Source organism: Sturnus vulgaris, chromosome Z (genome assembly GCF_052056855.1).
Source record: "Sturnus vulgaris isolate bStuVul1 chromosome Z, bStuVul1.hap1, whole genome shotgun sequence".
Taxonomy (NCBI): domain Eukaryota; kingdom Metazoa; phylum Chordata; class Aves; order Passeriformes; family Sturnidae; genus Sturnus; species Sturnus vulgaris.
Window position 1 is genome coordinate 38,842,726 of NC_142283.1, and position 135,442 is coordinate 38,978,167.

General features: G+C 38.6%; 1 protein-coding gene across 3 annotated transcripts; it reads left to right on the forward strand.

Annotated features, from left to right (window-relative positions):
- Window positions 1-20,922: 20,922 nt before the first annotated feature.
- Window positions 20,923-101,682, forward strand: CDC42SE2 (CDC42 small effector 2). 3 transcript variants are annotated; one of them, XM_014869186.2, is made up of 7 exons: window positions 20,923-21,243; window positions 22,141-22,206; window positions 35,915-35,997; window positions 69,639-69,954; window positions 94,922-95,023; window positions 99,228-99,345; window positions 99,765-101,682. In XM_014869186.2, exons 4-6 carry the CDS (start codon window positions 69,901-69,903, stop codon window positions 99,324-99,326), a joined length of 255 nt encoding a protein of 84 aa, XP_014724672.1. In that variant the 5' UTR covers window positions 20,923-21,243; window positions 22,141-22,206; window positions 35,915-35,997; window positions 69,639-69,900; the 3' UTR covers window positions 99,327-99,345; window positions 99,765-101,682. The 3 variants fall into 3 exon arrangements, with proteins under 3 accessions (XP_014724672.1, XP_014724671.1, XP_088012546.1); XM_014869185.2 differs by lacking the exon at window positions 20,923-21,243 and adding an exon at window positions 21,495-21,604; XM_088156420.1 differs by lacking the exon at window positions 20,923-21,243 and adding an exon at window positions 21,885-22,012.
- The last annotated feature ends 33,760 nt before the right edge of the window (window positions 101,683-135,442 follow it).

Sequence of the window (135,442 nt, forward strand, 5' to 3'; positions counted from 1 at the left end):
TCTTCCTTTCCTTTCCTTTCCTTTCCTTTCCTTTCCTTTCCTTTCCTTTCCTTTCCTTTCCTTTCCTTTCCTTATCCTCTTCCTTTCCTTTCCTTTCCTTTCCTTTCCTTTCCTTTCCTTTCCTTTTCCTTTCCTTTCCTTTCCTTTCCTTTCCTTTCCTTTTTTCCTTTCCTTTCTCCTTTCCTGCACTTTCCTTTCCTTTCTTTCCTTTCCTGCACTTGCCTTTCCTTTCCTTTCCTTCCTCTTCCTTTCCCTTTCCTTTCCTTTCCTTTCCTTCTTATCCTTTCCTTTCCTTTCCCTTTCCTTTCCTTTCCTTTCCTTTCCTTTCCTTTCCTTTCCTTTCCTTTCCTTTCCTTTCCTTTCCTTTCCTTTCCTTTCCTTTCCTTTCCTTTCCTTTCCTTTCCTTTCCTTTCCTTTCCTTTCCTTTCCTTTCCTTTCCTTTTCCTTTCCTTTCCTTCCTTTCCTTTCCTTTCCTTTCCTGCACTTGCCTTTCCTTTCCTGCACTTGCCTTTCCTTTCCTTTCCTTTCCTGCACTTGCCTTTCCTTTCCTTTCCTTTCCTTTCCTTTCCTTTCCTTTCCTTTCCTTTCCTTTCCTTTCCTTTCCTTTCCTTTCCTTTCCTTTCCTTTCCTTTCCTTTCCTTTCCTTTCCTGCACTTTGCCTTTCCTTTCCTTTCCTTTCCTTTCCTTTCCTTTCCTTTCCCTTCCTTTCCCTTCCTTTCCTTTTTCCAGGATTTTTGTGCTGCATGCAAACTGTCAAAGGAGTTGACTATGTGATATTTGAATGTCAATATCAGTATATAAAACTAAAGAAAGTGTGTGTCTGTAAGTCTTTATATATGTCACAGTTGCAAAACTGTTTAGATTGGGTACTTCAAAGGAGGAATTTTTATCTAAGTTCTGTTGGTAGTTAAACAAACAAATGGTCATTAAACAAACAAAGAAAGTAACAAGAAATTGTTAAGATCTCAAAAGTTTATTGTCTGTTGAAGTTCATTACTCAGTGATATTTGATTGGTTCTTTGTAGTCTCTGAAAAGATTATTTTGTGGTTCTGGCCAAACTTTGCAGAGCCAAAAGCTTCTCTATATATTAACAAAAATTACAATTATTTGTAATTTTGAACAGTTGTAAAAGCAAATGACAGGAGAACAAGGTCTTAAAACACAAAGAAGAGATTATAAATTAGTTTTTCAAAAAAGCAACCAAGGTAGAAATGGAGCTGGGCACCACAAATACTTGATCTGTTTACTCAGCTGTACACCACAAAGTTTTATTTTAGAACATACATGTGTACTCTATGAACAGAGAGGCATAAACCAAGATAGAGTTCTGAAGCAGAAACTGAAACTAGGGGAGAGAAAGCTTTGCCAGCCAGTCAAGGGAGGGGATTGTCCTGCTCTGTTCTGCACTGGGGCAGGCTTCACCTTGAACATTGTATGCAGTTTTGGTCAGGACAATCTAAGAAAGATACTAAGCTTTTAAGAGTATCCCAAGGAGGACAACAAGGTGGTGAACAGCCTAAAGGAGAAGCTGTATGAGGAGTAACTGAGATTAATTGGTCTGTTCAGCCTGAAGGAGACTGAGGGGAGACCTCATTGCCATCATTGCAGTTACAACTTCCTCATGAGAGGAAGAGGAGGGGAAGGCACTGATCTCTTCTCAGAGATTTAAGTTGAATATTAGAAAAAGGTTCTTCACCCAAGGGTGGCTAGGCACTGGAAGAGGCTCCCCAGGGAGCCCAATCTGACAGAGTTCAAGAAGCATTTGAATAATACCCCTTGGGCACATGGTGTGATTCTTGAGAACATCCTGTGCAAGACAAGCAGTTGGAGACAATGATCCTTGTGGGTCCTTTCCAACTCCGTGTATTCTGTGACTCTGTGTAATTCCATGATTTTCATGAAGAAAAGAATCCAGAAATGGCCAGAAAGAGACTGAGAGCACTCCAGGGAGAGAAAACGATGATGTGATAGTAGTAGCCTGGTAGTGTGGGAGGCCGAGATGCATTAGAGGCTGACTTCCTAGAGGGGATCTGGCTCCTCAAACTGGGAGACCAGAACAGCAGCCTTGAGCTAAAGGTATTGAAGAGGGTTGATGAGGCCAGGTTTTTAGACAAGCTGAACAGTTCTGAGATCTGCTTTATAGATTAAATGACAGTGGGGAGCTAAAAGAGAAAGAAGTTTTAGTAATCATGGTAGCAGGCTGTGGAAATCCATATTCCAGGCTGGGTCACCAAACAGCAGAAAAAGAGCAGGTCTTTTGTAGCAAAGAAATTTGTGTGTTGTTATTTCTTCATATTCTGATCATAGCAATCGGTAGTGTTCAGGATAAAATCTCCCTGACCTAGCTAAGATAGAAATTACTGCACTGGTTGTGACATAGGACTGTTTTGAATAGAAAAACAGGAAATTAAGCTCTGATTGAGATCTGTTTCTTATCACTCTTGTCCTACTTTGAAGTTCTTATGTCCAAAGTGTTTTCCCTGCCAAGCACAATATTTTTTTCGTACTTAATAACTCCCCCTCCCTTCCTCCCTTCATGAAATTAGCTGTTGATTCCTTTACTTACATATCCTGTCTGAAGAAAACATCTGGAGCCAAGGCAGGGAGTAAGATATCTACTTCAGGGTCTGGAGTGTCCATCTGTGTGGCAACATAAAGGCATCAGGGGAGTGTAATGAAACCTGCCCACGCTGCCTGGGTCCAGAGTGAAGAGGTCAAATTGCCACTGTGCTCCAGATGTCTGGCTGAGTGAGAGGATGAATGTTGGCTGTGTATCCACAGTGCATTAATGGCCCATGCATTAAAGGGCAGCTGAGGGTAAAAAAATAGATGCTGTCAGCAGAAAGGACTAGAGCAGGTTATAGTTCCCAAAGGCAGAGAAAGCTAGTCAGAGAGCCACAGTCAGGTTGTGCTGTCGGTATGACGCTACAGTTGCTTTTCAGAGTGACTGTGTCTCTCTTTTCTCATCTGCATTTAGTTGCAGGAACAGGACCACTGCAAAATTCAGCAGTGTTGGGTGTGTGTTTGCATCCATAGCACAGAAGCAGCAGGATGATGAGTGTGCACCACAGTCACTGTACAGAATAACCAGCTCTGGTTTTCACCTAAATACCCAGTTCAATATCAGAGAACACGGGTGGGAGGGGGTGAGAGGTACTCCAGGGAAAATGAGTATGAGTGATCAGCATCTATGCATATAATCACAACAAAGAGGACACTTCTTAAACTGGAACAGAATATGCAACATGAATAGTAAAAAGTGCAGAATAGCACCACCTTGCAGCTGGCCACAAGCAGACCTGTGAAAGAGGGCTAGGAAAAAGAGAAAGATTATAGTGGCATTGCAGAATTTCCTTATGTGTTCTCCATATTAACGGAATCAAGAGCTTGGTCCTCCAGGGCACAGAAATAAGGCTGTCTGTTTAAAAGTGCTGGTTTTCATTATGCACTTGCACTCCAGGACCTGCTCATGCACCTATGTGGCCTTCTCTGTGCAGCTTTTGAAGATGTATCAGCAGAGGCAGTTCGCATTTCTCATCTTTAAATTAATTTGTCCCCAAAGAGGAAGCTGCGTGAAATAACATCGGGGGTTTTCACTAATTTGGTAAGAAGAAAACATCTGCCTTTGTCTCTTTAAACCTGCTTTTCCATGACATGTCAGCAGACCTAAAAGCAGCCTGGAGGAAAGGCAAAGGTCGGGGACTTTGGGTAATGTTGTGGAGGTCAAGTCTCTTTTTTCACAGTGTATGTCGAGATGGATGTAACAATACTGCTGAGGGAGAAAAGTTTTGCTCATACAGGTAATGTCTTTGTTATTTTAGTCTAATTCTTGTACAAATAACTGTACCTTGTCTTATTCATCTTGTAGTGACCAGTTTTAGAACCTTCCTCCCTTATATGAGGAAACTGATACCTACATATGATATTTGCATGTTTGTGTATGCACTCACAAACACATACATGGAAAGTCTTGACAGCCCTATTGTCATCTTGTCATATGTCAGGCTTGATAAGGTTGAAAGGTTACTTTCTACTGGGTTTTACAGTGAAACAGTAGTACTTTTTAGGGCTCTGTATCTGGAATAGGAAATCTGGGATCTGAAGAATACAGAGATACAAAAAGTCTGCAGGGACCAATACTGCTCCAATTTTCTGCTTCTCACAGCAGGAATTTTTGTTAGAAATCACTCCTTAAAGTCAATCCAGGAGATATGGTGCAATGCTACAATTCTCTGATAAATTACAGACAGCATCACTGTGTTATAAAATATTTCACATGGAATGTATTTTCTGAGCACTCTGTCAGAGATGCACTATCCAGAATAATGTTGGGGAGAATTTGCTGGTGCCCACAACAAGATAGGAAAGATTATAGAAAATTGCTAGAAGTTTATAAATCATTGTAATAATTGCTGCATATGCTTGTGTTCAATGTTATACACTCCTACAACATAAAGAAAAAACACAGGCTGATTGCCTTTAGCTTGTCCTAGAAGAAGCTCTGAAAAGTGTGATTGTGCAGTTAACAAAATGCCTAGATTATTGTTCATGATCTTGTATGCTCACATATTTATATTTAGGTAATGCCTGAGCGTCTTGAGGTGAGACTTAGATCATGAGACTCTGACACTGAGTATCTGCCCTTGTCAGTGTTGAGCTCAGCTCAAAGTCTGAATTATGTCTGCGGGTTTCTTGCTCCACAGCACAAACTGGACCTTGCCTAAGTGTAGGGCTAGTGCTCTTGCAGGGGCGCAAGGACAGACCCAAACACTTCCTCCTGCAGCATGCAGGTTTCTCAGGCAACTGCAATGGTTTGGAGTCAGCTTAACCAGATGCTGACACTGGCAGGCTGTTTTTGACAAAATTACACTTCAACAGTGCTAAAAGAAGTTATATGAGAAAACACTGAAGACACTAAAACAATTGTTTTCTGGTGGTGCAAAATGTGTTCAAGACACCTTTCTTGTTGGATTAAGCTTCTCCATGTGGAATTGCCACTGAAAAGGGGGATTGGGCCTTGCTTTCAGAAACGTAGTCTCTTTCCTATCAAAATAAGAAATTAGTTGGCAAGTGAGATAAGCTTGTGGATCTGGTTGAAAACTGTGCTTCAAGAAAGAAATACTGACTTCAGTAAGATCAGAGAGTTGACATCTCATGGCTGAGGGACAAACGTGCAAAAACACATGGCAAGTTTGAGCAGCTGGGTAGCACAGGAGAAGCAGAATTGGTTCTTTTAAAAGCAGCAGGGCCTAAGATCAGCTCAGGGTGACACTGAAACCACACCCTCACTCAGGATCACCTCAGTGCTGCTCCTAACACTCAGAGGATAACAGAATACCTGGAAAAAAACGGCTACTGGCCTGTTTCATAAGAAATCTCTGTTGCGGGTTGAAAAAGTCTTAAAGAAGCCACAGACAATTTATCCCTCTGCATTTCCTAGGTGAATTAGATGTGACTCTCATTAATTTAATGTTTTTTGGTTTGGGGCTTTGTTGTTTCGGGTTTTTTTTCAGTTGTAGCCAGGGGACGTTTGCAGACTGGCTTCAGGTCCTCTAAGATACTAGTTGTCTTTATGGAAATTTTCACTAAACTGGTACTGCTGTATGCTCGTTATTGAAGGAAAACAAAGGAGTAAATGAATATTAGATCCAGGCCCTCCCAGCAGCTGTCACAGCTCACACTCCCATTTAAAATTATCTGAGCATATATTTTTGTGGACCTGATACCTTGCTTTATGAACTGTGCCTGCCTGGTCCTAGAGAATTATTATGGATATCTATGGATATTACATAAAATTTCTTCATTTACCTTGTGGTGAACAGCATTGAACAAAAATAACTTTGCCTTGGTAACAACATGAACCAGTTTCTCTTTCTTCACTGTAGACAAGATTGTTAAAAACACTAAGTTTTATATTATTAGCAGATCTTTTGCTACCTAAAACACCTTGGGAAAGGAAGGATTTAATGGCTTTCTAAAAGCTGTACTCAGAACAGTTGTCAGAAGTAAACTGATTCATAATCAATGTTGCCAGGAAGGCATGCTTGAGACAAAAGGAGTATGTGGGGAGAGGAGTAAAATAAATCCATTAAAGAGAATAACAGCTACTTCCATATATAGAAGTTGCTGGTAATAAATACCAATAATATTAGAAATTTAGATCAATTATAAAAATGAAATGTATTACTCTGATGACTGATATGTGATTCTTTTTTTCTCCTTATTCTCCTCCCTTTCATACCATAGGGTACTCAAATAAGACCTAGATGGCAGATGGAGGTATTCCAGCTATTGCCACTTGGGAAAAAACTAGAGGGATCTAGACAGAAGGACAAAGCCATTGCACTTCTGAATCTTGTATCCCTTATATTTTTGATATCTAATATAGTGGTGGAATGGAGTTTGTACCCTTGGCTTTCTCATCACGGCTTGAGATAAACTACATGCTAAGAAGTGGGGCTCATAAAGATCAACTTTAGTAAGTTCTCAGCACAGAATTACATAAGGAGAAATCAAGTGCCAAGGTTAGGCCGTTCCTTTCAGCCAGGTGACTTTCTGTCTTTTACTGGACCTCCAAGGAACTATCTACCTCTCCTGATTCCTTTCCATAAAACAGCCCATCATTTTAGTTTAAAAAATTGTTGAAATTAAGATGTGTCCTTTATTCGACCGTTACCCCCTAGTGTTGCAGCACGGTAGTACAATATTGCTCATAATAGCTGAAACTAATTGCTAGGGTCAGGAAGACTGGCAGTGTTTTAGCAAAAGGGAACTGTACCATCAGTTAAATGGCTCTGGAAAGGGAAAGGGAAAGGGAAAGGGAAAGGGAAAGGGAAAGGGAAAGGGAAAGGGAAAGGGAAAGGGAAAGGGAAAGGGAAAGGGAAAGGGAAAGGGAAGAGTGAGTCAGGAGAACAGGGGAGATTGGCAGAGTGACAAGCACCTCTTCTCAGGATCATTTTCCACTTTTCCCAATTGCTCCATATGTTTCTCAACTTCAGAAAATCTTCAAATCAAGAGTCAAATAGTCTATATACTAAAAATTATGTTCATTTTCAAGATGTACCAAAAAAAAAAAGAGCCAGACAATTTTAATAGATGAAATACCTTGGGAAAAAAATTAAATTTGCTTATATTCTTACTTTGAATCTCTGCCAGGTTAGTATAGGACATCTGCCAACAAATTTACCTGTAAAATAATCCCCTACAAACCTATGAGGTATATTCTGAAATAAAGTGATTGTAGGCCTCCATTATAGTATAGTAGGTCATTGCAAAGTAGCTGTGGTCAGCCAGCTGCAAACCCCCCTGCTCAGACCAGGGTTATGTCCATCCCTCCTACTGTGCCCAGTCCATCAAGGCCTGGGTAGCAACACCTGGCTCTTGAGAGACATTCTGTACTCATGAGTTGCAAAAGTACTTTCATAGTAAAATGTAACTTGCAAGCTTGGAAAGTATTGCTACTCTCATTTGACAGGTGGAGTAACAGCTGTGGAGAGGTTAAGTGGTTTATTGAAGGTCTCAAATAAAGTTGGTGGCAGAGCTGAGAGTATTTCAAGAAGACTGATTCTCATGACCTTGATCTAAGTGACACTCTTTGAAAGGCATCTTATTATTCATACCTGGGTTTTTTTGTACAATAGAGATACTTAATTTTAGGAAAGGAAATCCATAAGAAATGGTAAATGATGAGAACAAGGCTAAAACCATTAATAAAACAGAGAAGGACATTTAGTGCTGAGAGACTGCTATGCTGAGTAAACTGGGAGCATGAGCACTACTGGTTCTGGCTTCTGCAAACAGAATTTGTTAAATTAAAAACTGGCACAAGGGATCTTTTGCTGCATTTCCAGATATGGACTTAGTTTCCCCAGGGCTGTCCTCTATGTATTCATGTTTTAAATAATATAAACTATGGCTTCCTGATAATAAAAATAGCTTTGTTAAACTTAGACTTTTAATAAGTACGTCAGATTACATGAGGCAGGAAAAGTATTTCTTTACAAAATAAAAGCTTCTGACTAGTAACAGGACATTTTAAGACTTAAAACATTTACAGCATCCTGAGCCTCCTCTCATGTTCATCAGTTCAGCTCTGAATGGAGCGAATGCTTCTTCTCACCACAATTCATTTTCTCCTCATATTGAAGTTTAAAACAGCAATAAAACCCTAAACTCTTAATCTGAGTTGTTCTATCAGACAAAGAAGTGAAACAGCATAGAGCAGTATCAGCATCTTGTATTTTCTTCTCCATGCACAGCAGGACATCAATCTGCATTCAAATTTGTGAACAGTCTTACTGAAGGCAATCTAAGTATTCCCATGCTAGGGGATAAAGAAGAAAAATATGTCTTTTTTAGCTTGGGAGGCAGATTGCCGTTCTAGAGTTATCCACAGGCAAGCTGTTAGGCGAAATTGCAGCTTCTGGAGGTGGACTATCAGGTGATGTAGGCAGCATTTAAGTGCTGGGCTACCTGCACTCCCCTCAGAACAGGCAGGTGGGTGCAAGCAGCACAAAGCTAGAGCACAGTGACAGACAGTGTGAGACAAAGTGGTTTAGCACTTTCAGACTTGTTAAATGAATGAGATGATTTGTCTGTATGAAGTTTGACATGGATGTGTGAAGGGCCAAGGCCTTAGCAATGTATTAGAGTTACTGCAATTATATTTTCAGGGACAAACTAAAAGGGAAAGCTAAGTCCTACAAATATCTCCTGAGACCCAAACATAAGCAACATCCTATACCATCTTTTTGGTTTGTTTGCAGGCATGAATCACAGAGGTTTGCTTACATTGCATTTTGTCCATTCGCCACAATATGTGCCTCAAGAAAGTTAGGTAATTTGTTTTTTATTCTTGTTCTCTGGTTAACAGATATAGAGACCCTTTGCATCATCAAAGAATGGATGCTCATTCAGTCTAACCAAGTCAAAATCATAAGCCAAGGAAATTATTCCCTTGGCTGAAGAGGATATGGAGAAAATGGCCCTTCTTCCACGGGTACTTTCATTCCTGCCTGCCAGTAGCTCTCTTTCTTTCATTTCTGCATTGCTGCAAGAGGTTTATAACTGTTGGCAATTGCAAACCCACTTCACCAAAGACAGCAGAGTGAAGTGACAACTGGGAAGGATGTGTAGGAGAAGCAGCAGCTAAGAACACACTTTTCTATAGAACCCTGCTGTCAGCCTGAGGAGATATTACAAAGCTACTCACAACATTTTCTGCAGTAGTTATTTTATCTGGGATAATAGAAGCACAAAATGAGAAAAAGTCAGCTTACAGAATTAGCAGCCTTACAGTATGGGCATATTGTGACTATATAAAGACAGCAATCACTAAAATTGCTTCAGTTGTTTCTCTCCAGATAGCAGTATTGGCAATGACTCAAAAATACAATATGAATTCCAGCAGAATCACTGATACAAAAGGGAATAAACAAGAACAGTGGTGATGTTTTTAATCAACCTCTTGCTCTGTCACAGGCAGTTTTAAAAGGTTATTTTTACGATTACTTTGAATTTGTACACTGCTATTTGCAAATGTGCTCTTGCTAGTACATACGCCTGATTCATTTTGAAGGGCATTTCTCTATTTTTTATATCCTCACAGGAGTATGGAGTTGTTGAAACCTCGTGGAAATGGTTCTTTCTCTCTGTCAACCATGCATGCATGCACGTGGATTTGATCTAAATATTTATTAATTCTCTGTAGTGAATATAAATACAACAATCAAACAGTCCTTGTATGGCCAGAGTCTGACAGTCTAACATTTCTGAGCAATATTGAAGCGAAATATTCTATGCATAGCTGTTCAATTTACATCTTTAATTGCACATCAGTGAATTCAAGTGGCCTAAGTCGGGTTTTAGGGTACTCTACTATATTTTGAGATCTCTGTGTCATAATAGGCTTATTTGAAATTTAAACAAGTATTTATAAAGAGGTTTTCTTTCTGTACTGACAAATGAGGATCCAACATTAGCTGTCTTTTTCAAACCTTTTCTGAAACTGAATCTGTCCTGTTTCTGGGTTATAAATTTGTATGTTTGATGCAGAAGTGTTTTTGGGAAGGCAGGGAGGAATTGTATAGCTTCAAGAGGAGGGTGGGTGGGTGGCTGTGTGTGTGTATGTGCTTGTATTCTTTTTAAGTCTCATTTGAGAGAAGGAGAAGTGGTAGTAGGAAATTTGTAAAGGAAGATCAGAGCATATTTAGTTATTTTGTTCCTGCATCAGATTATCCAGGCATAATAAATGAAATAAAATACCATGTCTCTAATTTGATACTTTGAAAGTCCCCCACTCTCTTTTTGCCAAAGGTAGACAACTATTCTGGTATTAAAGTTTCTTTAAAACTACCAAAGCTTAACCCAGTTCCCCCTGAAGTAAATGTAATTGTTAAATTGATTTCACTGGGAACAGAAACAGGCCTTTAAGATATATCCTTCCATTACTATTTATTTCCTTTTATTTTGTTATATTATGTCTTCTGCATTCTTGAGGAAGTGGCATGGGAGATAAAGAATTATATTTCCCAGGAAAGCTCACATTATTTTCCAAATCTAGAATGAGTTGGGGAAAAAAATTTGGAGGAGTCCTCCAAACCTGTCCTGTAACCCAAATTAGTTAGTACGTTGTTTTTGTTAAAACACCCATTAACACATGCCTAGATATTAAACTTGATTTGCCCCTGAAAATATCCTACAAAGTATCTTGCCATACCAATCTGTAAACTTTTGCTAGAGGATAGAAATTTTTTTTGTCAAAAAATTCCAACCTTTTCTGAGTGGTGTGAATCTGCTAGCTTAACATAACACGGAAAGCTCTGGCAACTATGTGGAACAGGTTTGAGCAGCATTGGTTGCCAGCAACATGTCTTTGCTGTTGTTCCCACTTGTTTTCCACATTACTGAAGTTGTTCGAGCACTGGCAGCATTCAGATTAAAAAATATCTTTAAACAAAAGCTTAGTGCCTGAGAGGATTTAAATAGTTTTTAAACTTGATCCCACTTTGCATGGGTAAATTGGGCTACTTTCCAGCAAGATTGTGGTTTAAACAGAGCTCTAGCTACCAGCCCTTGAAGTTCCACAGGGACAGGGCCTCAAAATCCAACTGCAATATATAACCAGATGCTGACAAAACTCTGAACACTGGGGGTGGGAGTTACGAAGCAGAATATCATTCCCAGTCTTACTCCCAGAACTCCCTTGCTGTTGGGGTCCTACACATCCTCTTCTACCCAAAAACGCCCATAACAGCCTGTGTGATACTCTTAGGTGTTTGGAATTCCTTGCTCCTGGACAGGGCACTGCAGTGTGTTAACGAGGATGTCACAGCTGGTTCTGGTTTTTTCCACAGGTAGGCTGCAATAGCCTTGGTGAAGCAGGTGGTGGTTAGCTTGTTCCCAAGCGTGAATTTGGACCAGCAGGGCTAGAGATACAGAAACCAAAAGGGAAGCAATCACATGGCGGAGACAAAGCACTGGAGTACACACTAAGTTTCCAAAATTACACATCCTTATATCCTCCAGGACACAGTCCTATTTAGATATCATTGTCATGTACAGCTCAGCTGTGGGCTGTTTGAGGAAAAGACCTTTTACAGTTTCAGTCAGGTATTCAGGACAGAAATCCTTGGAATGTTTTCCTGATTATATAAATGAGTGAGATATTTTATTAGTTGTTCCCTGCTGCTGTCCCCCACATTTTCATTATAACTCTTCTTACTTAACTTTATTTTTGTTTGGTTTTTGTTTTGGTTTCTTATGCACACTGTAATCAGCCTCTGTCGGGGATTTTTAAACTGGAACACAATTCAGCAAGAGTTTACTCAGACGATTTTTGGAAGGTTAAAAAGTATCATTGTACTATTTAGCAAAGGGTAAACTGCTGAACTTGGTCTGGTAGAATACCTGACTGGTATTCATACACTAGTGTGCTTTATTTATAGAATGAACTGTACTGCATTGAATAGCTGAAATCTACTCAGACACAATGAAAATTCTATTGCTTTTTAATAAGAGATGTTCCTGAAGTTGCTGTAAATTTCAATGTGAATTTAATATCTGGAGCACCACCCAGATCTAATTTAGAATTACATTTATTATCCATTTAAAGCACAGATTTTTTGAAAGTTTGTTCACCCAGTCTTATCATGCAGTGCCTGTTTTTCCTTTGAAGTGTCTCAGAGTCCAAGCTCTACTCAAATTGCTAATTAGCAGGAGCTGAATGCTTCTATTTAAAGGGGAAAATCAGGTGTGCATTCCTTCACTTTTTTTTTTTTTCCCAGAAACTTAATGGAATGAGTTAGTGTCGTTGCTTCATTATTTTCACCTCAAATCTTTTCTTTAAACAGTTCCAGAATAAGATGGAGGTAAGACTTCTGCGAGACAAGTTGTGAAGTCTGAATGTTCCAAGATTTCTCTGAGTGAATGGAAGATATTTCACAGCACTGCAATCACCTCCTGCTGTGCTACTGTAGATGTCCCACAAAAAAAGGAAGTTCCAGGAATACTTGCAAGACAACAGAGCAATAAATGTCAGTTAAAGCAACTTTTGTGCCATTTAAAGTGTTTGTTATCATAATAAAACATATTTAAAGTCTTGTCTCACTGAACGAACACCTGATACAAATACCACTGCAGTAGGAAGGAAGTTTGGTCATCCCACTCTCACTACACCAGTACCAATCTACTGCACTGTCCCTGCTGTAGACTGCCAGGTCGAACCCTGAAGGCACAGCAGCAAACTGCTTCCACTGAGTGCTCATACCTCCAAAACCCACTTCTTTTGACACTTCTCAGGAAGGCATAACTGATTAGCTTCTAGTTTGCAACTTAGCAATGAATTCAAACAGCTGAATTTTTTTTTCCAGCACAATTTCCAAGGCATTAAATCTCCTTAGTTTAGAAATACATTTGTATTTTCATTCATATTTCAAAATAGTAAGATTGTACTTAATTATTAATATTATTAATAATTATGCTCTGATATGTTAGACAGAAGTGTTCCTACTGAGAGCTCAGCAGTTACATCTGAGGAAAGCCTCCCATGATTTGCATGGTTTCCTGACAAAAGGAAATAAATTAACTATACAGTAAATGGAAAGAAAACCTTTGATTAAATGATGACTTCTCAACTTTGTGCCATAGGGGAGAAAAGGAAGTCACTCAATACACAGAGGAAATACAGTTTAACAGAATATTTGGATTACAGTGTGATTAGATGGGAGATTTTATTGCCACTATATATTGCTAAATGCATAAAGCTGGAAAAAATGTATTCTGTCTGCCTATGGCAGGTGTGATTTCCATCATGTCAGTTGGGTGATTGGAAAGACCCATTTTCTAGGCCAATTCTCCCAAATGCACAAATGTGAAAATAAGAGACTTCTCTACAGCTATTTCCCTCTTATTCCATTCGCTCTCTTTTTCAGTTTTGTACTAGACGTTTTCTTTTTCTTTTTCTTCTTTTTTTTTTGGGGGGGGGGGGGGTGTGCATAAGTAAGGGTCTTCTTACCTTAGTTCAAATTGTACATGCTGTACCTATCTGTGCATTTATCATAAAAAGGTAAACTCCCAGATTTGTAGACTCTACAAGTTTGAGCAAAAGAGGTAGCTAGCCCAAAAGATAAGAGAAATATTGTCCAGGAGATGGAAACCAACAGAATCTTGTTTCCCTTTATTAGACCGACGAGAAGTGACACAGTAGGGATTTCCTGAATGTCTCATCTGCAAGAAATACTTTAGTCATTTGACTTTCTACCATACACTGGGGAATCAATCACAGGGTAGAAAGTCTAAGAAACTAGAGTATATGGGTTACAGAATTCATGGAACTTAAGTCCATCTTAGTCGTATTTCAACCTATATGCACACTTCTGTCTTTCGTAGTTTTGGCACAGACCGAGATATCTCTTCCCTTTCCAAATCTGTGACTAGCATTCAGAATGGATACTAACATCCATTTCAGCTTCAGGAAAATGTTCTCCTACACCATTGTCAATGTTATTTGCTATCAGTGGACTCGCTTGGTTCAGGAATGAAAAGGCAGGTGTTTGGGCGCAAGCCTGTGCGGACCCATGCCCTGTTGTGGAAAATTCTGTCTGGCAGTGCAGCTGGACGTGCAAAACTGCACCTTCTCCAAGAATGAATCAGTGAGGCTGATGGCAAGATGATAAAAAACCTCTGTAACCTCACACACATATTTTCTGGGGCATGAATAACAGCTGAATTTAATTTTTGAGGTGACTTCTTATATGTTAGGGCTTGACCTGAGAATTTTCTGAAAGACTCCCAACTCTGTTAGCAGTTAGTGAGATTCTCGTTGCAGGAAAAACTCAGTATGGTTTTCCAAGCACATCAACTTGTTCTGTTGTGAGCCCCACTTCTTTTGACCAGTACTGTGAACATGAAATAAACACCTGTACTCATCACTGTCTGACATCCCAGTTGCAAGTTCAAAGCATATGCTTCAGGCTTACAGTCACTGCTCAGATGCTGAGGGTGGTTGTTTTCTTCTTGTGAATATGAATATCCTGTTCAAAATAAAAGTTGGCAATCTGTGGTGGCATAGGACAAGGAAAACAATTCCGAACTAATCTAGAGATCAAAAATACCAACAGTGTATGAGCTGATGCAACTTACTGCCAGTTACATAAACCAGAAAGGCATCTTAATGGAGTGATTGATAGCACAGCAAATACTACTGCAAGAGGCTTTTAGAATTAAGCCATCATTTTAGGTTACCTTTTTCATTAACTGAGTAACATTGTATTCACTTGCCTAACATTAAATGATTAAATTTAACTGGCTACAATAAATAGTGTAGGAGAAGAAAGACAAAAATCAAAGGAAAAAATACACTGTATTTTATAAAGTGGAACTGAACATGAAAGACCCTGGTATAAAGAAAAAGTACCCAACACTAACAGCCCTCTCTTAAGACCTGAAATTTTTTACAAGGTGAGAAAACTGGTCTCACTGAAGACAGTGGTATGTCTTCCACTAACTCATTCAAGTTTTAAGGTCAGGATCAGACTGAGTTCCCTGTGTTTACACACTTCCCTGTGTTCAAGAACCAGGGAACATTTAATGGATATGACAGAATTCACCTTACAAGCACAAAATACCCCTGACACTGGATACACCATTCAATTTTATTTTTTAGAAGTCAGAAATAGAATTATTCTGAATGTACAGGGAGTGCGGTTTTATTTTGACGTTCCTTTCTTTTTGGTGGTGGGGCAAAATGGGTTTAAAAAGCTTGAAGTAAGAAAAAGCAATGGGGGTTTATATTGTTATTAGACGAAGGCTTGCCAACTTGTCATTAATCCTCAGTGACACTGAGTTGGTTTACTGCAGGGACAGCTGACTAAATAGTGGTTAGCATGTAAATACACCTAGTTTGCAGTTCAGAACAGAGTTGATGCAGTTGCATTGGAAAAAAAACAAATTAGGATAAACCTTTAGTTGTAACAGCAGTTTAAAAAGAAAAAAAAATGTAGCAGGAAAATTAACTCAAATAACTAAACCCATGCCAGTTTTCAGAAAGTGCTAGCTGGATGCTAAAAAGACAGAGGACTTTTCCCCAGACAAACAAAAGCTTCCTTGGAAGATACTTGAACCTAGCTAGCAGCACTACTAAGATAAAGCTGTAAAACTTTCTGTGCCATTAGCAAGGCACTAGGAACACTAACAGCAACAGTAAGAAAAATTAGATGTCACAAAGGATTCCAGAGTGTTTCGTCCCATTCACAGACCGTCCTACCTGTTTTCATAGTAGCATGTTGCAAAGTCTGCAAAATGCAAGGCTTGCTTTTTACTGTGCCTAATGGAATGTCCTCAATCTCTGGTTAACCCAGCAAAACTTTATTTTCATAGAGAGTTAATCCCTAGAGCTTCAGAAATAATAATGATTATAAAAAGTGTAGAATTATTTATAATTTGTATCACAATAGCAAGTAGAGAAGCCAAATAAATTGTGAGTTGCTTAACACTGGGCAATGTGCAAACATAGCACAAACATCACAGAAATATGCAACCTAAACAGACCAGACAGCCAGAGGGTGAGAGAGGAAACAAAGATGCATCCTAAATAGTTACAAATTTCCAAAGCCAGAATAAAAACCAAAGGAAGTTACAGAAAATACATTAGAAACCTAATTAGGGTTTTCATACTAAACTTAATTAGTATTTCATCAGGATTCTTCCAAGTGTAAAAATGCTATTGTTCGTGGAGTTTCATTTCTGTCAGAAAAAGACAATGAATGAAGGTATGCAGATATTTTATTGGAGGCTCACAATGAAGAAAATACATCACTGCAGCTACTTAGCAAAGTTCCTTTCTGATAGAAACAATATGACTATCTGAGAAAATCCCATTGGGTTTGCATTTGGTAAGTTTCTTCTGTTTAAGGATCTTCGTTTTATTATGCAGAAAAGCTCTGAGCCACTTTGCCAAGTTCAGGTCTTTACATGTTGAGTGAGAAGTTACTGAGTCAAGAGGACACACATTCTTTTCCATTCTCCCCACAGTTTTTTGTTGAGTGGTAAATCTGCCTCACACTATTTGGTGAAAGAGCACCTCAGCTTGTGTTTCAGGTGTCTGGATCTAATTCAGAAAAATACATATGCTACCTATAAAGCTCTAAGGGAGCACCGTGCATCAGCTGCCACGTGGGTAGTAATCAAGCCACATACACAAAATACATACAGATTAAGAGAGTTTGTTGGGACTTCCAGATGAAACTTCTGCCTCGTCTGGAAAAAAAAGCACAAGTGTTTTCCTTACCCTGGCTTGTTTACAAAGAAGAACCAATTAGAGGAAATAGTGGACAGTGAATATCCTCAGCAGCTTCCTATTTTACCCTAAAAGAAGACAAGCAAGGAGTTAGCCTTTCTACTCCACCCACACCACCCCCATTCACTGAGTGAGCTCCCCTTAAAACTGGCAGCTATGATGGGAGTCTCTTTCTGCAAGGGCACGAGCCTTGCAACCAACTCAGCAATCAGAGCATAACACATTGCCTCTTGTTAGCTGAGCCACATGAAGAGACAGTATTTCTGGTTCCTTGCCTCTGGCAGCTGCAAAACAATATAAGTTTGCCTAGGCTGCCATCATGAATCACAGAATCACCAATCATTTAGTTTGGAAAAGATCTCCAACATCATGGAGTCAACCTTTGCCTGATCACCATGTTGCCAACTAGACCATGGCACTGAGTGCCAGTCTCAGTGGTTTCCTGAACATCTCCAGGGAAGATGACTCTACTACCTCGCTGAGCAGTACATTCCAATGTTTAACAACCCTTTCCATGAAAAAGTTCCTTATGAAGGTATGAGGGCAGACAGTTGTCACAGGTAAGAGATACAGATATGATCAGCTAATGCAATTCAGTGAGTAGCTGTCTTGACCACTTTTAATTGCTGGTACATACCTTCACTGACATCTATATGGGTGGAATCCTGTTGTGTTCATGATTGTTACATCCACACACAACTATTTAGTCACAATTAGTGTGTGCATTTTATTGCTCATTTGAAAAAGCAGACAACACATTTTAAAATTTGGAATTATAAGCTAATTTTCCCTTTTAAAATAAGTCTTTTATTTTTTCACAGACACCATATCCCAGTAACGATAGATTTTTCTATCTGTTTTGTGTGGTATGTTAACTAGCAAAAATTCTGGACCACAGGGTTGGAAAGACATCATATGAAGCATGAAAGGTTCATATAAATGTTGAGTTATTTCTGCCTGACCATTTCTTTCAGGCTTTGTCACGAGGCCCTGAGGACAGCAGGAGAGGAAGAGGTTTCTGAAAGATAAAGTTCTTGCCTATCTTTGGATATGGGAGAAGTAACTTGTAGAAGTAGCCAGTAATAAGGGCAGGACTGTCACTGAAGAAAGAAATCAGGAGAATTGCCAGTATTTAGTCAGAAGGACATGAGAAACATACTTGGAAAGTGGTAAAGGCACCATGACTGCATTTTTGAGGAACTAACCATAATAAAGCAGAATAAAAACTGTTGGTCAGAGCACTTTTGTCCAACACAGTTCAATCTTCTGAAGGTTTGAGTTCACTTGAAAGCATGGCTGGCTCTATACACAGTTTGTTCTCACACACAACATGATTAGTACTCTGTTTGTAGTGATGGCAGCTGGATATGCACCATTGCTGCCAGAAGAAGCCTGCACATGACTGTCCTCCAACATGATTTTGGCATATGCTTTCACACTGCAGCCGAATCTTCTGACTGCTGCTAGACCTGGTCTGAAGGGGTTGGGCTCTTACAGGTTGATGCTGCTGGCTACACAATGTCACTTTGGGCACACCCGTGTCTGTTGGGACACAAGACAGTGGAGAGGCCTGAAACTCTGAAGTGGTACCAGAAGCATCTAACACAGATGACTGTGGATGCACTTGACATATCTTTGTTCCTTGAGAGGAATTGCTGTGGGAAACAGTTGAAACAGCGCTTGATGAAAATGTCTCAACCCTTTAGAATGTAATGGTACTACTAATTGGATATCCTTCAGGATATCATTACTGTGCTAACAGTTTTGGCCAAAGGTTTGCATTATGCTTCTGCAATTCACCTATTCCTGTATTAAATGTAACCAATAAAAACTGGAAGTTCTTACATCACATATCTTAAATATACAATATTGAAACAACACGTTGCATGGTGCTCCCCTTATTGGTTCATATGCTTACGAAATCAGATATTTCTGGTGATGTTTTATGTGTAAATATGCTTATTCTCAACATTTCCGTGTAAGAACACATTATTTTCTGTGCAAATCCAGCAAAATTTCTTTTAGCATGTATTTTTCAAGATTGCTTTGCTCCTTCTCACAATAGTTTTTCATGAGTGGAGTCCTGAGAAATGGAGCTTGAGAAAGAAAATGAACTTGTGGTTTTAAACTAACTGGATCTGCACCAAAATTCTGGATTAAGTTTCTGTATTTACCACATACTATATATATATGACCTGAGGCAAGGTGTACTGTCTCTTTATGCTTTAATTTCTCATCTTGAAAGCAGGGATAATAATAGTTTCTCTATGTAACAGGATTCTTGTGAAGTAAAAATCCATGACCAGTAATAATAATCATCAGCAGAATGAAAATAACAATTGCAGCTATTCTTTGCAGGTATAAAATAAGGTCAAGTGCCATGTCCTGTGCTTGGGTCTCAGCAAACCCATGCAGCACTACAGTCTGGGGGAGAGAGCTGCTTGGCCAAAAGGCACTTAGAGGTGCTCATTGAGACCCAGCTCAGTGTGACCCACTGTGTGCCCAGGTGGCCAAGAAAGCCCGTGAATTTTGAACCAAGAATAGTGTGGCCAGCAGGACAAGAGAAGTGGTCATCCTCCTGTACTAGGCATTGCAGAGGCTGCACCCTGAGTCTGGTTCTGGGCCACTCACTTTAAAAAGGACGTTGAGCTGTGGGAGGAAAGGACAACAAGGCTCCTGAAGGTCTAGGAAACATATCTTAGGAGGAGTTGCTGAGGTAGCTGGGTTTGTTTTGTCACAAGAAGAGGAGGCCCAAGGGAGATCTCATTGCTCTCTACAGCTCCCTGAAAGGAGGCTGTGCTGAGGTGGGGGTTGGTCACCTCTACTGTGTCTGCAGTGAGAGGATCAGAGGAATTTGGCCTTCAGCTGAGGCAGGAGAATGAGATTAGATATTAGAAAAAACAAATTATCACTGTTAAGGGCATGTCAGGCATTGGTGGTGGAGTCACCATCTCTGGAGGTGATTAAGAAGCGTCTGGATTCGGTGCTGGATGATGTGGGTTAGTGGCTTAGGGGTTACAGAGTAGTACTAGGTTGATGGTTAGACATGACAATCTTAGAGATCTCTTCCAACCTTGATGATTCTACGGTTCTAAATAAAGGGTGTTCATCATCTAAACACAGCAGAAACACCACCTGCAGGACACTGAGCTGAAAGTGGTTTTCAGTGACTGGCTCCTGAAGGGCAGATCAGTGTCAGGACATGAGTGATGGAGGCGCTTCTCACACTATGTCGTTCTGAAAGCAAATTAAACATAAGTATACTGGTGGGCACAAAGCCCTCTTAGAAAAATATCCAAAACTGTAAAAACACAGTCTGGAGAAATAATAAACCATAAACATACTGACAATTAAAAAACCCCAAAAATTATATTGCCACATTTTTTCACTTTCCTTCATGCTACTGAGCCACGGATGATGTGCAAAACCAGGAGAAGTCGTGCACAGGAGAGCTGGCTACCTAAGTCTCTTTGTAAAAACCACGACTTGACAGCAACAGGGTGTCACTGGGTACAGCTTCCAGCTCCAGTAAAGAATACCTCATACTGTACGTTGATCGTGTTTCATATTAGAGTCATGTTTGCCACGTTCAGCATTTTCCCCTTATTTTGTACTTTTAAAAAGCAGTGTATGATCTGTTGGAATGGAGCTGAGATATCTGTCTTCGAGAGTCGCAGTGGCACCATACCTATTTTTGAATCAGTAAACCAGCTACAGGTGTGGAGCACCCATGATGACTCACCACCTCTCTGTCAGCAACTCAAGTGACTCCGGGGGAACGGGGGATGTAGGACGCGGAAATTTTACTGACACGCGGAGTGAGCTCGCAGCTGTCAACAGCTGGGGGTCAGAAGACAAATCCCCTGCTCATTTCCTTGCCCGACCACCAGTACACCAGCTTTCGCGACCTCTTTCCGCTAGTCCAGAAGGCCGTGGCGATGCCAGCACATTTTGCTCAGGGCACGGTCAGCGCTGGGGTCGCGCTGCGGCGGGAGCGGAGCGGGCAGGGCAGGGAGCGCTGCGGAGCTGACGGAGGTTGGACCGCGGCGGCGGCGGAGGAGGAGCGGGCGGCACAGCGATAGCGCTGACGGGCAGCGGCAGCCGCTCTTTGTCCCCTCCCCTCCCCGGCGCGCCCAGCCCAGCCGGCAGCGCGGAGCGGAGCGGGCCGGCCTGGGGATTCCTTCCCGGCGCCGCCGAGGTCGCCATCTTCACCCCCGAGCTCGCCTCGGACGCTGCCGGCGGGGCTCCCGGGGAGCCGCCGGGAGCCTGCGCCGCGCCTGCCCGCTGCATGTGACCGGCGGGCGGTAGCGGCCTCCTCCGCGGATCTCGGCTGCGTCCTCCTCCGCCCCCGGCGCGGCGGGGAGGGGCGCGGGGCGCCCGGCGGCGGGAGACGGAGGTGCCGGGGCGCGGCGGGCACACAAAGGAGCGGGCGCCGCCGTGGGCAGCGGTGAGTGGCGGGCAGGGCTGCGGGGATCCCCGCTCTCTCTACCTTCCCTGTACCTGCCGGTGGGCTGGGCTGCGGCCACTCCCTTTCCCGGGGGCCGGCTGGGAGCGATCGGCGGGTTGTGTTGCGCCGCCGCCTGGGACCGCCGGTGTTCCCCGCACCGCCGGCCCCACGGCCGGGCAGCGGCGAGCGAGGGCCGAGCGAGGTGCCCGGGGGCGGCGGGGCCGGTGCTGGGCGGGGCGATGCGGGGGAGGCTCCGGCCGCGCCGCCTCGGGAGCGGGCAGTGCCGCGGGCGCGGCGGGTGATGCTCAGCCGTAATCCCGCTTGACGCTCGGACAAAGAGGAGCAAGAAACACATTTTGTGGTGGGCGATTTAACAAAAAAAAAAATAACGAGGAGGGTTTTGGGTTTCTTGCGTTTTGTGGGTTTTGGGTATTTTAGGGTTGTTGTGAGGCTTTTGGGGGTGGGCTGGGGTGTTTGGGTTTTTTTTGGTCTCTTTTTTTAATGCCGTGCTCCCCGGCCCCGTCGCCCGAGCGTGCGGCGGCCGGGCAGGTGCCGCGGCGGGCAGCGGGGCCGCGCTGTGCCCGAAGCCGGGCAGGGCGTGGTGCCGCGGCGGGGATGCCGCGACGCCTCCGTCCCTCCGTCCCTCCCTCCCGTGTCCCCGAGCGCCGTGCGGACCCGCCGGGGCCGCGGGAGGGGTGCCAGGCCCTCCCGGCAGGGCAAGGAGGGCGCTGCGCTGCCACAGCAATGACTTTGGTGCGCGTCTAAAGAGGTAAATTAGCGTCTAACAGCGGCTGTTTGAAATGTGGCGCTTGTCTGCGGGGGTGAGCGTGTGGTTGTCGGGCAGTCACTCCGTGTGTGTGACCCTGTGCTCTTACCAGAACTGTCACTCTTCCATAGGAGAACGTTCCAGGGGAACGTGAGGCCCTGTGACGTTTAACTCCGAAGCTGGATATGCATTAAACTGTAAGTTTTCCAGTTTTGTTTCTGAACTTGGATTGATGAATGGCGTGATTTTTTTCATGTCTGCGAGACAAAAACTTGAGAAGCAATTGAAGTGAGACCCTAGGCAGACTTTTCCCATGCCTGTTGCATACAGATGTCTGTCCTAGACGGCAATAACTGGTCAAAAAATAAAAAAGTGAAGAAAATCTGGGAGAAAGTGATGCCTTAAGCACTTGCTTTAGGTATGGTTATGGCGATGGGTCTTACATAATCTTCCAGGGCTTACAGTCACCTTTTAGACTTAAATCAGTGTATAGGAAATACCTGTAAGTGTAATACTAGTGTATTTCCCTATATTTCACTGAAATAACTGAGATTAGACGCTGCTTTTTCCTCACTTGTGAGGCATATTTAGTCAAGTGTTTTACTTAGGTGATACGATTAATAGCAGCTCGTTGAAGGTAAAGATATATTTCTGAGTTATTTTTTACAGTGTAAAAATATAGATGCATTTTTGAAAGGTGTAATTAAATATTAAATTTCTACTGTAATAATAGGGTTTTTTGAAGGGCGAGAGGGACTGTTGTAGATGAAATTCCAGGACATGATCAAGCAGATGACTACAACTGCTAATGAAATAAGTAGCGGATCAAAACAGCAGTGAGATAATTCACTGTACAAATTTAGTGTATACATAAACTTATATATAACATATACAACTTACACATAACTTATACATAAGCAGATACAAGCAGTATGTCAGCCGCTACATCGCTGCTCTTTTTAAATTGTATTTTCCCATTAGCTTGAGTGAGAAGCTGGAACCTAGATATAGCTGTCTGGGCATCTAAAATTATTTTGTTAACAAGTATGAGTTATTTGGTGTTCAAGACTCTTCCTAATGAAGTTTCTCTGTATCTCTATGTTGTATAGCTTACAAATTACATCACGCAGTCCACATAATGTTATATGGCATTTGTGCATCAGAGGAATGCCCAGAAATACTACAATTAAATTATCTTTTATTCAAAGACTGCTTTACCAAAAAATAATTGTCAATTTACTTGTGCTGTCATGTAACCATACAAAATAAATTTCTTTTGATGCCTGCTAGTAATTCTTATGAATTATGAGTGTTTTGGAAGTTGGTGGCTTGGTATGCAATGTGGTGGTCTGTGGGAAATCTTGAGGACATAGTGGCTGATCACAAAAGAGAAAAGGCAGTTAGAAATATTTCAAATATCCCATCATGTAAAAAAAAAATTATTTAGAAACAGGAAAAGGAAAGGAGAAATTGAGTGTGTGTTCCTACTTTCTTTCTGTATGTTTTACTGTGTCTTTTTTAACCTGTATATCAGAGTTTTCATTGCAGTGATAAAATATTAACCCTAAAATGGTTTCAGAAAATCAGATCATGTGCCATGGAGTTGTTACAGTAAATAAGAAGGATTAAATGTCTCATTTAATCTCTTTCCCTAACAAGAAGTTGCTTTTCTAGGAGTAATGGTTATTGGTGGTGAAATAGCACTAATCAACAGTTGTTGCTGTAATTGATTGTCCACTTCGGAGGAGTTCATGTAACACTCATTAACTTGAGCAAGCTTCCACAAACCCTTAAGATACCTGTGCCAGAACTTTTGACCCTGAGGTGGGGCGTGAAGGGACTTCTTTTTTTGCCTCTTCAGTTTCTCCTCACTAGAATTACCGTGCACTGTTAGAAAAATACTTTTTCTTTCACACCACTGACAAGGCGAACATATTTCATTCGGTGATATATCTTTGAGGTGGCAGTTTCTTGAAGTTCAGGATTTTTTTTTCAAACTGTTAGGGATAACACTGAGATACTTGCTTTGCTTAATGTGATTTATAGACTTACCTTTTAGGCGTGAAGCATAATGTGAAATTGAATGACTCAATAATGGAAAAAAAGAACCCTGGTGTTGAAGTACTCCCTGGAGATACTGCTCCTGTTGAATTTTTTTGTTGTTGTTACTTTCATTTTCAGTGAACTTAGCTTGACAAATTAAATGTAAACTTAGCATACCATACTGCTAAGGAAAATCTTTTGCCAGTCTGTTTTGCATACTTTGTTGTGTTTAGTTTTAGCTCTGGACAGAAACCCACTGGGTTCTGGTCAGTGTCAGTGAGTGCTTAGGTAGGATTCAAATGTGACTAATTTTCACTTTTGCGTGAAAATTTCTTTGCCTCTTCAAATTAGTTAGTTCAAATCGGCAACTCAGTTGCAGCTTTTGATTAGACTTGACAGCCTGAGCCCAGGTAGTGAATGGCAGTTTATCATGTAATTCATTAGTGCAATGCATGTTTTTCCTAGGTATGATTCTAGCAAGCGTTATAGACTGTAGCCTTACGTAAACATATGTAAACACTTATCTTTGGTCACCGCCTTACCCCTGGGTGCGTGTTTCTCGTTCTACGCCTCTGTGTACATGTAGATAGAGAAAGTGGATGAAGACTAGTGTGGCCCTTGTTCTTTGTGCCATATTCATGAAAATGTTTTTTACTAGCATGTCTTTTTTAAATTAGCCATCTTGTGTCTCCTAGTTTTAATATTTGCCTTGTATTTCATAGCGAATAAAAGAGTTTTAAAGGAACTTAGGGTGTTGTGAAAGTGTTAGTCACTGTTTTCATACTTTAAAAGTGAGAGAATTAGTTTCTTATATATTCTGAAAGACTGTAGACGATTGGAACATGAATGCCTGTCTCAGTTTTATCACTGCTCAAAGTATACTTAGCAGGTTTAACGTGAAGGAATTACTTTAATATTATAGCTGCTGTATTACTTTTGTGTTAAAAAGTACTGAACCAAAGTGTATTTGATGATTGCACAAATAAATTACTTTAATTTTTTTGAATAGATTAGATGTACATGTGCTAGAAAAGCAGACACATTGTGTTCCCTTCTGTAATAACCAAGCCTGGGAAGAATATAAAGGAGAGAGGGGGAGGAGGAATTCTGCTCTGAAGGATGCTGGTCTTGAAATGGGTTGATTTGATTAATTTTTTTTTTAAAGAACATCACTTGGTCCGAAGAGAGGCTTTTGAGTGACTTAAAGATTTCGTGTTATTTTGATGTAGCAAGTCTCTCTTGCATGGTGAGCGTCTCATTTTATTCTGTGACTAGTGATGATAAGAAGTGATGACAAATTCAGGGAAGAAGCAACATGGAGCAATTGAATGTGGGTAAGAAAGCAATCAGGCAGCTGCACTGAACATGTTTAAGTGGAGGCTTCACATAAAGGGCAGATTGAAGAGGAAGTTTAGCAGCGAGAAAGCTGTCTATTGGTAGCAAAGCAAATGTAGGAAAATTAGGCTGTTGAGTGTCCTATGAGAGGGTCTTGGCTCAGTGCCCATTACATAGACGGGTAACTCTGCCTGAGGACTCTTTTGGTCTTTCTCAGATTGAATGTTTTGTGTGCGCTTAGAAGTGGAAGTGTGAGATGAAACTACAAGACCAAGGGTAGTCATAAGAGGAACAGTAGTTTCTGGTGACTGCTTCGCCTCAACTCCAAGGGGAAGAGGACCTCTCTTGTCTGTGTAGAAGACAACGTTAAGGGGGTGCAGACCTACTTCAAAGCACTCTTACATATTCTTTGTCAGTATCACATTTACAGAATGGCTTAGGAAGGAGGTGTAAGGAGGAAGACATGAAATGTCCATGTAATTGTCAGCAGGTTTTGCTGGCTTCTTCCTGGAAACATAACTGAACTGTATTAACTTCCTCTTCTAATTTATTTAGTTTTCTGTCCAGTCAGATTTGCAATGTTTATTGTGAGACATCAGAGGGAGACGTAGATGCTGGTGTGACTCTTGGGGATGTCCTGTGCAGGGCTAGGAATTGGACTTAATTATCCTTGGCAGTCCTTTCCAACTTGGCGCATTCTGTGATTCTGTGGTACCTTCTGTCTGCATGTGCAGGTGCATGGGAGAAAGCAAGCTGATGGTAATTGCACTGCCTGAAGAGCTGGGAACTGCTATACATCTTGCTTCTGTGTTATGGCTAAATTATATTTAACAAACAACTGAAATGGGTCTCTGTGAGTTGTGTTCAACTGTTTACTTACTTGGCTGATGTTGAAAGTAGGGGTCATATAGGCTGGCATCTAGTAATGTAAAAGGTCTATTAAGTTGCAGTTACCTGAGCCCTTGATCTGATACCGTAGTTATTAGAAAGCTGTTACCTCAGTTCTTCACTGGACAGGATTTGAATCATTTTCCCACCATACATAAATTGTAACAGAAGTGTGCTGGCCTGCGAGGAGGTTTGTTTGCACTGCATAAACCAGTGCCTCTGTGTTGGGAAAGAGGTGCTGGGGGAAGAAATTGCAGTTCATCTTTATAGAAAAGGAGAAACTTTAATCTAAACTGTAAGGGGCTTGTAATGCTGGGAGAGTATTGCACATGGAGATGACCTCCCTGATCTAATAATTTGTCGCAGCCAAACAGTTATAGTTCTTCGAGTTGCACTTTAGGCAAGCAGGGATAAAATATTGCAAGTATCTGTAGCCATTTAGGCTAAAAGAGAGAATTGTTTGTTTTATCAATATATAAACAATACAAGGGCAAAACTCTGCATGAGCCAAGTAACTGATTACAGACTGCATCATGGTTCGCTGGGTATTTTGGTATCTTGTACTTTTTACAAATCACTGTACAACTCAACCTGTTTCTTTCTGACTGTACGTGCCTTGAACTTTATCAGCTGTTACAAAGAGTTCAAAAATGTTTCCTTAGGAAGACTTTACTTTCATGGAATAGAATGTATTGTCACCAAAGCCTCCCTAGTTGAAATCCCAATTGTCCTCTCAGAAAAAATAAATTTGTGCCTTTAGACAGAGGTTTGTGAATTCTGTCTTAAATTTAGTATTTCGTACCTCTTCTGTCTTAAAGTTCTGGCTTATCTTTGTATGGGCTTGATATACTTTTCCCATGCTTCATTTTTGGAATGGGACATTTAATCATCTTTTTTGTACTCACTCATTGAATTTGGAGACCCACTGTTTAAATCTCATGCAAAAATAAGACTTTTCTAATTTGCAGCTGCCTTCCTTGTCAAAACAGTCACACTGCTTAGTACTGGAATATTATATGCAGAAAGTGTCTTGTTACATTTATTGGTTGCTTTTATCTTACAACTCATATTCAATAAATCTTGTGCTGTCTGATAACATCTCTTTTAATTGGCCCCATGTGATGCAGCTATTAGCATCAAACACCAGTTGCTAGAGGAATTCCACCTACTCCTTTAAAGCTTCCTGAGAACAATTTTTCACTTGAGCTCAACTACCTATTTCTTCTCTTAACCCTTCAAGTGAATAGTATCTTGCCTTGGTATATTTGCACTGAAATTCTTTTCTAGTAAGCTGAGTTTTTTGAGGTTTGTTCTGCCTTGATACAATTTAAAAAAACAAAAATTGATGTAAGAATGTAGTTTCAAGTTAAGCAGTCCTGTTTACTTGAACTGTATAAACAGATTTTGAGATACAGTAGAAGCTGTTTCCTCCAGCCAAAATTATGTGTAAGTATTTCAGAAATAAGAGTTTGCCCATTTTATTTGGTGTAGACATATTCAAAAAGTCAGTGTACAGTGGACTGGAAGAAAGGCTTAAAATGCATATTTAAGTAACTTGTAATTTTTAAGAGGATGAAGAAGGGAGCTGGGAGTAATCTTCACCAGTTGTGTTATTTTTGGTATTTTATGCACTCCTTGCTCATCTGTTTTTTTTTTTTGTTTGTTTTATCCTCAAGCATATGCGAGGAATAATTTGCAGAGGCAATGGAGAACTAAGCTTTGATGCATTCTCTTATTTCACTTTTTTTTGGTTGGTTTGTTTTGTCCGGTCAAAAATTTATCTTGCGCAAATATTTAGGTGATGTGCTCTCAGTAAGAGCATGTCACTGGTACAGCCAGGGTTTGCCACTTGATCAACTCTTTATTTCAGCTTTGAAATAGTGACTTTTTAAAAAGGATAAATCTAAGTGTGTTCAGCTCTGCTATTTCCTATAATTGTACCTTGTTTTTTTCTAAGCTGTCTAATAAATGGCGAAGCCTTGTGATACTCTTCAAGAATCCCAGGCGGATTAGGGGCAGTATGTCAGTGCAGACAGTTTCACTCGGTTGTGAAACATGTGGACCATCCTCCAGAGTGTACTGTATCCAAGTTTCCTGTAAGCTTTTTCTGTAGAAGAACCTCTCAATCCCTGCCCTGGTGCCTTTATGTTCCATGAGTGATTGCTAAGTGGTGCTTTCACAGCACAGGCCTTTCCCGGGAAGTCAGCAGGAGTGGTGACTCCTTTCAGCCCTAAGCATTGCAGGTCAAAACCCTGGCTATGATTAAATTAGTGGTGAAGCTTTCATTGAGAGCCTGAATTCATCAGGGTTTAAAGTCTGCAAAGCAAGTTAACTGCATCTCTGCAAGAATGCATTTGCAAGGGTGATGCTGGCCATCAACCAGCACTTATGGTGGAGTCTTATTCCTTGTATTTCTTCAGTAGAATTGCAGATGATTGTATCCAGAGATGCTTACAAACCAAAGTGTGAGCATTATCAGTTTATATACAGAAAAATGCAGATATTGGAGGTTGTGGTGGATTTGGTTTTTAGTGTAGTTATTATTTGGTTGGAGCACAGTTGTCACCTTTGCTCCAGTCCTTTGTCCTCTGTGTTGTCAGGATATATATGTATTCACAGTAAAATGATCCTTATTTCTTAAGATTATTTTATTATTATTTAGTTCAGTTGAAAATTGTAAGAGATAAAAGGAAACTGCATCCCACTTGGGAGTGATCCCACTTGGGAGAAACTCACAGCAGGTGCAGACCTGTGATAGTGCAAACAAGTGGGTATTTTAGTGAAATAGTGTGCAAATTAAGAATTCCAGTAAACAAAATACGTTGTTCTGAAAGTAATGCTTCCATAGATCAGATAGGTACTCAAATATTGACAGAGATAATGGGTGATTCTAGATTATGCTTTTTATACTATATATATGCTACCTCTTTTTTCAAATTGTTAAACTTTGGTTTTTTTTCTTTCAAGGACAGAAAGTGAGATCTGCAAGCTTTGTTGCTTTGTTTCTACTGGTTGAGATCATATCCAGATATTTTTATCAGTGTTCTTCTGTACAGACAATTTTATCAAGCTATTTGTGACTTACTGTCTTTTAAAATGTAACTTAATTTGTATTTGCATCTATTCAAAGATGCTGAGGGCATTTCAAATGCTGTACTGTTCTGAAGTCCCAGGCAGCAAATTTTGCAAATCACCATGGTAATGTGCGTATGTGCATGTGGGAGGAAGGCTAAAGTTGGAATCTGCATTAACAGAATCTGTTAATATTACATATGCTCAGTGGCCCTAGTACTGCTTGTTCTTCGACATGCATGTTCTTTGACTGCATGTTCTTTGCTTAATTAAAAACAAAGTAATACGATGGAATTAAAAGCTCGTATTGTCTGATTTTAATCTTTGTTTTGGTGTGTGCGTTTCTGAAACAAATCTACTGAAATAATCAGATAGGGGTAATTGTGGAATCTTCTTTCTGTTCAGAAAATGGCACATGGTAATCATGTAAACTAGCAAAGAAGCTCCACAGTTTCTTTGTTCCCTCTCTGATAACTCATGGGTAGACTTAAAAGTCATTGTGCTACAGCCAGAGATACCTACCAAGGACACTTAGTACTGATAGTGCACGTCCTGGTGATTTCTGCCAAACCATTGTGAATGTTTGAGGTGCTTGATTTTTAGTAAGCATATTTGGATTCTTTTGTATTTGCAATTGTTTTCTCAGATACAGAATTAGTTCTGAAGTATCATCAATGCTAGTTTAGTTGGTTTTTTTTAAATAAAGAAGTGTGTTCTGTTCTGAAACTGGTTCTTAATTGCCCTTAGTGCTGATGACAGCTAAACTTATAAATGCCTGTGAATTGGTAGGAAAAGTGGACAAGAGAAAAGTTAAAGCTGACATTTCTTGTCTCTTTATTACTGTAGTCTAAATAAAGTTGGAAAAGTTGGAGGCTTGCATGAAGAATGATGTATATTCCCCCATTATTATATCGATTGTCTCAAATCTCAAAGTAGGAGAGCAGTGAGGACTGTGAAGGTTGTAGAGGGAAAGCTGTATGAGGAGTGGCTGAAGTCACTGAGCTTGGAGGAGACTGAGGAGAGACAGAGACCTCATTGCAGTCACAACTTCCTTGTGAGGAGAAGAGGAGCAGCAGGCATTGATCTGTGATGACCAGTGGCAGGACCCGAGGGAAGCTGCTGGGAAAAGTTTGTTGGGTATTAGGAAAAGGTTTTTTACCCAGAGTGTGGTTGGTTCCAGGAAAAGGCTCCCTTAGGAAGTGGTCACAGCATCAAGCCTGACAGAGTCCAGAAGTGTTTGGACAATGCTCTTGGGCACATGGTGTGACTCTTGGGGCTGTCGTGATGATCCTTGTGGTTCCCTTTCAGTTCAGCATATTTTATGATTCTATGAAATTTTAATTACTTGCAATAACTTAAAATTTAAACTTACAGGCATTGATACGGGTTCAAAATGCAGACCAAGTCATTACGAATTTTGTTAGCTGGCCTGAGAGAGTGGGCTTCTTAACTCTTTCATTGCATAGATAAACCTTATAGAAGAAGGGTGGGGAGTTGAGATGCTCTTGCTGCATCAGAGCAAGTCAGGAGGTTCACCAGAGCTGCCTTTAGAGCAGTAGAGCAGAGTTATTGAGTTATTAGCCTGGCGTGACGTGAACATTCAGACTATCCTTAACTTGGGAGGTCATCTGAAGATCTGAGCCATCTGTGTGTGCATTCACATTACTTGGTGCATTTGTTTTTACAGTGCCATTCACTTGTTGTATGCAATCTGTCATAGTAATAATGCTTATTACTGTGATATTTTTCCTTCAAAATGCCAGGCCTCTTTTTGAGAGTGCAAGTGTGGGAAGTGATGACTTTGACAGTCTTTGCCTTAGGAAAACAAGCTGTTTTTTCAAGGCTGTTTTTGTGAGGGCTGAACATCACTGTACGCAGTGTAGTTATTTGTGTATCTAGAGACTTCCTAGGTCCTTTTTTGCTTTTTGAGGAGCAGATACTTACCATCCGCTAGACTACCTCTCTTTCTACTTCTTTAAAAGACAAAACTTGAGGGTCAGTACAACTTCAGACAGAGAACTGTTGTAGTTTTGGGTGGGATTTTTTTCATTTTATCATTCCCTTGAACTCTCTACTTCTGTTATGTACAGTATCTGTAGTAGCACAGAGGTTGATTGTCACCTGGGTGATTTAAAGCAGACAGCTAAGGGATTTTTCATATTAGATTTTGAAGAAAAAATTTAAGTAAACTACATCCTTTATCTGATGAGTCAGTGAAGTTACTCATGTCAGGTTTTCAAAGTCTGTATTGGCAGGTGTGAAAACAGAGTACCTGCTCTGAAAAGCATGCTACTAAATGCACCTTACTCCCACTCCTTAGGAAAAAGGAAAAGCTTTTATGGTAGTAAAATAATCTAAGAAATATTAGCGCATAGATACTTTCTTTCACTTTAGAAATGTTTAGCCTCTCAGACTTTGTAATACATACTGAATTTCTCAATACTCAAAATTGTGTGTCTAAATAAAGGGATATACAAGGTTTCACCCTTTATGTAGCTGAATTTCTGCACTTCATGCTTCTGATCCCAAGATACCTTTCAGTCTTCTCCCTAGTGTGTTCATACAGTGTTATGTGTTCATCTTCCAAAGCAGATGTGTGTCTCTGATGAGCCAAGGAATTTCATTAGAAAGAGAAGGAATAAGAAAGCCTGATGCCAGTACAGATGAACAGTCTGGGTGTCTGATTCCTACTAGTTCTTGGGAGAATTATTTGCCTTTTTTTCTGACCTAGGGGGATTTCTGGAGGCCCACCAAGATAAATGCAAATAGTATAAAGTACTGAAGTGTCTTGGGGTTGCTGTATTCTAAAGATCTCTTGAGAACAATGTTTGAGGGGAAGAAAAGGCATTCAGAGGTAAGTTTAAGTAGGCTACTGTCCCAAGTCCTCTTGCTGGCTAAGTTGGTGAATAGAAACGTCTTTCTCCTAAAGACATTTCTTAAGTGTAAACTCCATCTCTGGTTTGTCCTCTACGGAACTCTAATTTTGAGATATATATATATATCCCTCTGATAGGAACAGGAGAAACTAAAAATAATCTTCACATTTTTTTCAAATTACTTTAATGTTATATTCCTTATGTCTCTTTTAGTGCCAAATATGCAGAGATTTAAACTTATATTTCACTGACTCCATTCATTATGGTACTGTGTAATTACCTGCTGTACCAGTTACAAGCTTCATAGTGAAATAATGAAATACGCTTTATGAGCTATCTGTAGTTTTCTCTATGTATGTGACTTTGCCTTTGACTAGAACAGAAAGAGGATTGTAAATCTGTGTGTATATATGGTATATGTCTACAGAGATAAAAATTACTTAGGTGGAAGATTAATCATTGGTATTTTTTCCATTTTTGTTTTTAATAGCTTTAAAAAGGATGAAAAAGGTCTAATGAAGACAATGAAATCCAATGCAAATTTCAGATTTTTGTTTTGTAATGGATAAAACAGTGAAACTGCTGAGGTTCACTGCTTTTTTTCTTCGAAGGACAGGCCTGAATGTTTGCAGGCTATTTAACTCTTCATCTATTGCAAATTCAGGGGCTCTCTACCTTAGAAAATATTTTTCTTTATGTAGGAATACATTTTTAAAGTTTATATTGTATGTGTGTACTGTTTTCAAGTTCTATATCAAATTTCAACCTGTTTTGTGTAATTAGAGAACAACTTAGAAAATGTTATGGACCTACACTAATAATTTTACTCTCTGAATTTTATACTTAGGAATAGCAATATTGATTTTCTCAATTCTGTTGATGCTTATGATGCTTTTATAGCGGTTCCACTAAAATAGATTTCTTTGGCATTGAGGTTCTCTAAAATAATTCAGAGAGTAGAAGCAGTACAGTAGAAGCCATGTACTATTAGCTGTGTTTTTCGGGGTAACCGGTATTTCATTTACCTTATTGATTCATTTGTTGTCATCTTAGTTTTCATATACAGGTTTTATAGTGAACTTCTCATAAAAGGCTAATGTGACTTGTAAGCTAGGATAGACTAAATAAAATTAAAAATCATCTGAGAAGATAATATCAAGATGACAATGAAATCATCTGTTAATGTGGCAACATTAGTGATTTCTTGTAATTGGTTAAATCAGTAATGTGATTGTTATTTAGAAATACAGGCTTGAAAACAAGGCTTCAGACGAGCCTGCAGCTTCAAATTCTCACACAAATGATTCCACTTAGACAAATGCTTGTTATAACTGGCTTTTTAAATGAATGTGATGTGGGCAAGTCTGCAGTAAGCTGTCCAGAGTTAATAAAAAGTTGGCACAGCTTGATTAGTAGTGTGCCTTGGCAGTACCTGCGAACAACTACTTTTTCCACTCTGCTGTCATTTAATAGCCTTTCAAGCCAAAAGTCTACCATTTATAGAAATGATTTTGTTAATTAAATTGTCCATTAGGATATAGGCTTAGGTTACAGGTTTCATGCATCTGGGATTCTAAATAGCTATGACATGATGACTTATAACCACCAGTCCAGATTATCTCATTTGTAACCAACTTTTAAAGGTATTATTGTGCAAGGATGGTTTTCATTGTTGTGTCCTGCTGCTCTTACAATAAGGCTCTAGATTTCTAATGCTGAAATTTAGGAAAGTCTTGAAATCTATTTTTCTTTAAGGAGAAGGGTGGAGGAAGACATTTGGCTTCGAGATTATAAATATAGATATTCTTATATCTACTGTTACCTCATTTGTATAAATATTATTACATATTTAAATTGTTTTTGCAGAATTGGTCTCTACATGCTTAGGATGTTATGTGTGCTATTAATGTGTTCTCTTTGCTAATTTCTCATAATGCAGTTTTCTCTCAGTGAAATTTACTAATACGAATCTTTCTCCACCTTGTTTTCAGTTGCATTGCATTTGAGTGAGAAGGTCTGTGTTTAACTGCAGCTAAATGAGTTGTTTCTCCTATCTATGTATCAGATATTCTCCACAGAGTCTTTAACTAGAAGGTAGTTAACTTTCAATGACAGTTCTATTACAAAATTGGCATCTACTCTAGAAAGAAATGCTTGCCTTTCTGGCTTTAAGGATTTTATTTGCTTTCATATTGGACTTTCATCTTGACATGTAATGCTATGCAGACAAGTTTACCCCTTTCCAATTTCCTTCACAAAATTTTTCTTTTAATTTACCATTTTTCTGTATTTATACTCTGTTTTACCTGCTCTTGTCTGCCTTAGCTCTTTGTTTCTAGTCTATAATTTTTCTGACAATCTCTTCTGAAAACTACATAGGTAAAGATAAAACCCTTTTTTTTTTTTTTTTTTTTTTTTTACTTTTTAAGTCTCTCTTATGTCAGTCTGAGAAGAAAGAGAGAAAGAGAGGACTTGGTTCCCTAGTTTGTGATCATTGAAGGGCTGAGATATGATAAAAAAGCCCCCAGTAAAAGTCGGCAAGGAAATTCTTTGCCATGTAGTGTGAAGGTTAAAACATTGGGGAATCTCAAGTGTAGTAGGGAGGTGGAGCTTTTCTTTTTGAGGGTTTGTTCTGCTCTGTTTCGTTTTGGTTATTTTAATAAAATTTGCAAAGCTTTGCCCTATCTAACATAGGAAATGCAGAAAATTTCGTTTGCTACCGCATTTATTTATTTTTATATGCACATTTGAAGTGTGAACTAGATTGTTTGGTGTTTACAGTTTTCCTCACGTCTTCTGTCTGTTTTGAAACCCATTTCTGATAGATCAGTGCTGTTGTGACTGCCATTGCAGGTGGATGCTCTGCGAACACCAGGGTATTCTAATTTGTTTAGGTTGGGTTTTTTTGAATAGAGGTTTTAACAGGACTAAGTGTTCTGCTGCTACTTCAAGTAGCAGAGCATTTGTCTCTCAGAGTCAGCTCTTCTGAATGTGTTTCCTTTCTGTTATTGCCTGCAGTGCTTGTAATCCATCCTTCCTTTTACTGAGAACTGCTGAACTCTGTAACAGATGTCATGGACATGATTCAATAACAAACCTGTTTGCTAATTTCACACACTTCATAGCGTTTAACTGCCAAGTTATACATTTTATTGGGAACTAGTACAAAACAGTTATTCCCTGAGCTACCTGGTATTACCAGTAATTTGAAATCTGATCACTAAGAAAGGTTAACTAGCTAATCTTGCAAAAATAATGTTGGAATACACATACAATTCCCACACACCCCTGCTAATATAAAAGTCTGACCCTAGCAAAGGAAGCAGCCAAAACTAAGTAGGTACCACTTTTGTACCCATGCTCTGTATTTACTTTATTTAACTCTGTGTATGTATGTATATATGTGTATATATAAAAAATTATATATGTATTTTAAACAGTGTGTAAACATACTGGGATATAAGAATTAAGAGGACTGAAGAGTGCACAAGTCAGTGTTAGTTTCTTTCAGCACTGCTGTGAACAAGGTAGTCTGTAATCCTTGAAATAATTCACAAGTGGAAGGAGGTAGCTTAGTCATTCTGACAGCTGTGGTGCTTTTCCTCGAACCATGAAGTTACATTGCTTTTCACTGTGAATAGTTTGGATTAGGTGCTGTTACAGATAGTAACTTAATGCTGTTCTTTTTCAGTTTTTCTTCACTCTTTAGAATTGGGGATATCTTCACTGAATAACTTGCTGCTTAAAGAAAGTAACAGAAGTTGGGAAATTCAGGTAGGTAATACTTTCAGTTTACTTTTCACTTTAAATGTTGATGCAAATATGTATGACAGATCTATAAATATTCATTGTGGTACCAAAACCATCAAAGCATGATCTAGATTTTAACCTTACTAAGATTGAATGTGGTTTCACGGCACCTTCTGTGAACTCCAATCAGCCCCTGATATGAAGTCCAACAGACTTATGATATTCAAGGGTTCTTGGTGCTCATAATAAAAATATATTAATGTTCATATCTAATGATAGGAGGTCCAGGTACTTTATAATGCTTAATGAATTTAGCAAACTATTTTTGACAGTTTTGTCTTGTTGCCCCAACAGACTGGTATTCATGGTATGTGCAGCCACAAACACTTCAATTTCTTTTCCCAATTTTCTTACCAAGGAAAATTCTTGATGGATTTGCTAATTATATCTATTTCACATTTCACTTCCTTTGTTTTGACTAAGGTTTCTAAATAGATCTCCAATACCTAATTCTTACATAAGATGACAAAATTATTTTGGTATTCTTTGTGTAATAAGTCTCATGGCTTTAATAATTTAATTTGCAACTCTATATGATAGAGTGTTGTTTATCCTAGTTTGCTCTGATTTTAAGGATCCATCCAGCTGTATTTTCTAGTTTTTCCTTTGAGTACATGTGCTTTGGTATTGTGTTAAATAATGTGTAGGGATGGCCAGGGGTTTTAATAACCTGAATTTGCCTCCACCAGCATTCTCAGATAGACCTATTCCTATTGGACATTAGTCATTGATATGATTGTAGCACATTTATGTGGGGTTAATTGCTGTGGATTACACGAATACCAATGGAACAGTTAAACCCTGAAACTATTGCTGATTTCTTATGAGCTCAATTCTACATAGCAGTTTTAATTTTAGGAGCTTGTATTTCTCCTCTAATATTTTTCTTTACTGTTTTCATATTTTACTGTGTAAAAATCCAAGTCAACTCTGTGGAAAATGATTCAGTGGGAAATGTACATAAAAGTATCTTACACATGCTGTTTCCTCAGAAAGAAATCTAACTTGTGGAACATATTGCAGAAATTCTCTATACAATGTTTTGCAGGCTTCGTTGTCAATTTCTTTTTCAGGAACTACGTATCTTTCTGTTTTACCTTTCTCTATGCTTCCAGTCACCATTCATGTAGTATGTAATTCAAGTAGCAGTAAAAATTGATGCTTTACCCTAAAAATACTCTAAGTATATTGAATTTTGTTTCAATACTGGCAAAATTGCATTTCACGTTTTAAAATACTGGTTAATGTTACATTTTCTGTTTTGTTCTTTCTGTCTCCCTTCCCCCGTGTTCCTTTGACAACTGAAGTGTTTTCAGTATGACTGACAGTACCAGACATGTTTGGACTTATCCTTCATGTTGTGCATTTCCTCTCCATTATCACCTGAACTTTTTAGCTGTGATTTCACTATTACTTGTAAAATGTTTCTGCCAGAGAGTCTGGGGAAGAAAATCTGCACAGGAATTTACCCTGGAAAAGAATATGACAGAAAGGTGATTGTATTAGTAGCGTGAGAAGCTGTAGTGTGAAAGGCATCCCACACTGGAGCAGGAGCTGCAGTCTCTGTTGCTGACTCTGCAGCTCCTCCTCTAGCCTGTGCTTACTGCTGGGACTCAGGGGCATCGCCACCTATTTTATATGCCCACCATGTGAAAAAATGTTTCATTGCACAATAAGAATGGGCTTTGCAGATGGGGAATCTCCTTCCTTTTGACTCTGTCAGGAAAGGGGAGAGAGTAAGAAACAGTAGCCCAATCATAGTAAGTAGCCCAACCCAAAGGTAATTATTAAATAGTTTTTACAACTGCCAACCCCATAAAAATTCACAACCAGAAAAATCCCATCCTGTGAGGGTGGATGGAAGGGGGAAGAAGGAAGGCAGGCAGTTGGATAACATGTGTAGGGGTGATAAGGGTGGGTAAAAGATGATGATGATGTCTGTTTGAAGAATAAGGCTCAGAGGAAAAGAAGAGCAATATCTAAAACAAGAGGGAAGTAAGGGCTGTACTGTAAGCAAGAGCAGGAGGGCACAGGGGTGGATGGCAATTGGTGCAGGAAGGCAAGTGGGGAAGAAACAGAACTTCTAGAGCAGTGGTTCATTGAGTAGTGATCCCCACTGGAGCAGGAGCAGGCAGAGGAAGCAAATAGAACTCCACAGTGCAAAAATATGTGTATTTCATTCTTGTGCCAGAAGCAAGTGAAGTGCAGTGGGTGTTCCCAACCTGTTGGCTGGCCTTTCTGTACGAGCTCCAGGAGTGTCTGCAGGAAGCTTCAATCATAGATCAGGAAGTACAGCCTTCCTGACCTGCCTTGCTGGCAGCTATGAAGTTGATGACAGTAAAATCTCCATAAACACCTTATGATGTGGCCTATTCCAGATTAAAAAAAAAAAAAAGGAGAAAAATCCTTAGATCCTAATATTTTACTTCATTTATCTAAAGTTTTTGAGGTTCAGAAATTGAAAGAATGTAGGATAGTGATGGACAGTGCTCTAGTGCCATTTCCTGCTGCCTCTTTGCCTAGAACTCTGCAACTGTTCCTTTCCCTGCCTCACTGCAGTTGTGTGGGTGGACTTGCATGTTTGTTCACATGCCAAGGTTTTTTTGTCGCATGACTCTGACCATGTGCTTTGTGGATGTATTTCTGGTCATGTGAAGTAGAAGCATTTAGGCTTTTGGCTCCTCTTCATAGTTAGTATATTCCTCATCCAGCCTCATGATACTCCTAAACATACACTTTCCAACTGTTTAGAGAAAACCCAGAAAAATATGAAAAAACAAAAACAAAACACCCAAAAAAGTGGTTTTCCCAATTTTTTCATTCTCATATTGTTAAATCACTAAAGTTCTAGAATACTGGGGTGAGTGAAAAGATGGAAAAAAATTTTCTCTTGTGAAGGTAGTGTCAAAACTGTAAATAATTTAAGTTTGACAAGGAAGCCTTTGTTCCATTCATGTCTAGCACTAAAAGCTGATGCAACATTCCTGCATTACTCTTGTTGGCATCCAGAAGTTGTACCCTACAATGTTGATGAATTGTTCATATGTTGTGTGCATCTTGATGCCACCATAGAAAAAATTCACGTCGTCAAAATCTCAATTATATCTTGTATGTTTCCTTGCTTTCCGAGTACATGATTTTCAAATTTGGTTCACAGCCTGGCTTTTCTGCACAAGATTTTAGTTTCCTGCATAAGGAAATGTTTAGACTTCATCCACCATGCTTTCATTAATTCTCTGCGATTCTAATTTTCGGTTTAATAATTGATTCATTAATTTGGAGCAATGCCATAAAGAGAAATTTTTATTTTTATAATTTATGTAACTGAAATTTTATACAGTATTTTTTACTTTAAGAGAAAAGGTAAAAGACTCACATGAGATGTTGGATTTCACCATTTTACTTCATGAAGGACTTTTGGTTTTCAGTGTAGCTTAACTACCTTTAATTTCTTAGTTCATATCATCATATTAATCCTGTAGAATAACTGAAGTAACATAGGTGGAAAACTGTTACTCCGTTTCAGATGCCCCTTTGCGCAACACATTTCATTACTGCTGACTCTTGTACCATCTGTATTTGTACCTGACTGTCCTCCACTTCTTCCATTGTGAAACTTGTGTCAAATCACTGGGGTGCAGCTGAGTTATGTCACCCATCCAGCTTCTCACATAAGTGTTCAGAAATGGTTTAGTTTATTTCCCTGAAACATTTTATTTGCATTTAGAACATAGCTGATCCAGCTGAACTATGTCAATGTGAAAGTCCACAGTCCTTTTGCTCTCACTTTTCACAGTATGTGGAACATGAAGCACAAATTCTCTAAAGCTTTGTGGCATTGGAAAGAGAGGAAAGCTAGGAATCAAAGTCTGGCAATAAGAGAATTGAAGTAATGGAAACCAAATTTCATTATACTTATCTGTATGTGGAGAACAGTAAACAAAAAGTATGAAAGAAATGTGTAGGGAATATTGGTTGATGTCTGAATTAGATATTTAAACTGGTTTGTCCCCCTCTGTGCTGTAATGGGGAAGAGAAGGAAAGCACAAGATTCACAAAGGAATTATACTGGGAAATACACCTGCCTGATGTCAAGTTTCTGTAATTTGAAGTACTGAATATACACCTGAGAGATTTTTCATTTTTGGAGTTTTATAATTAGACTTCTAATTTGCTATGGAATCCACTTTATATTACAGATTGAGTAGTTCTATAAGACTTATTTTTCCTTTCTGGAAGTTGTATGCTATAATCTTTTTCTTAAATTGGCTAATCTTACGTACAGTGGGAAATAAGACTTCCTGAAAAACCTGTTTCATGCCCTCTCACACTGTACTTTGCAATCTTTTTTTTTTTTTTAATATGTGATTTTATACAGGAAAAAAATCTGCCATTTTGTAGTTAAGGCACAGAGCCCAAAAAGTGTAAGAATATAATTCTGGCTTTTTCCACCTTGAGTAATCACATCTCCACTGAAAATGCCCTGTTTTCAGTATTGTTTAAGACAACGTGCTCTCTGCAGAGAGAATGCCAAGGACAGATGTCCTGGGTGTACTTGAAAATTGGCATCCTGTTTCCTGGGAGAGCCTGGGCTGAGTATCAATAGTCCTTGCCATGTTTAGGGTTATTGTTTGTCTTCTGTATGTCAGATTTTTATGTGCCATGCCATCCATTCACTAAAGCTGCCAGACAATGTGTTGGTGTTACGCAGTCAAATTAGATTTCTATAGGTATGAAATAATTCAGGACTCCTATTCTGCAGCATGAAGTTACTTGAAATACTTAAAACCCAGTAAGTTAGATAGTTCAGAGGCAGAGAAAAGCTCCTGTGAAATCTCAGAGCTGTCTGAAAGAGAACACAAGCAGGGGAGATCTGTTTGTTCCATTAAAATACCTAAATTTTCTTGAATTCTGGGTGGAGCTTCTAATCATGCAACTGTCCATTATGAAAGGAAAGAAGAGGATCCTATTCTCTCCTGTATGAATGATCTAGTAGAAAGAAGGAAAGAGCAAGTAACAAACAGACTTGTGCTAATGGCAGAATTTAATTTTCAAGTTCATCTTTGCCACACAAAATAGTCTTGCAGTTTGTCTTTCAGGCCAACGGTTGGTACAGCGCACTGAAGGACATAGAATGGATTATATTCTAACTTTGTTCTTATGTGCAGCTTACTGTGTACTCCCTTTTTAGGAAAAGCATGTTAACCTGTGTCCTTTGAAGGACTTATGTGTTTCAATATGCACTTGTTCAGAATTTTGGCATGTAGACTCAGAATACTGTCTTGAAAGTTTTAGTAACATTTTACTTTGGACATGCATATTTTCAGACTTCTTGCTTCCTTTCTGTCGTTTCACAGAGACCTAGTTTGCATGTCTACTCATGTGCAGAATTGTTTGACTGGGCTGTTTGGGTGCTGCCTTGTGTCCAGGAGACACTGGTCCAGTTTCTTGGAATATGTTTCATTCAAATCATATTAGGCTTACCATGAGACATCACTTAGTTATGTAATTTTCTTTTTAAAATACAATGAGTGAAGCAGTATTATGCTGCTCCTGTCCCCTTTAGCATAAAGTAGTGGCTGTAGATTTTTCAAGAATCCAATTTTTTCTTTTGACCAAGGCAATTCAAAAGAAACACATCTTGTCTTTAAGTCTTTTTCTGCATTGAAATGTATATCAGTCTTTAATCCTTCTAGTCTTTCTTCATTCTCAGTTATTAATCCAACCAAGAATGTTTTCTGTTACTGAGTAAATTGGAGAGGGAGGGTAAGTAGGCCAGTATTTCCATTATTCCTGTTGTATAATAGATCTGCCTCTCTCTGGCTGTATTATGCATGACTCACCGCCTGTTTGGGGCTGGTTTATTAGACTTCATTTCAAGTATTTGTCAACAGTTACTTTGTTAGTCATGTTGGGCCTTAAGTGTGAATCACGTTCAGAACTGCATTTGTGCATCCTGGGCACATTCACTCGTTGGTGCACAGTTGGAAGACCTGTAGGGATGGATGGCCTCAAGCTGTATCTTCTTGAAATCCCATTGACAGGCAGAAGAGGAATACTTTTGAATTGTCTCAGGCAGGAAAATAGTGGGGACTTTACGTAGCTTCAGTGGGTCTTGTTTGCTTCTTAGTTAATATGGGTGAATTAAAAAATGAAAATATAAGGCTACCCTAGCTCTCTTTTTAAGAGTTGTCTATTCAAGTTTGTGCAAGTATTGTGGGCAAGATGCTTTTACAGTGGTAAGGAGGAAGTGTGAAATACCTCCTCTTAAAGAAGACTACCTGGGTGATGGTTACTTGCTATATATGTGTGTGTGTGTATACAGATATATAAATTACCTCAGGCAGAAGAGGGATGGGAGGCACAGAGAAGCATTGTAATTAATTACTGGGAGGCAGGAGAGACAGAGGAATTGTTTGATTTGTAAAGTAGCAAGCTAAATCTGTAACTGAGTAGCACCTGCATCTCAGGAAGTCTGTCAGACTTTGAGTGCAAACTGCTGGGTACTTGGCACTTATGACAATCTAGCAACCTAACTTTCCATCTGAGTTTTGAGATGCTTCTAACATAAGGGCCCTAACTTGAGAAGCCACAAGAGACTGCCGTATTGAATGTTTTCTGCCTTTTAATGGACTGTGACTTAACAAGTAAATGAAAAGCCACACAGTGACATGAATCTCTGGTCCCCACTGATTTTAAAGTGCATATCCCCAGAGTAGCTTGTATATAGGTGTTACTACTTGATTTATTTGTTGTTATGAAAACAAATTTATGGAGTTTTGCTGAAATTTCTCACTGTTAACAGAATTATTATGGGAGAAAACCGCAACTTACTGTCAAAATTTTAATTACCGTCAGATAACCCAGTCTAGAGAATGATTCTGACAACAAGTGCTCTCTCATAAATACAATGGCTCCTTTGTTTCTGTACCCTCTTTGTTTTGCTCTCCATCTAGCTCCTCCATATCTCCTGCAACTGTCTTTGCCTGTTAATATTTAGATACATTTCAGCAAAGCTTTGTAATGTAATAGGTCATCTGTTGTGCTTTTACTTTCTATTCTTTAGATTTTTTTGTTTAAAACCAAACAAATCTCCCACCCGGTTATTTTATATCATATGTAAACTTCAGACCTGTTTCATTAGTGTAGTTTCTCTCTCTGCTATGCTCTGCCTTGCTTCTTCTCTTCGTCTTGTTCCCCCATTAGAACACCAGCCTTCCTGTTACCTCCAATATAGCACTAACCCTTCCTGTTACCCTTCTGCCTCTTCCTTTCTGCTGCTTGTATTTCAGAATAGCTGTAGTAGTTGGTACCACTGTGGTAATTCTGTTAGTTTGACCCAGAATTTGAAGGCTGATGGATTGTGTTACATTTTTAAGTTCTTTTTGGTGGGTGGCACAGGAGAAAGACTGTAATTATTTCTGTTTTTAAAGCAAGGTGATAGCTCTGCAAATACTGATTGTAGTGCCATTAAAGGGGAAGGGAGTCGATATGTGATACAAATTACAGAATGGGTTGGGCTAAAAGGGATCTTTAGGGTAGTATTGGAGACTCATGGATGCTCTTTGTTAACCTGTATATTGGTTTGCTGTGACTAGTAACCCCTTGTAAATAGACATCTAATCCCCCAGTGTAAAGTTTTGTAGCAGAAAAGTCTCTATGTCCCAAAACAAACACGTTACAAAAGCATATGCTTGTTCCAGTCTCTAGAGGTTGATATACTTTCAATTCCATATGTGTTTAAAGAAGTCACGTAGCATTTACTCACCGGAAGCTTTACAATAGAGTAGCACTGCAGCTATTGCTAATTTGGTAGTTCAAGTTGAGCTCAAGTGTGGAAGTGGTTTTTTGTTTGTTTCACTGCCTCTTTTTTTTTTTTTTCATATAGCTGAGAATCCTCTAGAAGCAAGATTCACATATATCCAGAAATAATAGCTTGTTTTTCAGAAGCTTATGGTGTTCTGAGGGTGTGTTTAATAACACGTTTACTAACATGCAGGTGCAAAAGGAGCAAAAGTCCATCACTTGATAAATTAGGACCAGTAGCTTCTCAGAATGCACGTCTTTAACATGGAAATTGAAGTTCTTTCTACTGATTTTCTGTCATCCCAGTTACAGAGCTATGCAACAGGAGGGGGAGAGAGAGATAGGAGACAAGGCTAGAAGAAAGAGCAGGTGGAATCAAGTACTGAAATATGTAGTATTGCAAGTAAATGATGGTACCTGTACCATTTCTTGATCTTACTTTGTTCCTGCTCTAAATATTTATGATTTATTCACATGATGGAAGAAGGCCCACAATTGTAGGTTAAGAAAAAAAAAATAAATAGTTTGTTGTACTAGAAATATTTCACTGAGGGTCCTTGAAATAACCAGTTGTATTCTTCAGGATTAGATGCTGTACACGGAACTGAGACAATTTACAATTAACTGAGTTTAATTGTAAATGTGCTGCTTTTTTCAAAATTTGAACTTTTATTTCACTGAGAGAAGTGAGGTTTGCTTAACTCTGCTTTCTTTGTGCCCTTCAGAATTAATCATGTGGCATGAAGACCTCAGTAGAACTGAGAAAGGGAAGCACATGAGGGAAGATCTAACCTGTTTCTCAGAAAGTTGCCATGAGCTAGGCTGGGCTGTCCTTTATTAACACAGAGTTAAAACAGCATGCTTCTGCCTATGGATTGCCCTTCCAGTCCTAGGTCACAATTGTCAGATCATGGGACAGGTACCAGCCTTTTGGTTTCAGACTGTATCTGGCAGTCATCATCCCCTGGCTATTCAGAAGTGCAGTAAATGCACAGCCTTGCCAGCATGTTCTGGTAATCATATGGGCAGGAAACAATGGAATTCATATTGCCTTCTATGCAGACTTGGTTTCCTCGGAGCTGGCATGGATCCTAGATATTTCTTCTACTGTCCACTGCTGTAAAAAGACAGACCTTCAGGTGCAGGACTGCTGATTTGAGGACATTAAGTTAAGAACTCATCTGGCCTTTAGTAAACTGTGATTTCCTTTTGCTGTATAATAGTCTGACACCCTGTGTGGGAATGCTGTAGTACTCTATTTAATCTCTGCATCTGCTGTTAATGTAGAACTGATAATCACATCATTAAAGTATGTGTGTAAGATATACATGAAGTAAATATCCTATTTCCCTTGTGAGCTACTTACTTGTATATAACCACAAAAACATATTTTATGAACTGTGTTTTGATACTCGGGGTTCTTATGAAGAGTTAATGTCTTTCTCTTCTCTAATAATTTTCTGCTCTTCAGCAGTGAATTTTTGCCCTGAAAACAAAAAAGAGAAATCCAAAATTAAAACAATTCATTTTAATTGTTTTTTTTTTCTCCTGACACCAGAAATGCTAAACAACTTCTTTTTAGGGAATTGCTGACAATATTTTGGCATTTACAAGCAAGAAGATACCAAAATCCATCCAAGAAATAATTAATTTTTAAATATTTCTAATATTACTTATTTAGCTACATTTTCTGAATGGAAGCATTGCCTATAGCTCTCTGCTTCCAAGTGTACAGAATGAATCTAGCTCTTAATGCCAATAATGATTTAAATTAAACCATGGGAAAGTTATTCACTGTGAATGAACAGTGCTTTAGACCATAGCCCAAAATGCTGATTTAGTCATTGAGTCCTTTTCTGTTTTCTGTCTTCAATCTGTATGCCCCAGAGAAGGCCACATCTCTCAAACAGAGCTCTTCCTGGAAGATTGGGTTTATCAGGAGACTCTTCTCACTAGTTTTAAAAATACAAGTCTCATCTCAGTGGTTCTTAAGCTGGACTGAGCTCTCCATCAAGTCATGCGTCAAGACTGGATCCTAAATGAGCAGCTTCTGCAGTGCATCCCTGGCAGGGAGCAAGCAGGTAGCTGAGCCAGGGCACTGTGCCTTCTGCAGCTCTTCATGTCAGTGGTCACGTCTGGCAAAGGCTCGCTTGCTTGCCTGCTTGCTGGCAGGGGGAGAGGGGGAATGCTCTTATCGGGCGGGTGGGAGGAGCAGATAATGAAACCCTTTGTGTCCCCCTCTGGAGACATGAGCTTCAGCAGCAATGAGCTGTGCAGCTGCAGCCCTGGCAACAAGGGCCTGGAGAAAAGAATGAGGGCAGCTTCCCAGCACAGGATGGCCAGAGGGTTAAGGATGAGCACATTGAATGGGTAGCATAGTATTTAGATGAACCTGTGTGTCTGTTATTCTTCCTAGGAATATATATTTTTTTGTTTAATTTTGATCCTTAGACTGAAATATATTCATGTGTCTTTTAGTACGTAGATAAATCAATGACTAAAGGGTTGCCAGTGTCTTTGTTGCTTTTAAGAGTCTTGGTAGTGCATTTCCTGGAGAATTCACAATCTTGTTTGGTACAGTGCAGACAGTTCATTGTCACCAGTTAGGGAGCATGAAAGAAGTCGGTTTGAGATGATTTTTTTGTAGTGTAGGTGCACAAAATCCTTAAAGATGCAATGGTTTAAGAAAGGAATTTCTTTTTAAAAGTGTACTAATTCAAAGGGTTATTTGCATTGGTGCTTCTAAAGGGTTTATGCTTTTTGTGACAGATGTTTTCTAGAGAAACTGATGTTAAATATTTCATTTTTAAGGTGCAGCAATCTGATCTATTTCCATGGGAAGTTCCATGAATGAATTGAGGATAACTCTACTGATGAGAATACGATAGGCTTCATTAATTACCTAGCTGTGGTTAGGGATTCAAAAGCCACAGTTTGGGCTGCATGTCTGGGAGAGAGGGGACGTTTGTTTGAGGGATAGACTGAATAATGAATACCTTAAACCAAATGATCTGTCTCTGAGTGGCAGACAAAGAGGGCTTTGGGGCAGTGACTGATTATTCTGTGTGAAAGGACCACAGCCATATCTGGCCTGCGTGCTGAGTCTTGCATGTGAACCATCACTCCTTATTTCTCCAGAGAAAAAGAGGAAATCAAATCCACTTAGGAAGCAAGTGCACCTTGCCAGTGAAGGCGCTGGTACTGACTGCATGATTCTCATCTAGTTACTGTAATGAGGAAATTTTTGTTATTTTAGTTCTGTTTTCCAGTCTTTTGACAAATGCAGTAGACATTTTTTAACAAGTTATGTACAGATCTTTGTTTGTTCTCCCTTACACTTTCATACCTCCTAGATGTAGTCTGTAATATTTGTCCTACCAGCTGATGATAAGTCACAGCCCAGAGCAAATGGAGCAGCAGATGTGGTGATTCCTGGATGTTTTCTGATCAGGCTGAAAAGCTGACCTGAGGCAATTGCAAGTCCAGGACCACATTCACTTCCAGTGACTGTGCTACACAGGCACTGTTGTCCTGCACAGGAGCTGGGTGAAAAGCTATCATCATGTTAAACTGTTCAAGCAAGATTTAATGATGCTTGGTGGTAGAATGAATGAGTTTCTAATTCTTGGCTTCCCATTTTTTTTTCCTCTCAATCTGAGCACTGAAGGTGAAAGCTAAGGAGAGCATGTTCCTTTTGCTAGGTGTATTTGCTGACTTGCTGTAAAGTGCAGAGGGAAAGATCAAGTGTTAAAATGTTTGGAGACACCTCAATACTAAATTGTACAATTTTTTTTTTTTTGTGAGCAGTAGGAAAAATGAGAAATATTTTGGGTTGGGAGAGGATTGGAGACTGTACTTAAATACTTAATTTAGTAATTATATCTTGTGCTCTTTTCAGAAGTTGCTAGTGAAATCAAAGCTACAGATTTAAAGTTTGACACCACCTTTAAGAGTCCTTTTCTTTTATTTGAGACGGAAAAACATGTTCAAGAATAGCTGCAACTTTTATCTAAGTGTGTGGTTACTGCGCTGCAAAGAGAGAGAAAAGACAGCAACACACAGGGACCTCTTTTGGGGAAAAAGGCCAACTTTATTGTACAGACAGCCCGTATTTAAAGTGTGTTACGTGCAGCTGGGACAGGACAGTAGTTCACTGGACAACTGGGACAAACATCCCTGGGACAGCATGTCCGGATGTCCCATGGGAAAGACACCAGGTGTTAATCTTTATTATGACTTCCTTTCTGTTTTTCACCAAGTTATCACTCTGGGAGGCTGCCTCCCTTAACTGAAGCTGTAGTCAGCTTGTCAGCCTGGGAATGGACCTGAGAGACAGGAGAAATCCAGGCCTGAAAGGAATTGCCAAGCTGTAGTTTCCTAGCTCTCTAAATGTGTGTGTCCACATAAGTGCATGCTTCTTGCACCTTAATTTTAACTTCCAGATAAAACTGTTATCCCAGGCAAAGGAATTGGTGTGTGGTTTTTGGGTTTTTGTTTCCAAATACACAGAGCGAATCTTCATCAGCAGATACAAGGAAATGTCTCCCACACCACCCACAGACAGAGCAGGAAAAATGAACATTGGTGGAGATAGAACCTTGTTGGAAGCAGAGAAACTTTTTATAGTTGCACCTTTCATTTGAGTTTATTTACTTAAGTCAATTACACATGCAGATTCGATTGTACCCTCCTAACTAATGATTCAGCAACAGAGTTTTCACTGGAAAAGATTATGCAAGTGAAATACTATTATATTAGTAAATAACTCAAAACAAACAAACAAAACCAGACAGAATTAAGACAAGTGTGAAGGCAGGAAACACCTTTCTTTTTTTCTGTGATGGAGAGGCTTCCACTGAATTTTGCAGCTTAACTTGTCATGATAATGGAGTATCACAGCAGTTCTGTAGTGGGCAGACAGAGAGCTAAAGTAAACTGCAGTTTGTGAATGTCGGTATGAAGATATTTGCCAATTGTAAATACCAGTTGTATATTTCAAAGATACTACAATGTCTTTTGAAAAAGTGTCTCCTAAGCTTCTTAGGAGTTCAGGGTAACTGAAGATAGGGGAAAGCATCTCCACAGAACTAAAGAAAATAGTGCATCTTCTCCCAGTGTCAAAAAAACCCTCTCATTGTACCTCTGTTGTGAAAGGCAGAGAGCTAGTTTGGGCTATTTTTGTCTTTTCAAAACTTACGTAATGCCTGTTTTGTGGTCATTTGCTGCAGTAGTTCTTGAGAGAAAATGAAGCTGTTGTACTAGAGATACTGTTTGTATCTCTACATTGCTGCAATGAGACCAGGGGACAAATTCGGCTGTGTTAAATGAGACTACGTCTGTGTTTTGAAAGGAAAGCATGTGCAGACCATATACCATGATCAGCATGGCAGTACCAGCAAAAGTAGTGGATTTGTATATTAGGAAATTTTTTTGGTTTGTCTTGTTTCTCCATAATAACAGTTGGAGCCAGGATGGTGCTTCTGAACATATGTTTACCTTGTGGTCTAAGGAACTAGGTAGTTGCCAAGAAAAATGACTGATTAACTAAATTTACCTGTCAGAAGGGTAGAATAAGACACCATATGGTGAGACTAGTGTAGAAGGTTCTGGAAAAGCATTTATTTTCCAGGCTTAAACTTGAAAGCATCTCATCTGAAGTCCTCAGGAGCAAGGCCTTGTAATTCACTGTACTGTCTGTGGCTGGTTTGGATCTTGAAGGAACCAAGTAGTCCTTTCTGATACAAAGAACTGCAATAGTTGTCACTTACATTTTCCTTATGGTTTTGTCATGTATTTTACAAAAAACTGCCTGTTGTGTAGGCTGTCTGAAAAATCTGTGGTTGATTTTGAGTAAAGGAACTTGTATTTCCTTGTTTCAAGTGGGCAAATGGTTTTCAATTATGTGAGAAGCACTTGAGTCTTCATGCTTATATTTATTGAGATTGTTACTCTGTGGAAGCAGCATTCTTTTCATAGTGAGGCAGCACAAGTATTACACTTCACATTTGTTATTCAGGACTTTTCAAGTTATCAGCAGAAGTACTCCATGCCTTGTGATTTTTTTTGGCATGAGAAATACTATGGTCAAAACGTTGTTTAATTTTTAGGCTTCACTTATGATTTCTGTTTAGGCCAGAAGGTTGGGAACTAGAGGGAAGTATGTTGTGTGTGTGTTTCATGTGCTTTCCTTAACTGCTGGCAAGCAGGTAACTAACTAAAATAATGCAAGAGAGATTGCTTGGAAGCAGTATGCCTCTGATCTGTATCACAGTTGCTGATGCTGTTTCCAAATATCTTTTCTTAAAAATAATCTCATTTCTCCTTGTCCCCCTACCAAACAAATTCTCCAGGGCTAGGTCTTTGTACTCAAAAGTGTTAATTCAGTGTAGGTAAACAAATATTGCCAGGTAGCAGGATGGCCAAACTGAAGTGCCCACAATGGGGAAAAGAATGTAACTTCATTGCTGTGCCATCTCACAGCAATAAGATTTTATTTCACTCTCATAACACCTGCAGTAAGTAGATACTATTTTGACCAGTACAGGATTTAATATTTACTGGATCATTTTTCCTTGCCACATGTGTTGAATAGAGAAGTACAGATATTCTTGAGAAAGAAGAGAAAGCAAGAAGTATGTAAGAGAAATGTCTGAAGACTGTGCTGGGCCAATGTGGAGACCTGGACAACATGGAGCAGAAGCAGGAAGCACAGGCTTCTCTATTAACAGAAGTTGTAGGAACATAAGTATCAAAGGACTCTGTAGCAAGAAGAACCTAGCTCCCTTTCAGTGGCTGTGTTTCGCCATCACTGTATAAAGAGGTGAACACAGCATGAAAGGGCTTCTTGGCTTGTTCTTTCTACTTTGTTTTCCAACTTTTGGCTTCTGTCCCTACTGTCCCCAGGATTTGACATGCCCGCTTCACAGTGCGGAACAGGAAGAACAGAGACAGAACAAAAGGGAAAGCACTAGAGACTGAGAATTGTTTAGCTCGACTCACCTTGAGGGTGATTGTTTTGTTTGTTTGAAACACCAGCAGAAAGATAAAAGTTGCACCCAATTCTTACATTAGTTTTATCATTACCAGCAGCATACTAGTGCAGGTCTCCTGGGGAATATGCCCTGTAGTTTGGTGTCACTTTTCCCAAGTTCTGCATCCTCGGTCATTTTAGTATCTTTATTTCTTTGAGATTTGAGCTGTACCAGTTCGATCATCCTACAGAAGCTAGATACATAGACAAGAACAATAGAATATTTATTAATTTTTTAAAAACCCAAAACATATGGAATGCATCCATGGCAAAAATGTCAAGGTAAAATGTGAAATAGGGAAAATTACTACAAAGTCTTGGTTAATTTATTTTAAAAGAAAGCAATGTGTTTTATGTATTTACTTGGAATGTAATTCATAATGAAAATAATAGTAAAAGGCTAGTGATACACAAATTCTCCAACATGCACATTTTCCAGATCCTTATTTGTACTTCTTCCTGTATCTTGCCTTTTTTTAAATGAGGAGGTAGAGAAAATGTTTTTTGAGAAAGAGGGGGAAAAAGTTAAGGGGAGAGGGTGGGATGAGAAAGTGCTTAAGGAAGTAAGGGCATATTTTTCAGACTTAGATGGCTTAATCATCAGAAAGACTTTCTAAGGGCACTAATGGATACTGCATCATTCGTTCTCCTCAAGTGGCATTTGAATGCCTATTTAAAAAAATAAATTATACAAATGGACTAGTGGTTCAAGATCTTCAATTACTACTTTAATGTCTCTTTGTGTAGAGTATTGGTTAATGGTGTTGTGGAGGCATTTTCAGAGGGAAGCAAACCTGTCCATTTATCACTGTTTCTGTTTGTAACTAGAAATTCCATAGTATAGCGTACCTTTAATTAATCTGGCGTTTATCTACATAACGAAGTTTCAAACTTCAGGAAGGTTTTTTTCTGCTTCCTAGTTTACAAAATAAAACAAAACCCCCAAACAAGCAAAAGAAGACTGAACATTCAAAAAATGCAAATAAATACAAAGCAGTACAAGCATGTTAGTGGTCACAAATCAACCAGTGACTTAACTATATATTTATTTGTTATTTTAAAAATATACTTGCAACTTTAATAATGCTTGGCAAAGAGCAATTGTGCAAAGAAATGCAATTCTAGCAAATATATCCATCAGAAAACAGGATTGTATTAGGTTTTTTTGGTAACTTAGGTTGGTCAGCTTCAGTAACTAAGATTTCTTTCCAAACTGTGTTTTGTTTTTTTAACCTGTTTTTCTTGTGCAGGTTGTCTCACTTAAGACTTTTGCCTCTTATTCATAATCTCAAGCTATAAGTATAAAGTCTGTATCTTGAGAAAAAATGAGGCATTTAAAAATCCTGTTATGTCATATGAGAATTCTTTCAGAATAGAATACATAATTCTAGCGACTTGCACAAACTTTTGTATTAATAAGCAGTGAGAAATGAAGTGTTATCTGGCACAGTTGAGTCCTGCATTGTTGCCTATTTGTAGCGAAGACAACAAATCTTTTTTCACATTTTGCTTGGTGTGTTCCTGGCAGGTAAGTGTTGATAACTCCAACAACTGTGTATGTCTTTTATGGTGTTACCTAAAGAACAGACTTGCTGTATCCATTAGTGTTTTGTTAGATGGTTGAGCATTGAGTTTTTGTCAAAGAGCTGCTATGGATACTGCAGAGCTTTTATAAATACACAAGATTGCCATAAGGGGAATGACACTACTTAAAGTGCATAAAATTTGATAAGTGTATACTCTTAACTCACCATGTGAATACTGTAATTGTGCTTGTCTAGTAGAGAAGTAGTTTCTGTGGACACTGCAGTGTATTAATATTATATATCCTTACTTCAGTCAATCTTTCCACTTAAAGAAGGATTAAACCTGGTCTTCTCTTAAAATTATGTTAATTGAGGAGCAATGTGGTACTACCAGACATGCAGAGGGCCACTTGTTATGTTTGTTCTGAGCAGTAAAACTTTATAACTGAAAAAATTGCCTTTAAAAACAATGTGATTTTTTAATGAAATTATTTGAATATGGCTTTATAGTTATATTGATAGAATACAATGAAAGCAGATACCAAGGCAAATGTGTAGAGTTCTTTTTAAATCCATCACAGTGAAAATAATCAGCAGTGCATATTCAGTGGGGTTTTTTTCAAGGCATTCTATTCAATGAACTGCAGAGTTCTGTGAGCAGAGTACAGAAAAACTTCTGCTGAGGTTTATGTCTGTTGCTTTCTAAGAAAAGATAACATTTTTTCTATTCGTTATAGAGTTCATAGAACTGTAAAATACTAACATACAGAATTTTAAAAACTGGTAGATATTTGTTGGCCTGTTGAAAGGGTCTCTGTCTTTTGCATCTGTGAGCAGTTCCAATGCCCCACCTCTGTGAGAAGATACACACCGAGATCCTTAAAATGGTGGAAATGTGTGTGCTTAGAACAAAGTTGATTATGAATGTCCTTGACTGTCTTAAAATACAATTGTTGCATGCCTTAGTTTCCCACACATATAAAGAGGAAAATGTCAGGAGACTTCCTTAAAGCCAGTACCTGCTATGAGCCTCCTGTTTATTTGTTTGGTTGGTTTTAGCAATTAAACTAATTCCTGTTAAATTCTAGAAATAGAATTCATGACAACTGAGTATGCTGAAAGATCCTTATATATATGCATGATTTTTTTTACAGTAACTATCAGTCTTTGCTGTGATAACCCTATCTCCTATAATTCCTACTGAGACTGTTGTATAATTTAGAAAAAAAAAAACCAGGAAATTTTGTTTTGGTAGTAGCTTTCTGGTTTTTCCCCTATACCATTTACCTTGATTTAATGGATAAACTGATTGTGTCTCTATTAGAGTAGTAAGGGGGGCCTGGAGTCTGGGTATCAGAGTACAAAAGTGCTGTTTTGCAAACCTGCCATAGAAAGTAATAACCCACTTGTATCTACAATGCCCTTTGTGTTTTGGACATAATAATTATTTTTCTTATTAAAGTTGTATTTTATGGTTCCATCTTTTGTCTGAAAGCATGACCATACAAATAAAAACCTTTTATATTTGATAAATAAGCTAGATAAGTTGATCTCATTCCTTTGTAATTTAACTTTGATTTTTTTTTGTTTATTGGTGAAAACGCTGTACTGGTCTCTTAATTGTTCACAGTGATTAAAAATACTTCATTAATAGTCAGCTTTCTAGCTAGTATCAACTAAAGGAGAAATCCACATCTCTGTTCGGTTTAGGCCCCTCTCTTTCCCTTCAGAGCAACAGTGTCTTTCTGTGAAATTGACAGACAGATGTCTACAAGGTGTCTGACTTGGCAACATGCTCTGAGCTTGTTTGTGCTATGTAGTAGCTATTGAAAAATAACTCGATATTTTACAGCAGAAGCCATTTATGAGCCCAGTGCTATTGTAAAGCATTTACTTAGGCCAAACACAAAATCTCTCAAGTCCCTATTTTTTTTGTTGTTGTTACAATTATATGGAAATTGTTATTTCAGTTTTGACACAATGCAGCTCTGATCTCTTTGTGCTGGATAGAAATACACTTTTCAGGAGGAAAACACTTGTCTAATTTTTAGCTAGGCCATATGGCATGACTCTGCTTTGCAATTATCACATCTTAAAAACAAAGCTAGATTCAGCTGTGGATGTCCTACTGTCAGCCCTACAGAGGTGGCCATGAGGGGTTGAGGTACAGGAATGTGCGAGGGGCAGGGAGGCGTTTTGGTAGGGGCCATGCTCTGAGGCTTGGCCAGTCTGGATCATTTCTGTCTGTGCGGGTTGCAGCAGCTGGTCCAGACTCACTTTCTGTATCTGCTCCGGAATTCTGTCTGGCTGTGCTTGTGCAAGTCAGCTCCCTCACCTACAGCCACACTTAGCATCTCCAGAGGTGCCGTCCTGGGATGTGGATGAAGTGTAGCGCGGTGTTTATGCATGAAATCACATCTCAAGCAGCTAAACCTCTTCTTGTATGTAACCACGGGCAGATCTAGTCTCATATCTAGAGTGTTCTTCGTGGCCTTTTTTTTACACCCCTTTCCAGAATATGTTTTTTGATTTCTTATTTAATAATTTGTTCTCTAATCTGTGATTTATGTTAAAAACACACAATCAAAGGCAGAAGTTGTTATGTAGGAACATGACTAACTGAAAGCTAAGAGGAATTAAGCAGCAAATGCTGTCTGGCCTTGAGCTAAATAATTAAATACCCTTATCTGGGGACAGGGAGGATGGTGATGTGGTTCTTTGTGGGCTTTTTGTGCAGTTAAGATTTTTGGGAACGTCTTATGTTTCTGTGATAGCTACTTACTAATTCAGAATAAAAAGAACTCTGATCAGTACAAGAAAATATACCTGATAAGAAGAGTTGGGCACCTTGTTAATTTTTATTTAATGAAATTGGGATCTAAGTGAGACTCCAGATAGTACAAGCGCTGTGTTTGACTCTGGATTCACAACATCTGAACACTGGGTAGCAGGATACAAAGTAGAGTTTTTCTAACTGCACTGAATTGAGAAGCAGATAACTTTGTTGTGAGTTCAGTTTTAGCTTACAGAAAACATCTACCAACAGTAAGGTTAACAGTTTACCTTCACCGTCCCTGGATTAATTGATTTTTGAAAACTGTGTTATTTAAATCCTCTTTAAAAGAGATTGTATTTAATAGCTGACATGACTCAGCTTTGCAAATGTCGTGTTCTGCCTCCAGTGAATGTAATTTTTATTGTGTGACTTGAACTTAATCTGGAATGTGTTGGGAAAAAAATAATAGGGTGTTTCTGGTACAAAATATGCTTAAGAACGAACAAAAATAATTTTTAAGAAAGAGAACTAACAGCAGATGCATGAGTGCATCAAAGCCAGCTGGCTGGAGTACTTCTGCAGTCAGAATGAACGAGTAAATGTAATTCAGTGAATCAGACTTTATCTGTGGGAAGAAAACCTTGGTATTCTATATCCCTATCTGTTTTCTCCTTCAGCTTTGAAAAGTGTCAGCTCCCTGTGCCGAGGGTGCTTGCAGAGGCACATAGCATGCACCAGGCTGTACAGGGGGGTTTGAAGGCTGTGCAAGGTCCCTGACCCAGGGCTTGCCTCCTGGGGTGGAGCCTGGAGCCAGACTGGATGCCCAGTGCCTGCACTCTTGGCCAAAATCCTGCTCCAGATCTTGCCAGTGTCCCTGTGGATCTGGTTGGTGTCCCCTGCTGTCACACAGCCCGGATCTTAAGCAAACCAAATGCTTCTGTTTCTCAGAAAACTTTCAAGCTAATGGTGAAATAGGTGCAACCGAGAAAGTTGTTATCTTGAGGGCAGGCAAGAGGCCATGTGCTGAATCCAGGTGCATCCTGGAAGGTTTCTCTGGCTGTGTTCTGAGGAACAAAACAGGAAGTTTCCAGGTATAATGTCTCAGTCCTTTCATGCTAATTAATGCAACTTACAGAAAATACTTTGCATCACAGAGAACAGAGGGTTCTTCAGTTGATAAATTATTTTGTTCATAATTTATTTCATAGGAATGTGGTTTTGGCAGTTTAAGAAATTGAAGATGGTTCGGTTTTTTGTTTGTTTTGTTTTTATGAAAAAAAAAACCCACAAAACTCAGAGTGTAAAAGAGCAGGTTTTTATGCTCTAAGCATGTTTAAACATGCTCAGTTGGTAGGCTCTTGGATAAGATAGGACAGTTTGTGACATGGGATAATCTGCAGTTTATTAGTGTATTGTTGGCAGACAGAATTAACATCTATCAAATTATATCCTATCTGTGAATATGCCTGTTTTTTAAGAGGATGTTGCTTGTATTTTTTGTCTACTGCATGACAGTACAATTTTGAAGTTGTTAATGCAGCTAGGAGTTCACTGCAGAGTTAAATAGTGTCGTCCCATGGTTATTTGGTGTCAGAGTATGCTTTTCACATTTTACTTCCTTATAATGAGAAGCTAAGAATTGAGACCTAAGATTTCTTCCATATTTAGTGAACAAGTACTTCAAGTTGTTTATGGCTTTGTCAGCAGCTTTCAGTTTCGAAATGAATCTGTTTAAGATTTACTGGTATAAACAAGTTAATTTAAAGCTTGTAGGAAAAATTGCTTGTAGCCTTGACACGTTTATCCTAGGTTTTCCTTTCCCTGGGTACCTGTCAATGCAGGTAAGCCATACACCACTGTATATGTGGGTGTTTCCTGTGAAAGTCAAACTGTTTGAGGTTTGCAGTGGTTTTACACTGGCTGTAGAGCTCCAGGTGAGTTTTACTCTGCCACTGAGATATTACCCACAGGATGCTTCCTAAATGCACTTTTTTAACAGTAATGGCCTTTTTGTGGGTACACAGGGAACACAAGTCAGTGTTCCTTGGCAAGATAAACAGCTCATTTCTGAGGAGACCATCTAATTTCCTTTGGGAAATTGCAGAACAGCAGTAACTGTTCTGCTGAGAATATGTACTTTGTTAAAATGTTTCTGGAACATTTTGAAACTCCCATTTTTTATAGCACTTTGTTTCTTAACTAGGTCAATAATTCTGGTATCTTCAATGAAATTACATTGAAATGTTGAAAAATTGCGCACCATGTGGTTTTATTTTAAGCTGACTGTACCAACTTGGTTATTTCTCTGCATATGTAGGAAAGAAGGCATAGTGTCTTTCTGGCTTAAAACTGGACATCTCTACCTGGCTTCTTATCTTATTTTTCTAGATTTTAATAGCTTATAATTGAACTTAATTTGGTAAAGTTGTACATATTGTCCAATGTATAAAATGCCACGTGGCAGATGAACTAAGAGAAGTCATGGTTATAAGGTTAACTAAAAAGTTTTGTTAGTGATTACATGGTGATCAAATTACTATTAATCAGTGATTAAATGGTAATCAATTAAGCAGTAATTGAATGCAAATTAAGCAGTAATTTAACCCAATTTTCAAGAGAGATGAGAAGGACTGGTAACTACAGGCCTGTCAGTCTCACCTCAGTATTTGATATGGGAGTTATTGAAAACCATCTTAAGGACAATGCAGTCATTGGTCACAACCAATGTGAGTTCATGAGGGGAAAGATCTGTTTGCCAAACTTAATTTTCTTTTGCAAGGTAACCTATCCTGTTTACCAAGCCAAGCCAGTTGATGTAATTTTTTCGGATTTGTGTAAAACTTTTGACGCTGTCTCACAGGATCCTTCTGGAGAAAATGCCCAGCCCAAGCTGGATAAACACGTCGTGATGTGATGGGTGAGCAGCTGGCTCATGTGTCAGGCACAAAGGGTTACAGTGAATTATTGTGACATCAGACTGGGGACCTGTCACTGGTGGGGTTCCATGGGGGTCCATCTTAGGGACAGTGCTTTTTCATGTTTGAAATAATGGTATGAATGCAGGTATTGAGGAAGTTATGTTACATGAATTAACTTTACCAATTATACTAAATTAAGAGGAGCTTTGGACTCCCTTGAGGGTGGAGAGGCCCTGCAGAGAGTTTGGCATAGACTAGAGAGCTGGGCAATCACCAGCCATATGAAATGCAAAATGAGCAAATGCCAGATACTGCATCTGATCCAAAGTAATGCTGCTTGAATATGCAAAGAGTCTGAAAAGCAGCCATCCAGAAAGAGAGTTGTAAAGAGATTTGGGGCTTGGTTTTATGGCAAGTTGAACATGAACATGAATTAGCAGTGCCCTGGCAGCCAGGAGGGCCAACCCTGTCCTGGGGGGCATCAGGCACAGCATCACAGCCAGGCAAGGGAGGGGATTGTCCTGCTCTGCTCTGAGCTGGGGCAGCCTCGCCTCGAGTGCTGGGGGCAGGTTTGAGTTACAGAATTTAAGGACATAAAGCTATCAGAGAGGGGAGGATGGTGGTAGGTCTGGAGGGCAGGATTTCTGAAGAGTGGTTCAGGTGACTTGGTTTGTTCAGCTCGGAGAGGATAAGGCTGAGGGAGTGACCCCATCGCAGTCAGCTCAGGCTGGTTCTGTTAGCTCAGGGTAAGACGTGGCCTAGATTCCTTAGTCCCTGTGAAGTTACAGCCTAGCAGAGTTCTGCACAGCAGGACTGACTTCACTCAGACCTTCTTGTTGATGATGTCTGAATCAAGGCACTCTTCACTCAGCATGAGTTCATCCATCACGGACTTGCCAAACAACAAACCTGATCTCCAGCCAAAAAATTAGTAAGCATCTATCTATCACAAAATGAAAGCCAGTGAGGATTTTCAAGAACTTATTTGTAGTTACATTTTTTTCATACTCTGTGGAGATAAACATTTTTATCAGTGTAAGCAGCAAGAACTCTCTGTGGTCAAGTACCTATTTTAAAGACTAAAGTAAATAGTCAAATGCAGCTCAATATTAAGTATCATTTGCAGTGAATTTCAGTTTGGGAAAGGGAGAAGCAAAGGGCAGTAACTCAATGCGCATTATTAATGTGCATTATCTGAATCAAGCTGAAATGTGAAGATAGTCACAAAAGAAGATATTTTAGGAATTACAGTATTTTTTCAGTGGTAAACAACCCTGTATTGGTACTAGTCTTATTGGTAGTAACGAAGTGTAGTTCTGTTCATGTGTAATGCCTTAGTGCGAGCAAGTGTGGGTGTAGAAAAATCTGAAGAGTTTCTGATTTTCCTCCTTTTTCTAAATTTCATTTTCTTTTGAAAAATTAGTGGTCCTTCCATCAAAAATCAAGAATTGATGTTAACCTGAAAAATATTATTTCATACTAACTGCAACTCTAATATATGAAATTTTTTTAATCAGCTATCCCTAGAATTTTTTTTCAATTTGGAGTTGTTCTCCTTAGCAGAGGCTGGCTGGCTGAAGTTTCTAGAGGTAAAAGCTTGTTGGCTTTCTGGTTGGTGGTTTTCATACTTGCTGGATATAACATGAGAGCCTTAGCCATGGGAATGAAACAATTTATGGTTGCTGCATTTACTAATTGTAGGTGTTATGTGTGGCTTCGTATGGGCATGTGCAGGCCATGAGGTATTGAGCAGGTTTCTTGTGTGTAGAAGTGGCTGAAAGGGGTTTTCTGTGCTGTGAAAGCATAGAAACTCTCTGTGTGTGCTTCTCAGGAGCTGTATTTCTGTTTATCTCTTTCTCTGCACTTGTTTAAGTGTTATAAAATTAGGACACTCTTACATGCATTATGGCATACTTAAATTATGGGACTTGGACCAGATTTCTTTGTTGCTATAGGTATGTCTGGATTTTCCTTTCCCTTAAGTGAATTAAGAAATGTCTGGAGGCAGGGGAAAAATCATTTATTGCTCTATACTGCTCGAAAATGATGAAACCTGACCCTCCTGTCTAGGCATCACTTTGTGCTGTGTGTTACACATTAATGTGCTAGCTAATCTCAGGCTATTGATGGAGAATAGGAAAAAGCCAAGCATTTTAGCAATTTTCTTCTTCTCCACATGATCTGGTCTGAAACCACACATAAAGCTAATGGTAAGGATTTTCACATGAATGCAGATTTCTGACTAGAGCTTTCTTTATGAGACTTGCTTTGTGAGTCTACTGGTGCCGTTCCCCATGCTTATCTTTAGACTGAAATCTAAACAGGCCCAATTAGCACTTGCCGCCTCTCACAAGTTCTAAAATTTCCTTGCTTTCTGGCTCTGCCATATGCCTCAGTTACATCCTGTTTTTTCTGCTGAACTTGAGTGGTATTTCTCCACCATTTTCTGTCTGAAGATGGACTGCATGTAAAATAAACCCAGTATTTAATATCGTGTTCTCAAGTGTCTAGTCAGGAGAAACTGACACCACTGATTAAGTCAGAGCCTAATTTAAACTTGTGTATGTGTGGTTCTTGTGTGAGTGCTCTTCAAACGAGCAAACAGTAACAGTGGTAGAAGTTGAAGCCAAGAGATGTCACCTGTATTAAGCTGCAGAGTGGTCATTTAAGTGGGTGCTGAAAGTACAGTACACTGGGCAGTAACAAGAGACTCTACTGCTTCTTGGGAATTGGTACAATGAACTCACAGGCCTCTGCCTACAGCTTCTGTGAGCACCTACTCCAAAAGTCCTAAATTGCACTTCTTCTCTAGAGTGACCTGAAGTATCTTCGAAAATGTGATTTGTCTTAACTTCTAAGTTTCATTGAGTCATCTCACTTGTGCTACATGTGGATGGATACACTGAGTTCAGGTCATCTAAACGAGCTAAAATAGAGAAATTATAAAAGGGCTAGAGAACAAATATTAATAGCTGGTAAGGTCTTAAAAGATAGCAGATTAAAAATACACAGTTCTCTTGCACTTTGAACAAAAACTTCTGTTTTGTTGTTTGCAAGCCGTGGAACTGAAAGTTAAAGCAGAGACCTCCTGCTGAAGCACTCTTCCCATTTGAAGCATGCATTGTCACATGCCAAGGAGGACTTGAAGAGAGATAATTCATCTCGCTTTTCTGATGGCCACATGTGAATCCTGGGCAGTTTCATGGGGTAACATAATGAAATTGACTTAGCCAGTCCCACAAAATGTGAGACTGCTTTTGCTTGCTGCACTTGGTGTCATAATTGTTTAGTACTTGAGTGGGAGGAGAAGAAGTGATGTCCCAGTATTAGATAAATTGCTTGTAAGTAGAATTGCCTTGTTAAGATTTAGGCTTTGACATTCTTCTGTGATATCAGACCCAGGGGGAGGTTGACAAAGCTTGAGGAGAAGGATGTACTGCTGATAGTGGACAAAAACAAAGCAGAATTTGTGTGCCAGAAGGACTTTTGGCACAACTCTAAGATAAGGAAGAAACTAATAAAGCAAACACAGCAACTGTGCTGAGACCAGCTCCAGCTGGGTAAAAAGTAATTCTGGCAGAGGGAGACAGAGACCACTGACCCACAGCCCACCAATTAAAGAAAGGAGAAAGTGTGAGCATGTGGATTACTTAGCATGAGCATCATTTAAACAATAGAAGGTATAATACTAATTAAAGAGAACTGTGTAACTTGTAGCAAATGAACTGCAATGATTTCTTTGTTTGCTGAAATGTGTAAATGGTGTAAAGTTTTGATGATCATGGATCATCAGCATTTTCTAGGTTGCAACCTAGCTCATACTTTGCACAAACTAGAATAAAAAACTTTAGATCCCTTGTCTCATTGTGGAAATTGGTGCTGTGCACCAGGCATTTGGGACAACAGAAGTGGCAATAATAATTTACTGAAGGATATTAAAAGGTCTTTAGGTACAATGTCCGACTTGTGTTGCAGTGCTGTTCTACAATGGCTGGTTAAAATCTGCAATTGTGGTGTGTTATAGTGATATACTCTTTGACATGAAACACTTACTGTGATATTAAGAGTTTGCCTCTGTGAACCCTTGCACTTTTAATCACCCTTTTCATCTCTTTTTCATGCTTACTCCTTTCCTCTGTCCCAGACCTTCCCTGGAAATTACTTTGATATGTTATTTTCCTGGGGAGAAAAAGTACACTATAAATGCTGTGAGTAATGCTTTTTATCAATTGTCATACTAAAAACAGGTGAGGGTCTCTTCAGTAGCTTGTGTGGTCTGCCATGTAGTATGTCATGATCACAGACTTTTCCATTCTCTCCAATGCTGCACTGTTTTAAAAGGATGGTCTCCCTGGATGCCAGTGTTGAGGATTCCCCATCATTAGTGTAGAAGTAATAACTGTGCATTTTTCAGGAAGATTAGTTAGTTTGGGGGTTTCTTTCTTTCCATTCTCTACAGAAATGGTACACGTTGTTGCTGGTTTGCCATGAACCATACTTGGCCTCCCTGACTGGTATTACCTGTTATTACAAGTAACAGGGCCGCCAGCTGAGGAAGGCATTGTTTTTCTTTCCATAGGATTTGCCACATAAGAAGAAAATGTTATTGACCAATTAAAATTTTGTCTAACAGCTTTTTTTTTTTTTTAATGCAAATAGGAAATCATAGGAAATCAGTATAAAATCAGATTTTCTAAACCATAGGAGTGAATTCTCTAAGGCTTCTCATTTGTTCTTAGCTGACTGCTTTTGGAGGTAGGGCAAAATATGCCTAGACTATGTCTTGGGTGGGATAGACACATTAAGTCTTTGGTTTGCCATCCTGTTATTTAGTAAAAAAATTTGGATTATTAGTTTTCTGTTAGTCTTTCTGTATTTTCATAGTGCAGAACTGTTAGATCTTCAGTGCTGTGGTTTCAGGAGAAGTAAGTTGCCATGAGCATATAAGCGTGGAGCATTCAGCTATGAATTGGCTTCAGAAAGATGCATTGAACCCATATATATATAAAATAGTTATTAATTAAAGACAGGAGGAAGCTTTGAAATGGAACTGGACATGAAGAATTTTAATGTGACTAGGTGGTACTGTCTCATTTGTTGGTTCTGTGCACAAAATAATAAGGACCTTTCAAGGGCTGGATCCCTCAGGTGACATAAAAGTAGCTGAAGAGCTACAGGGTAAAACTCAGGCAGTTGCAGATGGGAGTGTATTTAAAAAAAAAAAAAGTAAATATTTGAAGGCTTTCTGCTTCAAGGTCGCAGCTGGCACTTGCAAATGTGTTTACTGTCACACTTGGTCAGCTCTTCTTCCCTTGGCAGAATTGTGTGCTTTCCTGCTATCCCCTTCTTTACAGCTCCCTCTCATGCCGTCAGCAACCTGGTAAGGAAAATCTAGTATTTCTCCTTAGAAACTTTCTGTGGCTTCCTTCCTATATCTTTTACTGCCCTCCCATGTATTATTCCAGGTGGGTACATTTATTGCAGGAGAGCTCATGATGGCTTCCTACAAACTGAAAGCACAAAAACTGGAGGTGTTCCAGTGTAAGATGTGATGGTTCCAAAAGCTAGACGCTGTACTATTAGCAACAACAATTTAAAAAGTCATCCCATCTGTCTCCCGTAAGCTGTAAATAGTACCTTCGTCCTATTCTCCTGTTTTCATAAGTCTTTCAAACCTGTAACTCAGAAGCAAATTGCTCTTATAATAGTAATTGTTTATGGCTATTAGTTTGTGTTTAGCTTGATTTGAAGTACAGCCTATTTCTAAGTTGCTTAAGGAAATGTATTAATGAAAACCATTTCAGTATTAATAGGGGCAAAAAATAAGAACTGACTCCTAATGATCAATAATCCCAAAATGAAGCCCTGTAGTCTTACCACTTTAGTAATAATGTGCAAAACTGTATCACAAAGACATGAATAAAATAACCTTTTTACAGAGTCAGGACATATGCATTCAGGGTTTAAAAATGAACAAGAAAGTCTAACTCAGACTTTGAAGAAGATTGTTAAATGTCTTGAAACTAAACCCTAAGGCTCTTGGGAGGCACTAGGGCAGAATCAATATGGGAAGATTATGAGGGAATGAAAAAAGAATTTTAGCCTTATTCAGGCTATGTTGATAGTGAATGTTGCCTTTTGTGTGGCAAGAGTTATTTGCAGCTCAGGTTTCTCAGGATTTGAAAGTGCAAAACGTAATGGCGGTATTAAAATCAGTGTCAAAGTGTGTAGAAATGTCTGTTCTTGTAGTGGGGAATGGAGGAAGAGTGCTTCTGTGAGTTCATTGCCCTCACGAGATAAAGTTTTTGATACAAAATTCATGAATGGAGGCAACTTTCTCTGTAGGTCGTCTTTGTTAAAAACCTCTTGCTTCTTGTAGATTGTTTTATTTCAAAAAATGAGGCTGACAAATGAATAAACACCTTTCACTTCCTTTGAGGGCTGGAGAGTGTCTTCCAGTTGCTACAGCTGTAAGTTTGCACAAGCACAGCCTCCCTCTTGGTTTGGACACACCTTTAGTCCTCTCCTCCCCTCATTCCTGGTTGCTACATGACTTTATTTAGTGTGGCTATAATAGAAATTTAAAGTGAAAAACGTGAAAGAAGTCTTAAAAATACCCTCAAATGATTTTTCTGCTTACAGCTTTCAGGATTGAAACAAATTATAGATTTTCAAAGCCTTTAAGGCAAAAAAACCAAATCAAAATACCCATGTATTTCATGGGATGAATCTCCTATAGTAAGAAAAACTGTAAAGTTTTTTCTTGTGAAGTACTTGAGACTAAAATAGTAGTAGTAGGCTTGGTTGTGACTTTGTGCCTACATGTCCTTGTTATGCCACATCATGTTATGTCGTGACATACCATGACATGGTATGATTTTTTTTTCATGATTTGCTTTTTTTTTTAACCCCTTTTTTCGCCGTTCTTCTTTAACAGTAGTCTGAGCTTTGGAGCAAGCCTAGTTAAATTCAGATGCTAACACCTGTAATTTTTTTTCTCTTCCTGTGGTTTTATTTGCTTCAAGTGATTGTCTAAGAGCGTTGTTACCACATTTCCTGTTTAAAGCCACAGTGAACAGTATAGAGTCAAAGGATATAGAAAGTTCACCCTTAAAAGGAACTATGTAGATGCCTTTTTAAAAAGAGCAGGCTGTTCTCAAGGTTTATAATTCATAAGTAGTTTCATTCTAACTGACTCTCCACAGCATAGTTCATATTCCTGTTTGGATCAGTTAAGGTAAATGCTGTCTGACCTGCTCTATATCAATAAATGTGAAAAGCTGAGAAGGGAAATTGATGTCTTAGTTTACCTTTCCTTATTTCCTCCTCTCTGTATTTCTCACAGAAAAGCTAGTAGTGCTTTAGTAAGAAAAATGGATAATACTGTAACAAAATGTGCTTTTCCCACTGTTCATTAATGCAGTGCTTGCACTTACTCTTTGCGAATGATATTTAACAATAAGCAGTAGTTTTTGGTTTTGCACTAGACCAGCCACTGTAGAATAAACCTTAGAGTAAAAAAAATTATTGGTATTTAATTTAAAATTTTAAACAATGTATCATCTTTAAAATCTTGATTTCTTCATACTTAGAATTTCTGTAAATGTTATGAAATTGATATCATAACTAAGGTATATAAGCCTTAAGATGCAACAAAGTTGCATTTCAGCCTGATAATCCTGTGTGTTTTTGTAATGTGAATCATCCACTCATTTTTAAAGTAAGTTGCATTCAGAGTTCAGAAAGTTTACACGGGAAAGGCAAATTGGTGTTTCACCACTCATCACTCTGATAAATTTCTGGTTCAGACAGAGTAATTGTCTTGTCTTTTCAGTGTGACCTCTACATTGTTCTGCCACTGTGAGCACCATAAACTCGGCAAAGAGCAAAACCAAAGGGTGGCAGAGCTGCTACCCTGAAGTGTGTTCTTCCACCTCTGTTGTGCTCTTCATTTGGCAAGTCTGCACTGACAAATGCAGCAGTGCTGCAAACGATGCCACATCGGGGTGGTGGGACACTGGCACAGGTTGCCTAGAAAAGTTGTGAATGCCTCACCCCTGACAGTGTTCAAGGCTAGGCTGGCTAGGCTGGATATAGGGCCCTGAGAAACCTGGACTGGTGGAAGGTGTTCCCATGGAAAAGAGGCTGGAACAAGATGATCCCTGAAGTCCATTTCAACCCAGACCATTCTATGGTTCTGTGATTCAAATCTTAATCCTATGAAAAAGCAGAGAGCTGGATGTGAAATGCTGCGTATATTTTGAGACCTCATTATTTGCAACTAGGCTTGGGGTGCAGTTCAAGCTTTGCAGGAATAATTCCCCATGAGATTGCTAGTGGGCTGATATTATATAATTACCTGACTAGAAGCTGTAGGCCACTGTGATTTTTTTTTTTCTTTCTTTATAACCAATAATTTGTAGAAGTACAGCAGAATTTTCCTGTTTCTACTTGTTCTTTAAACAAGCAACTTTCAGTGTAAGAAAAGTTCTAGTGTGTTGTCATTAACATCACAGCACCAATACGCCTTTTTACTTTCAGTTTAATTGCTTTTTTCCCATGTTGGTGCAACAAATCTATACCTGATATTTATATTAACTTGCTTCCTGTAAAAATAATTTGTTTAACAGACTGGGAAGGCGTAGGAAATTCCAGAAATTCTAACAAATACTATTAAGCATTTGTTTGCCTTTTAAGAGGTGCAGTTAATGTCAGTTTTCTCCAGACCGACTTCTCCAGACATACTGATGTGTCAACTCTATGTTTTAATTAAAAGTCAACAGATTGAAAAAGTGTTAGTGATTGCAGAACCACCAAACTAAAGGCAAATGTAGAACTTCACAGGTTATACAACTGAAAATACCTTTTTAAGAATAAACGTGTAATCAGAGATAATTATTTACAATCTTTAGCTTGGCTTTGTCATTCAAAAACTTTAGATCTAAGGCAGGGAGTCAGTTTTGACTGTTCCGGAGGTCACAAGGCGTGCTTGCAGATAGTGGCTGTGTAGGGCAAGACTTCTGCACCCTTGGGTATTCTGTAAACAGGAAGGGCTTTCCAGGTTCACAGGTACCCACACGAGCCCTTCAGGTTTGTTCCCAGGGCTTCAGCTCAGCACAGTGCTCGAGCTGCAGTGAGCTGGAGGAGTGTGCCAGCAATCAGTGAGCAAACACAGAGGCAGATCAACAAAAGGAATCTCCCTGCCTTTCAGTGTATGTTTTCTGTACTTGGGTGTAACAGGCAGATCTAAGTTAGCCCTCTGTGAGAACAAGAATTTGTTATGTCAGTTCTGGACTTCGTCAAAAAGAGATTGTAAGGAAGCAACAAGTATCATAATTTTAGGAGTCACAAATCAAAATATTGGGGCACTTGCAGAGCAAGAAAAGCCCACTGCATGATAGCCACTTCTTGCTCAAGCAGCTTACAATATATCAAACTTCAAAATGCTAACTTTGAGTATTTGATTTCTAAATTTCTCATAATCTGAACAGCTAGCTATTGGGGGTGCATGGCTATGTTTCAGAACAACTTCACATTTCTATCTCAGAAGTAAATCAACCAGGTCTTAAGGAGACGTAAGGTGTACAGACACTGCACTAGAATTGTCAAATGTTACATGCTTAACAGAAGTTAACTGTGTTTAATTCTGATTTTCTAACATACTGAATCAAATTTAGAAAAGAATTGTCCAGCTTGCAAATTCTGAGCCTTTAAAGAACAGAGTGTTTTTCCGTCAAGGTTTTCTTTGTAATTTCTTTGCTATGTTCTTGCTTACTTCTTGCTAAAGTTAATGAAATTTTCAGTCACCAGAATAATTGAGAAAATGGGTGTGAAGCCACCTAATTTGAGTGAGAACTTCCTTAACTACTTTTATTTTAATTCTTGGATTTCACACTACTGGTAGTTGAATCCCAAGTTTTATTGCAGTTTCTTGATTCATTCATGGAATTTAGATGGTGGTCTTTTTAGCAGGAAAAACATCTCTTAAGTAGTTAAAATATGTCATGTTAACACTGTTCTAAGACCTTTTTTTTTTTGAATGCCTAACAAGCAAAAGGTTATGCAGAAGTATTTTCAGCACCGTGGGGATTGTTTGCTTGTTTAGGTTTCTTTCTTGCCCTCAAGGTATCTTGTTTAATAAAATAGCTTTGTTCTATATGGTGTTAGCAATAGGATAACCTAGCAAAGCATATTCCTCCTCTTCCTATTCTGATCTCTAAGCAAGGAATACCAGAAACAGGCAGATAAACCTGGTTTTGACATTACCAATTGATTTTTCAAAGCTAGGAGGTACAAATACTTTGACTAGGGTTTTGCTATTTAGATGTTACTGCAGCATGCATTTGTTTCTCAAAGAGTTTCAGTTAGTGTCTAAAAAGCTAAGAAGTGTGAGAGCTTCCCAAAGGCTTTGGATATAGTATGGGAAAGGTTCTGCTCATTTATTTTGCTCCTGGAAAGTACCTGGCTAGTTATGGCCACACAGTGCAGTGACTTGGCATGTATGTAGTAAATGAGGGGGATATCTTTGCTCGTGTGCTTGGCGTGTGGACAACTAATGAAGGTGGTAGCAAAGTGGAGCTGCTCTGCCACAGAACATGAGTACATACTTATACATAGTTTCATGCATTGCATGTAGCCTCCAAACCACTGCATACTGTGAGGAATTGCATGGAAATAGTTGTGCAAACATCTGTGTGAGTGAAGATGCAGTCATATAAATATTTATTGAGTATGCCTATAAAAACTTTTGAATACTCATTATCTCACTTTCTCTGCAAGTAAAGTTTATGATATGCGGCAAGATAAGTGAAGTCTCACAGGAATTTTTATTGCACCCCTACTGAAAGAAACCAGAATGGAGGTTTACCAACAAACATTATTTGAGCAAAGGAATGGCTGGAATCTGAAGCCTCATTTGTTCCACTTGAGGAGTTTTAGAGGTTTAAGGAAACAGTTTCAAAGCCTACAACTAATACCCTATTTTGAAGTCAACTGTAAATGAATCATAGGGTAGAAGAGGGTGGAAGGAAAATACATGATGTTGAGCAGGTTCCGCCATTTTGCAAATTTGTATTTGTTTCCTTGACATTTAGAAGAGTATACCTTTGATTGACAATCGTGTAGCAGAGTTGAGGTTAAATACCATTTAAATCTCACACTGTGAATGGACTGGGTAGCTTTTCCATCGAGAAATATGATGTGTTAACAGGTGCTATTCCCCAAGAAGCATAAAGGGGTGTATGGGCAATTACCACTTTCTGAAATGACATTTGAAAGTTAGAAACAAACTGAGATGACTGCCAAAAGATTGGGCACCAGTTCTTGGTGTCACTTCATCTAACCAAAGCTGGAATGTGAGTCTTACATGGATTTATGGTATATGCTGTTTTTGGTAGTCACTGTAGAAAAAAGCACATGACTTGTTTGCTAATGTCTCTTCAGTCTTTGAAGTACCAAGTATTACCAAGAAGTCAGTGGTGTAGATGGCTGGCTTGGACCTTGAGATTCTTTATATTCTCTCTTTTTGATTAATGTACTTCTGTTTTCAGGTTCACGTAACGCTAGGGACCAAAGAAGCATATGTAATATTTCTCTGGTGCTGGGACCAACCTTCTGGAAGAAGACTCTAAAATAACTTTTTGCCTTCAAGTTCTTTGTCCTGGGACTGACTTGTCTTTGGAGAAGAGCTCAACAGAAAAGAATATTTTTAACGTTGGAGCCATTAAAAATAAACCTGTTCGAAGAACTTACTACCTGCAGACTTACAAAGGTCCTGCTTTTCATCCGTGTTCCCACTTCAGACTGTAAACAATGAGTGAATTCTGGTTGTGTTTCAACTGCTGTATTGCAGAACAGCCTCAGCCTGTAAGTATGAATATTGGCACTGCTTAGTTTTTATATAATTAAGTAAATTTTTCACATTTTTTAGTTTTCTTGCTAGTTTATTTTTTTGTAAATTATAGCTGTTTAGCCAAGCTTGGTGAGAATTAAGCAATTAACTGATATCAACTTTGATGGGGATCAAAAGAGGTCTGTTCTAAAGTGCTGTCACTTTCATGTCCTTGAGATCAAATCTATCCAAAGTCTTTGCAAAGAGCCTATATTTCTTGGAATAGAAAAGGAGGGGAAGGGAAAAGGGTGATGAGGATGTAAACTGTCATTCTAGAGTAAATAACCTTTTAGTGGAAATGTGTAAATATCCTCACCTCTCTATGACTTAAGGCCTGCCTTTGGGTTTGGCTAGACAATGACGGTAGAAGGAAATGATTACATTAAAAAGTCCAAAGTGAAATCCAGTCCTCCACCACTTTAATTTAAATGAGGATTTCATCTTTAACTGTTCAGTTAGTTTTTAGATTAAATCGTAGAAGAGTGAAGGATTGCACTCATATTATAAATCTTTTGATTTTTAATAGAATTTAAAGTGGCTGTTGTGTGAAAAAGTACATAACAAATAGATAGATAAAAGAAAATTTCAAAGTATATGCTAGGAAAACTGAAAATACAGAAATATTCCTTGTTTTAATTTATTTTTAAGTAGCTTTAGAGCATGTTTCTGAGTCCGGTGCTGTTGGAAGAAATTCTGCCTGCATGAAGATGGAACTAACTAGGAATGTGGTTAGGACTGTGAGAAGGATCATTGTATGGTGTGATATCCAGATCAAGCTAAATGAATATATAGAAATGACAGTGGCCATACAGTAGTTTTACAAATATTAAAAAAAGAAACCAAAAAAACATTTACTACTGGTAGTATTACAGTAGCCAAGAGAAACTCAGAGTGAATAAAGAAACCTCACGTTACTGTGCTCAGCTGCTAATGTGTGGCTTTAGGGAAACCAAAGGACTGGAAAAAAAGTGCCTCACACTAGGCATTGTCGTTACACAAAGCCCGAATGCCAGAGTGATGGTATGCAAATGCTAGAGTGTGACCATTAACATTTTGAACTAATGAGTGCAACTTTATGTCAATCTTAGTCAAGCAGTGTTGTGGGAGATGAACTCTGAGATACCAGCATGGGAATCTGTGATCGGCCTCTCCTGCTTGAATGCCATGCAATCCTTTAAAATGCTAGCTGTGCCCATATAGAGCAAAAGTTATTTGTCTCGGTTTTTGAACATGTATTTGAATAAGATGTGACAGTTCAAAATATTTCAGATAGAAAAATGGCATATTCTGGGGTTTTTTTGAGAATCCCAAGGCTGAGTCCTTACAAAATCTTGACTCAAGTTCTATGATCTGTTTAAGCTACTGCCCAGGAAATCCATGTATGTTAATACAGCAGTCTGTAGGTAATGCCTCATGAAGCAGGTGGAGACAGTATGTGGAAAGCAGGGGAAAAGGAACCAGCCCACTATGTTTCTGCTGATGTGGTGTGCATTGGCTTGATAATTAAAACCATAATTGTATTTAAGATACTAATCGTTTGTTGTTTAGCACTAACCTGATTTCTGAAATGTGCCTTTCAAGTGTTGTAGGAGACTTGCTTGTTACAAAGTGCCAAAATTCTTCAGGATATGTCTCAGAAAAAAACCAGATGTGTGCCCTATTCCTGGCATGCTTGATGAAAGGCACTTAGTTGTCCTTTCCCTGCAGTTATTCATCTCATTTTGCTGTGTTGTATTGTACAGCCATTGTTCTGCCATGCTTGGTTGCACTAAGTGGAGTGTTTAATCAGACACTTAATGCCTCTGAGTAAGTATAGGAATGTTTTCCATTTCTGACAAATAGCAAAGCATGTACTGTAAGTCAGAGGCAAACTGATAAATGAGACAAGTGATAAGGAAGCAGTTTTCCCTGTCTCTGCATGTTTGAGAGACTTACATTCTGAAAAACATGCTAGTTTTTAGTCCCAAAATACTGTTACATATTTCCCCCTTGTATCATAAACTAAGTGAAACACACAAACTTGGATAAAAGTTACGTGTCTGTCCCCTGCTGTGCATTCACCTTGTCAGTTGAGTCCAGTTTCTAAGGAGAAATGCCTAATCTGCCCAGTCTCATTCCTTTCATGTGTCTTCTTTCATCTTAACTCCTGCATCTCAGCATTTTCATGGCCTTCCTCAGTGTCCCAGCCATTTCACTTTCAGCCATTACATGTTGAGTGGCCTTCTTCTGTGGAAGGACTAATACGGTCTTGTAGCAATTCCAACAACCAGTAGCCTCTCAAAACAGACCTTGAAAGCAGGAAGTTAATTTGCTACTCGTTCTGATGAATGCTTAAAACGTTTCTTCTGTTTTTAAGCTTGTATTTATTATAGAATATCATGAGTCAGAAGTGACCCAAAATGATCATGGAGTCCAACTCCTGGCCCTGTGCAGGACAGCCCCAAAATTTCACTCTGTGTACTCAGGAGCGTTCTTCTTGAACTTCTTGAGCTCTGCCAGGCTGGTGCTGTGCCACTTCCCTGGGGAGCCTGTTCCAGTGCCCAACCACCCTCTGGTCAAGAATCTTCTCCTATATCCAGGCCACACTTTCCCTGACGCATCCTCTTGCATTCCTTGGGTTCAGCAGAGAAAGGAGGATCAGCACAGCAGGAAAACGATGTCTGCATCATCAGTTGTCTGTCCATCCTGTTCCAGGGCCTCATGCCCGTTGTGTAAGGGTGCCTGGGAAGGTGAGGCAGCCTGGGAGGGAACTTTCATGCCAGCACAAGCAGGAGTAACCTGCTTCCATTCTCCCCTGTGTCTCCTAGGTCCCCTCCTTCTGCCAGGGGCATTCTCTGAAATTATTTTTTTCTCATTATCTTTGGAAGATGCTGATATCTGAGGCACCTTTAATGTCATGGATAGTGACATAAATGTTAGCCCTCTTTGCTAGAGGGGGAAATAAAAAGGAAGTCTTAATATTTGCATATTTCTGTGATATTTTTAGCATTCAGTGAGCTAAGTAGTTTCCTTCTCTCCTGAAATCAAGGATGCCAGAATTGTCTCTGCTTTCTGCTGGCAAAATTCTAGCATACTATATTTGAAATGGTCAAATACAGCATCTCTATTCTTTTCAGCTATAGTGCATTTAACATGAGAACTGTACATACACAAGTCCTTTCTGTCAGTTTTATGGAAGAACAATAAGAACAGATTACTTTATGAATTTCACTGCCTTTACTTTTCTAATAGCATACCCCAGAGCAGAACAGTAACAATGTTGCAGTTATATATTAGTGTTCTTTGAGGTTCCTTAAATCAAAGACAGTGTTCAATTAATACCATCATCTTTTAGTGAAATGTATCTTGGCACAGCTTTTAGTCTTTTGTCAATGCTAACTGGATGCACCCTGCTGCTGTGAAATAAAACAGCTGTTTTGGAAAGCAGTGTTCTACTCTCACTCCTACATGTTACTTTGGTTGCTAAATATTTCACTTGGTGTATCCAAAGCGTCAGTACCCGCGTCACGGAAGGCACACTTTGGAAGCTGGGTCTCTAAGCTGCTCTGAAATAGAGTGATAAAATGAAGAAAACAGGTATTCGAAGCAACAAAACTAATTAGGGATGCTGCTGAACAAAGCATGTTCCTCATGATGGCTTCTTAAGAGCCTGAGGTTCTTACATAGTAGAATCCAAACAGAAGCCAAAGGATAGTGTTCTTGTATCACCCTCTAATTTTTTTTTATTCAGAATATATTTCACCACAATGAACTTCAGACTACTAGTTGCTTTCATATCCGTTTTCATGATACCAAAGAGGAGATACTAATCTATTAATAGCTATGTCCCAAATTTTCTTGGTGGCTTAAGTAACCTGAATTCAGTTTCTTATGATCTGAACTTTGTTTTGGGAAAAGTAGCACTTTCTGTGATTGCACCAGTTCTCTTACACCTCCCACTGATACCCTTAATAGGTTCTGTAAGCTGATTTTACGTTTCCCAGTGCAGTAATTTTTCTCATGCTTCCTCTGTGCTATCATCTCATCCACTGCTATGTTTCACTAAACGCTGCCAAATTCCCACTGCCAGATGCATTGCTTGATAACAGAAGTTTGGAAAGCTTGCAGGTTTTCATAGAAAATGTCCATGGTTTCTTTCTTAGGCTAAGCTTGTTGCCTACACCAGGAATCTGTTATTTTCCTATACTGCTTTCTTCCTGGTCTGTCCATTTTTAACTTGCAAAGTTAATTTTTGGTCTGAGAAGCCTTTGGTCATGATCTGGTGCACTTCCACCTGATTTGGGCCAAAGCTCAGTACAGCTGAGTTTTCCAGTTTGTTTTGACCTTGCAGTAAAATTATGGCTCTGCTACAAAAGAATAAACTATGCTTTCTCACTTCTGGCTTCAGGCTTCCTTCCCTAGTTAATCTGTTGCTTGTCTCTTGTTTAGATGATTTCCATTTTGTGTTTTTTCAAGGGGCTGTTAGAGTTTCATGGCATGCTGTGCCATAAATGTTTAAAGTGGTTTGGAAAGTGAAGTTTTTTTAGTATAACTTCCGGTATATGAAAAAGGATCAGCAGGTAGGTATTTGGAGCCAGTCTTAAAAGAGAGGCAGGAAAAACCCTGCATATACTGCTGTGTAACTGAATGCTGGATGCTTCAGAAAATACAAATGATCTTAACCTTGGTTTACTTAAGGAAATTATCCACAGATGGATATTGTCAGCCCTAGCTTCCCTCCTGGAGAAGGAGTCATGGATACAGCTGAGGATACATCTAACAGTACATATGTGCCACTCTTAAAAAGGAGAATTAAGCATTCATTGTGCCTTACAACTGCAAAATAGATCTCTCCCCAGCGGGCACACCTTGCTGCTTGAAGAAGTACTGGGTCAGGTTCTGTGCTCAATACAACAGTTATGTGCAAGTGCAGCTTCTGGCTTAAAATATCCAAAACTCAGGCTCTCATTTTCATTAAACTTAATCAGTCCACAGCATTCGGTAAGCCTATGAAAGACTTATGTATAAGATGACAACCTTAGCAAGCCCTCAGATTTCACAGTTACCCTACTGAGTTATGTTTTGAGCTGCCAGTTTACATGCTTGAAATTCTTTTTTTTTCCTATTCAGTGCTGTTGTTAGAAGTAGCTTGAGATAATACCTTATCAAAGGAGCAGAATCAAATAAGCAGCAAAATGCTTGGCTTTTATTTATAAAACCTGATCTTCTTGTATGGCTTTCAACCTGATAGAGCTGCTCTAGGTTTTTCTTTTGCCCTTAAATTAGCCACCACACATCTTAAAATACTTTTTGTGATGTTCAAGTATTAAAATGTTTACGAAGAAAACCAAGAAAACATTATATGTTTATGTATAAATACCTGGATGAAAATTACGGCTTTTATTATGGCTGTGAAATTTTTAGCCCTTAATTAGCTGCATTGATGCTATTTACTCAATAGAATACTAGTAGATGACATGGAAATAGCTCTTTGGAGGAGGTTGGAATCAAGAATTATGCCAGCTTTCTGTTGATGAGAATGTGTCTTGCCATTATCAACATACTTGAATAAGAATGTAATATGCTTTTAAATATCTGCAGTCTCCACAGAGCTCGGGCTTTCCACTTAAACATGGGCATGAAGTAGATTGTGCTATTTGTTGATCTGGACACTAATGCTAGAGCCCTTGAATTTCTTGTTTCTTGTTTCTCTTAAATCACCAATTTTTTCAGTGGGAAGACATTTTCAAGAGCAAAACCCTGGTATGAGTCACTGACAAAGGGAACTTCCACAAGAAGTTGATGCTGCCTAGTAAAAGTTGATAGTTTTGCAAGCACTGTTGGAGACTGCACTGGAAATGCTTCCCAGCACAATTTTTTGTAACTTTTCTGTGATTTTTCTAATGGAATTTGAAGCTATAAAGCTGTGGTATTTTTGGTGTGCCTTAGTTCTAATGCTTGTCTGTTTCACTGTTTTATCCCATTCTGCTTTTTATGTCAGAGCAGGGGAGATGGTGAAACGTGAAGATTTAGGGGCATTTCTACTTGCCAACAGCTAGAGGCAGGGGTAATCTGGACGTAGCCTGAGAGATGTGCACTTTCACTGACACCATTTGGAAGTATGCTTTGTGTTAGTGAAGAGAAAAGTCAGTCGTTGCCCTGAAGCTAAGCGTTCAGCCTTTTGGCTTTAATTGCTTTTGATATGAAAGGGAGTATTGAGACTAGAAGCTTCCTCTGCTGATATCTTACTGTATTTTTATTGTGGCTTTTCTGGAATGGATCTCAGATATTCTGTGGGTGATAATTCTTAAGACCTATAAGCAACTCAAAAAATACGTATTTTTAAATTGCTGTTTTAAAGGTCTTTGCCTGTACTTACATTCTCAATTCCCAACATTAGTATTTCACAGTGCTAAAAGTTTTCCTTTTTCAGACTGTTCCTTAAACCTCTGGTTTTGCAGTTCCTGTCATGACACTTATGCGTGAGATATGACTGATACCAAAGTTCCCATTTACTTACAATATTGTTATTCTTCACTATTCTCAAAGATCCTGAATTTATAAGGTATCCATTAAGCCACAGACTTTAATAGGTAATCACTTGCAATTAGTTTCTTGCTTTTTTCTTCAAAGTGGCTTAGCTGATCACTCTAAAATGCTGACTTCTGTAATTCTGGGTTAATATCCTGCCACAGGAGGATATTCTCCAGAGTGAGGAGAATAGAAGAGTGGAGGCAGGGCAGAAAAGCTTAAGCTGTCAACTGACTCAGATGCAGATTCAGGGAAGTGATGACTCTCTGAATACCACTGGGTATTTTTTGTCAAATTATTTTAGTTTTTTCAGTTACTTGGATGTATCCTCAAGAGAGCTGTAGTTAACTGTAGTCAAGGAAAGATACCATCTCTTCGTGTTTATTCTCTCAAATGAATGTGTAACACTGAATGATTTGTTAATATGTCATGCTCTGAAAGTGCTTGAGATCAAAAGGGATAAGGCTCATGTGGAATTTTTAAATACAGTTTAAACTTCATTATCTCTCATACTGATGTAAGTTCAGCTCCTTCAAGCTTAGAAAATACTGGGTTTATAATATGTTATCTTTAGCATAGACAGGGTCTTAATAATTGCTTTTCTCTGGCTTACAGTATAACTTGTTCGGGGTGAACATAACCACCCTTGATGGTTGATAGTGTATTGTAAAAGACTACCTGCTTCATAGCTCAAAAGTTTTGGTACTGGGATGCTCTCAAATCAGATTGTTTCAATTTTGCCTTATCTTTGGCAGGACTACATTATGATTTATGTCTTTCTAATCCGCACAAGATGGTTTCAAGTTGTTATGTGGCTGCCTTATCTCCAGAGATTGAGAAATTGAGACCAAATTGTGAATTGTCTTTTTCAGTTTGCCTGGACCAGACTTTCTTTGCTGACATAGTGTGCCATTTCATGTTCTACTGTCCAGCCAGCTGTGGTTTTCCAGCTCTGGACCAGATGTACAGAGCTCATCTCATCACAGTGCATATAGGAGGAAATGTTATTGTTTGTTGCTTATCAGTGTCTGCATTTCCCCCTGGCTTACGTCCACCTCTCTGAGTGGGATATGGTGTAATGTCAAGTTTGTTAAAAAAAATTGTGATCTTTGAAAGTATTGTACTCAAAAAGTAAAAACGTTTCCCATGGTCAGGTTGTAATGACTGCTGAATGTACGTAAATGCTCTGGAAATTTAGCATTCTTTTGTTCTCAGACAACTCCAAGTAGGTTCAAGTCTTGCCTTTGCTGAAAACCTCCAGTTCTGTCACTGATGCTGAGTTCTATTTTCTTGCAGTTCAGGCTTGATGCATTTGAAGGTTCAACATTGCAATTCTTGTTTTACAGCTAGAAGATATCAGGCAGGTTATTTGGAGAGCTGCATGGTGGTCCATCAGTGGCTTCAGAGCCTGCGACCTTAAATTAGGAACAAACAGAAAAATTAGGACGTACAGGATAGTGTAGTGAAAAATGAATCTAATTTGAATAAAATGGAGGAAAATACTTCCAACAGGATTAATGAATCTATGGCAATTGGCAATTACACCAGAATGATAGAATTTTAAAGGTGATACTACAGTCAGTTTTAAGAAGGCAGTTGCATAAAATGTAGTTATTAATCTTCACCTCATTATAGGTATTTGTGTAAAACTTAACTTACCTTTTGAGGTACTTTTTTTGATTTTTGTGAACTAAAAAGTTGATGCTTTTGGGGATTAAAATGCCTAAAGAAAGCACATACGCCTATGTTCAACTGGAAATTGGAGCTCTATATCCGCTGAATGTAGTACTTATGGAAGAAAATTTTATTATATCTATTCTAAATGTAGGTGGCTTACAGGCTGAAATCCACTTCAAGTAGGTTTCTTGAAAGAGTAGAGTAAAATCTATATAGGACATGTCCTATTTAACTCTGTTTGGAACAAATATTGCTTTAAGTTGATCATGTTGTACTGCAGTTACTAAAACCCCATTTAATTCCTAGGCTCTCGGATGGTGGTCAAATAATGGATTACTGTTAAAATGGGAGAATAAATCCTGCCAGGCACAGTTCCAAAGAAATCTGCTGGGATATGTAAACGCACATGCACGTATGTGCACGTGCATGTATGCAGTGTCCTGGATTGCTTGTGTTTGTGGCAGCAGCTTGGCATTGCTGAACTTGAGAATAGTGGAAAAATGCCAGCACAAGAATAGGCATGCTGATGCACAGAGTAGCAGGCAGAAGAGCTTACAGGCCTTTTACTCTCCATGGAAGAATATCAAATGTTTTCTCTTTTCGACATCAGAACTAAACTTTGAAAATGAAATTACTTTTGGGTTCATAATGCAAAGAAAATGAAAATTGGAGGAAGAAGGAAAAAAGCTGCAATGTTTATGCTTCAGGGAATAAAGAAATGAGATTTGTGTGTGAGATACTTAATTATTGCTTTAAAAATCTATTTTAAAACCTTTAAAATATATGTTCATGATTGAAGCACGGATTAAATTGATTGCTGGAAAACTAAAAGTGATGCAGTTGAGGCCTCTTTGCATGGTTCTACCCCTAAAGAAACAACACATGTGCCATGCATCTCACATCACTGAGATTCAGATGCTCTTTTAAATTCAGGAATAAAATGCCAGCATTTCATTATTAAAGGAGATTACTGTTCCTACACACAGAAAACAATAAAGAGGAAGTTTACACCTTTTCACACATACACACCTAGCTTAAAACCTTACAAAAAACTGAGGCATGAAGATAGGTGTGTTTTAGCTGATTTAGTGGTTAAAGAGCTGAGCGCTGTGGGGATTTCTGCAGGCTGTAAACTTCAGGTTCTTCCACGTTTTTTCTGATTTGTGAAAATATTTGTTGCATGGTGGGTGGGATTTTGGTGTTTAGGTTTTTTGTTTGTTTGTTTTTGTCTGTTTTGGTTGGTTGGGTATTTTGTACATATTGAGGGTTTTTGGGTGGAGTTTTTTGTTGTTGGTGGTGGGTTTTTTGCTTTTTCTGTTGTTGGGGTTTTCTTCTTGTTGTTGGTTAGATGGTGGGGTTTTTTGTTTGCTTTGTGTTCTTTTTTTGTGTATTTTGGGATAAACTGTTGAATTACAGAAAAACCAAACTTCCCAAGTGTTTTCCTTGGTGCTTCCCTGGGATCCTGCTGACTGCCAAGGTACTCCTGGAGGCTTATTAGTAGTTTTTATGGGGCATGTGTATAAGCATCATGATTTTCTTTGAAGGCAGCTCATCTTGGGTGTTGAGGCAAAACTAATTCTGGATTGCATTGGTTTTGGTTTGGTGGGGGGTTTGTTTGTTTTGGGGAGTTGGTTTTTTGTTTGTTTTTACTTACTAGATGTTCATTGTAAACATTTGTATCTAATGAGATTATAAAACAAGAAGAGTTTCTGAAGGGACCAATATTCAGGTGACATAAGTGCTGCAAAACATATGCTGTAACACCTTACAAACGTGAGGTTGTCTTGATCATTCCCCCAAGACAGTAAAATTATTTTCTTTGTATACTAGTAGTATGTTTCATATCAACAAAATACTGTTTTGCAATATCTTTATCAATTTCTCAATGCCTCTAAACTAGACACCACTATAAATACTGTTCACTCTCTTTAGTCAGAGAAAACAAAAGAGCTTTCACCAGTCGGTTCTGTCTTTCTATGATAGGAAAAGTGACCAGGTACCCTACAGTACCTCACATTGCATAATAATTTATGTAATTTAGTGCTCCAGAATTAGTCAGCTCACATTCTTTGCCAGTTAAAAAAAAATAAAAAATGATAAAGGGAGTGAGATTTTATTTGGTATTGGTGTGTTTGTAACTTTTGTCAAAAAAGACCAGCAAAGCTTTCCTTTGAAGGATGCTCTGAGACAGCTCAAAAACCTGTTTTACCCTAGAGTTCTTTGTTAATCACTAAATTGTACCTTAAGTGGTTGGCTCTTACTAGGATTCACTTTCAGACTTCCAGTTGCCAGCTCTAAAAGCTCCCTCTGTGTCAGAGTCAAGCTGAATCTTTTTCCCACACTGGTACAGTAAGCTTTCCCTCTTGAGGAACAATCCCTCTGCTTCAGCTCACTGGAATTCAGTAAATAATTTGGTCATGCCCAAGAAGGAATAGAATTCAGCTTATGTTCTTAGCAATGTTGGCTCTGCAGGCATTGCAGGGGTGAGTATTACTGACAAATTATTTTTTATGACCAAACATAGCAGACACTTATTTTTATAATGCCGAAGACAAGAAATGCTGTCAGATGCACTGACTGTGGTATGGTTTGTGCTTTTACTGTTATCCCAGATAAACAGCCACATCTAAGTTTTGTATTGTGGTTTTATGCAAGTTTATGTGGTTTTGTTTCTTAAAAAGAAAACGAACTGTAACTACACAATTTCTGAACACAGAAGAGTCTTCTGAAAGTAAACCTTGATAGGAAACAATTGGGAAGGACAGAAAGATTCCATTTTCTCAATATTTTTATGTAGTAATCCCTAAGAGGGTGTGTTGAGTGTCATTGATAATGCTGAATCCTGGGGGTTTTTTTGGTTTTTTTTAGCTTTGGAGCTGGAAAAAAACCACCTTTGTAGTGTTCTTAGTGAAGAAGGTTTTCCCTTGAGTTTTGACAAATATTGGATTCCTAAATTGTATTCAGAATGTATTTGCCATTTCAGTATGCACTAAAATTAACTTCAAAGCTTAAGAAATTATGTTTTAAGTTGTCTGTAATGATATTATAGAGAAAACCAGGGTTACTTCTTGTCCTAAATTATTTTGATGTAGTATACATCTCTCCACAATCTGAAACTTTACCACAGTTGAGAAGCACATTTCAATATCTGTACATGACAGCAGTTGTAGGTACCTACTCTAATCTGTTCAAAGATGCTATCTCATTGGTGAGATAGTGGAGCAAAGTTAAGACATAGAAACCATGCAGGAAATCTGGGAAGAAAATTAAATTATTTCAAATTCTGTGCCTTGATCATGGAAGCATGTTTCTGGGTAGTACAGCCTGATGACAGTGTGGCATAGGGAACTTGAAATAATTGGATATGGTTGAGGTTTGCCATGCTACCAAGACAGTGGTTCAAAACTTTTTTTTTTATTGGCGTAGGTGCCATAGTCCACTGAAAACCTGTGTGTTACTAAAGGCTACCTGACCTGTTTCAGGTTATGAAACACAGAGTGGTGATGGTAATATTTTAGCTTAGTTGTTGGTGTTTTTCTTTAATTTAGGAATAATGTGTATCTTCGTACCAAAAATTGCTATTCACTTCTGTATTCATAGCTCTAGTTTATAGGAATATAGAGTTCTGTCCTGTCTTTTTAGATGGTTGCATTTGCTGCAGAATAAAATGAAAAATATTTACTAAAAATAATTTGCAGTTATTATGCAGCCAGTCTAGTAATTCCCAGCCTGCAGCTCTTCAGAAAAAGTGATTTTGCTCTGTTTATTGTTCTTCCTACTCTTCATTCTGACTTCAGCTTCCAGTCACTGTAAATCTGTGGCCAAAAGCTAATGTTGGATGTATCTTGGTTTTGGTAGAAGCTGACTACCCTTGCAGAATTGGGAAGCAGTTGTCCTGAAGTTGCCAATAACACATGAACCTGGAGGAATCTTCACGGTGCTCAGTGTTGCAATGCCAAAGTTTCCTGTTCTGCTGTCAAAGAACTATGCTTTCCTCTTCTTCCTGTCATAAGAAGCTCCAATATTTGGTTTTATTCTGGCAAGATCACTAGATCTGACATACTGAGAAAACCACATTGTATATTTCCTGGATTTCTACAGTGTTTCCAGTTTCAGAATTGCCAGTATTAGGCTGAAGGAATTGTATGTAATGGTATCAAAAACTATGCAAGTAGGAGACATAGATGATAATATAAAATCTGCTTTTTCAGGAATAAATTTATCATGGGTTACTTGGTGCAGAAAACCTGCAAGATAAGGGAGGATAGGCTTGCCACAGAAATGGATTAGTAATTAGGAAGGTTCTCCTTAATGTTATGAACAGCCAACACTACCTCTATAAATTATGATGTGATGTTGTTGATACTACTAATGAGTCTAGTAGTAAATTATGACTAGTGAATGTACCTGACTTCACAAAATTTCTGTAGTGCAGTTAGTGGAACAGTTAGAAGCTGTCTGCTACTGCACTTGAATACATCTTTTCAACAGCAGTGAATTTAGAGGAGTAGAATGGGACAAATAAGTTAGGAATATGGGGTACTTCCTTACTTGATGAAATTGAAATAGTAATGATTGTTTACACTTAAGACCTGTGGAATTGTGGCGTGCCTCAGCAAGAATATGCAAAAGGGTCTGTACATGTTTGGAACTGGTGTTTTCCTTTTGATGGGCGCTGGACAAGGCAGTTTTGTTTTGCCAAGGAAAGCAGGACACTTCTTGAAAGGGCTTCCTTTTCATGTTTCTTGTTGTAGTAAAATATGTAGGCTTACAATGCTTGACTAGTTTTCTTGCAAAATGGCTTTTTGTCTTTACTGTCTGTCTTTTGAACCTACAGATTTTCAGTAGCACACCGTGTTGCTCTTCCTTTGCTGCCATGCTTCTCTTGGAACTTGTTAATTAGTTCCTGAACGTCTTCCCTTCTGTCGTTTGGGGATATTTGCCACACGTCAAGCATAGGCTTTTGTGTTGCTGCTCTGTGTCAGTTACTATTCTGAATATGTCAAAAGCTGAGTAGGAAGCTAATTTAAGTCTAAGCACAGCTGCTGATTTGAACATTCCTTAAGACTTACTGGTAGACTGCTCTTCCAGAGATGCTTATAGCCATGCTGTGTGTGGGCTGGATGTGTAAGCGTCTCTAAAATACCTACTGCACCATACCTTGCTAAATTGTCTTGGCTGCTTATTGTCTTGTCTTTTTATAATTTTGTGCATAGTGTCACCATTTCTACATCCACTAGTGGGATCTCCTTTCAAATGTGTGACTATTCTTCATAGTATGGGAAGAGCATAGGAGGCTGTTCCTGCTTCCCTTGTGTAGGTTCTAACTCCTTTTTGCTTTGATGTCTCAGACCCAGGCGAAGACAGACTGTCACATTATAATGTGTTTTGGGATGCATTTTTTACAAAATAATTAGCCTAAAATGAACTGGATGAACAGACTGATATTCAAATTCTGGACCTTTGCAGAAGTCTTCATAGGAGCACGAAATTGGATGGCCACTGAAGGAAATTTGTAATTTCATGCTTACAAATTCTTCTCCCCTACTGCAAATCAGGGTATCCAAGACCATGTGACAGTACTCATGCCGAGGATGTAACTGATCAGTATGCATTGGGAGCAGCAGGGACAGCCCCAAGACAACGCTGAGGTCACTCAGGTGACAAATAACTTAGCAAGGAAATGCCAATGGGAAGATCTCCTGAAAGGTCAGCTGTCAGAAATGTGTCTCATAGACTGAGACACACAAAGATGTAATGAGATTGCTTCCCTTAAAAAGGGATTTGTACAAAAAAAAAAAAAAGTATCTACATTTAGAGCAAGTTCATTTTGATAAAACTACTCTGAGAAGTAAGTAGTACAGTACTTAGAAAACCAGGAAAATATTTAGGTATTTTGTTGCATATATATGTATATGTACATATACATGTATGTATATAAACACCAACAAGAAGCTGCTGCTATCTGGGCAAACTAACGCCAAGTTTCTAAGAAGATACAGAGGTGTTTAAAAACTCTTGAATTCACTGTGTATATGTTTGCTGATTCCCGAGGATATTGCTATTAAATATTGTGGCTTTGTTTTTGCCTGCAGCAAAAGTACTAGATCTTCCATTCATTAATCCTACTGCTAAAAAATAAATGGTGCCATAACTCATGAAAGTCCATTGTCTTCCAGTAAGGGAGTTACAATGAGTTGCGTAAAGAGATTTTTTGAAAATACCATGTGGGCCCTGATTTATTGTCATAGCTAAAAGGTGAATCACAATGTGCAGGCTTGTGAGAACATATGGCAGTGACTTTAGGGGTATTACCTTTGGTGCAGTAGATGTTTTCACTGCTCTAGAGAAAGCATTAGACTTAATAAGGGATTGGTTTTGGTGAGTGTGAGGATGCTGTATCTGACAGTGGCTATTACCTGTTTGGAGGTAATATTTCAGTTAATTTTTTTGTTCTTTTAGTTTTCTGCCATGGAATTTGGTATGTGCATATCATTCTGATGTAGAAGATTATGCAGAGTGTACAAAGGAGTACAGAAGGCTGGCATATATTGTACCTTATGCAACACATGTTTCTCCATCAAGATGCAAATGTGTTCAGACACGTGGTCACACAGGACGTAACAAACCTCTTTATATTAGTCAGCTAGCTCTAGGAAGTCTTATTAGAACTGTTTCAATACCCAGTGTTCTTAAGCGCATTCAAAGCTTTTGTTTGTGTTGTATCTGGGGGGGTACAGAGATATTAATTTGGCTGAGCAGGAGGGGCTGGATATTATAATCCTGGCAACATCCTCTAGAGAGCTACATGCCAGATGATCCTTCAAGTATTTCCTGTGTTCTTGTTGGGGAAGGTTAGTAAGTGAACGGAAAGAAAGCTCAACATGATACAGTTCATGGCATGTTCTTATCAAGACTTTGGGATTTGATTTTTATAAGAAGCTATTAGAAGTTTCCAGAAAGTTTGTACTGTGGTGAGTCCTTGTATCACTTCTGTTTGATGTTATTATCATTTTTGGTTACTGGGGAGAATATACAGGAAAGTCAGTTGCAGTTTGCTCTTCATCACCATCTGAAGCTAGAGGCTTGTAATCTAGATGACAAGACACCTCTGGATGCCATCTGGTGCAATGCAGCTGCTCAAAGCAGAGCCAGCTTGACTTTTGACTTTTGCAGGGTCAGGACCAATTGTGTTCTGGGGTTCCCAAAGGATGGACATTCAAATTCACTGAATATTTGGTCCAGTGTTTGACCACCTACATAACTGTTTATTGTATTTATATGTTTATTTGGTGTTTTCTATGTTGTAACTTCTGGCTGAGGCTTCTCAAACTGCCAGTGTGCACCTTCAAGGCTGTCTGTCTCTGTTCCCTCATGTATAAGTAGTAGAAGACCTTTAAGGCCACAAGGAGATGTCTCCTTTCTTATGGGTGAACAAACCGACTATTTCAGTCTCTCTTCCTCTGTCCTGTACAGCAGAATTTTTTTCCCTTATCCATGTCATAGATCTGGACTCACTCTGACGTTTCAATGATTAACTTTATTTTCATCTGTGCAGGCTGGTAATAAGCACTTGATCCAAGTAACAGCTAAAGTATTGGAAGTTACTCAGCTGGGCAGCTGATAGGATAAGAGTTAATAGATAAGGATAGAGTTAATATGTTAATGTTAAGTTCTGATGTTTTGCTGAGAAACTAAAGTTGGTATCACAGACAAGAGCGCCTACCGAGGTTGGAAGGGGACTTTTTGCAAGGGCAAGTAGTGGTAGAACAAGGGGGAATGGCTTTTAACTGAAAGAAAGTTGAATTTGATTGGATTCTAGGAAGAAATTATTTATTGTGAGGATAGTGAGGCACTGGAACAAGTTTCATAGGGAGGTTACTGGTGCCACATCCCTGGCAGGGACTTGGGGCAGTGTGATGTGGTGGGAGGAGTTGGGAAGGGGGTTGGAACTTGGGGGGTAGAGGATGGTCTTTAATCTTCCAATCCAGACTCTTCTCTGGAGTCTATGATCTTGCTTTCATCATGCTTTACTGTCCTTTCGTTGATTACCTGTTAATCTGCAGTCAGACTTCACAGTCTAAAGACATTGAAGAAGTATAGTTACTGTAGTAGAAAATTAACCTGATTCTTTTAGATGACTGGGTTTTTTTAATAACTTTTAAACATTATGTTAAAGAGACATTAAACCATCTAAAGTAATAAAAATAAAATTATTAGAAGGATAAGTAAATATGTCGACAAAATGACAGCCAAGTTTAAAGTTGCAAATATAATCTTAAAATTTTAATAATGTATATTCTGAAAAGGACAGTGCTTTCTAGGTAATGTCAAGGAATAGATTCCAGTTTACTATGTAACTTAAAGGTGGTTTAAGCATCTGGAATGGAACAAGTTCCCTTTGATGTGTGAGCTAAACACATTTCATAAAAGTTCTATTGTCTTTCAGAGTCATTTGACCTCATCTGACAATTTTTTCCTGTTTATTTAGAAAACTTAGGCTGCAATTGCCAGTTTTGTCATATGATGACTAATATCATCATAATATAATGGAATATTGTGTAAACAAATCAAAAAGTTTAGAATTCAAAAGATGCAAGAAGGTGATGAATTTGCTGAAGAAAGGAGCTGTTTGAGATAATATGCAATACAGTTTGATGTATAAAGTTATGAAATAGATTATTTGATGAGAAGTTGAAACTTAAAATCAGTCTGGAAGATTTGATGATGTGAGCTTTGCTGACATTTTTGATTCTTTTATTTTTCCTTTAATTTTGCTTTTTTCTATACACGAATGGAACGTTTAACTGTTTTGCTAAGGAGCTCAGACAATCAGATTTCATAATTTTTTTCCATTTGAGTCAGTCAGTACATGCTAAGTGATTTTGCTGTAAAACCTAAATCCAGTGTACACTTGATAATCGGCTTATTAGATGCTGGTTGTAATAGCTCACATAATTAAAAAACTTAGCTCTTTTCAGTCCTTGGTCTCAATTTCTGAACACCTCTAGCTAGAGAAATCATGAGACATCATGAACTTTTGGAAGCTCAATGAAAGCTGAGTGTGCTGGAGACCTGCTGCTTGTCTCTGTTGCTTAAGAGCTGGCATGAAAGCCAGTTTTCTCCTGCTTCTGTTCTGATGAAGACATCGTGTGCAAGATCCTTAATCAGTCAGGAGTCTTTAAACAATCTGATGTAAGCTGCCCGAGTAGGAGATTGAGAAAAATGTGTTCTAGTGAGGGCAGCAGCTTTGGTATCTTGTAGTTGATGGAAATCACAGCATTGGTTAGAACATTATGCTGGGTTTAGATATCAGATGTTACTGCTTTAGAATAAATCTGAATCACTGAAATTCCATGGTTTGGAGGCAGTGTCTAGCATTTCAGTTTATTTTGTACATTACCTTAGTTGTGCACCGCTATGTTTCTTCTGTGTGGGAGATTTTTTGACCTGAGGCGTTTGAAACTCACAGGTCTATTCTTGCTTATTCAAAGAGTTTGTGGGGTCCTACATTTCAAATGGTCATTGTCACTTTATGGTTCAAAAATTGAATTAAAACAGTGAAATGTTAAACATATGCTAGTGCTGACTGGAATTCTACTATTACTCTGTAAGGTGTCTCTTTCATCAGTACTTGGAGATTGCATAAATGATGGACTCCGCAGTGTAACCTCACTGATTTAAAACAGCTGAAAAAAATGACACCACAATATTCAGGGAAATGTTTAGGGAATGTGTAACCTTTCTTCTTCAAAAATATCACACCGTCTTTATGATCCTATACATCCAGCCATTGGTTTCATAGTGTTAGTTTGCTACCTAAGGGTTGGTTGGTAGAGATGGGTGTTAGCTTCCCAGCTTTACATGCTTATATACCTTTTGTTGTTTTCAACATGAATCTCTATGTTCCTAATTAGGATGGAGAGTGTGGAGAAATTGATCTTAAACATGCAGTGCACAAAAAGAAATGCAAGAGATGCCCTTGTCCCCACAGTCCCCTTATGTAGAGTTTGGTGCAAGACACTACCTTTTTAGGCAATTTTGATGGGTCAGTATTGGGAACTCAGACACATCACTCAGACCACAGCTTGTCTTGAGACACATTCAGACACATTCTGTGCACAAGACTATTTTGAAAGTAGAACAGCATGTGTGTGGGAGGACAGAAAACTACCTCTGCAGGGTGATCTGATACTTCCTATTCTGAGCAAGTACCTAGCCCTTCCTGTGTGTTAGTGTCTGGAGGATCATATGGATCCCACAGCAGAGGAAGTCTTGCTGCTGGTATTTTTTCAGGACAGATACAAAAAGTATGAAAGGTCAAAGAAGGAAAATAAAGGGAAGGATTTCAGTTTCTCCTCTCGCCACCCAAATCCTCCCTCTTGAAATGGTTGGCTATCGTGACTTTGATTAAATCCTTCCCTTAGATTTCTGTCTTGGGATTTTTTTTATCTTTGACCTCCACTGCTTTTGAAGTTTCAGCTGAACTTTTGAATACAAAGCTAGCAAATAGCTCTGTTTCAACAGTTCTATCATTGAAATGTCCTCAGGGAAGAGATAAGAAACACCTTGCTTGGTAAAGAAAGATTGGTAAAAAGAACCCAAAGTGAATTTGCAGGTTAAGAGTTTGCTTTTTGCATTGGCTAATCCTGAAATTAGCACTACAATAAGTGGTAACAGAAATTCTCCAAAAAAGGCTTGCTGATTGAGGGTTATTTCTGAAACATCAAACACGGTTGATGTGAGATCCTATCATCTGATAGTTCCTATTAAAAAAAAAAAATGCATATTGTATCCATATTATCAGTGTCTCAATAGTGCACCCATATTGTGTGAAAACAAAATATAGTGAAATCAAATATAGCAGGTAGATACTGAGGAAAACTAGAAGCATGTTCCTTCTTTGCATTTGCCCTGTCTATCATAAGAATGGCAGCTGTGGTGTCTCTACTAGGCTTTATTTTGCTTTAGGAAGGTTTGGGATTTGGATTGGTTTAGTGTGGAAAGATGTATTTTCGCTATATCTCCTAGTGTTACAAAGGGTTAGATGATTTGGTTAAAAGTTACTATATTTCATCATATTCCAACAACCATACCTTTACTTAAAAGTCAGGCTTATGAAGAAGTATCAGAGAGTGAATTGTTTCTTACTGTATTTGATGCCATTGTAATGACTGAGCTAGCAGTCAAAATTGACCCTCATGTTGTGAGGACATTAAAAGCTGTGTAACTTTTTAGTGTTCGTGAATGAAAAGTCATCTTTTTGCTTTTAAAAAAGGAAGCTTTTTGGAGGCAATAAATGTTAAGTGATTATCCTCTGACCACAGAAATCCATTCTGCAAAGCAACTCTTTATAGCATGCAGATGGATCATTCAGTTCTCTGCTCACCAGGGAGAGTTTCCGTGTAGGGAGTCAGCAAGTAGATTTATTAAATCTTGAATAAGGCTTCAGAGAGGAATTAAATGTTCTTTAGTTAGCATTTGCCAAGAGAGATAAGCCTGTTTTATGACAGTATTCATTTAAGGAAAGGTGAAAACTATTTTTTTGGTTTGGCAAGGTTGCTGAGCCTGCCAGCCAACAGTAAGCATTGCTGACTCCATGAAGGCAAGGCGAGCAGGGGAATGGGACCCACTGAAGCCACCAATGCTCCTGCCATAGCCTACTCAAATGTGGGGTGTTATTAATACCTTGATCTACACAATCTGCAGATGGTGCAGATCAAGGTATTTGTCTACCTTGATTAGATTGATGTTAATCTACCTTGGTATTAAAAGGAGTGTCATATGTGTGAATTTTAATAAAGAAGCGTTTTTTTCAGAGATTTTCTGTTCACAATATGGTAATAATATATCGTCCCCTCTGAATTTCTTCAGTTTCCACCATGTATTGCTTTATGCTTTAGTGCACATTCCTCATCTGCAACTGCAATACCACTTTCATTTGAGGCTGCCTGCTGCAGATAAAATCCACACAGATCTTTGTGTTGTAGGGTCTTTTGTAATGCTGTGTGTCACCTGCATTTCACATAGATTTGTATTTCTGATATGTTTGTAGCGGCCATCTCAAAGTATCTAGTGTAGAATTAGCAGAACATGCTCTTCTGGAGCTTAACAGATTCCTTTGCTTTTGATACCCAGCAAATGTAGGCTGGCACTTGACTTAGGAATATCTTTGTATGAGACTTCATATGAAAGTTGACTTCACTTGCAACTTCAGCTTTTAGCAGGGAAGTAATTGTCAGTCTCCCAAGATCTAAGTGAAATCACGTAATATTTTTTATATATTTGAGACCTTGGTGTTACTCTGCATGTCTTAACTTCTTATTTTTTGAGGGGATCTCTCATGAAGAGAGGCATGCATAACTGAGGAAAGGAGAAAAAATTCCAAAACTTGTCTTTTTCATACGGGCAGAAAGCTTGCCTAGTTCAGAGTGCTGCCATCATTTATGAAGGAACTTGAGCTAAAGAAGCGCAGCCTGACCTCTGGACAAAATCTGGAGATAGTGGAAAAAAGATAATTTCTTCCCTGAAAGTCAGAAATACAGGGGAGTAAAAATGAAATTTTACATACTTCTGGACCCATCTGTGGATATTGTGTGTTGAAAGAAACAAATTACAGTTTTGAATTTCTGGCAACAAGTAGTGTTTGGAGCTATGAAAAACAACATTTCAGTGAAATGTTTGTGGCTTTGCTGAAGGGCAAGTTGAATACATGGTATGATTAGTTTAACTTTCTAGGAAAAAGTTTAAAATAGTTTAAAGTTTCAAGAAACTTGCAGGATTAATATATTTTGTGTGATGCAACTATTGGAGACTTTCTGATTTCTGATCTGGTATTTTGAAGGAAGTGCTACTGTGTGGGTGCAAAGCGTCACTCGTAGGTTAAGAATAGAAAAGATCCATTTTTACTTCATTTCTATGGTAACTGAAATGTGTTTCATTGCATCTGGTAGACATTCAAAGCAAAGCTTCTTAGGAGGATCTTCAGACTACTTCCATTCCTCTCAAGACATTTGACACACAACCCTGCATCTCTTCTGCTTCAATTTCAAGATTAGCTTTTCTTTTCATGGTGTAAAGATTGCCTGGTGTGTACTTAGCAATCCAAATTCTTCAGTTTTTTGTCAAGGGAACAAACCGCCTGAAGCCATTAAATGATGGCACTTCGTATTCCACTTCCAGGATCCTTCTGTAGGTCTTTTCCTCTCATCTCATCATTGTTGTGCTCCTTGTCACCCCTTGCCCTCCTAGTAAAAGGGCACAAGGCAAAGGGGAAGAAATACTTTAATACAGATGTTAAACTTTTTTTTGTCCATTGATACCAAATGTTGTAGTAACTTGACCTAAACTGCCAAGAAAGATAACGGTCAAGTTACCTAATCATAATATGAACATACTTCTATTTCCCCCCGCTAGAAAAAAAATCCACAAGGGATGCAAATAGAGGACACAGGATTCATTGCAGTTATGCTGACATGGTTGGGGCATTTATTTGTTTTGTCAGAAGCATCTTGAAAACAAAGATTTAGCTGGTACAAATACACAAGGATGTGTGTTTATGTTGAAGTTCTTTGCAATAGTGTCATAAACATTCATTTGTTTTATAGATGACCTTTAGTCACATTTCATTGCTACTTATTACTAGATTAGTGGTGTGTAAAGGTATTCTAAGGGTAATTATTTATGGTATGATATCAAGCAGTTTGAGGAATATGTGAAGCCTAATGGGATTAAATTTTGCTGAGCCCTGTCAGCATTTTCTATTTCTTTTTAACAAAAAGTATTTTTTATGTTTTCCCCTCCTGAAAGTCATGGTGATTATCTCAGCTTATCAGCCACAGCTTCTGTGGCCACGGGGAAGATGGGACCACTTCCCAAGCACAGTACTTTTAACTCCAGAACACAAAATCAGTCCTTCACCACAACAAATCAGTCATGCAAGAAGGCTTCTGAGCTGCACAAGGAGAGAGCATGGAAGGCCACAGATGGTAGTGGGAAATAACTACATTTAATTTCTTCTGAAGTAGGAGATGAATGTGCTGCTTCTCAGCTTCTTTCAAATTCGATTTACTGAAAAAATCAGTCTTTTATGTTAATTCTTACTGTCTATAAAACATTGTTATGCATGTATTCTTACAGATACAAGGCCCCAGAAGATACAGCTTCAAAAGGAAATCCTGGCAAAGCTAATATTTATGGTGTCCTCTATAAGAGCTTTGTAACCTTTCCAGGCATGTTCCCCTACTGCTTTCTCTTGTGTCACACTCCTCGTAAAGAGGTGGTTTTTATAGTGCTCCCCATGTACCTGTACAAATTCTAATTGGTCATTTTGGTTCTGGCTCTGGAGACCACTTCTACAGGAACAGTGCATTCTGATAGGATCAGCTGTGTAGGGCAGCAGAAGAGTTGCTGCTGGGGAGTCGTGTTGTATGTTGTCTTGTGATCTACTCCAGCCTGGCTCACCTGGTTCATTGGCCTCAGTGTCTGTTCGCTAGCAATGGGAGAATGTCAGTTTATCCTGCAGTTCAGCTTCATCTAAAAGAAAGTCTAATTTGTGCACTCCCAGGTTAATCTGAAATTAAAATTGAATCATGGTAAGTGAGAACTGGTGAAGTTGCTTCAAAAGCATTCTCAGGATCCAAGCTAAAACAGTAATGTAAATGCAAGCTGTGTACACCATCAGGGAAAAAAAAAAGTAAATAATTTTTTTATTTGCTTTCACAGTGAACTATTTCATGGCGCTGCATTTAAATACTGTTCCATAGCTTCATGGAGCTCACATCAGTGGGCACATGTCAGGGAGTAACAGGCTGATAGCTCTGATAAGGAACTCACATAAGATAAGAGACATGGTTTGGTGGCAGTGCAGTTTAACTAGTGGTTACTGGTTGACTAGCTGATTATTAGTGGGGAATAATTTGCAGTCATTCACAAGATCCAGCACTTTGTTACTGGCATGTCAGTGATCTTAGCAACAAGTTAAGAAGTAAAATAAGTTTGCACCAAAAAAAAAAAATTAAATTGGCTTAAAAACTGATAAATAAGATAAGAAAAACCTAAAATCTTTGGATTTGTCCACATTTTCTCTGCATCAAAACTCTATTAAAATGAAGAAATTATGGATGTATTGTTTAGTTGCATAAATTTAGCCGCTATTTTTTTAAAAGAGGGAGGGGGCAACTGCTGCAGACATGAAACAATTTTAAGTGTTTTAATTAGAGCAGTGTATTTTCATACAGCTGTCTAGATAATTTTTCTGTGTCAAATTTGCAGCATATTACAGTATTTTTTTTACATATGGAATATTTTATTTAATGGACCGATTTATTGATTTTGTAAAATTCTTTGGAATTAGAGAATTCGCTGTAGTTTTAGCATAGATCAGATAATTGTATTTAGCTGCTTCTACGGAATTTTATGTGTTCCTTCTTATCCCAGCTACTCATAGCGTGCAAGAAGGTACCGAAACCTACTGAAATCTGTTTTTTGTAATAGGGAAAAGGTGCAGGACAGGATTAAATGGGCTTTGTACTTGCTGGCTAAACCCTATGATGTATTCTCATAACTGTGGGCTCTGATTCATAAAGATTTCCTCTGTAGCTATTGAAATAGTAGTTAGCCCATTCGAGGCATGTACCTTCATGCCTTGAGTCTGTGTGGTCTTACAATCTCATAGCCAATAGAGATCTTTAAAAACAAAACTGAGTGAAGTTTAAGGTAATTGGGAAGGTTTCACCTAAGCTCAAGTAATTTTTTAGCTGTTAAACTACTTTGTACAATATACCTTAAACTGATATGTTGGAACTGTGTTTTGTGGCTTTTTTTTTTTCTTTCCCAAATGCAGGTATTTTTCAGAGTATGGGCATATGGTGACTACACACTGCATGAATTGCTCTGTGTAAACTCCTGGCTCTGGCCTAAGAAATGAGGATAGGGTTTTCTCCTTTAGATGCAACTCCTAGCTGGAGGCAGTCAACCAAAGCAGCTTTAATTAGGGAAATACTTTACCGCCTCTATTTTTTTTATTTGCATGTCATTAGATTACAAAAAAATGAAGCTGGGACTCTGAAAATGGGAAAGCAGAGGTTAAGGAATTCTTGCCTTCTGTTGCATGGTATAGGAATCAGAAGAGTCCCTGAGCTGGCATTTTGCCTTATTAATGCATTACAGCCCTTCGGCTCACAGTCGAGAATCATGCAGATTGGAAATTATCTTGAGTGTATGAGTTCAGAGTTCAGTAAAGATATGTTTGTGACTAACTGATCAAACTCAAGGCACTGTTCTGGGCATGAAGTATATTACAAATAGTGACATCACGGCATGCAAATAAGAAATTCCATACGTTAGTGGCTTCATAGATATTCTAACACTTTTTGATGCTTAATTCTTGTTTCTGATGACTCAAATTTAATCTGCCTCACCATGATTTAAATACAAATATAGGCAGAAGTTACTGTATGAAACATTGTAAATACCAGTTTATAAATGTGGAGTTTAGCAAGGTTATTTACAAATGTTTTGTTGGCCTAAAAATTAGTAGTGGTATCCATACTTCTCTGGTACACATCCTCAAAGTGAAAAGGACAGTAATTAGTGTTTTGGTTAACCTCAGAATTTGGTCTCTGTTTTATGACTCTGTTGAAATATCTTACAGTGTATCCAATATCCTTCCTGTAGATGGTTAACATCACTGTTCATGACACATTATTTTGCCTTTTCAGTGAATCTCAGACGCTTTCTTTACCTTCCTTTCAGAAAAGACGACGGCGGATTGATCGAAGCATGATTGGGGAGCCGACAAACTTCGTTCACACAGCTCATGTAGGATCTGGAGACCTATTCAGTGGAATGAATTCAGTAAGCATGAGTGAATGAACATAATTTCATATTATACAGAATACAGGAACACTGTATTTGTGTGTTGTAGCTGAAGCAATGAGTCTTTCAGCTATAAGAAAGCATCTGAGAGCATTTTAATTCCAAATCCTAAACACTTGCATTCAAGAATATGGCATATATTTTTTTTAATTCCTATATTTATTGATAATGTATTTTGGATGCTGTATAAATGATATAGAATACTTTCTAAACTAAAAATTCACTCTGGTTATATGTATGACCTAAATAGATGTATACTTGAAGATATACTCAGGTATTATATAGAAAAATCTAAGTGTCTCACAGTTGACTAGACTTTATTTTAAATACCTAAAGCTGTTTTAAATGTAGTTCATGTAAAATTCTAATTACCTCAGTTTATGGTGCACACAAATTTATGTTTGGGTGTTCTTGCTGAGATTTTTCTATATTCTGTAGCCCTGTTTGCAGTGTGAATTATTAGAGCAAGCAGTGTCACAGGTAAGATTTTGTGGCTTCCTGTAGAAGATAGGCACAATAAATCATTTTAGCTCTCTGAAAGTAAAAAAACAGAAGCTAAGATAGATAATGAAAATGAGCATATGGAAATAGGTGTCTCTTGCACAGCTTCAAATTTCTCTGAAATGTCAATCTGTTTCTAAGGTCAGTAATATAAAATCTAGAAAACAGTTGTATGTAGATGAAAAATACTTATTGACTTTATTAATCCTCTTTAAAGGAAAACATATTTGGAGATGAAAAACACTTGTTGACAAAGAGGAAGAATCTCTGTCAGAGGTATCAGAATAGAAGGCAGAGCTAAAAAAGACAGTTTTAATGTAGGTAAGGGAGGTCATTTGTAGTTTCAACTAGTGGCCTTATTGAGATCAGACAAAAATTTTTGTAACTCGGCATGTAATGAGGAAGGGCAAAGCTAGAAAATTCGACATAAAAAAATGCACTACATCTTCCCAGAAACAACATAGTGGACTGGAGATGATTTCTTGTAAAACCTCTGTAAGTTAAACGACCAAACAGATTCCACTTGATAAAATTTAGTTGAAGCCAATTCCTTATTCCTTATATTAATATTTAAAGCCATTGTAAATTGAAATAATAAACTGATAATTTTGTGAACAGCTTGCTTGATTACTTTTTTTAGGCATGACTTTTGCTTTCTCAATATTTGTTGTTTCTCCTGGGGGAAGCTTCCTCATTCTAACAGCTGAGCTGGCTCATTTGAGGTTTGTGTAGATGGCCTGAAGCTTTATTTTTTTCACTTTCTGCCTATTTGCCCTCATCTTTGTTTTGCGTAATACCCAATTTATGGCGAGATAGTAGGTAATCATTATTGTGTCTCTACGTAAATTTCTTCATTTTGAATGCTTTTTATTACGTCTTTCTCTCTTTGCTTTTTCTTCTTTTTCATTTGGTTAATGTGCTCCATCAGTGACCAGAGAGATTTTCTGATCAGGTAGAAAGTATTGTATGTAAAAAATAATCATTCCCACTGCCCTTGCTTCAGAAACTCAAATCTCTACTTTCTCACACTGCGTATTTTCTGCCTCTTCTGTGGTGGTCTCCACATTCGTTCTTCACTGTAAAAATTCCAAGATTACAGTGTTAACCTTCACATGTTCTTCTGCTGCATAATTTCCTTTATAGTATGGACATTATATTCCTTCAGGAACATCTTTGTGCCTTCTTTTTCTAAATAGCTTAGGTGAACGCCTGCAATTTAATTACTGCTTTCCCATTTAAATTTGGTTCTTTATTTACTTTCTGTCTGCCCTGTGCCTTTTTTCATCAGCCTTACTCTTTGTTATACATCCTTACAATTCTGACTATTCAGTATATTTCTGAAATATTTTCCTTTTTTGTTTGCCTTCTCTCTAGAGTGCCTTGCTCCTTTGTCAGAGATGTACTTAAACAGCAGGAGCCTTCTGTGCCCTGTTTCTTGTTCATTCCCATCCCTTTTTTCCCTATTTTGCTTTCACAGGCCTTGGTGAAATGTCTTTCTTCTCCTGCTTCATATTCTTCAGTTCAGTCTTTAATTTCATGTATTTCATGTAGTTTCCCATTGTTTTCTTTCTCAAGGTCCATCTGTGCTGTTTCCTAATTCTGAAAGGGAGGGAAAGAAAAGGAAAGAGGAAATTTAATTAGATACAAAAGCAGCACAACTGTTTGCATGATCCTTAATGGGTACAATCCTCTTTCCTTAACAAAATCTTTAAAATCCTTAAGTTCCATCTAAATTAAACATAAGAGAGAAGAACCTTGCTGTTGCATGTCATCTAAGAAAGGCAATGGCATCTTTGGGAAAGAAAAAAACAAAAATTCCATTTCACAATGCTTGTTCATATTGCTCAAACGGCCTCAAAAGGAGAGAGCTTCAGAAAGAATGCCACCTTATAAACCTACAAATGTTAGACCTTTTTTTTCTCAACAATTTTAATATTATATGTCTCCTACAAAATTTTTCATGTTCCAAATAGCTACTGAACTGCTAATGCGGACTAGTTTCATTTGTTGCATTTTCTGTTTTAAGGGCAGCAGTTTCTGCATTTAAGACTGATACTTCTGATACTGACCTAAAACTAACTCACATGTGACTCAGGAACTGGAAGAATTAATCTAACATTTAGAAATACTCATAAAACTTGTTGATTTGCTGCTCTCCAAAATTTTCAAGTCTTGTAAGCAAGTTGTTAGTAGTTGTAGTTTAATTATTTTCTGACAAGAAAATCTAAATTCAAACTTTGTTTTTTTCCACGGGCAGCAAAAGATGCTTGGTGAAGAAGATGAGCAGCTTGGTAAAATGTGAAAGTTCTTAAATATGTCCCCATGCACTTCGGCACACTCTTTTACTGAGTTTGTAGTCTTTGATGTCAGATGCACTAGAAAATTAGCTCTGAACACTTTTCCCGGAAGAAAAATAAGATGGTAATATTGCTTTGCTGTGGCTGTATCGGTTATTTTAGCAAAAGGCCAAAATATAAAATGGTTTTACATTGCACTGCTTAAATACATAAAATCACAATCTTTTGCATAGCTTTGCAATATGCCACATTGTTGAAGATCAAGATGAAAAAAACAGGCTCTTTTGTTACATAGGTATGAAAAACTGTGTGGAAAAATGAGTTTGCTGATGCATTCCATACATGTGCATGTGTTTTGCTTGCTGTGGAAAAAAAAATTTCTTTTGTCTTTGTAGACAGGGAATATCGTGCAAGCTACTTGGAAATATTTCTTCTGTGCTGTTTTAATACAGCTTTCCAGTGATGTTTTTAGGTCTCTGTGAAGGAGGAGCATAGATGAAATAATTGCAAGCGGTGCCCTGCAGGCATAGCCTTGAATGAATGTTATTTTCCACTCTTTGTGTAGTTGTTATGCATGCCCTGGGATGCAGAGAAAAAAGGGCCAAACCTTTAAGATTCAAGTTGTCTTCCTGCAGGCACTTGGACATGATTATTTTGATTCATGCAAGACAAGCAGGAAAGAGCTCTGGGTTCCTTTTATGTTTGGTGATAGAGGCAGTGAAAGTCGTAGCAGGATGTGCATGTCTTGAAACGGGGTATGAAGGGTGTGTCTCTATGTATTTATATGCATCAGGCTAAAACTACCTCCAAATCAGCTATGTTCAGGGAAGTTCAGATTCACTGCGGTTTAAAAAATAAATGCCAAACCAAAAGGTTTTTTTTATTTAGAAAATCCTAGTTTAGCCCTGTTTTAATAATCTGAATTAGCCATACAGATATTTGCAAATTGGCTATTACACTTTTAACATAATGATTTTAACTTACTGAACTTATGGTTCATCATACTTGCCAGAGAACGTTTTCTGTATAACAAGAAAAATTTTAATTTGTCAGGTGGAGTTGATGCCAGTGAGAGATTTGATTTATTTTTTGATTAATAAAATGGGTCAGTGAAACCATGCATCAGCCAGTTTTCTTTGGGAGAGAGGAAGAAGTTTTGCCTCAGCACCACTATTTTCATCTCTTCTGCTGAGCTATGCACCAAAGTTAAAATTTCAGCAAGCCTTGGATGCACGTGTCCTCGTGTAAAAGTGATGTAGCTTTACTGGTAATAAAGGAGCACTTGAAAACTAAACCTAGACAAAAAATAAAATTAGAAGCAAGAAGATGCTACAGCTCACTGTCTTTCTTCTTTCCACTACTCCCCTTTTCCCATCTGTCCCCAGGTCAGCTCAATTCAGAATCAGATGCAATCCAAGGGAGGCTATGGAGGTGGTATATCTGCAAATGTTCAAATGCAGCTTGTGGATACAAAGGCAGGATAACCTTGGGGATACCTTTCCTGTAAGTATTTTGTTCTTAGGGTCTGTTAGAGCAGTATGAAAAACAATCATACTGCTTCATAATTATCTCCCTATAAAAACCTGTGTCTTTATGATGGCCAATTAAGAAATACATGTCTGAGTAAAAAATTAGATATCTTGTAGGAATGTTAATTTTTCACAGAAAGGGCAGCAGATTATCCTGACCGTATCAGCCTGACCTTTAAGCATGTTTTAAACAAAGGTGATATTGTAGGCCAATCTTTGCAGATGAAGTTGGTTGTAAACAAATCTCATAAGTTTGTGATGTGATTATGGTACCATTTTCGCAGTGGTTCCTAAGATGTGTGGTGTTAAGTCAATGTATAGCAGTATAACAGTTGGAAAATGGTCACTCAGAATACTCAAAACTTGTTTTAATGCATGTTTTCTGTCTTTTAGGTTTATGTGAGTTCCTGTATCTTTCCTGTGTCCTTCCTTTTGCCTTGGTGACTGCTTTCTGTGCTCATGACAAGAGAAGTGATGGCTCATTGTTCACCCTTCGTGATTAGTCCAGTGAAAAGTTGCTGTTCTGCTCTGATGATGCCATTTATCAGATTGGTCCGACTGTGCCTTTCAGTGGCATGCACACATTGGCCTCTACTAGTGTCATGGATGTAGAGCTGTTTAGGTTTGGTTGTCACTTTTTCACTTGTTTTAAGGCAAATTAAAGCACTGACTGTAGCTTTCCTCATTCCTCAGAAATACTAATGCACAACATTCTGTTGCTTTTTAGTCTTTCAATCATTTCTCCACTCAAGTATTTTAGAAATTAATGAGTTTCCACTAATGTCTTCAATCACCTAATGTTCACCCAATTTTTGAAAGGTCTGAGACCTGCAAGCACAAATAATTATTTCACACAAAATCAGCAGAGTAGATGACCGCATGCTTTGTGAGGTTGCTTTTTATGGTGGCCTGCTTGGTGCTAAAAGAAAAAAAAATTGCTTACTGCAGATGTGAAAAGTTTTGCTGTGGCACCAAGTCATGCCTGTTTCTGAAAAAGGACTTGTAACTTAGCTGCTTCAGAGTTATGTCTTTATTTTAGTTTTTTTCCCAATTGGTCTTGAAATAATAAAGAGAGAGCTTGCATTCATGAGGCATTTGTTGTAAATGTTCAGTATATTTATTTTGAAAGAGCTGACCTTGAGACTGTAAACCAGTGTAGTACCGTATCTAATAAGTGTTGTGGAATCGCTTTAGTCTATTTAAACAGAAGAGCAACATGTTTGGCTGCTTCTTTTTCTTTCTACAATTTTCTTTAATTTCAACCTGTACAGTAATTTCCAGTAGCAGCATGTCAGACTGCTTGCAATATTGGCTGAAAAGTTTAATAGACCTTTCTAAGTAGTTGGCAGTTTCTGTGTACTAAATATTTAGGGGCCATGGAAGTTGCTAAGAGCGACATACTAATCTGGCAGAACAGGTGCCAATGAAAACAACATACAGGGTGACTTTTTACTAAGTCAGTAAAATGCCTTTTGCTCAGGTTCCAAAGCATGTTTCTTTCACATGTGGTGAAACTGCATTTTAATATTGCACTGTTTTCAGATTATCTCTATAAATGGTCCCTTTTTTTGCTTCTTGCAGGTGGTTTTAGAGAAGTCAATTATTTGAGGCCTGGTTACATTAAATTTTTATGTGGGGAAAAAACTCAAACCATCCAAACAAATAAGGCATAACTGAGCCTAATCAAATCCATGCAAATATGCATGTAGACTGTTGTCATAAATGATTCTTTATTCTATTTCTATCCTTTCCCTGATTACACATTGCAACAGATGTCTGGTGATTTATGAATCCACCTAATCTTCTCTGTCTGTTTGTAAACAACACATAAAATACACAGCCATGGAGGTAGTTTGCCTTCCCTAGGTTGTATTTGAGTGGTAGATGTCACTTATCTGGTTAAATAGTTCAAATTAGGTTGGATAGTATTCACTGATAAAGATACTGATTTCTGATGAGATGCTCAATTGTCTGGATGCATAAACACATGGCAGTGCAGTGATACATATTTTTTTTAGGGATTAGCATTTCCAATGCCACTTTAACAATGACTCTTAAATATACTACAAAACCATTACAAAATTATTTGATCTTTGTTATTGGTAATAGCAGCTTAAATTTGCTTGCCAAACCTATCTTGCACTTGCCAAAATGTTTTCAGCTCAATAGCCAGGAAAAAAATTGACATATTTTTATAACAGACATACTTTTTTTGTACATTGTGTTCATTCTTGAATAAAGTCAGTTCAGTGTTGGCTTGTAGATATTAAAAGGAAAGTATTGACTTTGATTCAATAAATGTTTTCTTTCAGTTGGTGGCCTATCCTTTCTCCTTTCCATAAATTATATTTGCATTAGAAAAACACTTGCATCTTACAGACAGACTTGTGGTGAAAAGAATAACCTATTAGTGTGAATAAATAATTTGCTGGATTGAGTTTTTTTCATGTCACTTGACCCTTTTGTTGCCAGATGGATTAAACCATAATTTCATTAGTATTATTGTTGCATTGATTTAACATGTATGCCAGGGGCTTCTGCAAGAAAGGGAGTGTCTTAAAAATACTTTGGAAATCTTTACTTTTGACTGCAACTCTTATATGTGTTGCTTTCCTGATTGTGCTGCAGATTATCCTGGTGATCAGTAAAAGACTTGTCACCATAATATAGTCATCTGCATTAAAAGTACCTTCAAGGCACAATATTGCCTACTCTCTATTTGGGTCAATTAATTTTTATATTTTACACTCTCAACGTTTATTCCTTAAGCACTAACTTCCTACTTTAAATTTCATGCCAAATTCTTCTAAAGACTGATAATTAATTCTTTAGCTCATTCCAAGTCCATTAAATTGCCAGTTGAGGAAAAAGGGCAGCTAGAGGGCAAATAAGGTTCTAAAGGAAAATAAAAATAGAGCTAAATCCATGAGATACCAGTCAACTAAAGGGTTCTTTTTTTTTTTAAATGCTGAGGTTATAGACACTTAAAACTGTCTATAAAGGTGTATCTTGAAGACCAGACATTCTACTGTAAGTGCATATTCAGTGACTGACATTGAAGCTTATTAAAAATTATGTGCTGGTTCTGCTGGTAATTAGAGGATTACTTCAAAGGCATACCAATGAAACTGATTTGGACTGCTCCCATCTGCTTACCCTTACAGTCCATGCTAGCCCTGGCACTGATTCAGCAGCTAACTCTTGGATACTGACCTGTAGTCAAGGTTAGGGTTTTATGACCAAATTGATTGGTTTCAACCTGGAGCTGTTTTATTCAGAGTAAGTGTGGGAGTGAGAGTAAGCATTGGATCAGAGATAATCTGTTACAGGGAACAAGGGATAAGGGATATTAAGGGATAGCTTAACCTATAGAAAAATATCAAGCTTTTTCTGAATTTAAAAAAAACACCCCAAACAACAAACACAAAAAACAACAGCAAACAAACAAGAAACAAAACAAAAATAAAACCAAAACAAACAATCCAAACAAAACCACAAACAAAAAAACCCAAACAAAATCAAAACGAAAACCCACCCAAAACAGAACATTCAGACTTTGCATCTCTGAACGTATCTACTGGAAAGACTAATTCCACATTTTGGGAGCTCTTTTTCACCAGCTTTGTCCAGACTATTCTGTTGGGTTTGGGAGCACAGAGCATGTTGAACATGTTGCCAAAAGAAAAACCACATCATTAGTAAGAGGCAGCCATCGTCATGTAGCATTTCTGCTATCAGTGGTAATTCCATCTATCAGCACTGTACAAGAAATAACTTTCTACCTTCACACAAGCCAGGAGAAATTATAAGTTTAGATTTCAAGCAATTTTTTCTGTTAAGCCTGGGAAAGTGCTGGTTGAGTTGGCAATAAATCGCTGGATTCTAAACTTGCTTCCTTAAATATGATACAGAATGGTCCATTTAGTAAGTTGTAACGCAAAAGGTGCATTCATTTGTAGCTATTTAAGCATTGTAAGCCTATAGCATTCATTGTCTATAGACAAGTTTTTGGTTTGCTGGGGATGTTTTTCAAGAAATTTGATGAAAATTACAAAATAGTAACAGAGACTATCAGCAGAAAATAAAAGTAGTTGGTTTATCAGTTCTTTCAAGAAAAGTGAACACCACTTTTGGATGTAGCTTGGTATATAAAACACTTCTGGTATGTCATGACAGGCACAAAGCAGGGCTGGAGGTCTGGTAGGTAACACTGAAATTAGCTTACTCTGAGTTTCCAACAGGTCAAGTTGGTATTTTTAAGGATCACAGTAAGCTTTGTTAGTCCTGCAAGTGACTGACGGTAGGAGCTGTTTCAGCATAGAATGCTGAGACGCCCACTATGGATACATGTCACGTTTCCTCAAAATGCTAAGCTGTAAGATACATTGTTGTCAACATTCTAGGAGTGCTAGTGTTCTACCAGTGCTCTGCATGTCCCTGTTTCCCAGGAATATGCTTTGTCTCAGCCATACCATGCCTTCAGTTCCAGGAAGGGGTTGTTGGCTTTCAGTGTTTTAAATCTCTCACCATTACATCAGTCTTTATAGGTCCTAATTGATTTGAAATAATCTGCCAGGCAAAAAAACCACATACCGAATTTGTGCATTTCCTGGTGGGAAGCTCCAGGTGAATGACACCTGTTGATGGAGCAGTGGTGTGAGGAACCCTCATGCACCAGAGAGGAGCCTGGCTTTATCCTTTGCACCTGCTGTCATTCACTGTGATCCCTCATCCAATGTGTGTGGTTGGCTGCTGTTGTGCAAAGCCAGTTCTTAAAACATTGCCTCAAGAAGGGAAGTGGGTACTGCTTGAAATTGATTTTGAAGTCCTCAGCTTTCTTGAAATGTGGTAACTCTAGGGAAATGGCTATTCTGAAACAGTTCTCCTTAGGACATCATCTTTACACTATCAGTAAAACTTTGAAAGAACCATGCACCTTGGAAAAGAGTACTGTTTCAAAGTGGTTGATGTTAATGGACATCTTGGCACTCCACCGATTTTTTTTTACTTATCAAAATTCCACCTTCTGGAACAGTAAAAATAATCTCATGTATGATATATGCATTAAGCAGTAATGCATTGATATGGGGGCATGGCACAGCATTTCATTTCACTTCATTTCATTTATAATACAGAAAAACATTTTCAAAGGTGGAAATAAGGAATAATCACATTGCAGTAAGCAATACTGGGTTTGGAGGGATGGAGTACAGTGGGGAGAGCAGATATAAATGATGGGCAAGTGAAAAGAAAGAAGAATAGGTGTGGGAGAAGGATAAACTTAGGTATATGACCAAGCACTGTATGTATTCCCCATTACATTCTTTTCAAGGAGTTATTAGCAACAGCTGCAAAAACCAGAGCCCAGCGCAGCAAGGCTTGTTCATTTTTCACTGTTTTAGGTAGTAGGTTCCAAGACAATTACTCTTTCTATACGTTTCTGTAAGATGTTTGGTTTCCAGATGGCATAATCAGGATCTGTCATAACAGGCAATAGGAGCAGCCCAGGGCAACGGGGCTGTGTGGTGAACAGAGCTAGGAAATGAGACTCCTTTTGACAATTTTCAAAGTCTGTTTTAAATGTAAACGTTTTCTTACTGTGAACGTACATAGGATGGTGAGTGGATGGCCATGCATCTTCACATCTCTTTAAAAACTTACTCAGAAGTCTGTTTCCAAACTCATTTACTGGAGCTGGACAAAATCTACTGCTATAGATTCAACTCCCACTATTTCATTTTATTTACTAGAACCACTCATTTCTATCTTCTTACATCTAACTGCAATTGCACAGATGCTGTTTTCCTCAGAGACTGCCAAAATGCACCCAGCCCAGTCCATGGAAGGGAATTTAATTGCCATGCCATGATTTGATTTAAGAACTTCCTTGCTCATTCTCTGAATCACAACCAGAGTACTGGAAATACATGGCACAAGGAAATACTGTGGCTAAAACAACTGCTTTGTAGACCCTTGAACTGTGAAGTTACATGAAGATGGCTGCTTACTAAAACAATTTTAAGTAGGATTTTCAGCCTCTTACAAAATACTTGCATAGTCTCGTAGAGCAAAATTAAAACTTTCTGACCTATGTAGATGCAATGGCCCATACTGTCTGCAATGTATGTGCTGTAAGGAGACATAATAATTTCTTCTCTGAGAGTGCCTAGCAATTTCTGAGAGCCCAAGACACTTCTCAGCTGCTGTGTGAGAGTCCTCCTTTTTGCAGCAGCACTTCAAACATCCATCCCACAACAATGTGAAGGCCAGCGCAGCACTGATAGGACAGACGTGGTATCCCAAGCCAAAGTGCCAAAGCCATTTGGTGCAAGAGACTTGCAGCTATTTTTGTCAGTGCTTGCAGCAGGTAAAGCCTGATGCAAGTGCCTTTCCCCCCAGCTCAGTGGGCTGCAGGGTCGGCCAACATGTGCCACCACAGCAGCTGCCCTGTTCAAGAGGCAGCTGAGGCAGCCCCAGATTCCCCCAGCCTCCCCACACATTCCTGGGCTGCACTGCTGTCTTCGTAAGTGCAAATTTGCATAGTACTGCACTAAGAAAATCCCTTTCAAATCACTTTTTCTAAGAAAGGGCACTTGGTTAACTCTGTGTAAAGAAAGTTGGGTCCTCCTGTCCCCATATAGCAGGGTTATGCCAGCACAGTCAGCTAATGGAAGGGCAACTGGAGCTGTATTATCAATACAATAATCAGAGCTGTCACTGCTTGGAAAACTGTGATCAAGTATGTGCAGCTGCTCATTTGAATAGCTTTCTCACTGAGGAAAGCTATCCACACCCATGATGAAAAGTCCTCCAGAGAACAGACATGCCTTCTAAATTTAAGCTCTTTAAGTAAGAAATTTCCACAGTCCTGTCCAACAAACCATGCCACAAGGCTCATTACTTTCCCCTGCCCTGCCCCATTATTTGCAATATTAATGTTCACATTAAAATATGTTTAAAAATTTTAAACAAATATTTAAGTAATTAGGAAGTGGGCATTGGCCTCTCTGGATGGGCAGTTGCTTTAGATTCCCTATTATCTCATGGTAAAGCTGGTTTCACAGCACACTAGGCTATTTCCCAGTTGAGAAATCTGCAGTCCAATCTCTGATGATGAATGAACCTGCAAATTAGAATGGCCTTTTCTAATCAGGCCAAGAGAATCCGGAATCAGAGGGCTGCAAAAAGTTTAGAGGATTTCACAGAACTAAGAATACTTTTCTATGGTTCAGGATTTCAATGCTTTGCTTTTTCCTCTGCACAACCTTTTGCCCAAATTTCAGGTGCACCACATCATCTGCATTTTTATTCCTTCACTAGGTACTACTTAAGGTTTTGAGACTCTTGAGAACTATTTCTAACGACTTTGTGTGCTACTGCTGTTTCTTGTTTCACACCTGAGGAATGTCTTCATTCTCCCACCAGATATGGCATCATAGCCGTATCTCAATGGATTATCAGGAATAAGCAGCCAGAGCTAATGAATTTAAGTGAGAGTTGAAATAGCAGACATAGGAACGTTGCCCCTAAATATCTACTATGCTCCTAAAGCAGTAGTATCAGCAGTGTTTTGAAATTTGTTTGAGGGTTTAAACTCTCTAAAGGCTAACAGCACCGCCACATTATGCTTTTGTTACATAGCATAAAATGACTGGCATCCCATGTCTTACCCTCAATTTATCAGTCATACGTTTTGTAAGGTTACTTCAGAGCTTTCTAGTGAGATGCACAAGCACACAGAGTATAATGGACACTTTGAAAAAGAAAAACTCTTTTTTTTTTTTAGTAGTAATTATATAAAATCAGCCCTTTTTTCCATAAACTAATTGCCTTGTCCCTTGCCTATGTTCTGTAGTCAGAAAGATAAGACCGCTGCAGAAGCAGCAGGGTAACGAGAGAGTTCTCTACTACTTCAAGCAATTACTACAACATAAGAAAAAATAGATCCTCTGAGTAAAGTAAAAAGGGTCACAGCATTCTTGTCAAAAAGCCTCATTTGTTTTAATAAAAGGATTTATTTGAACAAGGACTGCAGGAACTAAGCCAGAATAGGACAACTTGTCTTACCAGAGGTCACTGCAACTTACTTTTACTTTGTTCATTTATGTCAGTAAGAATACTTAAAATCATCTGGTGAAAAAGAAAAACTTCCACTTATAATACAGCTTCAGATACAGCTCTTAGTGGCATCTCTCTCCATTACTTATTGTTAGGACACAGGACCAAGATCTGTCTTCTGCCAAGCTTCTGCAGAGACAGTGCTGTTAATGACATCTTGACACAATGCAAGGAACACCCTGGCGCAGGGGGTAAGTCTCAGGGACTTACACAGGTAGACGGGATACTTCTTTTTCCTCTGGTTCCTATAAGCAGCACCTCCAGGGAAAGAGGGCAGAAGAGCAGAAGAGTGGCAGTCACAGTCATGACTGCTGCAACTGAGAGCTCTGTCCACAAGGGCTGCTCATCTGGCATTTTGCTCAAACACACTGTCACAGTATATCACCAGTTCTCTGCAAGACTCAGAGCTCTCTGGCTGTCCAACTTTGCATGGTTTTGACAAATATTTCTGACTCTATGCCTGCATATGATCATCAGAGAAGTTGTTTACAACACTAACACATCCTTTTAGTCAGCCCCAATGACACATCAGTCATTGATGTAATACCATCTTCAGCTCTTATCTCTAAGAACAGAGGTGTGAAAAACATACCACCTGTTCTCTGTACAGAGAGAGTGATTAATTGAGGAATGCTGTTGTAAACATGGCACCATGTAGTCCTCAGAGCTAAATGCTTCAATATTGATTTTGACTGTTTGAGATTCCTTAATCAGTAAGTGGGTTTGATGTTTGCCTTCGTGCGTTATGGGAAGCAACTGGGAAAAAATCCCAACCTGCCTGGAGGTGAAAGTGCACTAAAAGATGTGTGTTGCAGAATCAGCAGTTCTCTAAAAAGCCAGACCCACACTGAAGCTTTCCAGCTGCTTTGAGGTTGAGCACAGGACTCAAAAGCCCACAAATACAAGCCAGCCTTGGTAGCAGTTTTTGAGAGTGAGACAAGGAAAATACAGCAGCTATTGCACTTCCAGGTTCCACTTTCTTTGGTCAGGTAATACTGCCTAGATAGAGGAAAATGGGAAAAGTCTTTGGAGTGGTCCCAGACCTGGTCCCTGAAGGAAGGAGCCCTTTTGGGACAGACACCTGGTCCTTCTGGACTGACAAATGGCAATTTGAAAGTCTCAAATGACACAACTATCAGCATCAGGACTCAAGGAAGATGACAGACTAAGTGATATTAATTCCTTTAATCTCATAGAAAACTGGAAACTGACCTTGAACTGGGGCAGCTGCCTTCAGGAGGAGCAGTGATGGGTTTGATGCAGAAGGGACTAAGATGAAATACATAGTTATATCTGCTGATAAACTGAAGTATTTTGTCTGTTGCAGGAGCCTTTTTCAACCCTGATTTCTCCATCAAATTTTCTCACCATGTCATGTAGTCCAAAGAATCATAATGCTGAAGAACAGTTATATTGCCCAGCTCCATTCCCTCTGCTCTTGACCCTTGTGTCAGTTTGCCAGCTATGGTAGGTTGACCTTGGCTGGACACCAGGTGCCCACCAAAGCTGCTCTACCCCTCCCCTCCTCAGCTGGGTAGTGGAAAGAAAATATAACAAAAGGTCATGGATCAAGAAAGGGTCAAGGAAGGACCATCAGCAATTACCATTGCAGGCAAAAAACAGTTTGGGGAAATCAGTTAAATTTAGCTAAGTCTAAAGGTTTACCTTGACTCCCAAATTCTCTATCTTCTCTCCCGCAATGGCACAGGGGTGCAGGGAATAGGATTAGTTAATCACATGTCTCTGCTGCTCTCTCCTCCTCAGTGAGATGAATTCTCACAGTCTTTCCCCGCTCCAGTGTGTGGTCCCTCCTGCAAGAGACAGTCCTCCAAGAACTTCTCCAACATGGGTCTTTCTCAAAGGCTGCAGCTCCTCGCAAACTGCTTCTGCTTGGATCCCTTCCAGAGGATGCAGTGTTTCAGGAGCAGACTGCTTGAGTGAGGTCCCCCATGGCAGCACAGGCCCTGATAAGACCCTGCCTTTGCATGGGCTTTCCACAGGGTTACAACATCCTTCGGGCTGATCCACCTGCTCCAGCATGGGGTCTTCCACAAGCTACAGTTGGATACCTGCTCCCTTGTGGACATCGTTGAGGGGACAGCCTGCAGGAGAACAGCCTGCCTCATCATAGTCTTTGCCAGGGGCTGTAGGGGCCTCAGAATCTGCTCTGGTGCTGAGACTCAGCTTTGGCCAACAGTGGGTGCATCTGAGAGCAGCTTCTGGCATCACGTCACAGAAGCCATCACTGCAGTCCTCCCTTGTATAAAAACCTTCTGCATAAACCAAACCCAATACACCCCTGGTATTAAGCTCTCCTTTATACCTGAAAACTTATTTGAAAAATATATTGAACAGACCTCCTCTTTTGTTCTCTTTTGGACAAGGTGAACTGGTGAGCGCTAAGCTTCATTTTCTTCAAAACACTGCATGGAACAGGTGGTGTAAGATGTCTGCTACCAAAATTCATATTAAGAAGTGACCTACCTCTGAGAGTATAACAGTGATTTTAACTGGTGCAGAACCTCAAGGGTTCAGAGGTCCTCTGACATACTTCAAGTGGTGGTGGGAGTCACCATTTAAGTCTCTGTGGTGTGCTGCCTCCCTTGGTTCTCTGCATGTCACTCTGGATGAAGGCACCATGATCAGGTGAGAAGCACACTGACATGGTTGGTACATGGGTTTCTCATTCCAAGAGAATAATAGAAACACATGAATCAAGACCAGGATAAAAAAAACCTATATGCTTTTTTCTGCCCCTTGACTTTGCTTTCTTGCCATTGCAGAGCACTCTGCAGTCTTATGAAGATTTGTCTCACACAGGGCAAACCCCATTTATCACTGAGCATTTGGTTATCTGTCTTACAACGGTCTAAAGTACTGAAAAATCATGTAAATTAAGAAAAACCCCAGTGTGACATTGCTTATTCACTAGATCTCAAACGCTTGATAAACTTTTGCTCCAAATGAGCTTACAGTGGGTGGTTCGGTGGAGCCGAGGGAGATCGGGACTTCTGCCGTGCTCCCATCTGCGCTGTGAGCCCTTCTTCCTCTGGGCTGCGCCTTTCGGCAGCGCAGGCGGAGTTTAGCGCCCGCTGTGATCAGCTCTGTGATGACGCCCACGGAACCCTTAGCTCAAAGGAGAGGCAAAAAAGGCAGCAAAGCCCGACTTCCTTTCTAAAGCGTAAAACGGAGTTTCTTGTTTGACAGAGTGCCATATGTGCCATATTACTGTCTGCTCTTATCTTTTGCTTCAGCTAAAGCTGAAATCCTAACTGGCAGTGCCAATGGCTTTATGCTGGCAGCCCTAGCTCCTATTGCACTGTCTCCTCACTTCTAGCTATGAGCCTTGCTTTCAGGCATTTTAGCACCAGTTCCACACACAGACTACCCATTTTCCCCACCAGACACACTGAAAAGAAACATTTTACTACCCTAAGATATTTGCCACCTCAGAAATACGAAAGGTGCTCTTGCATGTCCCTTAAGATTGTCCTAAATCTCTGAGGACCAAACCAAACTAGAGAGTGCTTTTTCTTCCCTCCCCCACAGCAAGAGACTAGTAAGTTCTAATAAACATGTGCATGACTAAGAAAAAAGTTACATATTTTCTGCTGCATTTGGCTCTCAGAAATAAGCCCTAGTTGGCACAAAAATATGGATGAGGCAGATAAAAATGCATTATTCAAACTATGATACTATTGTTTTCCAAAATGTCTGGCTGAATTCTTGATCTCTTGTTTCCTCTTAGATCTGGGAAGCGGCTGACCTGGCAAGCACTGTTGAAACCATTGTTGTTTTTTGATATCTTTCATCTCTATTACTTCCCTATAGATAAATTCAAAGAGCTACTTGTGCAACCACCTTTATTCTGTCTAGGTGGAATAAAGGCAATTCTGAACTAGATAGGAAATATACTGTTTTTGAAACATGCTGTACAAGAAGAGTGTACATGGACAAAACGGTACATGCATAAACATGTCTGGTTCTTGGTCATGCTACAGCCTGGTATTGGTTTTCAATGCTTCATTGTCTCTAACCTGTTTGTGAGAGTCGTTATGTGAGATATTATTGAGTAGTAAGAGAGTACGACTAGACTTCCAGCCTTATCTCAAGTCTTTCTGCAGTGCTTCGTTCTCACATCCCATTCTATCTTTCCTGTCCTAAAGCTGATCCTAGCAGTGTAGGATATGCAGGACCAAGATGCATGAACAGCTCAAAGCATAAGGAGTGAGCCCCACAGAGAGCAGATCATATCTGCAATGATCCCAAGGGCCTCATGCTGCTCTGATATTGTCATTTCCCTTAGGAAGGCTCCAGTTTCTCTCCACTAGGGAATGGCAGAGCGAATATGTTTCCCACTCTGGGCCTCTGCATTTGCTTTGCCTTGAAATGCTGTTCCATGAGGACAAGGTGTTTTCTAGCACCACATGTAGAAGTTCCCTACCAACACCAGGAAAAGAAACTCCCCATCCCTCAGCCCTGGGAATATATGCTTTGTGCAACACCAAAGCTCATATGCATGCTTCTTCAAATTGTCACTTAGGATAAGAAATCAGCTCTGCAGACACATGAAGTATTTTGAGAGTAATGTGAAAACTGCCTAGGCAATCTACAGGACATTGCAATTCTTGATGAAGCTATTTACATTGAAGATATTGTTCTGCTCAGCTACAGAGGGACTAGCTGCTCTCTGCTTCATGCAGTTGTGCTATCTAGGCTGCTTCCTGCACACTGAAATGGTGGCAGTGTGGTTGCTGGGTGCATTGCTCCATCAATCTCCACATTACTCAATTTTCCCCTCCCATATATGTCTGTATACCTTGGATTATTAGAAGGCGTCAGATACATTTATCACACAGATAAGGCTTCCCACAGTAAAGAAAAAATAAAGTTACTCCTCTGTAAAATAATAACCAGAGCAAGTTACGCTGCAAATAGAGAGCTTGAAATTTGTCATACATGCATTTCATTTATCTATAAAACCCATTTTCTTGTGCCAGTCTGTAGAATGAAAACCTTCAAAATATCTGCGCAGCAATTGGTTTTTCCCCCAACTTCCTACTTGTTCCCACACTCCTCATACACTGACAAAAAAAGTTCAATATTCTCCTCAAGCTGCATTGAACAAACTGTGACTGAAGAGGCTTGAACAAAAGCACCAGAACAGGGGTGTTTTTAACCCTCTGTTGTAGTCTGAATGGGAGCTCTGATCTTGGGTCAGCAGCATTAGAAGAAGCCACTTTCTCAAGTCTCCTCTCCTCACAGGTTTGATCCTGTGGCCAAAGCTCTGGTTAGTCTGCTACTGCTGTCACCTTATGATCTTTATAACTTGTCTCCATGCTCTGATAGTTACCTTACTTTTTTCATCGACATGCTGTTCTTGGTGATTTTCTGTTTGCTCTCTTTTGCCCTGTTTTATTCTGGTGCTGTTGCAGAACCTTGTGGTGTGTGTCTCTTTTTCCAGTTCCTCTGTGCATGACCACAAAAAGACAATGTAAAGTGCAATTCTATTTTCTCAACCTTTGACATAGAAAAAAAAAAGAGAAAAAAAAAGAAAAAATGGGGAGAAAAAAAAAGCAGGGGAAAGAGGGGAAAGATTAGTGAGTGGGCATATGAACAATACATCCGGAACTACAATATTAGGTACACTATCTCATTAGTGTGATAAGCTACCAGCAACTTCATACTCTAGATTTTGATTATTAGATTCTCTAGAAGAGATATGCCACAACTCTTGCTCATATAATTAAAGTTTTTCATTATAGCAATGAAGCAAAAGCTTTTGGCAAAACTCCTCTGCAGAGAAATATGTCAGCTACTAGATCACTTTGATCTCTGGTGAAACAAGTCCTCACTTCTCATGCTAGAGTTATTTCCACAGATTTCCATTATCTCCTTTGAATAAGCTTCTCTTCGGTCCCATCTACGGTAAGGGAACTTCCTCAGGCTGGCAGGTCTCAGGTAGTGGTGCAAATTGGGGTGGAAACTCAAGGGTGCTTTGATTGACCATAAGCAAGCTATAAGCTTTTCTTGAGTACTTAAGAAGTTGTTATACACTTGAGGAAAGATGCAAGGAAGTTCTAATGTTAAAAAGTCCATGACAGAGCACAGAGACTGACAAAGCAACAGCACTGTAGACAGTGGTTTTGCACTTCTACTTCAAGCATGCTGTGCAGAATACTGTGATTTCCTCAACCCCTGCTGACCTCTTCTGCCCGCAGTACTGAAGGGAATGTGCCTGTTAGAAAACAACCTTCTAAGTGTACAGTCAATTCTTTTTCTGTATTTTCTTTTTGTGGTTTTGATTCTTTAGGTAAGAGTTTTGGTGGGGATGAAGAAATAGCACTCCAGCAGTATATCTCATAAGAACAAATAAATTAGGCACAATGTATTGAGAACACAGGACAGCTGTGAATTCAGCTGTGAGGCTGAGGTTTGCATGGAGTCTGATGCCAGCTAAGAGAAAACAGGGACTGAATGCAGCCTGCACCTACTAACAACAAAAATTTCCAACCTTTACAACAAAAACGCGTATATGAGGACTCAAACAAAAGGAAGTAACAATGGGCAAATTCCACTAGGGACAGTCAGGCTTCTCTAATTTATTTTCTGTCATTCATATATGGATGAACTGTTTTAAAATGGTTTTGTCAATATGAGCCGGGATTGAACAGCTTGGTAAAATGTATAGACTCACTGGCTAGTAGCTGATGAGACACACAAGGCACCATGTGCCTATATTTGGTATTCCTCCGTTTGGACACTGTCTTTTACAAGATATTCTCCCTCTGTATTTAAGCTGTAGATCAAAATGAATCTGTCTATGTACAACATGCATATGTAAGTAAGCAATTACAACCAGAAGGAACTTGGCTGCTGCAGTTTTGTAGAACATGCTGGAGCACTCATTCATTTCTTTTCCATGACTCATAGCAACAAATGCAGTAAGAAGGAAATGCGTGTGATCCACATACCCTCTGAGCTGTCAGTGCTCCTACTAACAGTGAATCCTAATTACAGACAACTTCTGAAAGTTGCACACCTTTTGTAATGTGTTTGCAAGAATACACTCACAGAAAAGTCTAATTATGTCAAAAGAGGAGCCAGAGGTTCAGAAAAATAAGTGTGTCCCAAGAATGTGAAAAGTATGGTTTTAGGGTGGTTTGCTTTTTCCTTTCCTTAGTAGCTGTTGGATTTTTTTACACTTTCAGTACCAGGCTACATATCAGTTTTAACAAGTATCTATAAAGATAGTTATCAATCTTGCAAAATTAAGTAAATCACTACCATGTGCAAGCATGAATACTGTAACGTTGGCTTTAAACTAACAGCAGACAGAGAAAGGACAGTTATTTTGAAGTGAAACTTGGAGACTGTTTTTTGTTGACATTTTTGGGGACTGTGGAGGAAGAAGTGTAGGACAAAGACTTAGAGGAGCTGAGTCAGGTCAGGTCATTCTGACCTTTTCTGTGTTTTTCCACTCTTCCTTTCCACTTAGAAGCAAACCCAAAATATGTCCCTAGCTAATAATGGGGTTGGTACATTTCTGAAGTCTCTGCTTAACTATAAATCTTTCTTAACTGCTCAAGCCAACTGAACTTTCAAACAATGTCAGAAGAGTAGGCTGCCATCCTGACTTACAAGCATGAATAGTGCATGCATTCCCTCAAGGACAGGCAATGACCGATGGGACAGAGAAGTGTATTAGCAGCAGTCATAGACTACATCTGCAATGTCATGCTTGTTAAATAATTAATATATTTAAAATTACTCTCAAAGGAAAACAAGGGGCCTTAGGATATCTACAAATTCGTTCATGTAGTACCCTGGACTATGTTGTTTGGGTTTTTTTAAGTTAGAATTATGCTTAGAGGATCCAGCTTTGTCTGAGAACCCCATTTTCAACAGGCTCTGAATAGTCAGTATAGCCACTATAAGCTCTCCAGGGAAATCTGAACCAACAAAGCAAGAGATAAGATATATTTTTGGGAGTCAGATGAAAATTACAAAGAATCTCCCTTTTTCACCCCCCAAAATTTAGTGCCTTCAGGTAGCAACGTAATTTCCTGTGAAGGAGGTAACAGGACAAATTGGGAAGTATTTCTGCAGAAATGGTTCATTTTCGTCTTTCATCAGTCCTAAAAACATGTCACATATTAAGTCTTTGTATTCCCTTTCCATTCCATTACAGAATATATCCAATGCCCACAATGAAGAATAATTGCTGGATGAATAACTTTAACATTACTATAGCTTTTTCTCTAGGTGATAGGTGTGCCAGTCCAAACTTTTAAGTGGCATTAATCTAGTTCTCTTTTTTTCCATAAGCTAACTTACAGTAACGAAAGAAATACAAGCCAGATGGTTTAGTACATTGTAGGTGGCATCTCATGTAATTAAATGCTAGTTTAAAGGAAAACCACAATGGTTTCTCCATCATTCCTCCTAGAAATAGCTCTTGGGAATCCTTCCCAATGAAAAAATATTCCTTAGAACAAAGCTACCAAAAAAGTAGGAGTTACATGAGGGAATGTCCATTCTAATATGCTTTCTCATCTGAAAATAATCTGCTTTCTTCAAAAGTGTGTTGTCTGCTCATATCTGGTAGATCTGATATACATTCCACTCATAATTTCCTTATGGTTTATTTCCTTATTTTACAATAGTGTTAGAATAACCTCATAGCAAACAAGCCAAATCTATTTCTTCTTCTTCTTGACCCCTTACTACATCAAGAGATCCAGTGTGTTCTTTCTCTTGCTTAGGCGCACCAAAGCATTTCTGTCCTTCCAAACCCCTTTGCTAAAAAAAAACAAAAGGGATTTTTGCCTGGCTCAGGTAGAGCCATCCCTGCACAAATGGTATCAATAAGGAGTTTCTTCTAGAAAGAGATTAAAAAAGGGAAACTCACATTTCATGAGCCCAAATCCTAAGGCTAAAGAAAGGCTCAACAAACAGTCATATGCAGCTTTTACTTAAATAATGGAATATATGTACAGAAAGGCAGAAAAGCATTCACTTAGTAAAGGTTTTGTTTGTTTAGTACTGTAAGTCAGCTGTTCTGTTGACTGGCAGGTTTTCCACAGGCTTAAGCAAGCCTGCCTGATGCTGGACTTCTTGGTCAGCAAAAAAATGCTACTGCAAACAAGAGATTTAATTACTCCCATGTATGCAAAGAGATATTTTCCACGTGTGTAAAAAATGCAAGGTGAAAGCACACTGAGTAGGTTGCTGAAACATAAGCTTCTCCATATTTTCATATATGTGACTGGCAATATACAAATGCATGCATAAATGTACTAATTTCAGATCTGGCAGGAAAGCCTTTAGCAACTTAGCAAGGGAGAAAAGGTCATGAAAGTCATCATAATTTTTTTCCAAAGCAGTATATTAGGTAATTCACAAGTGTTGCATATTCAGTACAGCAGTTTTCTTTCAAATCTGTAAGATTAGAAAGCAAAAAGCAAAAACAAACAAACAAAAGACCCTAAATTAAACCAAAACAAAAAATCCCAAACCAAACAATTTGTTCTCTAATATTTTTAGGCAAAATTCAGAAGTTATTGAAAAATATGCATTTTATGAACATCAAGAAAACTGTTATAAATTGGGAGATATATTAAATCAAGATTTGTTGCATTATTAACAGGAATTGACCCTGTGGCATTTGATGAAGGAAAAAAAAAACTGAGGAACCAGCTCTCTGGGGGTCTGGTTCCTATGTTGCAGTAAAATATTAAAAAGGATGCAGATATCAGAGAATCTGAGGAATAATGGAGTTGTTTATCTTGATGTACAAAGATATCAATATTCTGGGTTAAGATCATACACTCCAGTGATGGAATAGTGACATTGTCCTACCAAAATGTCCTTTCTTACTGTTAATTCCCAGTAGAACTGTTAAAAATTGAGCATTAAATTTTAGCATGGAAGATTAAAATGAGGGAATTAAATATGTTTCACCCAACAGCCATTCACTCTCATTACTCACATTTATTGTCTTCCAAGAAATGAGATATGATTCTTGACAGTAAATTTTTTTAAATTGCTCTGAGTAGAAATTTCTGATAGGGAAGGCAGCAGATTTTTTCTCCATACATAGACCATATCCAAGGAAATCTTATACAACAGAATTAAATCTAATTGCTAACCATATATGACACATCTAAGAACTAGCAGAAATGTATGATTTAATGAAGTATTAAGGAGGGCACAGGAAACAGGTTTGTTCCAAACAGCCCAAAGCTACAGAGCAAGTTCAGGAGAATTACGTCTTCCATGTAGAGTTATTGAAAGTTAAGGTATGTCATAGCATGGAACATGCACTGGAAACATTTTCCCATGTGGCTATTGCTCCAAAGCGGAGAAATTCTACAGACAGAAAATTGGGTAAGGCTTTAAAGGAAGTGTAAATGCAGATTTTAAAAGCATCTGACTTAAAGCATCACTTTGTCTTTGGATGGACCACAGGGTTTTTTTCCTCCTTTGCACTTCTTCATTAAAGAATCTGGCCTAGCGTGAGGTAGGAAACAAAGAGGGCAACTTTTCATCTCAACATGAATATATTTACAGTATCATGAATTTACAGTATCTGCCTCATAGTGTTAAAGACAACCAAAGTTAATAATCCATACAGAATGAGGAAGATAAATTTAAAGAAAAATGCTTAAACTATATTTTGCAGTTTTGAAAAAGAATATCCTGGAATCTTGTAAAAAAACCTAAAATATACTTCTTTAACTAAAGAGAGAAGAAATTTTGAAAGCATTACTGTATTCCATAGTGCGTAGTAAGTGCACAAAATGTGGACTGGGTATTCGTCACACTGTCCTTTTTTTGGCCTGAAGCTGCCACCAAGGGGCTGCCTGGGCAATCATTATATATGCCTTTCCAAAAGCATACACATTTCAAACATTCCACTAGAGACTGAGACACTAACAGGGCGACAGGAAAGCTCTTGCCAAGCAACAGCTGGAAAAGATATGCCAGAAACAATGAATAACATGCTGGGAAAGCTACAGGAGCAGCAAATCACTGTGCAGAAGAAGCCTGTTGGTTTGCATGGAAAAACAGTAGCACCAACAGGAGGAAAGCAACAGAATGAGATTTCTGCCCAAGCAAACCCCTTTACTTTCAGTTCTCTTTTTTGATACAGATCACTCTCTTCGTGGCTTCTGAACATCTCTGCTACTCAAATACCCTGTCCTAAATCATTCTGAGGAAGTAAATCTCACAGAACTGCAGTTTCTAGGCCTCAGGCACCAGAGTGATAAAAGCTACAAAATGTATTGTTACACTGTTTAGAATTATACAATCACAAGCCTCAGGGGTTTTTGCATTAGAGGTTTCCTGTTGGCAGTAAATCTCAAAATACTGAATAGTAGTAGTGCTCTGCTGACACAGGAATTGAAAAATTTGGGGATGCTTCTCTAAGGCCTTTGACTTACTGACCTCAACATACTTGTGTCTTACAAATACAAACCTGTGAGACATTACTCTAGTTTTCCTGGATCATCAAACCAGTCACAAATTTCCAATTAACCTGCTGACCTAGTACTTGCAGATAGGTTTGAAATGCTGATCAGATAGAAGCTTTGTCCAAGACAGCAAAGACTTATCTTGTGGGACCACATATAGTGCTAGTGCTAACACTGAACTCGTTCCTTGTAGAGATGAATCACAACTCTGGGCAGCACTGTGAATTTGGAGGGCCTGTTATCTAGCTACTGTATCTTAAACTTCACATCCTGGTTAATTTTTTTGTGGTACTTCCACATGACAAGATTGTTTCCTATGAACAAATGTGGAGTAAGTACTATTCTATCCTAAATATTTAGCCACCAACAAAAGAAATTGATGATAAACTGACTTAGACTGGCAATGGTTTACTCAACAGGTGTAAAATCCTCCTCTTCCCCTCACTCACCTGTAACGCTTTTTTTTTGATAATTTGGTGCCTAGCTGTTTCAAGGTGATGCAGAAATGGGATTTTTTCTCATGAGTATTTGCACACAACGTGATACCTTCATCACCTATGCAGTGTGAAGCAGCAATTAAAAAGCAGCAATTAAAAAGTATGTCTAGTTGACATATATGCAAAGTCAGGAGTTGCTTGTGTTTATCCTCATTTTTATATGTAAGCACAATGTAGTATGTATGCCCTGCTATGTAGGCCAGATAAAAAGTCCCAGGAAAAGGGCATCTCTGTGTAAAAGCACCTCAGCTTTGACATGACAGACAAACTTCCCCGATACACAGGTTATAGGAATCTGGCAGAGGAACATGTAGCAAAGTTTTACCATATTGACCAGTCCTCAAGGTCTCAGGAGCAAACTCAACTTGCTTAAGAAAATTAAAAGTAATTCCACCATTACAGGGCAAAACTTCAGACACTTCTAAAAATCAAGGGTTTGGGATTTTTTCCCTTTTCTTATAATTAGCATACATTTTTTTCATCTGTATCTTTAGGTCAGTGCGGATTTTTGTACTGATGATGAGGAGTTTAGCATTGAAATCCTGAAGATGGTGCTAAAACACACAGTTCCTGAGTTCAATATTCTAATTTGACTAGAAGACACTTGTGAATGGGGCTAGGTAGGTTACCAAGCTATTTTGCAGAACAGCTGACTAGTGACACAGATTGCTATAGACTGCTGGGACAGTTTATCCTTGAGACAAATTATGGATTTCACATGCTGTCTAGACAGACATTATTAAACTGTATTTGCAGTAGGCTCAGCTGCAGGCACAGAAGTGCTTCCTGTTCCCCACAATCAACACTGTCCCCTGCCCTGCTGCTAGCTATGGTGACAGAGACGCTTCCTGGCAAAACCAAAGCCAGCAGTTCCTGCCTCCCTGTCCCCTGGCATCTTCCCCTGTCATGTTCTCTCCCAGTTTTACTGGTTGTGAAGTCTGTGAGACTGCTTCTAAAGCCACAATCGACAAAACCGAGGAACTGACCAAGATTAAAATTAACTCTTAAAAAAGCAAATAAAAAACAGTAGCTTTGCTCTGGGGTCAGGTATCCACGGACCCATCACTTCTAGTGAGGATGGCATATTCTTTACAGTCCTACCACTGCTTCCAGCCTGATATGTATAAACTGCTGAAGACTTTAGCTTATATTATGAATGGAGGAGAATAGGGAGAAGATATATATATTTGCACTGCATGCTCCTGCAGTGCTGGGGTCAATAGTCCTTGGGGAAGGCTTGAGGAAGGAAGAGAAATCAACCACAGGAGCTAAAGTTCCTTGTGATGGTGAGTCAGCATTCTTGAGCTTCAAGTAGCAGTGTGCATCTGGTTCAATTTCTTATATATTTTTTCTTCCTTTTCAGAATTAGTAATATTAAAATGAAGTTCCAAATTCTGGAGCATAGTTTTGTGGCAAGGGCTGGCCTAGAAGACCAAGGAGACTTACTGAGTAAATTGAATAGGAGCCTGTGGTTGGTTGTTTCTGCAAATATTTTATTTCTTATGACTTCGGAATAATTGGCATTGTGTAGATTTTGGCAGACTTTTCCATCCCTTTAGAACATGGGATCAAATTTATCCTAAGCCACTCAGTTGTGGTTCTGTTCCTCTTTCAATACATTCAATTATAATCAAGTAATTATTCTTCCTCAGTGTCATGGCCAATCAGAAATCTTTTTTTCTTATGATTACATTATAGACTTCAGTCACTTATACATTTCTCAAGCATCTGAAGTTCCTGTTACTGTCCACCTTAGGTAGGTCAGCAGAATTCCTTTTTGGAGATACCATTACATTGTCCCTTGTTTCTGTGGGAGATGAACTCTTGAGAGAGAAAAAAAAGTACGGAAAAACCCATCATTTTTCCCCCACATGTTACAACATAACTTTCTATTAAGCACCAGAAGAATTTTCATTAAGTAATATATATCCCTTTCTATAAAATCTAATGGTTTTAATATATTAAAATATAATTTATTTATTTTTTGCGAAGATGCGCTGTCTACTTTTTCCACATGTAAAATATATAGAGAAAAAGAAAAAAAATCCCAAATACTATATCACATTCTGTCAATAACTTAGAAGTTTGAATAACTTACAAAAACAGATGTAATTTTTATAGAAAGTCAAGTGACACCACTAATTAATTTGAGACTCCAGATATTACTCTTTGGAGTGCAGCTTAAAAACAAACATTTCCGAATGCATACTAAGCAATAACATCAGCTAATAATTTTCTGCAGTCACATAATCAAAAAGAAAGATATTCACTAGCTAATTCTGGTGTATTTATGACATCAAGCTGATTTTACTTCTGTAAAACTCCGTCTGCTTTGACAATGTCTCCAGATTTCCCTCTGCTGGGATAATGGGGTCATTACTTATCAGAAATAAACCACTGCAATCTATTTGTGATACTTTCATAGGGAATAATCTTAAAGAGCTCATAAATTTAGAAAGACAGTAGAGCTTTCCTTACACATGAGCTGAGAACTGCAAATAATCAGACTGATCAGGTATCACAGTCTTATCTCTGTTAATAGCTTAGAAGGCATCAGACACTTTAGTCTCCCTGGATGTATCTGGCTGCTTTGGAACTGAGAGCAGATGTAACAGATGAGGTGTTGAGAGAGACATCTCAATGCTGCTACTTCTTCAAGAATTTTAGCTTTATATATTCATGCAGGTGTAGCATTGGCTGCTGCCCAGTAAAGCATTTAATCCTTGCTGTCATGACCTTGGCATCTAGTCTTCCCTATTTCCTGACCTCCCGTGGCTAAACACTTGCTCTGAAGGCCCCTTATTCATATCCATGCCAGCAGAACTGGCATCAGCAGCTCTTTCATTCCCATTAAAGCAATTCACTACTGGTACAAGAAGGTAACATGCATCAAAAGACTGATTGATCTGAAAAGAAAATGAACAAGCTAGGTCCTGTTCTGCTTACTGGGGTTAGAGAGAGTAGGGTAAAAAGACACAGTGTACATCTTTGAAATATGCATTTGTTTGCTGTGTTGGCACATAGGGTAGTTGATGAATTCAGACCAGTGAGACTTCTAAACTTTTTTGGCTCAGCATGAGTGTCGAGGGTCTCATGTTTGAGGGTATAACTGTATGGGAGAAGGAGTAGCTAACAGAGTTTATTAAGGGTAGTTTGACAGCTCTCAGTGAGAAAAATTCTCACTGAAAAACTCTTTGTGCTGTCATGAGAGATCAAAATAAGTACACTTTAGATAAGAAGCTACAATGTTAAATATTAAATTGGGACCTCTACATAAATTTTTCAGGTTACATAACATTTTGCTTCACTGTAATTTGTAATCTATTTCAGACACTTTTTTTTATACCTACTCAAGCATTTTCTACAGAAAAACATGTAGCTCACTGACAATACTCTTATTCCATAGAGATCAGCATTTTTAGCTTGACCTCACACGTGCACCAGCTAGAAGGTTCCTCTACAGCTCTAGATCCCCAGTGCACACTGTGGTCCTGCTCTGCTGAAATGCAGACTGCAATGCAAATGCATTGGAGACTATTTCAGTGCTCATGCATATAGACAGTATTAAGTTTTTACAGCTAGATAGCAATTTGGTCCACATTACACAACGGTTCTTTAGATACTTAGCACAATAATTTTCCCTGTTCTTGGAGTTACTCTCAGACAAATAACAGAGTTCAATTGGTTACAGTATGGTACATTTGACGCCAGGACATGGATCTACTCATTCTTCCCTATATTGCAGGCTGTTACAGAGCTATGCTACTCCAAATAACATATGTAGGAAACATTATTTACAGCTAATTTCTCCCTCCTTTAAGGGTGTATTCATTTTATAGGCTTAGATTAAATTTTGGATTTTCTAGGAATCTAATTTGTCTGAACTGCCAGGGAGATTTCAACTTTCTCAAGACCAGGAGAGTGAAAACTGAACCAAAACAAGTTCAAACAAAACTTTCACCACTGACTCACTGTGGTACCCTGTCCAGCTTGTGTATTGGGTCTGTAGAGGATAGATTTAATTTTCTCTATAGCAGTCCTGATAATGCTGTACTTTATATTTGGAGCTAGAAGGGTGTTGTTGACACACCAATGTTTTGGCTGCTGGGCTCCCACAGCTTCAAGGCTGCCCTTCACTCAAGGCTGCCCTTCAACAAGGACCAGCTGACACAAACTGACCCAGGAATAATCCATAAACTGTGACATCTGTTCAGCAATAAAAGATAAGGAAAAGGGGTGGGAAGCATTCATTCTTTGGATGTTTGTCCTCTGGATCAACTACTATGTGTTCTGAGACCCTTCTTGACTCAGAGTAGCCTGCTGATTAGATGGAGAGAATATATATTTTGTTCTCCTTTGCTACCATACACAGCCTTTGCTCAGTCTTTATCAAACTGCCTTTATCTTGATCCACAAGGCTTTTAAAATCTGATTTTCTCTCCCACTAACCTGCTGAAGTGGGGGAGTGATAGAGCAGCTTCCTGGGCACCTAACATCCTAAGGGCAACACACCACAGCTGGTCCAAAGGAAATTTATTCCAAGTGTTGAGGCTATATTAATTTTCCTGACTTACTCACTCACTCTTTCATCATTCTTCTTGGGTCATTCAGGAGATTCTACAGCTCAGGCCTCTTGCTCAGGTGACCTGAATTTGCTCAGTCTATTCAATTCACATTGCTTACAGGGTTGTCCAATGTCACTGGTACATAACATCAACACCTACCCAGCATAAACTCAGTTCATAGTAATATTGGATAAAGAGCCTGACCCACAAAATCCTCAGAACTGGCACTACCTAGGCCACTCTGGATATAACCTGCTCATTTTACACTGATTCACAGTTCTGTGCTCAGACACACTGAGAAATATATTCCCTGTTTCCAAAAACTCATTCTCTACAGTCAAAGACTCACTGTAGTTCAACAGAATTTCTTTCCAATTGTGTTGTTTATTGAAAAGAATCCATATCACTGCAGTAGGCAATTAACTTCTGATTGTAAGGCCTAAATGCATTCAAGAGAGTTTGAAGTTCTGTGCTCCATCACATTTAAATGGATGTGCTTTGCCAAGAATGGAAATTTTCCACATTTTTATCATTGTATACCATATACAGCATGAGAAACAAAATCCCTGGTCTGATTCCCACCTATGTTGCTTAAATGTCATTACAGGTCTAAGGTGCACAGGATTTTTTATGTATAGAAAACCTATTTTTCCCTTTAAAATGCATGTACAAAAAGAACTACCTCTACTCTTCCATCATTCATGTGAGACTGCCTAATTTCAAAACTGTGGCTTATGAGAGCTTGTAGTAACAAATCACTTCGTGTAAAGAATCCTTTTGCTCCTGATCAGACTGAGAAAGGGGCAAAGAGCTATACTTTCCCGTGCAGTGCTAAGAGACTTCTCCTGTAGTACAACATCACCACGTGTGGTCCTGAGAACTGCATCTGAAGAAAAACATTATCTATATTTTAAAATACATATTTTTTAACATTTTATATATATTTTATATATATATATATATAATATTATATAACATTTTATAGCCAGGGCTATAAAAATTTAGCATTGTGTTGTAATATTTTCTTTTTCTGGTTCATTATCTGAAAAAATCTCAAATGGCAGTCTAATTCACTGGCATCAGAAAGGAAGTTTATGACATTAATTAAACAGTTAAAAGGCACTGTTGTAAATGTCCAGTTCTTCACAGAGATGCCCACACATAACAGTTGCCTGGTATTTGATGGAAAATTAGTATCTTGAGAGAGAAGTACAGGATGGGATTTGGGTTTTCTGCTTGGTTTTTCGCAAATGCTTCTGAAATATAAAAATTTTCCTGCCTGTAGGACATGCATTAGGTTTAACATAAGATTGGTACTCCATAATACATGTAGCATTACATAGAATATCAGTAGTGTTGCACAGGCACTCTTTGAAGCTTTTAGACTGATACTTATGATCAATAAAGCTGTTATCTGAGCAACAATGGGAATGGCATGGGGCAGAGACAGAGGACACCACCATTTCAGACAGGGATTTTCTTGCCACAGATAGATTCAGGAAAAAGATATTTCTTACCTACTAGTTTCATTATTTAGTTACCTTGGAAAAGTTTTAGTTCAAGGGCTTTCTATTTGCTCTTCCCATTTTCTATTCCTTAAGCTTCTTTCTGGTCGTCTTTCTGTGCACCTGTGAAACCACTAAAGAATCCAAGTATTAGAGTGCTTTCCAAACTGGGCAATGCCAGTTTTCAGAGCTTAGTTTCAAGTCAGGGAAAGATGGAGACAGTAAAGGACTCAGTAAAAATACATAGTATCAAAGAACATTCTGAGTCGGAAGACACTCACAAGACCAACCTTTCCCTAATATCCAGCCTAAACCTCCCCTGGCACAGCCATTTCCTCAAGCCCTGACATTGTTCCTCACAGAGAAGAGATCAGTGCCTGCCTCTCCACCTATCCCCATGAGAATGTAGAAGACCACAATGAGCTCTCCCCTCAGTCTTCTCTTCTCCAGGCTGAACAAACCAGGTGACCTCAGCAACTCCTCATACAGCTTCCCCTTGAAGCCCTTCACCATCCTTGTAGCCCTCCTTTACCCCTAATTACTTAATATCTTCTTTATGTTTTGGCACCCAAAACTGCCAAAATATAAAGCCCCAGCACTTGAGGTGAGGCTGCCCCAGTTCAGAGCAGAGCAGGACAATCCCCTCCCTTGTCTGGCTGTGATGCTGTGCCTGATGTCCCCCAGGACAGAGCTGGCCCTCCTGGCTTCCAGGGCACTGCTGGATCAAATTCAACCCTTGCCCTCGACCAGGACTCCCAGGTCCATTTCTGCAGCACTGCTCTCTGTCATGTCATTTCCCTGTCTGCCAGTTCATCCAGGGTTGCCCCCTCCCAGGTGCAGGATCCAGAACTTGCCCTTGTTTAACTTCTTGCAGTTGGTGATTGCCCAGCCCTCTGATTTCTCAAGATCTCTCTGCGTTCCACCTGCGGACTTAGCATCCCTTCAAGCCCACCTGTATTTTATATGTTAAGAAATACCTGAAGGTAAGAAGCACACAGTTGCAACCCAACAGGTGCTATGGTCTTTGTCCTCATTGAGAAAGAACATTTCAGATTTTAACAGACACCTGTTCCTGGATTATGTTACTAGTGGTGAGAAACATCATGTGCTATGAATAATGAAGCAGGACATGAATGTGGCAACTGAACTTGCTCTAATGTAACACTTTGCAAGCTACGGAGCTCGAGAAAACAGTAGAAATTGCCCAGATTTATTATTGGAAAGACACTTGTAAAAAAAGTAAAGTGCTGTAAAAAAAAGTCTAGATAAGCAAAACCAAACCAAAAATTAAAATTAAATCTGCTGCAAAATAGTGAAGATTGAAGAGTTGAGAGTGAAAAGTTGCAGGACTCACAGGCTTACACGTTGCAAAGTGGCCTTTGAGGGAATAGCATGCTGGTTGGGAATGCCTTGATGCTCCAAGGGCAGCAAATATAGTGTAAAATGCAGCTTCAAGATGTACATAAAATACTGGGAGTACAACTTCTAAACTGTGAAAGACAGATACATTGAAAATCTATATGAACATGTGTGTGTTGAGGTCTTTTTTGCAAGGAAAGGGAGAAATACATAAATTTAAGGATCTATCATTTTAATCAGACTGAATAAAGTCTTTAAGTAAAATATATTTTTAGAAGAAAGTCATTAACGTATTCTGTGATTCATTCTGTTGTTTTCCTGCATCAGGACATTGAGGTGCTGCAACTGAGGCAAAAAATGGGTCCTGCTACTTACCTCCTTTATATATTTGCACTAGGCAACTAAGGAAACTCCTCTCCCTCGACAAGAATTCTCTCATTTTCTCTTTCCACTTTTAACAAATACTACAATAAAAATAATTAGTAAGAAGGCCAGATTGCAACCTATTAAAACATGGTTTATCTGAAATGGCTCCATTGTGTCTGACAATATCCGTCTGGGTTTGCAGACTTGTCACCAGGATCAGTAGCTGAATGTTGACCTCAGAGTTTTTGAGAAGATGGAGCCTGAAGTCACTGGAGTGAGGTTTGCACACTGGCAACTAAGTACCTGCTGTTTAGCTGAACAGAAACCTCTTGGGAGACTGCCAAAAACAACCAAACGAAAAAACAGGGAGAAATTTAGAGAAGAAAAACTATTGCATCACTTCTCTTGCCTTCTGCCTTCCACTGTAATTTCTGGGCAATCTATGTCATGTTCTATAGCTATGTTACAATTTAGGAAATTACTTCACCACTAAAACGCTGAGTCATCTTTGATGAGACAAACCTGTAACGTAATGGTGACATAATTTAGGGATATCTTGATTCAGCATTTTAATCCATCCTTTTATGTGGTTTGGCTAGAACAAAGTCCTTGCAGTATCTTATGCTGTGGATTACAGTGTGAGATGGTTGTGTTTGTTTTACCAGTTGCTCGCTCTACAGACTTACTAGTATTGAAGAGCTCCTCACAGATTGCTACCAAAATTGACAGTATTCTGGTGGAGTATTTTGTCAGCTTCATTTAGCAATTACTTGGGAAAAGTGAAATAGATAACAGACTTCCTGACAGTTTTAAATCTCCATCTCAGAGAGACATAGGTTAATTAAATGCTTCTGCAAGACAAAATTAAATTTCAGCCAAATATCCTTTCAAAACTAGCATAGGATGGAAGGCTGCCAAAAAACCCCACATGTTTTTGGAACTCAAGAAAGAAGAAGGGCCTCCGGGTCTGCAGTGCAATAAAATCATACTTTTGATAGCTTCTCAAAGGAGTAGGCCAGAGGATGCAAGGATGATCCTATAGTTTTTTTTCTATGTAGCTGACAAACTACTAAAAAGTAGGATGTCAAATAAAACCCTACTGACTTCTTAGTTCCTCTGGAGCATATCGATACTCCAGCATATCTTCAAGCTTTCCTTGTCCTTCATAGAAAAATTTCACATTAAAACCCGATTTTGGACAAAACACTTCTAAAAACAAAATTAAAAGTAAAAAAATAAACAAACAAACACAAAATTATATTCCCTCCCTCCCCCTAAAAAAACCAAACAAATCAAGAAACCAACAAAAATCCGAATCAAACCAACTAAAAAATTTCCCAGCACTTGGGAACAGGAACCCAAAACCATGGTTTTTCACAATCAGGACTTGACAATCACCTATGGTCCTTCTTGTGTTTTTTTATGGCACTAAAACTTCCCCCCTTGCTTAGTGTCAGCACGAGACGAAGGGAAAGAAGAATGCTCTGAATTCAGTTTGTCATTATTATCTTGATCTTCCAGTATCTACAGAAATGGATTTGGTCCTGTATCTCTTGATTCTTGACGACAATTTTCGCCAGCACCCATTGCAATAAGAGCAAGCAGCACCAACAACCCATACCAGCTTCACTGCTTTTGTGCTGGCAGAATCCCCACTGATGTCTGCAACGTCCATCCTGGTTTGGTGGGTATTTCAGGGTGTGTTGTGATGCTGCACTTCACTCATTTGTCTCTGTGCTTATCTGAGGAAGTAAATAGGACCGATTAGATTTTTTTATTTATTTTTTTTTCCCCCACAATTCTGAAGTTCAGGGCTAGGGAACAGTAGGGGGGATGTGAAGGTGGACCTCCCTATCACCAAAGGTTTCAGCTGGACTGACCCTGTAGTTTTCCACAAACCCCAAATACTACATTCAACAACCTTACCAGGTCAGGCTTCCCAGTTCATATCAACACACCACCTGTGTTTCTTGAATGCACATTCTACTTTCAAAGTATTAAAGCATCCATGTGAGGTCAGCTTTTCACTTACACAACATTCAGGTAATAAGGCTCTGGGTTTTTGTGCTGACACCTATCATTTTAAATGCAATGAAGAGCTAAAGCATGGAGCCATGTACTCTCCAAAAAACTAAAATATTTGAGATTTTTGGTTCAAGTGAGATCATTGGTAAGAGAATAATTTCTCTTCTTTTTCTTGGGTTTGCATAAAGGAATTGTGATAATAAATCATTCACACTGCACAAATGTAAACTATTTCATTAATAAAGGACATTAACTCCCATAAGGACCTTCCCCCCCCCCTTTTCTTTTTCTTTTTTTTTTTTTTTTACCTTTATATAGGGGCCTAAGTGCAAGTTTTTAGTGACTTTCCCAAAACTATCCATGTAGAGACCTGCCCTTCCTCCAAGGTCTCTTCCGGAAGAAGTCAATTGGGCAAGACAAAGCAGAATTGACTCTGTAATACACAGACATTATAAGAGGTGTCTAAAAGAAGAAAAAATTTTTTCAACTTATGTTCTGGTAATGAATGAACCCCAAGAGGGAGAGGGTTTTTATTTCATGCAATTGCTTTCAGAAATCTAATGCAATTCTTCAAAAGCAGCATTGCACAATAATAAATATTGTAAATCACAATGATTTATCACAAGTGATTTTTATCACAAGTGATAAAAAGAACAGAGAATTTATATGGACAAATTAAACTGGAATCATTTGGAAGGAAGTACACAGTGCTTTTTAATTATCTTACTGGTTTAAAAATAAGTCTTTCACAATCTTCAAAGGGAAAAGACCATGACATCTGAGGGGTTCATTAGCTCTACATAAAGAACCAAATAACTTCAGTACTATGCAATTGTTTAAGTTTAAGACACAGGGCAAAACAATGGCATAGATTCTATTTTCAGAGGGAAATGTATAAAATTTAAATTCACATAAATAAGTGAATAAAAGTAAATAAACAGTGAATTAAAAGAAGTGCATTAGCAATATGACTGCTTGTAGTGGCAGAAAACATTACTTATTTATTTGAAACTGTCCTAGGACAGAAATATTTTTGAAATACCACTGTTATATTTGAAAAATATTGTGAAAATACACTGGTATGTTAGATAAACAAACTACAATTTTCTTTTTGTATGCTATGAATACTAAGAAAATTTGTAGGAAATATATCCTGTATGGGTATTTTCTTCTCACATTAATATAGGAGGCTCATTTCAACATCCTTGAACATCTGCAAGGTAAAGAGAGAATAATGATTGTTACTCTGCTAGCTCTTCTGTGCAAATATTAAAATTGTGCATCCAATATTAAATATTTTTTGCTGCTTCTTTAGTTTGTGAGCACCTCAAAATCTTATATCATTCCAGATAAATAAAATTACCTGCACTTCTCTGAAAGAGAAGTGAGATTGAGACACTTAGAAATATTTATTTTTTAATAAAATAAATCAAACTTTATTTAAGAATCAAATAAATAAAATCAAACTTCATTCCCCTGAGTTCCAGGCTGATGTATTAATTGCTGCATGGCAATGAAAAGCAGTATCACATGCACAACAAACTTTCTTTTATCTGACATCAATGTAAGGTTAAAAAAATCATCGGTGCTGTAAAAAAGTACTGCACTAAATATACATATTTACTATCCTTGAAGTCAGAAGGCCTTTAGAGGAGAGCAAAAATGGCTGGGATCCTTACTTAAGTTTCTGCTGGAGTCTTCCCTAGTTTAAGAAATGAACACACATGACAATCTTCAAACAGCCTAAAGAATCTGCATAAATAATATTAACTAAGGTTTATCTATTCCAATTTAATTTGAACATATATGACATATCTAGTTAATATGTTACAATATTTATACGTCATTATATTTCACTGCCAGTCTATCTTTGCAGTCTGGCACCTTAACACTAGAAATACTTCAAGATGTCTTGGTTTGATTATTTAATACTAGCCACTGTTTGAAAGTACTCTTGAAGAGCACTACTCCATGAAAAAAAGACAGTTGTAATTTTTAAGTGCTGCTATTCAAAGGCTTATAATGTACTGTTTCACATAGTGAAACCATATGTCCTAAGATAGAAGCACAAAGTACTATGACATATTCCTAGACATTTCTGGCACCTAGGAAAAGCAGGGGTTTATTAGAAAGGATCAGTAATACTTTGAGATTGTTCTCAGTTGGAACTAGGTCACTGGATGATAGCTCTTGATTAACATTACTAAAATAGCATTAACATTATTAAAATAGTCCCTACAGTTTTTCCACTGAATCTCAAAGGTCATTCTGGAATAGCAGAAGTTTACACTGCGGGAAGAAATCACACTTCCCTGCAATAAGCAGAAGCTTCTGACTAGTTACAGATCTATTTTTCCAAAATCTGTGGGTGTATGAGCTTGGCATTTCCATGCTAAACAGGAGGAAAACTACGCTAAGGAGGATAGAAAAAGTTGCAAATGGATTAGAAGGAAGAGAACCAAGAACTCCAGCTAGCTTCAAAACTTACTGCATATGTTGGTCCACTCTCCATGATCCACTGCATTTCAATGCTTAGCATCACCCTGTGTAACAACCTAGTTGTCTAGGCTGTAAATGTGAATATCTAAATAGTCAACTAATCTAGTCTGAATTCTTTTCAGTCAAATGGTAGAAGATACATCCTGACTCCTATCAGCCTTAAAAATTGCTGTACTCTGTCAGCAGAAGTAAAACATAAGTCTTAGCATATTTGCTTCTGCAAAGCTGCAAATATTGGGAAGTTCAGTTGGACAGACTAACACAGGAGGAAGTTATGTTTTGCTTTCCTTTTTCCATGTGATATGAGAAATCAGAATTTCCCACTGTGTTGATGGCAACAAATAGAATTGCAATTATAAAACCACCAATCAGAGAACACTTCCTCTTGGTCCCACTTTCTTGTAATTAATGAAGAAGTCAGGAAGAAATGGTAGCTGTACACACTGTTATTATAATTAAGTCCGGTAATACATTGCCTACTCAGCACTAGAAATCTGACTTCATTAGTGCCCAAATAAATACTACGTTGTCTTAACACCTAACACGCTTTCATACTGTAATAAGTATTTCAGAGCAACAGTTAGCTGGTTTCTGATCAGCTGGTTTCTGATCAGCTGGTTTCTGATGAGTTGGCTATGCCTACGACCAGCTTCTGCCTTCATTGTAATAGAGCTGTATGGCAATTAACCAAAGGGATAAGACTTAAACCATACCATGTACATCCGATTGAGAGTCCTAGCATAGCTAAGTTCAATACAGTAGTAGACACAAATTCTACTGAAGCTTATCTCCTTACTTTATGTTTGTAATGATGTAGCTGCCTTAAAGGAAAGAAGCAGCCATGACCTGAGTTGCTGAGCTGGATTCTGCCAGCAGCTGTTGAGGAGTCCAGTTCTTCTCTCAGGAACCCTAGGTGACATCAGCAAGGGTTATGGTTGTGGCACTGGTTGTGGAATACTCACATCCCCATCACAGATAGAGAAATTGGTAGGCAAGAACAGTGACATCTCCTAGTATATTTGAAACTCTAGGGAGATCTAGGGAAATAAATCACATGGAATGACAAAGTGAATATACTGTTTGATTATTTAGGAAGAAAGCAAATGAGACATCATACCAGTGCACCTCATATGATAAGATTTAGCCATATCTGATCATCCTCATATCTCCTTTCTGAAATGCTGAAGAGAACTGGATCTCACCATTCTTCTCTTTTACTCACAGGAACCTTCAACCCTGTTTAAATGATATTGGGATATCATTAAACCCTAATATTTAAAAAACAGTTATATAATTACTATATACAGTACAGCTGTACTGTACCTTTCTGGGCAGTAGACAGATAGGTCTTCTATTCCCCATTATCTTTTTCTCCAGTAGCAAGTGGATATCAGAATGGCAAAAATAGTGTGAGTATAATTGGGAGAATGGATGCAATGCAGCAGCATTTTAGAATATCTGAGTAACATAAGCTTTTATAGTTGAAGTTTTCTGAAGACGTGCATTTGAATTCCTCTTCCTAGTCATGTTTTACACATCTCAGTTTAATCTGTTTTTCCATAGTTGCTTCAGCCAAAACACTGAATAAGCATATGGTAAGGATGTCCAAGAATTCACCCATTTTTTGAGTATAACAAGATTAAGTGAAATAAAGGTTTCTCTCAATCCCCCCACAGAAGTGATCTGCCACATAACTCAGAGGGGATTAAAATTTAATTTGAAGTTTTTGTGGTTCTTAACATTCAAACCACAGCTCACAAAGTGCTACACAACTGTTATACAGGTTAGATTCTCAGTACTTAGAACCTATAAACAAGATCATAGGACACTTAAAACATTCTCTGCCTCTGATATAGATATTTTTTCATATCTTCAGAGCTATAATACTGCTTTTTATGGCCTGTGCATGCATTCAACTTGATAGAGCACAACAAAGAAAACTGAGTAGAAAAAATGAACGGTTGAAGTTCTTCAAGCATACTGCAGTAATCATGGGATATTGTATGTTGGGCTTCTAACTCAGCTAGCAAACTGTATATAAAGACTAATGTACGAGTATGTACTACCAGAATAATGTAAGGGATAAATCACTGTTTACTCACTGGCCCATGAATTGTGGTTGTCACACCGACCATGTCAGTTTGTGACCTTATTCAGCAGCACTTTTTCTCTATGGTGCTCTAGTGAAGCAAGAAAAACATCTTGAAGTGATCAAAAATATACATTGTTATACAAAATATGTATCAAAAGAGTATCTTAAAGTATATATATACAAATCATATATCAAATATCATTTTTGATATCTTTAACTGTCCTCAGTGGAAGGATGCAACATGAGTAAGGATATTTGCCTGGCAGTAAACCTTAGGTTTACACCTATTTTATCAAAGAATTAGCTCAACTACTGATTTTAAGAGACTCAGAATTACACTTTGAATATTACAGTTTCGTGGTGTAGTTGGGCAGACAACAGAGTTTCTGAGCTTTCCTTTTCTACTTTTGACAAGTCCTTGTTCCTTTCCGATGGTTAGAAAGCTTGAAAGCAGTGTGAAAGCCCTGCTCCGCCCCACCATAGATACTTCGAAATACTTTAATAGCCTAAAGGTGTTTCCAAGTTGCTTCTAAATATACCTTAATAGAACGTCCAGGTGATTTAAGAAACATTTACGAATTAGAAATAAACTAATTAGAGCTAATAATTTTCCATGAGTTCATATCACATTTACCAGGGCAGTACACTTGAAACAGTATGAATTCATGTTTTGTTCTTTCCTGAATTTCAGGCTCACATGAAGAGAATTGTAGAATTTCATTGAAGTCTTCGAACACATTTTAAACCAAATTTTTAACCCAACTTTTAACCATTATAGTTTCTGAAAGAAACAATTTATAATAATCAGAGAAAAATCTAAAGTAGCTTTCATAAGAAGATATTAATATATGCATATTACCAAGTTCTATTCACAGGATGCTGTTCCCAGCTTTTTGATATCTCAGGTGAACACGCATTACTCTTTATAGTGCAAATCTGCTCTCTAGTGGCAAAAAATACCACAGCAATTTTTTCGAAAATTTCTTAGTTAATCCTGAGGTAATTAAGTAAATTAATCGTTGTTTTGCAGAGTGGACAATAAGAAAAAAAAAAGATTAATGAAATAAATATTTGAGTGACTGAATTTGAGAGTATATAATTCTGTTCAGATCAGATATTTCTAGTTAATTTTTCATTAGTACCAGATCAATCTCTCTTAATAGAGCATAAAATATAATTGAGGTATGGTGGAAAAACATAAGAAGAAATATAACAAATTTTTTAAAAATTAAAAAGCTAATGTACTATTGGCATGAATGGTGAATGAGTTTAGATTGAATCAGTAAGCTTGAAAGTTTTTAAGATAGGAATATCAACTGTCAATGCACATGAAGGTTATTACTTGTCATTAACATTTCTTCCTCTTCAAACTAGGAAGTAACCATAGAAATAGGAGATAAAAATGTATTTAGATAATTTTAATAATTTCCTATTTACATTTTTCCTTGCAGAAATTTCCAAAAGCGACGGAAAGAAAGACTGTGAATACAATTGAATTTAGAGTCTGCTCATTTCACAGTGAAGACTTTTACACCTTGTTATTAGCTCCTGACATCATGACTGTGTTT

Bases quoted from the DNA above. Each gene is read 5' to 3' on its own strand.
- CDC42SE2 (XM_014869186.2), top strand. From the start codon at position 69,901: ATGAGTGAATTCTGGTTGTGTTTCAACTGCTGTATTGCAGAACAGCCT. The intron at 69,955-94,921 runs GTAAGTATGAAT...CCTTCCTTTCAG, and splicing joins TTGCAGAACAGCCTCAGCCT to AAAAGACGACGGCGGATTGA. The intron at 95,024-99,227 runs GTAAGCATGAGT...ATCTGTCCCCAG, and splicing joins TATTCAGTGGAATGAATTCA to GTCAGCTCAATTCAGAATCA.